This window comes from Trachurus japonicus, chromosome 1, assembly GCF_045865225.1.
Source record: "Trachurus japonicus isolate A0001 chromosome 1, Traja_1.0".
NCBI classification, from domain to species: Eukaryota; Metazoa; Chordata; class Actinopteri; order Carangiformes; family Carangidae; genus Trachurus; species Trachurus japonicus.
Window position 1 is genome coordinate 24,651,044 of NC_140907.1, and position 144,179 is coordinate 24,795,222.

The 144,179-nt window shown below is 40.2% G+C and overlaps 1 protein-coding gene and 1 long non-coding RNA gene across 2 annotated transcripts; one reads left to right on the forward strand and one right to left on the reverse strand.

The window, feature by feature from the left end:
* Positions 1–33,579: 33,579 nt before the first annotated feature.
* LOC146991973 (uncharacterized) lies at positions 33,580–119,349 on the reverse strand. Its single transcript, XR_015037150.1, has 5 exons — positions 119,254–119,349; positions 98,152–98,290; positions 83,519–83,614; positions 41,628–41,725; positions 33,580–33,886 (listed from the first exon to the last, which is right to left on the reverse strand). It is a non-coding gene; the product is annotated as an uncharacterized LOC146991973 (long non-coding RNA).
* pou4f2 (POU class 4 homeobox 2) lies at positions 57,343–60,953 on the forward strand. Its single transcript, XM_085781895.1, has 2 exons — positions 57,343–58,227; positions 58,542–60,953. Exons 1-2 carry the CDS (start codon positions 58,012–58,014, stop codon positions 59,469–59,471), a joined length of 1,146 nt encoding a protein of 381 aa, XP_085638021.1. The 5' UTR covers positions 57,343–58,011; the 3' UTR covers positions 59,472–60,953.
* Positions 119,350–144,179: the final 24,830 nt, after the last annotated feature.

Below are 144,179 nucleotides of genomic sequence, written 5' to 3' on the forward strand. Positions count from 1 at the left end.
ACCACACGTGTCACAGGCCTACCAGACAGGGGGGGAAACCAGCAGTGATTTAGCAAACAAGCGCTCAATCAATGGGGCAGTGAAGCGCGTAACACATGCCAGTCAAAACCTATTACGTTCAAACAACTCTCTTCAACTTCCACTCCAATGGTCCGACCCTTGGGCTGCGAGCCAGAGAGACTGGCCAGAGGACAGCCATAGTGTTATGAAGTCATACACTTAAAAATGGTGCTTCCATGCCAAAGATTGAAGCTCATTAGTTGGCACTTTTATTTTTTTCCCCCTGTAATTTATTCATCATATTTTCATGGCTAAAATTGGACTCTGGCACATGATCAGCAGCTCCAGGTTCTCTACACTTTTGGAGCTGAGCTCATTAGACAGGTATTCTGTCATCTACAGTGTCCTCTACAGTGATCTGCATTTACCTAAAAGGAATTACACAAAAACCCAATACACAAATTGTAAACAAATAGTGGTTTCAATGTAATAAAGAAACACTTCAACAAACACATCGGTAATTAAGCTTATGTGCAGAAATGTTCACTAATGATATGAGTTTAGTGACAGGCAAATTAATATAAAAGTTGACATCTGAATTATTTTTCAATATTTAAATCAAACCACAATCCTCTCTTAACCTATAACATTAATGTGGTTTAGTGGCCCAACCTGACCACACGTATCCTGCATGTCATTAAATGCAGAATTCAAATCCAGGTGTCAAACTGGAGGTCAAAGTCCTGACCAGCATCTTGCAAAATCATTTTGAAAAAACGTATCTACATGTGGGTCTATTTTAGTAAAAGTTTGACTAAAATGTAAACCAATAAGCTTTACTTGGTGAAGCCTTTTACTCTTTTGCACTCAAATGTTGTGGCTTATAACTGTTATGAAGTGATGCAATGTCTGGTGACAACCACGCGTCACAGGTTGCATATGTCTGTTGTTAGTTTTTTTTTTTTTTTGATTTGATGTTGGTGAAACCCAACAACAAAATAACAACAGCAACAAAATCTGTAGCAAAAGTACAGTTAATTTCTCTTTATTCCCATCTTGTTCACCGAATTGTCCCTAAAATTGATGTGGTAACCATTAAGAGTTGTGACACCTATGGTGGGATCCAGTGGTCAAATATAGATAAAGATAAGTGAAAGTTTAAACACATCGTATCAACTTTGTTTTAACTGAGATAAAATTATGAAGAGATCCTAGGGAAACAGAGCAGAGGAGTCTCTCTTCAGTAAAAAGGCCTCAGTTAGCCTGATGCTGGTGAAATAAAACGAAATGTGTGATGATGAGCTCAGTCCTCTGGTCTCTTTCCTGTTCCTGTCATTGTTGCTTTTTGGCCATCAGCGCAATTGTGCGGCTCCTGGCATCACCTTGTGATTTCAACACATGCATGTACACGTGCGCTTGGGTACAAACACACTCACCCACACACACACACACACACACACGCAAGCAAATACGAGAATGATTTGAAACACGCATCCATATGCACAGACATGGGTTTTACTCAGACACACACACAGACACAGACACAGACACACACACACAAGAGGCAGGCTGTTTTTGTGTAGCACCACATGCGAATGAGGCTAAAAGAAGTGAAATGAACCCTTTGAGTCAAAGAGGAGCTTGGGGCATGCTGCAGGCAGAGAGCTCAGTCAGAGAGGGAGCTTGGCAGGCAAATGTGCCTTCTGTTGACAGCTTCCACTGAACATCTAATGGCAAGAGATGGGGGCCCACAACCGCTTTCTTCCATGCCATTGGTTTCCCATTTCATCGCATTTAGTAGGGCGCCTCTCAGCGCATTTGTAAATATGTCAAGTCACCATTCATATTTTACAGTTATTAGCATTGTCTCTCATTTTTTTTTGAGCGATGTTGTTTTTCTTCTTTTTCTTTCTAAGGAAAGTTCTTTGTTTCAGCTCTTTTTCTATTCAGAGTTAGAGAACAGGGCTAGGCAGTGATGCCTTGGAGACTGGGTAGTTTTTTTTTTTGGAGAAGGGGTTTATGTATTCTTTATGATGTGATATACAGCCTGGGAGAGGGAACATTGGGTAAGAACATACCAATGCCAGGCTACGTTCACAGCATGATATGAGGATGAAAATGATATGAGAGTGTCTGAGCGCTTGCTCTCTTTCTGTCAATACCTGAAGGTGCTATTGTAATTCACTGGGCTGTGGAGATTTTCAGGGTGCCATTGCACATTTTTCGATTTTCTTATTAAGTAAAAGAAAAAGATAATAACAATAATCAAGGAAACCCAAAAGCTACATAAACATTGGCAGTTATGTCTAGGGTCCCAAGAGCAGGACATGTGATAACCTCATTGACAAATCAGATATTTGAAAGGAGTTGATCATGGTGACAAATTATCACAGCTGAGCTCTTCTTAGCTTTTCAGAGCGTTTTGCCGTCTTTCAGCTTTTTGTTTTGGTTTCAAAGTCCACGGCTCTGTTTGGATGGAGTCGCACCATTCTTGTCAACCTCATTTTCCAAACAGCTTAGACACAAAGTTAGTGACCAGCTGGTAAACACAGTGGAGGATTTAGCAGCTACAAGGCCAGATATCGTCCACAGGTAGCGGTAAGGTCAAAACAAAGACAGTGTTTCTTAGATGAGAAAGAGAAAAGAGTGAATACTGTACTTAAATTTTTTTGGTGACCAATGATACATTTCCATATACAGTAAATCATAATGTTGCTTTGTGTCTACTGGATACACAGGAAACCTGTTGATAAAATGTTTGTTTAGAGCTAGTTCTGCTGCCACACAACATTTTAATTATCTGTTCCTAGAGTTTCTACCTGACATGGCCATGTGGATACAATGATAACAACACAATATGAATTGTATTAATTGTAATCATGACGATATCACAAACACAACTTTGGTGGCTGTTCAGCCATCTTTGTTGAGGCTCAAACTACAACATCATAAGCCACAGATGTACAATGTGATAAGATTCAGAAACTTTGATTCTCATTTTCAAGGACTTCAACTTAGTGTTCAAACAGACCTTACACATTTGGCGTGAGTTTGACTGTGTGTGTATAGTAAAGAATGACATCATTACTTGGAGGTACCTTACCCTCAGCACTTGTCCTCTGTCTTGCAACCTTTATAAGAAAGGCCACATCTCTGGCTGTATTCCAATTAATATTTTCTCCCCTGTACTGTATATACATACATCACCTTGATGTGCCCAGTGCCTTGAATGCACTGAAGGAAATGAAGCAAGAAAGTACTTTTCTTAATGCTTGAAAATGATAAACATGTTGTTCCTTGGCTATCTAATTTGCTGTGATGGCATTAATCAGTGTTGCACGGCGGGCGATGGCAAAGCAGAAAGGACAAAATGAACCAGGACATTAGTCAATGAGAAGAATGATGCATTACCTGTTCGCTCATAAAGTCATTGAGTGGGGAAATTAGAATAAGGACTTATTGTTCACATGACTTAGACTCCCTGTGTAAGTGTTAAACTACAGTACAAAAAAAACTAGATGGTGAGACACAAATGACTCTGTGTACTACTGGTACACCTGCATAAAATGAGCACTGAAGTACTTATTTTCTATAATAATGTTTGCATGTGTGAAAGATTCTGGAAAGTTTTGCACGGTGGGGTATAAAGTTGCATGATTGTTGCTCTCTTGTTATTCATTTTACCCAAAATTATACAACTTATTCAAAATATAAAGGTATAAATACTAATAACTGAGAAGTGTGATGTGTGATGTGCTAACTGACTAATGTTGTCCCTTATTATCAAGTACAACCTGTCAACATCAACAAGTGATATCAACATATTTTAACTGTCTTAGGATGAAAACACAGGCTTACCTGGCAGTCTTCACACACAAGAGATGATGAATCCAGTTAATGGTCTATACTCCCTCCATCACTGTGGAAATACATTAATACTGTCAGTCAGTCTGCCACATAACAAAGTTACATATAAGTAAATATTAGTTTAATGTAAAAATCAAAACAAACAAAAAACTGGACTAACAAGAAGAAATTCAAATTCAAAAACCTGAATAAAATGGTAAATGTACAGTTAAACCAGCTGTAGTTGTAAAGATCTTATTTTCTTGTCTAAGATTTAGCCTGTGCCTGTTGCACCATCTCCTGGCACTTTCAATTAGTTGACCAAAATCTGCCACTATTGATTAATAAATCATTTAAGTCATTTTTCAGGCAGTAATGGCAAAAAGAAGAAAAATGGTTCCATACTCTCAAATTGTGCGGTTTGTTTCACTTATTACAACAAGATAATAAATTGAATACAGCTGTGTGTCACATTGTTGTTTGTACAAAACAAGACACATTTTTCACTGTTTCCTGATGTCCCGCAGACCAAACAAATAATCAGTCTATTAATCAGTTAATTAAACATTAAAATTGTAGTTCATACAGTATACCTATTAAATCCTGCAAACAGGCGTGACTATTGTCACATAAGTTCTTAATCTATCACATTCAGTTAACACCACAGTCTGTGATTTAGTTGTTCATTATGTCCACCTTGATAAATATAATGAGTAATATAAAATAAACACATCTGATAACAAACACCAAATTCAAACAGTTGCCCCCAAACTGTGATCGGAGATGAAGCAGAGAGCTACAGTCACAAAGTTGCAGACAGTCGAGTAGAGGAGACAAAGGAGAAAGAGGAGCAGCAGACACAGATGAAGAAGTCATGGGGTAAACACAGAGAGAGGTACTGTACAGATTGGTGGATGGACAGAGCTGGTGGAGGAGTAAGGGGGCTCCTGAATGAGGAGGAGAGAAAGCGGGGGGACGAAGCCAGACCTCTAACAAGTGATTATACTGAGCCCCCCACTCCTCCCTACTCCTCTCCCTCTTTCTCTCCCCCTCAGGGCATGGGGACAAGAGAGCAGCAGGCTGGCAGTGTCTGCATGTGTGAGTGAATGTATGTGTGTGTTTGTGTGTATGTGTGTGTGTGTGTGCTCCCTGCCTGCTTCAGCATATTGTGCCCTCAAACACAAAAAGATGATTAGTGGGATTTTCTGTGGGCTGAACAGCATGCCTTTAAGACTGAGACAGCTGGTAAAGGATGTTCAAGATGAAATGGTCCTGGGGTCTCCTCGCAGCCATTCCACTTGAAGAAAAGACACAAAATAAAAACTGTTTCTGGCCGACATGCGCTGCCTCTATTCATGTGCTGTGTTACATATTCCAACGAAGTCGGCTCGCCCAGGTAGCTGAGTGTATCGCCGTGATGGACAGCTCGGGATAAATGTAAACACATCTCCATTTTCCTCACTTCCTCCACCGCAAACACACACATTTCAAACCCACACACCATTACACACACACACACACACACACACACACACAAACACACTTACTAAGGTGTCCCTTCAGCCAGGAGGTTAAACAAACGTATTGACTTTAATCAATCTAAACACTTAAACTCAGGCTTATATTAAAACAAGGGCCGAATCTCTGCATTCCCTCAAAGCTCATATAAATCCAACCAACAATATCTATTTATTCCTTTATGCAATATGCCTTTAATAAACATAGTGTCAGAGGGAAACCAAATCATCCGCGGCTGAGAGCATGTAAGAAAATCAATTAAAATGAAGTCACGGAGCTGGCTGCCCAATTGTCTGTGGCAGTTATTTGATATAATATGGTTAATACTACTGGCTGGGTAAATTAACACAATTTTGCCATAGTAGACAAGTGTGTGTGTATATGTGTTTGTGTGTGTGTGTGTGTGTGTGTGTGTGTGTGTGTGTGTGTGTGTGTGTGTGTGTGTGTGTGTGAGGGTAAGGGGGAGGTTTGAGGGAAGGCAGTGCTGGGCTCCCAAGGGACCTCTGGGAGTCAGAGTAATACAACACTTGAAGTAAACAATAGCAGTGGCTGACCAGAGAGGACCTCAGATGCTCACTGAATCTACCAGAGTGTAATTAAAGCTCAGACAAATGGGCACTTGTTCTACACATTGCAGACTTATTGTTTTTTAAAAAGTGGAACAAAAGAGGACCATTTTTAAATGGTGCACTACACTTTTTTCTGTTTTCATTATAAAACCTGCATATTCAGCAGTTTTTAACAAGCTTTGGGAGGTGAAAGCTGCAACTGCATCTAGTCACCTTTGCTGAATAGAGTCGTATTTTTGGAAAATAAATTTTTTCCCACATTGTGACAGAGACTTAAATGAGACGATTGATGCCACTGTTAAATACTGTATAATATTGTGTCTATACAGCTGCATTTGATGGGACTGACATGTTCCCTTACAAGAACATATGTGACTCAAAGTGTTATCTTTATGCTTCAAGACATGACTCCAGTGACTGTGTATTGGTGGGTTACCTACCTTAGCTTAGAACAAATGGAAACAGAGGGAAACAGAGTTGTATCTGAGATCAATAAAGCTGTCAAAGATAAACGAAGATGGGCTGGGCTCTGCCAGACAGGGGAGAATGGCCTTTTACTTCAAGGTGCAAAAGAAACATCAAGCAGCCAGGTGTGAGTGAAGCCATGTCCATGGTACATGATTTTATTTTCTTTGTATTATATTTATATTTTGATGTGTGATTGACACCCAACTCATACACTGAATAAGTTGCCAGAGATTAATCAGTTGAAAGCTAAACCTTTTCCAATCTCTGTCAGGAAGTGACGAGAGGAGCCAGGGCTAGCTGGTTAGCATGCTAACTGCAGGACAAGAATAGACAAGAGTAAACATTGTCATTGCTTTCCACCACTGGAAACCACTGGGAGTAAAGTTTGGTGCTAAACAGCTGCTAATGCTATCAAGCTGACCATTGTTCATGCTCTTTTTCTCCCATTGTCTTACTTTTTCACTTTACTTCGCCAGTTCTATATTTACCTGTAATAACTCTCCATCTTACTCCTGCTCCCTTGCTCGCAGTCCTGAGCCACATGGCCAGTCGTTGTTGGTGGTGCACTGTAGTAGTGTGATGCATGGACTTCAGTGGATCGTTTGTATGGTGTCGCAGAGGGATTGATTCTGGTGGAGGTGGAATGGGCGAAGGGAGGGCGGGGTGGAGGGAGGGGGTCGGGCGGAGAGGCGGCGGCCAGGCCCCCCACGGCCTGCTGGAAGAAGGAGTTGGAGCCAGGCGCTGAGCTGGAGGGCGGTACCGAGGGTCACAACACATTGTTCTCCACTCTCAACCCGTCTGTAACCTGTCACACACATGTAATGGATGGTGAAAGAAAGACAGAGAAGAAAAGAAAAGGGGGGGATGACAAAAAAGAACAGTTAGAGGTACTTTTGGGTTTTTTTCTTCAGTGACTGTGACAAATGAGGGATCAATCAGGCCTTGAGACTTTTAAAAGAAGGTGATAAAAGTGCATCTGTTTTCAAAAACACACATGAAAACAAAAGTGAATCAGAAATATTGCTTTTTTTTGTTTCTTTTTGTTTTTTTTACTTTATTGTCAACCATTTTCCTTACCATACAGTTACAGACTTGAAATGTGTATGAGAAACACAATCCATTTAAACTTTTTTTTCAAAGTACACAAACCCATCTTAGTGTAGAGGCACGAGTTTGCTGTTAATTTGCAACTTTTCTAATACAAGACATGACCAAACCGACATTGCACTAACATATTTCACTTTTGGCTGACAACTCTCAAAGACATCTGAGCTGTCCAGAACAACAAAAAAAACAAGAATTCCTTTTTGAAATCACAAACCTAATAATATTGATACTTTGGGATTCTGCAGTTTACATTTGCTACCGATTCTTGTTTTCTAAAATATCTGTGAACAGCAGCTTGGGTATAGGGTTATGGTTAGGTAATATACTGTATGTTTGACGTAAGGCACCCATTTAAAAAAATCTGTAATGTTTCGGAAACAGCTGTGGGTAAACTCAAACAACAGCAATGGATGTTGCCAGATTGTGGGGTTTTAAGCAGATGCAAACCAAAATCAATGGAAGCCAAGAAGGAAATGTACATTTTGTGTTTCTGCTGTGAGTGAGTGTGTTAAGACAAGAGCAGTCAGCAGTTCAGGCCTTTTTCCTGTGGATCAAAAAAGGTGACAAAGGCTGAACAACCGCTGACAGATCTGATGGTCCTGAGAGTATCCCCGACACAACACGTCTCATCAGCAGCCCCAAAATGAAGACATGGAACAGGACACTAGATGACAGAGGCTCCCTTGGTATGCGTATATGTGTGTGTGTGACTGTGTGCATCTGTGTGTGTTTGTGCGCAGGGTAACTTTGGCACTCTGGACCTTGAAGCTGTGGCACATCGCAGAGCCAGTGTTCCACGTCAACATCAAGGAGCCATGGGTGTGTTTCGACATGCAAATGATAGCAGATCAGTGAGGCCAGTCACTGCCTGCACTCTCCTGTGAGCAGCTGAACACAAACAAAATCCCTACAGCACAGCCATTTCATAGAATGACAATATCTGTCAGAGAGTGTGACGTGACTCCCTGAGATGTATCGCTCGGCTCTGCGAGTGAATGTTAAAGTCCATCTTTTTCCTTTCCTTCGTCTCGTATACAGCATTTTCTTTGGCCTGGCAACGTTTCTCTGGGCGTTTTCTGAGGTCCATTTGAAAGAGGGGCTTATAACACAAAGGCAATGAGGCTTAATTAAGACACTTTAGGAGCGATCACAGTGGGCAGATGGCTTTCTGTAGTGGATCCAAGCTCAACCACAGGACACTGTGAAGTTGAAAAGAACTGCCAAAGGGGGCACTGCAAGTGGGCTTCCCTCTTCACCAGCCAAACGGGTGGAGGGTTGAGGGTTGAGGGGAGGGTGGATATAGAAGAGGCGTGGGTGAAAAGGGTGAGGTATAAAAAGAACACCCTGCTTTTTTTTGTCATCGAAGGAAAAACAATCTTAAAGGGGAGGTTTGTTGAGGATTGATGGCAGTTATTAAAGGGGGAAAAAGGCATCCAGGACATGGGCAAGGACAAGTTTGACAATGTTTTGTCTAAATCTCTGACCAGGGAGCTCAGGAGTATTTGTTTAGAATAGGCATCCATGTAGACAGTGTTACCACTCACAATGGCTGTCGTCACTGCTCTCTCTCAGCCCTCTAAGACAGAATGGCATGTCTCATTTCTAGCTCAGTGTGTTTGTCAATCCTCCACTGGCCCTGCTCCAGCAGCAGACAGATCATAGGATTATGTAAGCTGGAGGGGCCTTGAGCTAAGTGTGCTGAGAGTTACTCAGAGGTGTGATTTGACAATCTACGTGCCAAACCATCACCAAGGCCTGTATATATGCAATAGATGTTAGTGATCACATATCCAGAGGGGTAGAGCAAGCAGAAAAAGAAAGCAAACCAGTATTTTTGTTCTGTTAGCTCTCAGCGCTCTTCTTCTTCTCCTGTGTTGCCGTTTCATTTATGTGAGTTGAAGGGAGGCGGGATGAATGGAAGATGGATAGACACAGGTGAAAAGCAGCAATTCATCTTCAGGGAAACAGAGCTGGGACTGTAAAGAATTTTTTTTTTTAGTTTGAGTGGTAGTGTGGCAAAGATAAAACAGTGTAGATTGCCACAGGCTTTTTTTTTTTAATTGTCAGTACAAGAATCAAACAGGTGCATGGAAATATGTGAAATTATGTGTAAGACACACTTAACAGACATTATCATTTGAAGCCTGCAAATTTATTTTAAATCCTCTATCAGTTTTACTACGTGTTATGTTAAGATTTTAATTATTTCTACACCTGACAAAACTGGACTGATACAGACTGTCCTGAAATAAATCATAAACACTGAGTTCAAAATCCATTCAATGAAAACCTTTCTGTTGATAAGCGTAAAATAAAAGCAAGCATAACTGTTGATTCATTGATTAGACAAACTATACGCAACTACTTTGGCTAATGCATTATGCATTAAAAGCAAAAGAAGAAAAAAGTCATTTTAAAAACAAAAACAGATGATTTATTGCTTTTGGCATCTCACACTGTCTTATAACTGAATGTCTGACATTTGGTCTGTCAGTTATCCACAGAAATTTGATTGAAGATTGCATTTGGCATTCTTGTTACTGTTTTTTAACATTTAAGACAGCAGAGTAGGCATTGTTAATCCCTGAGTTAAATTACTGTGTCAGTTGATTTGGGGATGAACAGAGGGAGATGTTTGATAAATCTCTTGTTTACGTTCAGATGACAGATTACACTTGGAAACGCCTTAGTGTGACATCAGAATAACATTAAGTATAGTCATTATGTTGGTTGTTGTGAATCTTGGTGAGCATCAAAACGATCAATACTGTAGCTACCACCGGTAAAACAAACTCCATACAGGATATGCATGCATGTATGTTGGTACATTGTTTGTTGATACAGAATGACTGTTGTGACTTGAAACTCTCCTTTGAAGTTTCTGCGGTGACAAGCCCCTGAGCTGTGGATGAATGGATGAACATGGGCATCGGCAGCCCTGCCAGCGTGGTGCCCGTTCCTTTGAAACAGCCAAGGTAAACGTATGCAGCACGCTATTTTCATCCCTCCGTGCCTGTCAACCTAAATCTGCCTCTCCAACTGGTCATTTTTATCACTTGCCAAAACTGCCAACTGGTGATAAACTTTTAAGTTAGTTTTTAAATTTCATTTCCCTAGAGTCAAGCCGAGCAGGAGTCAGCCAGAATTTGCAATGAATTGCCCAGGGGCAAAAATGTTTTGTTTTTTCCCCCCACACCCACTCGTGCAGCAAAGAAACAAATAAAGTGAAAAAAAAAAGAACAGGGGAAGAATTGTACACAGATAGCAAGGCGAGGCTACAGACACACAAACACACACAGTGCATGCTGATCTTCTTCTCCACAAAAAACAGACCTATCTATCTATCTATCTATCTATCTATCTATCTATCTATCTATCTATCTATCTATCTATCTATCTATCTATCTATCTATCTATCTATCTATCTGTGCAGGAAGAGATAGGCAGTTGTAATAGCGAGGCAGCACTTGTTAGAGAGGTAATATCAGGGTATAAATAAATCCTCTGTATCACAGATGGGGGAAAGAAAGAGAGTGAGCATAAAGAGAGCCATCCATCAGTCTCCCGGGGGAGCGGGACAAATTAAAGCCCATAAAAGGGCCTCATTACTGGGGGCAGCTCTCCTGTCTCAGCCTCCCTCATCCTTCCACATCACCTCTCTCGCTCTCCCATTCTTCCTCTCTCTCTCTCTCTCTCCTTCTATTTCTCTCTGTTTCACACACTCACACACACACACACACACACAACACCATAACCACCACCACTATCAGGGGGAAATTATACACATAAAACACTAAGAATCCAGTGCTGCTGCTAATATGTCCATATGACAATGTCCACGGGCACTCGCTGATTCATTCCACACCATTGTGGCGAGCACACACACACACTCACACACAGACACACACACGTTCTTTGCATATTGTATTTTAATTGATTGTTATAGCTGGTGATGAAACCACTTCACGACTGTTTTCGTGCCTGGTTTAAGCACCTTTTGATCATTCGGACTTATGAGAGCTTATACATTTGCATTTGAATTATTTTTACTTAGTGTTGTGGAAAGGTGCAAAACACAGTGCAATTGAACCTTTGTACCTACAGAAAGACCTAATGATGGTTTGATGAGTACATAATGTTGCTTTTTCGCCACGAGAAGCACTACAGTTTGTTGTCCTCAATCAGATGAGAAAAACAACCGCCACTGTGAAATGTTTCATCTATAACCACGTCTGTATTCATTGGTCCACAGAAGGCTGTGACTTAGGCCACTTAAAACACTTCAATATGAAAAGATTGAGGATGAATGTTGTGTTTTACTGTAAGTCAAATGTAACTTTTTAAACATTTAACTGAGACCTTTCTTTAACCTTAAACAAGTGCTCTGAGGTACTTAAACATAACTACACAAATGTATATTAGTAGCTTCAATTGCTACTGCACAAGAATATGCTGTAAGAAAAATAAATCAAGTACATTGTTAGCCAATTATTTGTACTTATGTTCAGTATAAACATTGTGCAACTTAGCAGAACCAATTATATACCTTTTTGTATCTTGCCGCTACTACCGATAATCAAGGAGTGAAACTGGCCTATAACCAGAATTTTTACATGAATTGCAGATGGTTTCCATTATATAAGTCTCAGACACTTTGTAAAAGTTCTACACGGCTGACCTGCTGGTTTGTTTTGGTGGCCTGACCTCACCTGGTGGATCCTTTAAAAGCCCCCAAAATCTCATTGGATACGTTTTCTTCCTCATAAATTATTTTGGTGGCAAATTATTGTGTTACTGCTCCTGACAGGAAACCAATGGAACAAGATGAGAGCGCCAATGGCGGGATCTGTCTGTAGCAACATTGCATACTTGTTTGTGTCCTTTTAAGACAAGATACTACTAGATCATAAAAAGGCCCTTTAGCATAACTAACAGACATGTTTTCGTAATCTCAGCATATGCATGGTTTGTCCACATCGTCCTCCCTGACCTAGCTGAACATAAAGCAAACTATTAGAATATTTGTACATCTGAGACAAAGTTACTGTAAATGTGGGAAAAGCAGATGTTAGGGTGGCTGATTGCCACTGTAGATGCACAAACCTCAAGTGCCTGCCACCACATACACAACCTCCAGTGAGAGTGATGAGCAGGAAGGTTGTAGAAAGTAGCTCTGGGATCCCACCAACGAGTCCCGACTCTTATACACAACACCACCTCCACCAACACCACCAGCACTCATCCCCTGTTTTCCCCCCTGAAATTAGCCAACAGACTAAATACAGAGTTATGCGAGGCTTCTTATTTCATTACAGGCCCCGTGTAAATAAAAGAAATTCGCCATCAATACAGATAAAGTATCTGCTGAATCCCATGAAATCCCTGGCATGAATTATTGACAGTCTAATGGGACTGAGAGAATGGTGCTGGAGTTGAAGCCTGAGAGCAACCATGATGAGGAGACGCTTTAATATAATATCTATTTCTGTGTCTGACACCCCCCTCTGACAAACCAGCATCACAACTATCACCTCTCCGTACACAATAACAAGCACGTGCACGCCAGCACCTCCGAAACTGCCGAGCATCCGCGCCCTAAATATAAATCACCCCAGGTTGAGTTAACAGCTGGCCAGGGGACTTTGAGGGCACAATTAAAACAGTGAGTGAAAGTCTGTGCCTGTTTACTCTGAGAAACCTTGTCAAATTACACTTTGACATCTCGTATTACAGCAGTGTGAAATGAGAAGGGTTGATAGGATCTAAAACAGAGAACGCTAGATGAGATGGTGTAGCTCTTGAGGGGATTCATTCCAGCATTCGCCCGCGGAGACGCTAGAAAGAGGCCTATGTAACATCTCACTTTATTTTCCTCAACGCAATGTGAGGCCCCACTTTCTACTTTTGTCTTTCAGCTCAAATTCACACACAAACTGCATACTCAATGATTATTTGCATTAAATTATTAATATGCCAATGGTAACTGTGCTGGGCTTTGGAGTCGGTGCAACCAGCGCACATTCTTTCAAGATGAACATGGCAAGAAGGAACTTCAGAGCTGGTAGCCCTCATTTAAATCAAGTAAGAAAAGAAGACACTATTGATTCCATGCTCTCTCCCACACATTGGTTTGGCTTGCCTTCCAAAACATTATTTTTTGCAAGGGGGGTCCCCATAGAGCTCAAAACAAAGAGGACAGACTTGTTTGAGGGTAATACTCTTGTGCACAGCGTGAAGCATGCACTAACAAGAAGGAGCAGACTAGAAAAAAAAAAAAAAGATGTTGCAAACTTCATCCATAGTTGTGAAGCTTCTACCTATGTGGCCGCACAATCAGGGACAAAGTATAAACAATTCAAACAATGACAGGACGGCCGCGTCTTAAAATATGCTACAGAGATGTCTTGCCAAGGCAGTCCCGATTGCCAACAACACGATCACAAACATCAGGTAATAATAACACGTAAAAGAAATAGAAAAGAAAAAAACAAACAAACAAATAAAAATCAGGTGCAATTTCCACCCATCAACATGGCAGCATTTGTGAGTTAACCCCTTCCAAAGTCAACGCTTTTCAATAAAACAAGCAGGGATCATTCCTCCGTCATCGTCACAATAATGTAAACAGCAAAGTTTGAAGGTATGGTACCAGACAAAGCCAAGTCTGACTCGTTCAGCTCAGCTGACGACAACGGATAGAAAGGAAAAAGACGCAAACTATGGAGTCTAATTGATGGTGCTGCCGTGACTGCTGCCCTTCAGAGAACAAGAGCTTATTATTCGCTCGTTGATGATTTGACACAGTTTGATCTGCACATATTGCAGGGCTTCTGCATCGGGGTTTGTTTACGGATTGATTGATCAAAGAGCCCCCGCATGTCTCTGTGTTTGTTTCATGTATGCATACAGAGGGACAGTTTGGCTTTTATTACCATAGAGCAAAAAATGTAATTTTTGAGTCCATTTGATAAACACTGCATAGATTTTAAAACACACTGAGCTTTGTTAGAGGCCAGAGCTTGAGTAACTGCAGTATTACTGTACAGTGCAGACAGTACAGTGTTTTAGTCTATGCTGTCAACTGAGGAACCATCCCATGTTCCAGTGTGTGTTAATAAGTTTGGACTGAACCATTAGGGACATTTTTTTTAATATTGATTTCAAATTATGTGTTCACAAATTTGTTCATTTGATTTGAATTGAAATCCGAACTAAGCACTTGGATTTCTAATTAGATCTATTATTATCTATTAATGAGATAATGATCATAAGTGATAGAGGGCAGGAGGAGGGCTGTCTTTGGTTTTGTCAAAGCAAACATGTTGGAAATGTGTAGGACACAGGAATCAGTGTAGTCAAATGAAGGCAACTATTGGTTTTGATGACATTATACCCATGGTGACAGGTTGGACAGGTCACAGCTGATGGCCAAACCTGCAAAAATAGGATCCAAGTTGTAACAAACCACCTCATATTATTTAAGAATGAGGCTGGCTTGATTTTATAAATTTTTGCCATTGTCAAAACAAAAAACAAAAAATGCCATGAAACAACCAAAGAAATAAAAATGTTGTCAGACAACACCTGCCCTGAGCCTAATGAAAATAGAAATCATTACAAACAGGTTACACATATTTGCTCTCATCTTAAACTAAACAGTTTTCTCTACACTGTGGATTTTTAATAATCCCTGCACAAAAAGAAAAACATGTATTTGTTAGTAACTATATTTCCAGCCACAGATAAGTTGCTCTACATTGAGTATTTACCACATGGTAGACAGTGGTGGATGAAGAATCAAATCAAAATAAGTTAAATTAAAGGAACATGTCATCCAATGTTGTAGTTGATTTGTATTAATAATAAGCTGAATAATGTAACACTATACCACCAAAGTTATAGTATGGCAAAGTAGCATCTTTTCATTATCGCAAACAAACAAACCAAACATGCAGTAGACAAACTCTGTCAGTTTCTGCCTGTGACACACACTCACACACCTGTATCATAGACTCACAGTCTCTGAGCAGACTTTGCACTCGTATAGCATGAATACTGCATGTACAGTATGTTTAAAACACTTTCAGTTTACAGAGGATCACAACCTACAGATGCTTCCTGCTGGCAGAGCTTTGGGGAACTGCAGTGGCATGGTTTCTACAACTGGCTCTTCATAAAGCATTTACCAGTCAGCGTTTGTGTGACTTGTATATTCACAGGGAGAGAGCACATGATAGACAGGCAGAAAGGTGAGAGGAGGAGGATGATGAAGGAGCAGAGGGCAGAGGATCCTGGCTGAGCTTGTTCATACTCTAGGTAGGGTATCTGTCTATGCATTTATTCAGACATATATATTGTGCCATGTAGTGGAGTGTGAGTCTATGTGTATGTACGTGTGTGTGTGTGTGTGTGTGTGTGTGTGTGTGTGTGTGTGTCCTGGTCCAGGTCATTAGAGGCAACTTGCTGTGCCCTGATTTGTGCATTCACAGTATGTGAACACAGCAGGGAATCGATTAGTACTTTGTGTGGCATTTCACACAGGTCTCATCCCTCTGCCTTCATTTCCTACAGCCACTAGATCACATCTACAATATATAGCATGTGTGTGTGTGTGTGTGTATGTGTGTGTGAGTGAGAGAAAGAGAGAGAGGCAGTGACCTTTTTTGTGTCAGATTGAGCAGTTGAGAAGCAACCGGCTAAAGTCAGTGCATGGCTACGTACATGCGTCTTGTTTGTTTTGTCATCAGTAGTGTCACATTGTGTTGTAGCGAGGAACAAAAAACTGCTCAGAAAGTGATTGTCAAGTTGAAATATTAATGATCAACTTAAACATTAGCCTACAATCGGCCATTATCTCTGATCCGACTGCAGTTGTACAACGAATGTGCACTTTACACAGAACGTGACATTGAGAGAAATACATGCAGCGATATGAAGAAACATAAGGTCATAGAAAAGACTCCTATGTTGCAGTTACATTACTCAAAGTTAAGTTGACATGTGACACTCATGTGATTGATTGATTAAAAAAAACAAAAAAAAAACAAGATGGAAAATCTGCAAACATGGAATCGTTCCACATATTATTTGCCTTTTAGAAAATGTGGAAATAATAATACATCAATACTATATCTTCTTATCTGACAATGCAATGATGAAGACCATTCATTTGTGATTTTTTTTTAAAACAACAGAACAGTAGAAACTTCTCGAAAACCGAATCAACCAAAGAATCAATACTTTCCTACACCTTTAAGACATTTGTGGGTCTGTGTCATTTCTGTAACCACCCATAACGGTTTCTCTATCATCACATCCATGTCAAGAGGTGATTGGTCAGCTGTTGATCTTCTCTCTACTTCTCACTCTGATCTGAATAAGAGAGTGTAGGACTGTGAAAACCATCCATCCAACCATCCATCAACTCTTCCGTCTTTATCCAGAAGACTGTTGCCAAAAACACATGAAAAAAGCTTCCATTCATGGCATCATCCCAACAACTGCGACACAACATATGCACCTCATTTGTTACATTACACATGTACAGAAGATGGCACAGTGTCCGGTCACCAAGTAACCAATGACAACAGCCCGTAGGAAACGGGTGATATCCAGCACGGGAGGGGGACAGAGATTGTCGGGCACTTGAGGAGGAAATTGAGCGTGTCCGCTCAATTAACATATACGGGTCTATTTACATACACACATCCAAAGTGAGTGGCCCTTAACACAGCAAGGTGCTCAGGAGGCTGCTGGAAGCATCAAGGGTGGAAAGCTGAAATCAGCACCACATGCACAAAAAGAAAATCTGGCTGAAACTACACAAGAAACAGAACATGTCTTTTAATGAAGCAACCGTGGTCCTCGGTCATAATTTTCAAAGAAGCTGCCAAGATTAAAGTCAAAGGAGTCTCCCAATGGCTTCAAGTCTGCACTGCTTTGAAAAATACCCCCAGTGTACAAAGCACCCCCCACCCCCGACCCCCCACCCCTTCTTTTTTTTTTTTCGCCCACCCCATCTTTCTCTCTTTCACACTCTTCTTGCTCTATGTTTCCCTTTCTTTTCTCCTCTTTTTTTTCCCCCAAATAACTGGAGCTGCACTTTAGCCACCAATTCTCGCCCCTGATCCCATCATTAAAAAGGCTCAGGCAGAACAAGGGCTTTTTACGTGTGTGTGTGTGTGTGTGTGTGTGTGTGTGTGTGTGTGTGTGTGTAAGAAAGAGGCAGAGGGAGACAGACAGAGACAGGCTGACAGACCTGGGCCTGCCAAGCGACGTGGCGCTCACTCTTTAAGTGCAACAGACACCTCCTCTCTGACTACAGAACTAACACTATGCCACGCGCACGCACAATAGGATGAATAATTGATCGGCCTGGGGCTTGCGTGTTAAGAACAGAGGAGGCGTGCCAGTAGCGTTTTCACTTCAAATTTGTATTGTCTTTAGTCTCCGCCAGCCATCTACATTTCTAACACCTGCCTCAGTCAGATGTGCGCTGGTGCACTAGCCCCGGAACTATCTTTCATCTGGCACACACTGTTACTGGAAGAAGAGGAAAAAACACACACTTTCAAGAGATCATTATCTAGTAGGGAAACCAGGACACAAGTTCGATAGCTTCCCTCTTTCCTCCCGCCTCCACCGGCAGTAACCTTTGTTAGATCATTTCAACACCTGCAACGGTTTTTGTTTTTTTTTCCAAAACAGAAAAAAGGCTTTTCCCTTTTACACCTTCACTGTGAAACAATGCGAGGTGCATTTCAAAACATCAGATACTAAATGCGCCAATACAACTCAAAATGACCCTTTACTGAAAAAAACACACATCAAAAAGTAACATAATGCAAAAACTGTCATCACTGAAATAGATGTTGACTCACAAAGTCTTAATTATTCTGTTAAATAGATAATATCAAAGTAAGACTCAGAGGTCACTCTTTAAAACTCCCCTATAAGACCTCTTTAGAAGAACTAAGTGGCTGATATTCTCTTATTCCTACAAGTTTTGATAATGTGCACATTTTCTGAATGAAATTACTTGAGGTGATCTGTTTGTTATACAGGCCTTGCTGTGCTCAGAGATATTTAATTATGTTGCTGAAGGATTGTGAGTTTACTCTTATGCTCATAGACAGTAAAGTGGGACACCTTTGGCAAAACTCATGATTTGATATCACACGTTTCCTGATGAAAGTTTCTAACTTGGTTCTAATGGGAGATGTGAGAACGATCAGACTTTTTTGTTCTCAAGAGGTTAATTGATAACAGATGCATAATAGGACGCAAAATGATGATATGATGTCCACAGGTATCCCAAACAAACATCTGCCTATGGGCTCCACCAAATGGACATTCTCATGTTCATGCTTAACGTCCAAAGGCGTGAAAAGGAAAACCATCAAAATGAGCTAATACTCTTGACTTTAATGCTTCCCCTCCACATTTTTATCCTCACTGAAAAATCCCTGAATAAGCAATAAGCCCGATTCAGTCCATATGCATTATACATTAAGCGATTAAAAACTCTAAATCTTTACTGCAGCCAAACCAACTAGGGGTCATTTGGTTTTTGAGGATGTGGTCCGCCCTCTTATCTTGTCTCTTGAATAACCAAACCGTTTGCATTTCACAGACGACCTTTCTGAACCCTTTGAAAGTCTGTGTCCCCCCTCCCCTATTTTTTGATTTTCCTGCCTCTATGCACAAGAAGTTTAAAACATCTCAAGATTGGTATAAAATCTACTATGGATTTTATCCTTTAAAACTCTCTTGGTGTTTGCCTCTTTATAATATGGTATATTAGGCCTTTGGGATATCATGTTAAGCGTTTAATGAGTTGTTATTGGCCTTCAGTCTGTATTTATATTCTATAATATTCTAAACATTGAAGTGGAATAAGACTTTATGCAGCGGTGGCCAAAATTATGAGAACACTTGGCATTTAAGAGGTTTCAGTTGTTTTTGTTGAATTTAAACAACATCATGCTCTATAAACCATAGAATAGGGCCATCATAAGAAGATTTAGGTCATTTGCCTTACAAAAAACAAGCGACTGTATAGGCCTATTTCACTGTCAATGTCACACAATCATGTTCCTTCACGGAAGAAGCCAAATTATTTACAAAGTCTGGACATAAACGGGACTATTATACATTAAATCGAACAACCTTTGGCTTGAGTAGCAGAAGGCATAGTTATAAATGGATAAAAACAGTAAGACTCAGTTCATCTGATTGTGCTCAGAGCAACCATCTGCATATTTTATGAACATTATGAGATGAAATCATGTTTTGGAGGCAAAAAAAAGGTCAGGTATTTCCAGATCTGTCAGCTGTAATTTTGACCACAACTGTAACAACATACAACGATCATAACCAAAAGATGATACCTTCTAAATCGAATGGAGAAAATCTTATAAAGGACAGCTAATGTTTAACTTGGAATATAGACCAGAAACAGGGAAACAGCAATGCCGGTTTTCTCCAAAGTTAACACAATTTAGAGTTTTTTAGAATACGAAAAACAAACTGTATAAATATAAAGTTGCATATTTTTTGGGGGGTGGGAAGGGGACAAGGGATTGGACTATGTAAAGGAGAATTTCATGGCCAAATGTAGTGACTTCCTGGAGTTTCTTTCAGATACGAGAGTGTTATCAATTTTCTCATCTACCTCTCAAAGAGAAAACGGAAAATGTTGAACTATTCCTCTCAGCTTAAGGTACGGTGAGGAACATAAAGTTCTCTCTGAAAGTGTCTAATAAGTTCCATCACTGCCTTGACTTGCCTGCCAAGCTGTTCATAACTATGTAATGTCCTCATGCATTATAAAGACCTGGCCACGATTGAAAACAGCACTGTCAAAAACAACAAGTGATCAAAGATCCTGAAGTTGACTGAAGAGGAACTGAGATGGCTTGACCTTAAACATACTTGGGCTCCCAGATGGACACAACAACCAACTCCCTCCTCAGTAAACAGTCCTGTAATATTAAACACAGAGGACGTCAAAGGGCTCTAATGTTTGCTCCTCTCTGCTGCGGATTGGGATGTTTTGCCCAGGGTCGGCGTCCCACCATTATGACATCACTCAGGACCCAAGCAGGAAACTATCAAAGGCGCTGCGGCGGTGTATCGTATTCATCAATTGAAAATATTCATATGCATATACACCCTTGCCACCCTAGAAGGGAAGCATCTCCTTTTTAAAGGCAGCAATCCACTGGCAACACATGAAAAGTTACAAAACATCAAATAAAGCTCTGGGAAAAGAAAATTAAAAATACAAAACGCTGGGGTGAAATGGAAGACGTGTTAAAAGAAGAGGAAATTCTTAAAAGTGTAATGATTGAGCAGCGACTGATTAATCAGCGATGGCTTTCTCGGGTAACTGTCCAACATTACTTTTGATTTAGCGTGCTGGGCGATCAATAGAAAGAGCTCGAGGTGGTGTTTCTAATTAAGGTAATTCATGGTCTGGCTGATATGGGTAAATTACAAATTGCTTTGCACATGTAGAAACACATCATGTGAAACTCATCAATTAAGTTTGAGTTTGCTGGCTTTATGTTTTTCTGTATATATCTGGTAATTTGACTCCAACGCTGCTCTTCTCTAGTCAGTTTGTTTGGCCTGCATATAGTAGATTATTTAAGTGTTAAGTGTGTTTTCTGCTCCAGCTCCACACCTGATTTTCTGCACACAAAAGCGAGAAGTTTAAAGCCTGACCATCTTTTGTAAGGAATTGTTCAACACTTTGTGGGATATTCTCTGTTTTGTTGCTGAGAGCTGGATGAGAAGACCAACACCAGCCTTGTTCCTGTGCATTAACACACTAGCCAGGAGACAGTGAGCCTTTGCTAAGAAAGAAAGAAAAAAAACAAAACAGGAAATAGCCTTGGTGGAAACTGCTAAACCGGCTCTGTCCAAAGGTTACAGCACCTCGGCAACTGTAAACCTCACCAATTAACATGTCACTTCTTTTGCTTTATTCGTGGAGTCTTGTCATCACTGCGAGGTTGCCAGGCAACCAGAGAGAGCAATAGTGCAGCACATAACCCCACGCAAAAACATAACTCGTCCTTTCGCACTTGAGTTATGTGGATTAAGTTAAAAAAAAAAAAAAAAGGTGACATGTTGACTCATGAGCCTTAGAAGTGCTGTTAGTCTGATAATGTTACCTCTGGATGCAGTCAGGCTGTTCCCCCTGGTTTCAGTCTTTATCCTAAGCTTAACTAGGCGTATGCCTGTTTTAGCTCCACACTTCCCAAAATGTAATATTAATCCTTTAAGTTGTACCATAAAGGTTAAACTGGGGAAGGAAGTGTATTTGTGTCTGAATCCTAAGGCCTCTGTCCGGCAGGTCTGAGACATCACTTCTGAAAACCCCTGTCTTTTTATTGGCGGCTCTTCGATGGACAAGATTTAATGGAAACGGCGAATGTTGAACCTACTGAGGATCAAAGAGGCTTGACAGCAGGTGACTGATTCTACGCCAGAGAAACAAAACCTTATGCCTCCGATGGTCAACAGAGGGAAGGAAAACCATTCCTTTGTGTCTCCTACAGGCCAGTTTATATGAACTTTTTACAATTTCACTGTGGAAAACAACACCTTGTTAATGGAAACGGTGTCTACACCATTTTGAAATCATACAGACCTATGCAAATGTATCCTTGAATTAAGAAACCATATTAAATGCATACTTGTCAAATGCAAACATTAAATCCATAGACATGTACTATATCCGGTTACTTTTGCAGCTATTTCAATGCAACTACTCTTCACCAACATAGGGAGAAGAATTTTAACAATTTCATGATGCAAGAATTTGATTTAGCATGGTGTTGGCTAAAACAAAGGTGCTAGGGAGTCTAGAGAGATGTGATGAAATATAGATATCTGAGTTCAGGGTGAGCGGGCTGGTTTGTGTGTGTGTGTGTGTGAAGCATTCTCTTTATTGTTGGGGAGAGAAAACAGCTGCATTCAACATCTGTAAGATAAGGCAGTAAACAACCAGTTCACCACTAATTCAAAGCAGTCCTGTTTGTCCACTGCCACTCCACAACAAAATGATGTCAATTGAATAACTGCAAATCTTGCTGTTTAGTGTATAATCGGGAGGCGTCTTGTGTTACCCACAGGCCTCCGAGCCACTATTAAACCCGGAGACTTTACTGTGATGGGGCTGTGATGCAGCGCAAGGCATCAAAAAAACAAAGTGCCACATTCTCAAACAGAGAGGTAGGTTAAGTGGCAAAGAATGGCAGAAAACGGCAGTCATTTCAGAACACCGCTGCTGTGCTGCATGCTTATGCCAGCAGAAATGGCTTATACATACAACCCCATGAATATGCGATTTCTGTATGAAGAGTTTGACAACAAAGGGCCCACCACATAGTTTCTGATGAGGCTAGATTGTCTGTGTTTGTGAGTGTATGCATGCATGTGTGTGCGTGTGTGTGTGTGTGTGTGTGTACAGATCGGCAGGTTTCTACCATTCTGTCCTACTTACATCTCCGATAATGTGGAATTAGAGAAGTGCAGAGAAATGAACAGTGTTTAGAAGAGCACATTGTTTTCAGAAATGTTCAGCATGATTAAGAACTAAATAAATAACTGTCTAGTAAATATGGTCTCTTCCACTTGTTTCTTTTTTTTACTGGTCTGATGTATTTTGTCAACAGATTTGTAGTAACAATTTAAATGTCACATACTGTAACTGAATCTTTGTATACTGAATATGCCTTTTGTCAGCCGATTGCCACCTCATTAATCACAGATCAAGAAAATAAACTCTGCTGTATGGGGATGAGTTAATGCACATTTCAACAATAAAGATAAACTTAATAAACCAATTTTTTTGACTATGGGAAATGCTACTGTAAGAAGGGGGTCAAAAGCTATAATAGCTTCATCAGTTGTTAGCAAATCAATTATCAGTGCTGTATAGATGAGCTTTAAGCCATTATTAAGAGCAGTTATGTGGTTGCCAGATTGCACAGTACATCCTCCTGAACAGTGCTGCACACCACTTTGACCACAGTCCATTCATTAACAACTTATTAACATTTCTAACAGCAGGCTGCAGGTCAGTGATTACAACTGCACTACTCTTTTTGAGTAGAGCTGAATTAATAACGTTTTTTTTTTTTGGCTTATTAAAAGTGAGAAACTCATGACCCTTTACTGATGACTTTATTAAAAGCCAGATAAATCAACTTAGAGCTAGATAGATCTAGATGTCTATATCTAATCTAATCTATCTAATCTAAAACATTATTGAATGATTTGTTAATATTGATGAACCAATTAGTTAAAAATGATAAAGCCTACATAAAGGAAAGCATATAAGACGGTATCAACCCTTTCTTGACAATTAATTGATACACTGTCATGCCATTAACATAACACTGTACAGACTCAGTTAAAATATCAATTTATACATATTGTGTACACTGTTTCTTATGTTTGGGATCTAATATAAAATATACAGATGCGTCTAATACTAGATGCTTCCCATTACATTCTGCAAATTGTTCTCATCCGTTACAATTAAGCCTCTGACTAGACTTTTAATTTTACAAATGCCATGCCATTCTAGTTTTAAGCAAAATTACATTTGGGTGACCATTTGTTTAGAATAGCAGAAACAGCCAGTGACTGATGATGTGTTGGGTCACTGTGACTGATGTGGTTAATGTGACTACAGCGGTGACATGATGAGGGATGAGGGTGACCCATGAGAATTAGGAGGAAACCGATGTCATGAATTTTCTGCTCCACTCCACTGTAGGCCTCCTGGTATATGACTACAATGTGTGAGATATTGTTTTTTTTTAAAAAAGGAAGAAGGAAAAGAAAGAAATGTTTTCAGATGATCACCTTTCAAACCATTATACAGACAATGTTCATATAAAAAAATTCATTTATCTAAACTTTAGCAATTTTAACACACCAGGTTGTGCCGCATTTCATAAAGTTGATTGATAATATAATTCTTTGTGCAATATTATTTCCAAAAGACATTTTTTTCACATTATCTAAGCCAAATTATTCCACAAAATCTGTAAGTGCTTCTCCTTGAACTTTATTTCTACATTCATACTCGACTTTTACTTTAATTTTACAGTTCACTTCCTCTCCAAAGCCCTGGTAAAATAGCTCTCCTTATGACTTAAGCAGAATTGACAATTAGCCTGCTAGCTGGAGCAGAGGTCTCTGCAGTGGGTCCCTGATGGTACTGTACGGCAGATGAAGAGATTGAACCACCACCATCAATGGTTGCCTGTCTGAGATTGGCTGCTGTAATTGGTACCCACTCTGTAACACTCACATTCCATCACACTTTATTAACGCCCGTCATCCAGTCAAAAGCTAATCTTTTATTCTGTTTTCCAATTATTGTAAAGTGGCGGGCTTTAAATGAGGAGGAGGAGGAGATAATGAAATTAACTTCCTAACTTAGAGCAATTCTCTATGGCACAATGATCAGATATTCTCTTGGTCTGGGAAATGTATGCTAATTTTATGCATCTATCATTAGTTATTACCATTGCAGCAACATAAAACACAGTTTTCTTGAACAATTAGACTTAAAATGCTGCATTTTAATCAGTCAGGGGAGGCTTGCGTGCATATTAAAACTGCTGTAATTGAAAAGTCTGAACTTTTGACACTTCTTGAAGCAAGTGTTTGACAGCAGTGACAGTTTGTTTACATCCTGCTGTGTCTGTGTTCAGTTTCAAAGATTCTTTCGTAATACCTGAGAGCAACCATGGGGAATACTCAAGGGCTTTTTTCTACTCTGCTTGTCTGTTGTTGGTACTTCAATACTATTTTCTCTTGTCACACATTTTAAGTGTTTTGTGTTACTTGATATATCATTTTTTTTCTCTTGTCTTTGGGATAAAGACTGTTTGGTCTTCGTTAATGTAATAATAAACAAAGCAGAGATTTTATACTATCAAACATAATTTAGATACACATGGTCATATTTTCTAAAAACCTTTGCCTGTTATGACAACAAGATATACCAAGAGGTCACCTCAGACCTACTTAAGGTAATAATGACGGCCATTTTTCACTATTTTCTGACATTTCCTCGACCAAACAGAGAACTGATAAAATAATCATCAGATTATTGAGAATTTAAAGAATCATTACCTATAGTTTCATTTGTCTCAGTTCATCCTGACATGAGATTATTCTTCTGTTTAAAGTATTTCTAAGTAGTAGAATAAATAATTTGAGCTTTTCTTTGCATCAGATAGGCAGCAAAGTGTATGTTTTTAGTAGTAGCAGCAGCAGCAGCAGCAGCAGCAGCTCTGTTGCACAGCAAATTAATTTGATTTAGCTTAACTAATGAATCTAACACTCAATAAGCACCCCCTCTCGTCTTTCTTTTCTTTGCCACAGGCCCAGAGCTCCAAGGCCCCCAGACGAGCTACCATCCCCATCCAGCTCATCAGTCACCCTGGGCAGTCTCTCCCCAAACGGGACCCCCTGATGCCCAGTAATGGCTGTTTGATGACCCTCATAAAAGGAGTCAATGTATTGATGGAGCCCTTTGAGGACAGACCTAATTTGTATGAGGATCAATTCAGCCAATTCATAAGAAAAGAACCGGCGGATGGAGAGGAGGGTGTGTGTGCATGTGTGTGTGTGTGTGAGTGAGTGGGAGGGCTCAAGACTTCAAAACACAACATTACACCTGTGACCTCGCAGCTCCGACTGTGTGTTTGCGTTGACATACACAATTTGTTTTAATGATAGTCTGTCGTGTTATTATTAAATAATTGAATCCCTCTCAGATCAGATTACCATGTAAAGGACTGCACGTTATATTATGCGTGTCACTGCTGTCTGTCATGCACACTGCTTTATGTCATCAATTTTTATGAGTGGGCTACGTGCATGTATGGGTGATCTAGTCGGGGTATTATGAAGCCCCAAAAAACACGGTAAAGCCATCCGTTCCGTTATCAACTGAATCAAATGAATACGGCACTGACAGATTATTACTGTATCTATTAAATTTATGGAAAAATCATTTGTCTACAGATAAATTAAACAGGAAGGCCTCACCACACAACAACAAGGGGGCGTTAAGAGAAAAAGAGTGACTAGGAAGAATTATATAAGTTTAATCCTCTTTCAAGCTTTAGAAATAAAGAAAAACAAGACAATACAAATAATTTCTTTAAATGCAGTAAATTTCAAAGCCTGAGCATGATCCCACACAACAGGCAAGTAAAGATAAACTCGTTTTCTTGAGTCAAAGAGGGCTGAACTACAGTGGTTCTAATCAGGTGTGTAGCCGAGGTGATCCTCCAGATATTGCTCTCAGAATAATCAGTGTCTGGGTGAAGCCCCGCTGCCCTGGCCTCTGCTTACCTAATGAGACCCCATGCCCGTGATTTCTCAGCGTGCTCCGGCTCACCAGCCCACTCCTGCTCCACCCAGGGAAAAGAAGAAGAAGAAGACGAGAAGTAAGAGGAGGAGGAGGAGGTGGCGGAGGAGGAGGGGGCAATGAATCCAAATGCAGCCCCCCCCTCATCTTCCCTCCCATATCATTTGCATGTGCAGAATCAGGAATGATATCCACAGAGAACCAGTCAGGAGGGAGAGCTGGAGAACAAAAAAAAAAGGAAAGAAAAAGAAAAGCAGAAGAGTAGGCAGAGGCAAAGAGGTGTGCTCTCTGGCCACAAATCCTTCCAGAAGTGGGTCAGGTTTTCCTTCTCTTCATCCTCAGGAAAAAGTAAAAGAAGTGATAAATAAAATTGGCCACCACAGAGTTCCTGTCTGTTGAATGCAGTGAGGGTAAAGGGAGGGGGGGGGGTGGTGGAAGGTGGCAGGTGAAGTAATAGAAAAGACAACCAAAAAAAAAAAAAAAAAGATGCAGAAGAAGTGGGGAAGGGGTGGAGGGAGGGAAGATAGGAGTTTTTTTTTTTTGAATGGAATCCAATGGCAGGTCCTGATGGTGAGGAGAGGAGAGAGTGGAGAGCCCCAGTGTCTGCAGCTCCAAAAGAGGATGTGATGAGACTGCATGGCTAATGAAGCAGCGCTCCTCTCTGGCTCCACAGAGAGCCCAGCCTTTTCTTATTCCCATTCATCATTAATTCAAGAACGTTGATAATTTCATTAGTTTTTTTTTTCCCGCGCATTTTCCAGGGCCTTTATCAATAAATGATGGGCAATGGACCAGGGGCTGCCCCTGCTTAGCTAAACACACACTTCTCTCTCCATTTCTTTTTTCCCCCCCTTTTCCTTCTCTTTCATACTAGCAAATGTGGATTTGTATAGTATGGAAAAAAGAGTTGGAGGGAGGAAGTGGGCTCATCTCAAACTCAGAATAAGCTCCAAGTCCAAAGTCAGTCAAGAGGTAAAAACTAAGCTTTTGCACAAATACAACACAGGTCGTAAGTGAAAGTTTTTCAGTGAGTCCTCTTATTCTGCAAGGATGTGAGTTTCAGCTGTTTTTGTTTTTGTGTTTTTTCCCTTGATATGGTTGTATCCATTTCAGTCAGAGCTGTAGATGTGAAAGTTTTTTCATTTTGGTTTTTTTTTTCATTTTATTGTCAACTGGGTCAAGTTTTTGTACTGTATGTGCTTATTTGTTTTTTGACCACAATCTTGGTACAAAACTGTTCTGAACGTATATTTACATTCAGAAAAAAGATTCACACACTTTTGCTAATTATAAAGACCACATGAAATGTTTAATAGTGTTAACAAACAAAAAATGGCTAATGTTACATTTATCTGATTTTTTGATCAACTAACGTGGCAAAAACACTAAGGTAACTTTTACTGGAGAAGTTCCTCACTAAAATGACGCAAACAAATGTAACACTTAACAGATATAATGTGAAAAAATTAGGATAGTTTTATTCATACCAGATACACTAAACAACCCAAGATGACACAGGGTGTCACTAACAAATCTCTGTCTTGTTTTACAGTCTCTGCTGCACTCGTTTACTCATTAGTTTCTTGTACCTATATTTAGTCATTTGTTTACCACTGACTGTTTTGTAAACCAAGACAGATTTAAAAATGAGCTTTTTTTTGTCAGACAGGGCTTTGAATTCATGATTTACAATATCTGACTAACACTGGGGGAAAAAAGGAGATGGTGCATTCTGGGACCAATCATCCTGGGATCTAACATATGGCACTTGCTGTGACACAAGGGGCATCTCAGGTAAATAAACCAGTATCTGGCACACTACAGTAGAGTCTGCCTTGGCACGGTTGTAGTGACATAGGGAGCTTGGCCAGGGTATGCATGTATGCTCACACATATACACACACATGCACACAGACATACACACACCCAGCGTTAGATCGGGGGCTCTGAGGGGCTGGATCCAGGGATTACTCTAACCACATTTATTTATTAACTCTCAATTAAGTATGGGTGTCCCAGGGCTTAGAGTGGCTTAGTGAGCAAGTGGGACCTCAAGCACGTTTTGATGACAGTCAAGGCCCCTGATCTCAGTTCACTCCATTTTGCTGATTAAATATAAGCTTTTCATCTGTGGATACAATGCTATTAATTAAATCATTAGATGAGTGATTCACTTATGAGCAAAGGGAGCAGTGAAAAGAGAGACTCACACGAGTAGCTCGCTGCAATAACTACTGAAATATTCATTAATAAAAAAAAAAAAGATTGCCTAAATTCAATGACAAGGATTACATGTGTAGAGACCCTCTCTCTTCCTTCATTGGACCAGCCCCCTTCAGCATGGGCACATAGCCCCTTTTTGATCATTAGATAAAGGGATCGAACAAACGCAGGAATCACACACACACACACACACACACACACACACACACACTGGTATAATGGGCATGTGCTGCTACACACATACACACAAAGTTACAATGAGCCTATTAAGAATGTTGCATTTTAAACAGTTCTTTAATGAAATATGACCACGGAGTTGTAATAGCTTGCTCGGGGGAAGTAGGATCACTGTAAATGTAGAGGGTAAAAACAGAACAGTGTTTTCTGTTTCCCTGCTGAATTACAAGACAAACATGATGCAAAGCGTCCGTATTTGTAGTGCATCCCTCAGCTGATTAAGGGCACATTCATACACAGACACACTGCTTAGTAGAAATTAAAATGCAATCCATGTATTTCAATAGAAGAATTTGCAACTTGCACTATTCACATTGGGGCTGGGGAGCACTGTGACATGGGTGAATTGTTTTCTTTAAACAAAAGGCACGGGTTGAGAAGAGTTGAAAATAGTTCAACTTTTGAGTAGAAACAATTAGATAATTGGTCAAATCAAGACCATCCTCCTGTAAAGAAATGAGCACATTGGTGTGCTACCTTTGGTACAGTGGCATGTTTATTATGGTAACTATGACAAAATGGCTAGTGAAGAAAGTTCAGCTGGAGGAGACCAAAATGGAGTTAAAAGGAACCTGAAATTCGACTTTTGTCAAAGTTTGTCAAATCAACTTTATGAAATATGTATACATCAAACTTGGGATTTAATTCTGCTGCCAGGTGACCTATCACTGACAAATACTGCTTTAATTTTATACAGTATGAGAGTTATGAGAGGTTTTTGTTTCTCATTCATGTCTCTACGTTTTAATTTTTGGTGAGTTCATCAGTTCATCAGTTCTAGTCACTTAAGTGTCCCTGCATCTTGCGTCTATTAAAGCACAAGGCTGAGGCAATGTTGTTTCATTGTGTGTGTGTTGCATAAAGCTTGATGCCTGATGTTAGATTATAAAATTTACATTACTGTTATTTTACACTACTCACAAAAAGTTAGGGATGTTTGGCTTTTGGATTAAATTTCAGAATGCACCTAAAATGCACTATAACCTTTACAGGTGAACTTAATTTAACCTTCTCTAAACTTTTGAATGCACATATCCAATTGTTCAATGTTTCAGTACTTATTGAATAACATGCTGTTCTCCAACAAGGTGATTAACCACAAAAATCACACCGTCTGATTTTGTGGTTCAATTGTCAGTGAACCACAGTCCTCTTCTCTCTCCCTCTCCTCTCCACCATGTTCAAATTTTGACATCATGAAACCAGGACAACACTTTGATCAAATTGATTAAGTTATTGAAACATTGAGATTTTTGTTGTGCTATAGCCACCACTGTAGTTAAAGAAATTACCATTGCATCCTTCTACTTAAAGGGCCTGCTTTCATGAGAGAATATCACTGTAGCATGAACTTTTTTTAGGGATATTCTTGTCAAATATCCCTAACTTTTTGCGAGTAGTGTATATATTCATGGCATATTTCCACTACAATTTAAATTTTCAAATCACCGCATTGATGGATTAAGGGTATGCAGCAAGAAGAAGAAAAGTACTTGTGTGAAGAGGAGAAACTGTTTTGTAGGAGGCAGCAGGAGAGGCTGATAGCTGCAGACAGCTACAGCACTCTGTGAGGTGTAATATGAAACAAAGCTGCAGGTTCTTCTTTACTGCAAGACACCTCTTTCACCTCTCACTGACATGAGAGCACAGGAGTTGGGTGAGGAGTTGGCTGTGATAGATGGACAGGCAAAGGGAAAGAGATACAGAAAGACGATGGAAACAGCTGCGAGAAGGAGAGAGATGAAGAATTAAAAGGATGGGGGGGAGAGGCTTGTCTTTCAGGAGCCGACGTTCTGGGAGGCCTGTCGGAGGACGTGAGTGCTGTGAGCGCAGATAGAGGCAGACTGAGCGAGCAGGCGAGGGAGAGGGAGACAAAGCGGGTCAAAGCCTCAACGCTGCCACCCAGGAAGCTAAAGGCCAGACAATCAGCATGGTAGGGACCACAGCTGTGTGAAGCTATGATGGCTGAGCTGCTGAAAACATACTGACAACACACTGTACCTCTCCCTGTTGACAGCAAAGAGCATTGCAGTTCATTTTTTTGAGGGGCCAAAAAGCAAGAATGACATACAGGTATGTGTTTCCACCATGCTCACACCTACACAAAAATGCCTCTTGTTAAGGAGTAGTAGTAAAAAAAAAATGACAAAGAAACATCTTTTCTCTTATCCATAGAGATTTTGAGCTATGCAGATAGTTTTCCTTTTGTATAGCTATGGATTTGTCTTAATACAATGGAAGAAAATAGCAAATAGAGTTGAATGGAGCCACACTAACAGGTGTTGATGATATTTTGACCTGGTAATAACAATAAACGGTCATCTAATGGAAGACATGAATGCGCATACAAAATGTCATGCCCATCTGTCCAATAGCAGTCGAGACCTTTCATACAGGACCTTGAATCTGAAACATATGATGGCCCAGTAAGCTTCATCCTCTGAGGACCATGAATGTCTGTACAGTACAAAGCTTCATTACAATCCATCCAATCATAAAGCTATTTCAGTCAGGACCAAAGAAGTCCCGATCAACTTACTGAACAACATTACAACCCCACCACTAGTATGGCCAAACATACAACGGAAAATATATAGTGACATTGAAAATCCATAATTTTGTATTATTGGGAGGTGGGACTCATCTCCCCACTGGCTTTCTCCCCAGCCATGGAGGTCATCATCCGGGCCTCTCGATGAGTGGTTGGCGGACAACAAATAAGACCTGGGCTGAGGCTGTCGCCGGTCAGAGCCTACATGGATGACCTCACAACACTCACCACAGTCAAGGCTTGCACTGTACGGCTACTAAGAAAGCTCCAGGAAAACATTGAGCTGGCTCGCATGAAGATCAAGCCGTGTAAGTCCAGAAGCATCTCCATTGTCAAGGGGAAACTGGCAGACCACCGCTTCCACATTGGGAACCCATTCCGATGGTCTCAGAGAAGCCTGTGAAGAGCCTAGGTCGTTGGTATGATGCCTCCCTCAAAGACAAAGAGCATCGACAGAACACTGGCAAGCTGAAGCTCTGGTGCATGCAGTATGGACTACTTCATGCCTCCTGTAGCCACTAACCCTCTATGAAGTCCTAGCACACCAGCATGGAGCAAGGCCACCCCATCTCAGAGACGCAAGCTGGTGGTCCAGGTGGCACGTCGGGAAGAGGAAGCGGGAAGGTGCGCACAAGCTGTGGCGCAGACAAAGCAAGGGCAGTTGAGATGACATGGTGAGGGAGTGGAGAAGAAGAAGATTTCCTGGAAAGAGCTGTGGGAGATGGAGGCATTCAGGGCGAACTTTACCATCAGGGCTGCCTAAGATGTCCTGCCTTCTCCCGCAAACCTAAGCCAGTGGTATGGCGAAGAACCCACATGCCCTCTACTGTATGTCCAAGTCCAGCAAGACCAGCCTCACCCAAGGCCGTTACACCACAACTAGGTGCTAAAGTGTCTTGCAGCAGTGCTGGAAAGTCAACGGACAAGTGTGAATGCCCTTGCTCCCCCATCATCCCGTTGGCAGCCAACACCATTTGTTCGGGCGGGCGAGGGTCAGGCCAACCTCGCCACCATAAGACCAGACACCAGGCAGCTGGGCAGAGCATGGGACTGGAAGCTGCTGGCAGACTTCGACAAGAAACTCTGCTTCCCAGCTGAGGCGGGTGCAGTGGAGGAGGCCTATGAGTGGAAGAAGCTGAGGTATGATAAACTTGCATCCGACATTCAACAACAAGGCTGGAAAGCGAAGGTACGCCCAGTGGAGATGAAGAGGATGAAGAGAAAAGACTCCGCCTGGGCCTTCAAGTGAGTTGATGGCATCTAGGGAGTGAACCTGGGATGCTGGGATTCACTGCCAAACCCTCTGGAGGTGTCGTGGGCGAAACACCCAAGAAGGAGGGCGCCCACTTGACAACCCAAAGGATGCCATCACTCAATTGACCGTCCCACAGAGTCTCCTTGGTGCCTCAAGTACATATCTATTCAGGGATATCAACATCTAGTCCTACACAACAGATCTTATTTATCTACAATTTTTTGCAGTTTACATTTCCTACCAAAGAAACTGTTAACATGAGGATGGTTTACAGCATGTTCTGTGCATTAGTCAAAGCTAACTATGACATTGTCTCTGAGGACAGATGTTGTTGTAGAAGCTGATTTTATTAATAAAATACAAGACTGAAGGTTTCTCAGTTAAGCCAAGTATAAATGGCATTGATTAATTGCACAATGCTATGTGCTAGTCTACAAATCTACAAACGACAATACAGTTAACTAATGTCTGGTTCATGGCTACGAGGGGAAACCAATGGCAGGGGTACAAAAGCAGATGAGAAGGATGCTCCTCCCGCCTAGATAGAGTTGTGTGGTTTGAGCATCTGCCAGTTCACCACCCATAGGGGAGTGTCTGTGGGCTCTTCAAACACCCTGCGTGGGTCCTCCTCCTTTTGATGCTCCTGGAGAGGGAGAGGACAGGGGGAACAGGAGACACTCCTCCACACACGCTGCTGAGCTCTATTGGACCAGATGGGGGTAAAAATGTAGGAAATAAAGAGGGAGAGGAAAAACTGAAATAAAAATTTACAGAATCAGCTGCTTTTTTCTTTATGTGTACAACAAAATAAATAGTAAACTAATATGTTCTGTAGGTGAACTGTTTGGCTCTTGTCTCTGAATTGAGCTATCAGAATCTGTGTCCGGAGAGGAAAGTCAAATCAGAGTATATTAGTAGGCCTATAATTTGCACCAAAAGTACATGTTTGAGGTTGAGATATGAATGAATTATGTGGGTGCCACTGCATCTTTTGAATGATTCAATGTCATTCTTCAAATTATGTCAGAAACACTAAACTCTAAAGTCTGTAACTCTATTTTCCTCATTGATAAACGTGTTGATATTTTCTGAATTCATTGTTTTGTCTATGAAAAGTTGATACTGAATTGACTGTTGATACTGAGTTAAAACGATATGGAGACATATTCACTTTCTGATCATATTTGACATGGAAAAGCAGGAACTCATCACACTGGAGGGCATGGGACTTGACAATATAGCTGATTAATTTTCTGCAGATGAGTTAGTTGATGAATCCCTTCAGCTCTAAACTAACCATCTAAAACCAAAACTCAGTATTTACAAACCACTACAGGGTTGAGTTAGGATCAGAGGGAAAGCATCACAGGAAGAGGTTAGTGAATGCCGTCTATAACTTTCAGTTTCTCTCTGCGTTTTATTGGCTGTTGACAACAGACCCATACTCAGCAGTTTTATCTCTTGGAGGTGTCCTTTGGTTAGGTTTAAAGCAAAACCATCACTCTGACTATGTGTGTGGATGTTAAAATGGTTGGTGTTAATCTTCGGTTTTAGGTTTGAATTCAGAGCAATATCAACAGTAAACAATGCAGGCAGACGTACAATCCTATTTGGACAACTGCAAGATCAAAAATGACTCCTCAAAGCATGAATTTTTGGGTAATTGACAGGGTGCTTGTAAAAAAAAAGACAGAGAACCATAAATAAATGAATACGTGAGGCTTTTGTGTGGTTTTGGGTGAGCACCTGGTATCAAACATACTCACACCTTGCGGATAAAAGCCATGACAGAAAAATTACAGCAACAATCAGTTAAACCCTGTACAAGAGGAAACGCTGTTTGACTGACAGCTGTAGGTGAGAGGTAAACTATGGAGACCAGCAGTCAAATGGACAATGGAAGTCTCACCTGCACTGACGTACAGATAAAAACATCTTACACTGTGTGATCTTCAAAGACAGAGGACTGAGGAGCAGTCATGTTGAAATGGTTCAAAAGTGGTTCTGAATTATTGAAGAGCTCCGGGTCTTGTGATGACGTGATAACAAACCAGTGAGCTTAATAATCAGGTGAGGAAAAAGTATCTTAAACATGTCTCTGAATTCAAAAACGCAAAATATGAGCTGAGTAGTCACTGGAAAAATCGAATTGCATGAAAAACTAGAGGGCCACTAGGACAGCTAACCGTTCATTCAATCCACAAGGATTCAATCCACTATTAAAAAGAGCTATCTGAACATATATAATAAAAGACAAGGCGGTGATATAACAACTACAGCAGCAGACGCACAGCTGAACCCGTCCAGCTGAATGGAGCTGCACCACCATATGAGCTAAGGGCAGTGTGAGGGATGGATACTGGGAGGCAGACATGAATCATATGTCTGGGAATTATGTCCACAACATTTAATATAGTGGGAGTGTATTTCTGTTCAGAGCCATGTGGTCCCAGCAAGGCCTAGACGGGGAAAACAAATCTGTAATGGGCACACAATTGAATCAGGTGTCTGGTCCTCTTAAGGAAATTAAGTTGTCGCTGGAGCGGGGCCACTTAATGAGAGGCAGGCTTGCGGACAGTGACGAATGGAGGGTGACACCGGCAGGAGTGTGAGGCCGCCACAATATCTGCATTTCGACTTGTGATGATTTTTCATCCATGAACCCCCCACCATCCTGTTTCTTTCTCTTTCTCTCTCTCTCTGAAACACACACACAGACACACACACACGTATACATACAGACACACACTGCTTTACCTCCCTCCACCCTCCCATTTTCGTGGCTTCATCTGGGACACATTTGCTCCCTGTGTGATACTAGCCATTTATTTGCACATATATTCATGGGAATGATGACAGCTAATAAAGAGGGGAATCTTCTTTCCATGTGTTTTTACTTCACACTGCATCCTGATGGTGGCCATTATGGGATTTTGATCGATGTCTCTCCGTAGTCACAGTCACTCGCAGCAGAATGTACACAGCATGCCCTCCAGTATGAGCAGAGAGATATACAATACTATTAAGTTGCAAGGGAACCCAATTTTAATAGAGAGGTACTGTAATGTTTATTTTTATTGCATGATTTGATTTGGTCCATTATTATGCATTAGTAAATGAATGCACCAAGAATCTTATCTACTAGACCTTTGTGCATAAAATATTCATGGGCAATTATGACTCAGTTATAACATCATTTCAAATAGATGTTATACAAAAACTGCCATTGTAGGTTCATTTAAAATCACACACCAACCCAACACAGTCCCAAAATACTCTGTAGACTTGTAAGGTGTGGTCAGTTACCATGAGTCAGAATATATACCCATATTACCCACATATCCTGTGTCCCATTGGTTATGCATTTTAAAAAATAATAATGAAAGAGTCTATAAAAAGTTGTTGTTGTGCATTGAACTACAACAGCACTGAACTGTTCATGTGAAGCCGTAGTATGCAAGTGTGTCACCAGTCTACTGCAAATACTGAACATATGGGTGGACAATGGAAAATGGTTAATGCTGAGGGTGCGGTTTCATTGAAGGTTTTGATGCTTTTTTTTCCCAGCACGAAAATTTGGCACCACATGTCATTGTAGAGTGTAGACTAACTGTCATGAATCTGAACTGACCACTATGGCTTTATCCACAAGTTTTTTTTAAGCCTACATACAAATATTTGATAATCAAAATATGCTTAGTGTATTATCACTATGCTGTGATCACGTTCTGTAGATACAGTATGTAAGTACTAGATTTATTCTTTCCCCTTGAGCTTGTGAACTATTAAAATGCAGACTCATATGCAACTTGTGAGTGAAAAGCTCAGCAATCTGTCACCTAAATGGATTACCCTGATGTCAGAGATATTGCCACTAAACATGGAGACATGGAAATTTCTTCCACGGCAAAATGGCCTTGAAAGGAGGAGTCATTCCCAGTCCCATGAGTTGCTCCATCAATGTCTTCAATCCTGTCTTAAATGGAAGTGAAGGGGAGCATCTCAATAGGTTTGATCCTTTCGGTGCTGTGTTGCCGGTGATCAAGTGCTCATTTGTTTCTGACAAAAACGAGAAAACAGCCCATATGATTCCCTGTGATGCTTCTTCTCTTGAGAAAGATCTCGAGTATTAAGATGCATTTTCCTTTCGTGTTTGACCTCCCTCATTATCTTTAGCAGAGACTACACATAGAAAGGCATCTACAATGCTAATTCAGTAGCATAATCCATGTGTAGCCCAAACAGACAGGAACGATACTTGACACTGAGGCTCCCCACGTTGAGTAATTCTCTTTGATAACTGACCCAACGTGGTGTATGCATAATGGCAGTACTTGGAAACAGCTGTAGTGTGTTGACGATCAATGTCTGTCCTTTCAACACAGTAATTGTGAGGCCAGAGAATGGCTGAGTAGCCAAGGCTGCTACTGCAGGATGGCCACTGGAGTGAGTGGCCACTCATGTATGCCTTTTAAAGTTACACTCCATCCAGACTTGGACTTAAGATTTAGTTGTGTGGATGGAGGCAGCACTGCCAAGAAAAAAAAAAAAATCACTGTGGAGTGTGGTAGAGTAGTAGGCTCAATGAGGCTTCAACACCCCTCCTCTCTCGCTCCATCTCTCCCAGCTGACTGGGCATGAATAATTGACCCCATAGTCTGGGCCCCTGCTCATTACTGGGGGAAGTGTCGGCCTGGTTTGTGATGATATGTGGGAGGGTGCGAGCGCCCATCGTCCGCATGCCTGGCTTGGTTTTCCCCTTTACCTCTGACCACACACCGGGTGGACGGGTGGGTGGGCAGTAACACGTCTACAGCCAGAGAGGAGTTTTTCGAGAATTCTTAAGAATTCTCTCGTGAATTTAAGGAGTTTTGGGCAGGATTATCAAAGGGTGCAGGGGTAGACAAGGGAGCGAACACTGACATCCAGGAAAGTTCAGTGGGAAAGTTTTCAGGTACACACTCAAACCAGAAGAAAAACTATTCATGGTCCTAAGGTGAGAACTCTTGCATTGAGTTATGACTATTTTGATATGGACGTGGGGAGAAGTCATACGGAGAAAAAGTTGCACTGGGGCAAAGTTGTACAACGGCTAAAACTCAACCCAACAAATTCACACAGCACATCACAAATTGACTCTGAAAATCTGAACGTCAGACAAATGAAAAGTAAACTGTGCTTCAGTCTCTATTCATACGTTACGGAAATTCTTAGGTCGACATATGACCCATTTCTCCCTGCAGTACAGTGAATCTGACACATCCATATCCACACAGGAGGGACAGATAAGTCTGGTGAGTGAAGCCACTGAACGCTTGCGAGGAAAACAATAGCTGACGAGACGCCCCCCATTACATCAATCAGACAAGTCTGTCAGCTCAGCTCCCTGCAGAGAGATCCATGGGAAGCAAAAGAGGGACCACACAAAACACGGAGCCTGCAAATGAGAAGCCACAGTATGGATTACTGAGTGATGAGCAGCCAAACTAGACAGAGACAAGGGATGGATGAGGAACATGTGCGGGTCACGTCTACAAGGACGGTAAAATAGTGTGGAGGCAAATATCTGCCTTGTGCTTGGGTGGTGTGAGAGACACCAAAACATTAACTACTGCATGATCAGAGCTGTAGTGTTATGCAAAAGATTCTCTGTCACTCAGCGAGCATCTTTAGGTCTTTAGGATGATTGACTGCTGTTTTCGCAGGCTGGACTCACCGGTGTTACCACATAAAAGGTCCGGCTCTGGACTAACACTATCTGGTTCCTATGCCCTGCGTTACCCGATATAACACCATTACAACTCAAGAGCCTCTGACCCGGTGTCTCAGCTCTCGTCTCAGTGGCACCGCGAGTCCGCGACACAAACATGCCCTTTCATTCATTCATTTTCTATACCGCTTATCCTGCACTAGGGTCACGGGTGTGCTGGAGCCTATCTCAGCTGACTTTGGGCGAGAGGCGGGGTACACCCTGGACAGGTCGCCAGTCTATCGCAGGGCCAACATATATGGACAGACAACCATTCAAACTCTCATTCACACCTATGGGCAATTTAGAGTCGCCAATTAACCTAACCTGCATGTCTTTGGACTGTGGGAGGAAGCCGGAGTACCCGGAGAGAACCCACGCATGCACGGGGAGAACATGCAAACTCCACACAGAAGGGTCCCAGCCGGCCGGTGGGTTCGAACCCAGAACCCTCTTGCTGTGAGGCGACAGTGCTAACCACTGCACCACCGTGCCGCCCACAAACATGCCCTGTAAACCATAATATCTTGTTTATGACAGGCAAAACTACATAAATACACACATTGTAACATGTATATGATAATCCATACACCGATTAATTATCAAAGGCCTGTTGCTGGTTCATAAAACGTGCAGGTCGTTGGCACAATGAAGGCCCCCCCATCCCACAATATACATAGATAATCGTGTAAATAATCGTGATCTCAATATTATTGACCAAAAATAACATTTTGCCATAATCATCCAGCCCTAATTTATCTTTACTTCTAAAACAATTTCAGTACTTCAGACTAAGTATTTTAATCTAAAATACCATTGAGTAAGACAATGTTAAAAACAGTAAAGGCAAAACCCAGGTATGTAAGCAGTAAGAAAAGAAAACAAGGTCACTCATCAGGCAAGTTTACTGTCCCTTTCTTATCAACTTCAAAGGAGCGTCTGTCCACAATGGTCCGGATTATAATAACATTACTTTAAACAGCCTTGTCTGGTGGCCCAAACACTGACTGAAACCAACCTGTCCTGACAAGTGACATCTTGAGGTAACAAAAGTATTTCCTGTCTTCTCTAAGTAGGAGAGGTGGCCGCAGTGTGACACTTGTACACCACAAAACGTTTTAGAGAGGAGTTCAGGGCGGATGTAGCCATGAAGAGATCACAGGCCGTGATCTACCTCTACCAACAGTCAACACTGGTTTCTTTTAACCATGTTTGCAATATTTTTCTAACCTTAACCGTGACCATGAGCTCCCCGTCCTCTTATACTATAACAGAGAGTGGACTTTGCTTTTACAAACAAAAAGTTCTGTTTACACTCAATACTGCTCAACAAAATGCATTGTGCGTATCCTTGAGGTCTAACAAATGTGTTGAATGCATTATCGTCCTCATAAAATATTTGGGAAGCTGATTTCTTTCTTTTTTTGTTATATTTTTAATCCTGCATTTTCTTATTTCCACACACATTTACTAGGCCTCTTTTGCTGGCACACTGCTATGCATGTTACTGCCACTAACTAGTGTGCACAGGAAGTGTGCACAGGGAATGATACGGACAGGTGTCTCTCCATGCATAGGCACAAGAGAAAAAAAAATCTATGGTATTGCTAGTGGTGAAACCCCCCCCACACACACAATTAAGGCGTGATGATCATTTGGAAGAGGCTTGCACCTCCAGGATTAGAGCATTGCAGTAGGTTTCTCTGTAGGATGACAGTGATGAATGGGGTACATTTATCACCATTTACCTCAGAGGAACTCAGCCGTGACAGAAAAATAACAGTGACAACAAAACATGTGCTGTGTCTCAATTCGAATACTTCCATACTTGCACTAACTATTTTGAGTATGTAAGTGCATTCACACTGACAAGTATGGCAAAATGCAGTGTACTGTAAGAACCCGGATGGTGCACTCATAACAATCCAAAACTTGAGTGTAGAAAGATGGAAAGTTCCCACCCTCAATGATCGCTGTCTTGGCTATGTAGTGGAATATAATCAACATACCAGCAGGCCAATGGCGGCAGCATAATCTCCATCGTGCATCAAACAGGTGGTGAACACAAGCTAAAAAAAAGTACAAGTAAGGCGTTCATTATTGCCAATTTAAATTACAAATAAAACAAGCCGTTAGATTTGTTGACGGGCGACAATAGCGGCCCAAACAAGAAGAAGACATTGGCAACTGTTGCGATCGTTACTTCTGGTAAGTGCACAACAACAGTATGCGATTTGAGACAACACTAACTGTCGGAATTTGCGCACTACAGAAGTAAGTACATAGAGTACATAATATACTACATGACAGTGTACTCATGGAAGTATTCAAATTGAGGCACAGCTACAGAATGTTGTATATATCTGTTCTGATTATTTTTCCAATAAAGTTTAGTTTAACATATTTAAGACATAATTTAGGACACTCACATGAACTACAAGCCCTAATTAGGCCAATTAAAATGGTCACATTAAGTGTCTTTTGTTTTCACCTTTAAGTCAACAGGAAGAATCTAATAGTGCATATGAACAAACATACAAGCATGCCCACAGACAGCATCAAATCGTAGCTCCAAAACCACTGAATTAATTTCCAGACGTCACACCCTGGATTCTGAGCACGCTCAGTACGAAATGTGTGAGCGGCACAAGTTTCAGTCCACAGAAACAAAGAAAAAGAGAGAGGTGTCTTACCCACAATGTGGATGAAGGAGATTATCAGAGCTGTTCCTGGTTGTTTCATTGGTCGCAGGCAGCCAAGGATTCTGGCGGAGAATATTGCAGAGCTGTCACTGTGTTTCCAGGGAAGGGGGGGGGGGGAGAAGAGGAGGGAGAGAGATTGTTTGAACTGTGAGTAAACGCTGTGAAAATGGTGGAGCTGGCATATTTACACCCAGGGTCTGCACAGGGGGATTACAGGCAACGTTTTTATGTCACCCATTTGACAGCATCATCTCATGGAGGTTTTGAAGGCTCCCCCTCATTAGCTGGGCTGGGGCTGCATTTAACACAGCTTTGAGTTTATAAAGACAATGGCTGCCAAACCACAAGGCCTTTAACAAACAACAAAGGAGAGGGTAACAATCAAAGTGCCCTTGTTCCACTTTTTTTTCCCGCCAAACTTGAGTGAAAAGTCGCCAGTCGCATAAAAACGACATTTTACATGACAACTGGAGAATCCCAAAAGGCAGTAAATGGATATAAGTGAAAAGTGAAGGCAACATAATTGTGCCTCGGTGGATTCAGTAAAGTATCAGGCGTAAAGACATGCCACCAACTGAATAGCATTACATAAACACATGGGTTTATGTTTTAACTGGTTGTTGAAGCTTCAGCCCTTTAAGTTTTTTTTTCTTCGTATGTATTGTATTTATTTATAAGTGACAGTCCAAAAAAAAACAAAAAATAGAATGAGAAGAGCTGAATATTTTTAAGTTTATGAGTGGATCAAAACACACTGTTCACTCTATACAAGAAAATATGAAAGAAACAAAATAGTAAGTCTGCAGACATCAGTTGCATTTATTTTTACATTAACCTAACACTTACTTTCTCAGTAAATGTAAAAATAAATAAATAAATAAGATTTAAAAAAAAAACACAACATCTCTGACCAACAGTTCAAAACCCTTACAGCTAATTAATAATTTTAGTAATGTTTTCAAATGTAAGTATTTCCCATAGTTCCCTGTTTTATCAACACTGAAAACTGAATGTCTTTGCATTTTAGGCAGCTGATTGAACAAAGGAAAGCATTAGGAGACAAGACATTTTTCACTTGTTTTTTTTTACATTTCATATATTTGACAATAATCAGTTGTCATAGCAGTGAAAAGCAACACATCCTTGCATTTGAAAAGGTAGCACTATGGAATTAAAACTAAAATGGGATAAATCAATCATCAAAATGGATGATCTGAACTATCATTGAAGAATTTCAGTTTGGTCAAGCCGGAATCAGCCACATTGTCATATTACAAGCATGATGGTATATATTAAAAAGTAAGAAAATAAGTCCACCCAGTCTGTTCTTGATATAAGAGAAACCAGAAAAACAAAAGGTTCAAAACATTTTCTCTGATGATCTGAAAAAAAAAAATGCAGGTAAAAACACATCTAAAGGGGCCTCTCCATTTAGTCTTTAGCGTTCTTCACTTTACAGCACAACGACCTGCTTGTGTTACAACCTCCCTTTGCTCTCTTGCAAAGTATTTACCCACCAATTACCCACAGATACCCATCCTCTCGTTACAGCCGGGGCCCCATAAAAGGGAACAAACAATAACAACAGTGAAGGCTCCTCAGCAAAGAGGAGACACATTATAATACGGGCAGACGTGAGGAAGAGGGGTGTGGAAAGAGCTCGTATTGATGGAGACGAAATTGAACTTGATTAAAAAGCAAACAAAACAAAACTCCTACAAAACACAAACACTCCGCACACTTTGTGAATGGGGGCCGCACAAAGCTAATATGTAGCTACCCGAGCACTCCTGAGGAGGTGAGATGAAAAAGCCAAGAGTTTAAAAGGAGAGATCTTCCTCTGTTTGGCTGACATATTTACACAATTATGTGCAGGATCCAAAGCAGTGCAACCGGCGTTTCTCCTTCTCGACAAGTCACAAGAAGTTTAGTTGTTTCGTTTTTTTTTTCTTCCCCCCCATCCCACCCGCCCCCCTCACCTCCCCTTTTTACTTTCATGTCAAGTTGATTAAATGCGAGTGTGTGACATAGATCTGCGGGGTAATGCCATCTAGCAGAACAGTGTCATCATGTTTTCTGATGGAGTTACACTGACTTAACCAACTCTCCTTCAATTAATATTAAGACTTTTACGCTCGACTGCACCTAAATGACACGCAGAGGCTGCTACGCTACGTACATTGATATCTCGTGATGCGTTAGAATGTTTTCACTGACAGCACTCAATGTAAGAAGTCACCTAATTTACATTATAAACCACATTAAGCTAAATCGTCTCTTAGTTTCATATTGATTCCTACAGAATGATTAAAAGCATCACACCTTTCTTGTTTAAGTGGCAGTCATCATATTTACAGGTGGATGTGTCACCCGCACATAATGAAATAGAAAAAAAAGGTGCAATAAAAATACATGGCACGAGTTACGCTATAATGCTATGGGCAATTAAATCCAGCCACATAAAGAGGGACCACACATCTCTTATACATATTCACTCTCCCACTGAAATCCATAGGAATTGCTAAGTCATCTCCCATGTCTCTGAGGCATTCACGTACAATGGCACTTTTATCATATGCTTATCAGTGGTGGCCCCTCTCTTATAGAGCTCGATCCTTTGGCCCCTCAATCACGGAGCATATTACTCCTCTGTCAGAGCAAAGCACTTCCTAACGACAGGGAGGCCAGCTGGGACTGAGGAGAGGGCAGGAGGCACATGCATTAACATAATAATCCAACCACACTCCCACAGGCCCCGGGGCCAGACAGCATATTAGGTACCCCCCCACCTTCATGAAGGTCCTTGCAGAGAAATAAAGCTGCTTTACTGTGAGCCTGTCAACCTGTGGCAAAGGCGAGGATTTACCTGTGCTAATTGTTGCCTGGGAAAAAAAAAAAAAAAGAACAACAACATGGCACTACTAGCCCCACATGTGTGGATATTGATCTTGTTACATGCTGGAAAAGGCTAAGTGTTGGGTAATGTGAGGTAAAACTTAACCTAGTTCTGAATATCTCACCACGGATTAAAGAGAATAAGTAAGACTGTTTCTTTCTCTCCCTCTCTGTGCGCACTTGCTTTGTTGCCTTCTACTTTCACATTGCAACACAACATAACCCAGTAGCCTGACACATATTTCTGAGTATAGGAAGCATCTCCTCGCCTCCTCATATTTACTGAAGTGAAATGCGGAGAGACATAGGCTTTGAGGACAAGAGAGACAGAGAGGGGAGAAAATAAGGGGGTTGGGTGTTGGTTCCGCAGCCTTCCCTGTGGCATAAACTGGGTAGTGTTAGCAGCATGCACTGAGGCCTGTGATCCTTTGCACTGAGGTCCCCTGGTACCTTGTGTGGCCTGCACATTTCTAACCACATGAGACACTGCTATCATTGCGTCAAAGCCGTCATAATAAAGCCATGCAGCTATAACACAGTGCTTATGCCTGGAGACACAACAACAAAAAGCCGATACACCAGCAACAAGAGAAAAAGTGGGAGAGAGAAAAAAAAAAGAAAAAAGAAAAAGAATCAAGTTCAGCTATTTGGTAGAAACTTCAGCTTCTGTCAAGCCCAATTCACCATCACATCCACTTACAGGGGAAGTGAAGAAGTTCATATAGAAAAGAGAGGCAGCAAGTAATGCATTAGGAAGCCAGCAACTAAGAGCTGTGTGGAGCATTTTCATTGGGAGGCCTGTCTAGCAGAGTCTGACTGTCAGAGCACCTCTAATGTGAGTGTCCCACTGACTGCTACTGTAAGGCTGTCAGTCGCTGGTTGGGGTCCTTGACTGAAGACTCTCACTAGCAGTTCACACAGAGTAGATCCTCAGTGGCGAGGGAGAGAGAGAGAAAGAGAGAAAGGCAGGCAGGACGAAGAGAGGAGTGAAGAGAAAAAGGATCTCCACAAATCATTTTGATCAAGAGACAAGGTAGCAGTGAGGTAGACCTCCCCCAGCCCCCGCCCCACGAGGAGACAACTCTCTAATTGGTGGAAAGGGCAGCCTGTCCGTGGCCGTGTGCGCTCTCAGATCTCTCCCAGGACAGCCAAGGCAACGTGCCAATTACTGCCAATTGTTGGCCTGTGGTTGAGATGTGGACAGTTGTCCGCATGGAATAAGAGTGAAAGCCTGGCAAACGCTCCTGCTGATGCTGATATTGTCTAACGCCAATATAATGCGGCGCGGTTAGTCTGAAAACTTGGAAAAAATAAGATATTACGATTGTCTTTTAGGAAATTATTTTTGATTTGGCGTGTGGTAAACTGAAGGCCTTTTAGAAATGAAATACAACTGCTGTCACGACCTGCAGCCATGTGAAGCATAAGCAGCTATTTCAAGCTATTTCACCTTTAACACCAACTGACTGAGCCTGTACTTTGGAAGAGCCCAAATATAGCCCATGTTTAGTGGGGCCAGTGGACCATTATGGGGGTCTTCTCAGCGGAAGTTGAACATATACTTACTTCATCCATTATCCATTAGCCGCTCATCATAGTATAGGTCAAAGCTGGAGCACAACCTCTCCTTGCAGCCAGACACAAGCAGAGAATAACGGGCCTTTACAACTGTCCGCTCACCCGCGGCTCGTAACAACGAAGCCAGAAAGTGTGGAGGGAAAACAGTCATAATTCTTGTTCAACTAAAAATCACTATAATGCTCTTTAATTGTGTAGGCAAAAATCTTTTCAAAAGAGCATGGTAATTTTACCCTGTTAAATTATTCAGCGCACATTAATAACAGTCGGGGCCGGGGTGGACGAGAACGGCTGTTTTAGGAGTGATGAGCTGCCGGAGCTGGGAGACAGGATCTCACTAAGGCAGTTTTAAGCCTCGTTTTAAAGTTACATTTTCAAGTAAACGACATTAAAAAATGACTGGGAGTAACCCTGAGAGGTACTGGGACTGGCTGTTGGTGCAGGACTTTAAATACACTCGTAAAAGATGTCTTTCTGTTGAACAACTTCTCTGTGAAAAGTTTAATATGAACAGAAAAGGCTAATTTAACAACAATAGATGAATATTTTGGATCGTTTGTTAAACATCAGCACTGTCACATTACTATCAGCATCCACAGTAAGATTCAGCTTCAGTGAAAGAAAGATAGGCTGACAGGGGTTGTTGAGCATCCTCAAAAATGTGTAAAAAATAAAATAAAATAAAAAGGTGAACACCTCAGGAAAGCACCACATGAGGGAACACATCTCCATTGAACAGCAAAAACAATGAAATCTCAATATGGCTCTATAGAAAATTCTCTTTTTGTTGGTTGTCCATTTTTACACTTCAGACAGCGAGTCGTAGTAGCATAACAGATAAAAAGAGAAAAGGTCACAACCAAGATCTGATGAAGGGCAGTGTTAACTATAGGCTTAGAGGGATTCCAGCCAGCAGATAGCAAAGTGAAGAGAGAGATGCAAATGAGAATTTGCATGAACCATGCACTAGCAAAGGTAATATACATAATTGGGGGAAGGGGTGGCACAGTGGTGTGGTGTGGTAGCGGTGGCGGCGGGGTTGGTGGATTCTCCATCAAATACGGACACGAAGCAACACTCTTGATACTTAATAATTAATACAATACAGGGCACACACACATTGCATGGGATGCATATCATCCATCCATTGAACAATGACTTTTAAGTGCACTGGAATATAGTGAGCCTGACAAAATATGCACAAATGTGTGCAAGATGAAATACGCCTCTTCCCCCCATGAAGATGAAAAAAGCAACAAACGCCTTCCCTAGGCAGAGAAAGCTTAACTATTCTTCTCAGTTCAAAGTCAGGGGTCTACTCTAAATATTTGTGTATTAAACATAACACATAAGATGGAATAAATGGAGGACTCTAAAAGAAGTGTAGGGCCTGCAGGAGAAAACAACATGGAACTGTAATGCTTCTTAATGTCAGTCTGACTAACACAAACAACCATGGTGAAAAATAAGCCAAGGCTGCAAATCTTGTAGAAAGTGTAAATCAACGCGATTCAGATGCTTGTTGGCTACAATTGCTCAGTGAATATGGATATGGTGGTGTAACTGTCCAGGTCTTTTCTGTTACCACTTCCTCTCCCATGTTGTTGGGACAGGACTTGGGAAGGGTAAAAAAAAAAAGAAAAGGGGGAGAAAAAGCTCAAGCTAAGAATTTATCATTTAACTGTTACACCTCAGTTGAATCAATTCAGTGTCAACACTTAGAGCTTTCGAGGTATGCATCAAGGGCCAGTCTAAGGAGGTACCATGCAGCATGATTAAATCTAAATACGCTGACTCTCACACTAGCTTGTTTGTTTATTGAGGCAAGTCAGGGGGTGTTCTGAGCCTCAGAACTGCATTTAAAGCTGATCTGGCTTCTTCAGACAGTGCTGCATCCGACTTCCTGTTGTCGACTCGCAGTTGCCACAGAAAAATTGCTGCTGCAGCCTTAGACAACCTACAGCACTTTGTATGCCGAAAGAAAAGAGTTAATTAGAAATACAAATTCTCCCAGATTGTTATTAATGGGAACTGTAGAGTAAGCAACACATATTTTGTGCCCATAAGTAATTCTCAGGTATCTTTGATCTGTGGCCCACAGCGGATGCTGCTGCGTGCCGCTGTCTGGCTTCTGGGACTCTGCCAGCGCCAGACATCTGGCTACTTTGTTATCATTGGCTGATCTGCTCCCGGGAGGCCACTCTTGTGACACCAGGCAGAGAGTGTCCTGGCAAGGAAAATTATCAGCACATTTTGAGTGGATTAGAGTTCCAAAGTGGTCTTCAAATCTCTACAGGGGTCTGGTGAGCCATGCTCTACTGGGGGTTCCTCAGGGCTCTGTTTTGACACCACTGTTGATTTGAAAGGCAGCGAGGCTATGACTCCCACTGATGCATCACAGGTTTCAGGGAACATCTTAGGAAGTGGAAAAAAGCCCCCTCAATTATGATCTGTCAGAAGCAGAATGGGAAAAATGCACCAAAGACTTCCCTTGATTAGTGTGGAGATTCTGGAGGAGCAGTGAATGTTTGTACTATAGAGTGCAGTATGTCCTTTATACTCTAGTGTCATATCTGGCAAAAATCTATTAAGCCTGCATTCGTTTTGACTGACTAATGCACTTTTGTTGTTCTTCAAATTCTGCAGCTATAAAATTTTCAGTCACGTTGGTAATACCTTTGCCTTGAGCTTTTTTAACTCTAGGGGAGTTAAATGTGACTCCATCTCAAAGGTTGTGTCTGACAATCCGTCATACAAAACACTTGTTTAGAGGTCAAAGGAAAGAATGCTGCCTAAGCACTGGCTTAGTGTAGGAAAAAAAGCCATGATGTGACAATCTGAACCTTATTCACAGGATTGATTGAGGCATCGTGTCTTCTCCCTTTTTTCTCTTGGTGTTTCCATTTGTGAATACAAAGCTGCGGTGACCCATAAATATTACATGGTGTGGAGATGCAAAGCAGGAATTAATGACTGGGGTGTGTGTGAGAGAGCGTGTGTATGGCAGGTCCCTATGGGATTCTGCTTAGACAGGCGGGCATGGTGAGGGTGTGGTCTCTCCCTCTCTCTCTCTCTCTCACACACACACACACACACACACAATATGGACTGTATTTTTTCTGCACATCCTCACCGCCGGACTGCAGCATTTTTTGGCCAGTGTGCTAACCTGCCTGTCAGTACATCTGTGATTGCATTAGTCTGTTTCTCACTAAACTCTGACCAGTTATTCCTCGCAGAATGACGACCGCAGCTGTAGAACCGCTATGTTGTTGGACTTAGTTAGCACCAGAACAATAAGTTAAATATTCAATTACTTAATCACCAAAACATATCGATAATCTTATTAATCAATTAGGTGTATTAAAAATGTAACATACCAGCATCTTAAATCTGAAAATGAGTTGCTTTTCTATGTTTCCATTAATTATTAATTATTATTTTAAGCTGTTGGTTGGAATTTATGGATGTAACTTTGGCATTTGGAAACTTGTCATTGTAAGAAAAATAACTGAGAGGTGAAATGATAATGAAAAATTATATTGTAGTGTTTAGTATGCTTTGAGAACACAAAGTTATAAAACTATTTAGATAATTGATTAATCACATTTGTCACAGTCAAGTTAAAATCCCAAAGAAAGTCTGGCTCAAGATGTTCAAATATTGAGCTGTTTTAAGTTCTGTATGGACAGAACTAGAAACCCCAAAGACAACAATTTGCGTGTTGATGCAAAATATATGTTTTTTCTTTGCGTTTTAAACCAAGACGAATAAATTCAGTTGTGAATGAACGTGTTGACAATGAATGTGTTGGGTATGTTTTTGAGCATAAATGAGAGTGTGGGGATACTTATGCTCAAAAACATACCCAACACATTCATTTGTGCTCCATGAGCACATGATACAACACGAACAGTCAGTCATTCAACAGCATGAACAGTGTGATTACATACTTTATTCTAAACATTGTCACAAAACACAGGTTACATGCGATGGGGGCACTCTGAGGTAACGACAAAGTGGTGATGTGAGGATACAAGAAAGAGACAGACCAGCAGAAAATTACAAAGACAGATAAAGAGAGAGGGAGAGAGAAGGAGAGACAGAGATCGGCTTTTCCTTTCTGCTTAGCATGATGAATCGGTTGAGGAGGGGCCACTTGACACCTGTCACCTAACCAGCCAGGCACAATTACCTCCGGGGGGAGGACAGAGGACTTGCTAGGGAGTTGCGCAAAGCTCCTAGTGAAATAGACGAGCGTTTGAAGATCATTAGTGTTACAGGCCCTGTCTTCGTGGCCCTGTCCAACCTCCTGAATGGCTCGCTTTGATCACCGTGCTGCGTTTTTGTCAATAGTATGGGTACACCGCATAAATTATAAAGTTATACACACAAAGTCAGCAGGTAAAATGCCACACTCAATTTCTGTTTTGGCCACAGATGGGGCAGCTGATTGCAAGTAATGAGCGTCATCATCACCCGGCAGCCAATAATGTGTGGTGGCCAAGCTCTCGTGTTGCTATCATGTTCAGGCCAATGGCTTCTCAGAATGGCACTCACATGTTTCAAGTACAACAATAAAGAGAAAGAAATTCTGCCCAGAGAAGATGTTGGTCTTTTCAAAATGTGAATTCAGATTCCTGTGAGAGTTGGGAATAAGACTAATGTCACCGTTATGTGCGTGATCTGTGTATCTTTTAATAAATGTAAGACTTTTTGTTTAACTATGGTTTTACAGTTTGACAGTGCAGAGGCAGGTAAATGTGACAAATTGTACATAAACTGAGGCTGTTAGAGAGAAGGTTACACTGGTAATGTTTTTGAGCCTTTAAATAAAATATAATCTAAATTTGAAGTTGTAATAAATAATAGATGTTGCTTATTTTCCCACATATAGATAAAAATATGTATGTACATGTTATATTTGCTTGGAAATTTAAAAAGACAAAAACAAAAAACTGGAGGCAATCATTCACTGAGCATGAAAGAAAACTTCCTGCTTGCCACAAAAAAAAATCCATAGGCTCAAGGACAGTTCAAGATTAACAGTACTGAAGATTTCACAGATGACAGACGATCACATGTGTCACACAAACACACACGCGCCATGCATCTGCAGCAGCGAGCCCCCCTTAAGTATTGTGTTTGGCAGTGCACCGCAGTTTTTCCAGTGAAGAAAAATGATCATTATAGCTGATGAGGCAAGGGCTTCGAATGATGACAGTGTGACAGCAGAGAGCTTTTTAATTTGTCGGATCAGATTGTGACATGCTCCATCACAGGACGGAGGAAATCTTTTCATTTGTGCAGAAGAAAGGGGGAAAGGAGGTCAATTAGCATCAACCATTAGACAACCCAATGACAAGCTATATATTACTGTGTGGGACAGTCAAACTAATGAGAGGTGCAGCAGAAATGTTCATCCAGGTTGGACAGAATTCCGCAATCATCCTGCTACATTAATCACTCGTATAGCACTTGACATACGCATTCTTTATAGTCACATGCTCTGAGCCGTTCCTCCTCGCATATACCCCTGCCTTCCCTGCCAGCGCGTTTGTTGTCATATGAGGTCAGATTTACTCAAAAGGAATTTCTGTCATGTCAAACGTTATCCTACAGATCCATTTGCATCAATGCTACATCAAATGCATGCAGGCAACAGTAACTCACGCTTTACTACCTGGTTATATTTCAACTTATTTCCTTTGTTTCTCTCCTATTACTCAAAGGTTGATCAGTCAAATTCGGTCAAAAGTGTGGGATATTTTAAAGATCACAAATTCTTCCACCAATATGATCTTTGCCAAAAGCAACATGAGAGAGAGGATTTCATTTTATCAGAAAAGACAATCACAAAGTGAGTTTTTTTTTTTTTCCTTTGCCAGACAGGCTTTATTTGACTGGCTGTCAGGTATAACGCGCCTCCCTCGATATTGATCTGAAGTACCTAAAGGTATGTGACATCATTATGAGGGTTGACCTTATCATCTGCTGCCCCGCAGCCTATAGGCACGACTGGGCCAGAATTTAATTCCTCCACCCCAAAGGTTGGTACCTAGTACGTAATAGGGAAATTGGTGGTGGTGTTATTTGGTTTCCTGACCTCATGGCACATCTCACTCTCAAGGCCTCCAATCAGCCATGGCCTGAGGTTGACTTCACTACTTGAACAGGTTAGTGGGCTTTGCTTTTGCTTACTGAACCAGAGTCAACGTTAAGGATGATGCTGGCCGTATTGATTTAAGAAATTATGGAGACATTGTCTGTCATGCCACAACAAAACAGAGATAGTCAACACATTAATGTTGATGGATGGTTCCACAAAACCCCAGGTTTGTGCAATTATATTAACGGTGTTTTTTAAACATTCAGAGCGAATGTCTTAAAGGTATTTCTTTAAAGATCAAAAGATATTGTGTTTATAAAACCTACAGTCTGTTGAAAGTATGTAAGATTAAGTAACTAAAAAACTTGGTTTAAGGTGGACTAATCAATATTTTGTATTAACAATATGTCAAATTATCATGTGTAATGTGAGAAGTCATGTTTGTGGTGATGACCACAGACATAACTGTCACGTGACACTGCAGTTTCTTTCATCTCTATACAGCTTTTTAGCTTCTTTCAGCCAGCTGTTTTGGTTTTACGGCCTGCAGCTTTACTGTTGTGATTCAATCAACTGTTTTCAGCCTGTCAAAGACTATATGACAAATAGACAAAGCTTGCGACAGGCTGGTGGGTCATTGGCACATATAGACACAGAGGAACCAAAGGTTTCCCTCAAGAGTTGATGTTGAGCTAAACAGAGTCATGTGTGGAAATCATGGACTTAAGGGGTGGACACAATCATTATCTATGTCTAGATATCTATGTCCATGCATTGGCAATGCAACTTTATAAAGTGAAAGTATTACAGTGTTGTACTCATATCTTCTTCAACTGCCCCCAAGTGGTCAAAAGAAATAAAATAGTAATAGAGCTTTCCTTCTTCATGAAGATGGGATGTGCTATATGCCCATCCATCACACCAGCCTCCACTTCCTTACCTTCCCCTTCGCTGTGCAAAGAGCACAATGTGCACTGTCCAATATGGACATAATATCCAGGCATACTGTGCTGAGATAATCTGAACACAGTGGTACTACAATTAAAAGAGACAGATTTATGGCTCCAAATAGTGACATAAGAAGGTGTATTTGATTATTATGACTATTAGATACTGTCTGAATATTGAGTAGCCAACTCTTTTCCAGTGGTGAACTTGACCTTGACCTCAGTGTAGATGACTAACGATGAACAGTTTGAGAGATATAAATTAAAACTCTGATATACAATTTTTGAATAGTGAATCGTTATTTCATTGATGCAGAACATGTCACCATAATGCACCCTAACACCGAAGGTCCAAACATTTTTGGTCTTAGAAGGAAAAGTGTCGCTACTTGAATAGCATGGACTTACAAGTAGTTCCTCCGGAAAGGACTTAAGAGTCTCCTGAGAAATGTTGATGCTCTTATTTAACCCCATGAACAGATCAAGGAGAAAACCATCACCCATTGTAATCCAGTTGAGTCGCAATTCAAATGCAGTGTTTGAAACCTGTTTCATTACCTCAAGTGGTGAGCCACTTGTTCCCGCCGAGAGCTACAGTACAGTCTGTGACATTTAGTAAATCCTAAAGGCTTCTGCCTTTTGTTGTATGCATTTAAACAACACATTAAAGCCAGAATGTTCCTTGTGGATCCTGTCACATTTCCCAGGTAAAGCAGATGAATAAATAAAGCACCACTGTTAGTGGCTGCAACAACGCCCCCCCACCCCCCCTCCTCCTTTTGTGTGATTTGCTGTTGCCTTGAGTTAGATCCTGATCTCTTTGTAGGCCCTCTCCCAACAAGCATTGACCTTCTGCTCCGACATGTAAAGAGCTCCACGAGATCTGAAAGGGGAGGGGGGGAGCTGTGAATAAAGGCATCACCACTGCGAGCAGCCAAGAGACTTCATCCACTTCACTCCACACTTCGCTCCCTCTCCCTCTTCTCTGTCTCTCAGTGTAGCTTTATCTCTGTGTTCAGTCTAGGAGCGGAGATACCTTGTTGGCAGCACAAAGGAGCGGTTCTGTAATAAAAACAGCTGTCTCTGGTGGTCTCGGTGTAATTGGGATTGTTAACGTGAAGAGCTCCTGAGGGAGGCTGAGAAGAGTATGTCTTTGTGTAAAGCACACAGACACCTCTGCAGCACTCCTTGATTCGGATGTAAGTAAGAGAGTGAGGAGGAAAAAAAGCAAACAAGTCACCTGAGTTATATCAAGCCGAGCTGCATGTGCTCCTCTATTTTACTTTGGCGTTACTTTTATTTTTAGACAGTGCAGATTTATTTATATGTAGTAAAGCTCCTTGAAGTGAGAAAAAACCTTTTCTTGCACAATTCCACTGAGGTTTTATGTTTTTAAAAAGGCAAGGTATGACTGCACCTTCCAGCATGGAGACAAGTCTTTTTATGAAGGCAACATTCCCTCCAATTACTGGATCAGCGTGACGACACAAATTGAGGCAAGAAAAGTATTTAAAACTGGAGGAACATTTAGCTGACTGTGTGGCAAAATTTTTAAAAAGCGACACAATAAAACAAGCAAAAACCTCAAGGGTGCTAGATTTTGTCTCATTTGGAGCTTTTGTTTTTATATTGTAAAATGCTTGTTATATAGTTAAATAATTCTGAAAAGCCATTATAATCAGTGCATTTGCTTTCCTCAACAAAGCCTTGTTATGAGCTGGATTTATTTATTTATTTATTGCTAATTAATTATTTAAGATAAATTAGCCTATAATATTGCATATGACGGCGCTATATGTGCTTTTTAAAAATACAAATGTAATACAGCAAAAATAAAACTACATCATACAGTATATTATTCCAGACTGTTACTTCACACGCATACGAGGTTGTGATTTCCCACTAAAATATCTGACATTGCCCCTTAATTGTGTTCCTGTTTGCCATGACAGACCCTTCAAAAGTAATTCTGTTAAACAGGCTGACACACTGTCCTCCCTCAAACGTGAGAAAGCTGTTGGCAGAGGAAGTTAAAAAAAAAAAAAAAAAAGTCTCGGGTACGTGAACACACTCACGAAAGTGGTGAAAATGCACTTCAAAGTCAATTGCATGGGAGCAGCTCGGGCTGATTTATTTGACTTAAGATATACTTTTTTGTGTGTTTCATTGTGGATGAAAATTTCATACACCGATTTAGAGGTGGTGAAATATAAATGATTTCTTTAAAGTTTCATCATAAATCAGTCTGTCGGTATATGTGAGCAGACACTGATTGCTCCTTGATGTCTCCTGAGCCTGATCTCTGTCTCCCCTGATGTCTGGAGGTGGCTCCAGCAGCGCCTGTTGTCCCCGCTGGGGGAGAAACACATTTTCTGCAGCTTGATGGCTCTCTTGCCATGTAAAACTGCTATGCAGCAATGCAAACAGGCTTTATCCCCCCCCCCCCAACTTGTCGCAGCCGTGGGGACACAATACATGTCTGCGCGCGTCAAAACAACAAGAAAACGGGAGATGACATCTAGTCCTTCACAGAGACCCGCCGTGTAGAGGAGCGCGTCTACCGCCACCTTTACGCCGCTCTAACATCTGTAGTAGCCCCGATTAAAATGCTCTCACACTTTACAGAGGCGGTGCACAGGCTGTGGCCACATAGCAGGGCGAGGAGGTGCAGCCTATAATTAGAGTTAAGACCATACTTTATAATTGCCCGCGAATTTCATGTGGATTCCCTTAACATTATATATTATTAACATATTTAGGGAGATTGAGGGGCACTTTCACTATCCGTCAAAGTCATGGATCATTGTTTCACACCTGCTACAAGATGTGTCACATTTCCGTGTGTGTGTGAGGGAGAGTGTGTAGCCTATGTGTGTGTGTGTGTGTGTGTGTGTGTGTGTGTGTGTGTGTGTGTGTGTGTGTGTGTGTGTGTAGAGAGAGAGAGAGATGGAGAGAGAGAGAGGGATGTTTTGAAAATTATAGCCATACAGGAAAAATAAAAACAAAATCCAACAGCCATTGTTTACTTTGGAGAGCTCCGTTATATCATGACAATTATCTCCTCCTATAGACGTGACCATATTAAACAAATTAGACACCCCTTGTTAATTACGACGTGATTGAGCGTTTTAATTACATTAGCGATGATGTGGCTTAATTAGAGGGGAGATAAGATAATAGCCTGCTATGACAAGTATATAGATTTGCAATTAAATAGTGCTAATTATTTTAAAAATCCACTTTTATCGCCATTCATTAAGTAGTAAGTATAGCGTCCTCTTCGCATGCACAAAACTGTACTAAAACAGTGAAACACAGATTATAATTTTCTTACAAACTTTACAAATTATTTCCGGTATTTTACACTGGTTTTATTAATATGGAGAAAATTATTATGGCAAGAAAGGAGAAAAAAAAATTACAGATGATAAAGTGAAACAATTCACATGCTTGAAATTTAGACAGAGATAAAACAACCAGAGCACCAATGCGTTTTTAATTTTTTTTTTTTTTCACAACTTTTATTTTTTACCTTAAGGTGTCTTCATAAAAAATCATAGTAGGCTAATATATTTTTGACTTTACGATAATAACTTTGATATATTTTGACTTCAGTAGCTGGAGTGGAGCTGTCCATGGTGGTAATTCACTTTTCTTTGGTCCCTCGAGGGGGAGAAAAGCAACTGCCTGTTTGCCAGAGACCAAGTTGAATTTTGTTTAGAATATTCAACAATAAAATATTTTTGCACATGCGATAAATCGGAAATCAATCAGGCAAAAAAAAAAAAAAAAAAAGTCTCTGAACTGTTGGTAACGAGGTGTTGGTGATAAGAAGTAGAGTCATTTGAAATAAATGCCCTGTCGCAGACTGCCCATGCGCAGAGTCCCCAGCGGCGGCGGCGGCGGTGGTGGTGGTGGTGGTGGTGGTGCTGTGGCAAATGAAGGATAATAAATCATGAAAGGGATTTTCAGGTACAGCTGAAAAAGAATGTGTGTGTATGTGTGTGTGTGTGTGTGTGTGTGTGTGTAGGCTATGTGAGAGGGTGAGAGACTGGAAGAGCTGCAGAGAGAGAGAGAAAGAGAGAGAGGGTGTGTGTGTAAGAGAGAGAGAGAGAGAGAGGGAGGGAGAGAGAGAGAGAGAGAGAGGCGGAGAGAGACTCAGTCTGCCCTTCGCCTCAGAGCAGAGGCAGTTCGGGTCCCCGCAGCATTCAACGTAGTCGAAGAGGCACAATACCGAGACTGTCACCACTACTACTGCTCACTTACGGTCATTTCAAGACGGAAACTTTTGACAAAAAAAAAAAAAAAAAACCACCAACAGGTCAACGAAAGCGGCAACAGTTTGAAACTTGAAGTATTTTTTGGGGGAAAATCCTGAGAGACCGGAGAGAAACTTTTTTTTTTTTTTTTTTTCCGGGCGACGTCTATGAGGAGCTCTGCAAAAAAAAAAAATCCAAGGCAAAAAAAAAAATTTCATATGATACAAGGTGGAGACAGTTGAAGGAGGAGGAGAAAAAAACGAGAAAAGGTTATTTCTTTTTTTGAACAATCGCGCCACAAGTCCACAAAGGAAAAAAAAAAAAAAAGGTGATCGGCTGCGCTCAGTTGCAGGGCTTGTCGGTGCCTGCGATCTCTCATTCGCCAAACAGACGAGACACCTCCACACCTCCGCCTGTAATAATAAATAGATGCGATAACTTCAGTGCTGGACGACCGTCTTCTTGTCTACACTTTATTCGACAGTGACTTGAGATTCCTGCGAAGCAATTGGGCTTGAACTCCCGACCGAGGAGGCGGAGTCTTGACTTATTAAAAGGAACTTGCTGAGGCTCGGACGCCAGCAAATATGATGATGATGTCTCTGAACAGCAAGCAGCATTTTGCCATGGCCCACACCAGCTTGCCCGAACCGAAGTATTCGTTGCATTCCTCCTCATCATCCACCTTGACTTCCAATGCACCTTCATCCTGCTCGTCCTCCCGACACAGCAGCACCATCATCAGCAGCAGCGGCGGCAGCAGCTCGGAGGCGATGCGCCGAGCCTGTCTCCCAACCCCACCGGTACGTATTCTGCATAATCACTGCTTAAAGGCACATTTTGACAGCCCACTTTTTTTTGCTTGATGTTTTTTTCATGTCTGCACAGCAAATCACCCAACACCTCCATATTTTTTTTTTCCTCTGCTCAACTTATGTATTCAGTCGGCTTTGCCTTTCGTATTAATTTTTATGACCTGGGATGTTGCATGTGTCTTGTTTTGTGTGCTCCCTTTTTTAGGATTTCTTTTTTTCACATTCTGGAAATGTTTTAAACCGAGGAGTGGAGGGAGAATTCCCTGCTGACAGTTATGTGTGCATTCTATTTGCAATTGCAGAGCAATATATTCGGAGGCTTGGATGAGAGTTTGTTGGCCCGGGCTGAAGCTCTAGCGGCGGTGGATATAGTCTCGCAGACCAAGAGCCACCATCACCCTCCACATCACAGTCCCTTCAAGCCGGACGCAACCTACCACACCATGAACACTCTCCCCTGCACCTCGTCTTCCTCCTCCTCCTCGGTGCCTATTTCTCATCCGTCCGCCTTGTCTGGCCACCACCATCACCACCACCACCACCACCACCACCAGCCTCACCAGGCACTGGAGGGGGATCTGCTGGACCACATCACCCCGGGACTGGCACTAGGAGCCATGGCTGGGCCGGATGGCTCGGTGGTTTCCACGCCTGCGCACCCTGCCCACATGGCGGGCATGAACCACATGCACCAGGCAGCCATCAACATGGCTCATGCCCACGGGCTACCACCTCACATGGGCATGAACGACGTGGACGCCGATCCAAGGGACTTGGAAGCCTTCGCGGAGAGGTTTAAGCAGAGACGGATCAAACTCGGGGTTACCCAGGCGGATGTAGGGTCAGCTTTAGCCAGCCTGAAGATTCCTGGGGTGGGCTCCCTCAGCCAAAGCACCATTTGCCGATTCGAGTCCCTCACGCTTTCTCATAACAACATGATTGCTTTGAAGCCCATCCTGCAAGCGTGGCTAGAAGAAGCCGAGAAATCACACAGGGAGAAACTTAATAAACCCGAGTTGTTCAACGGCGCAGAAAAAAAGAGGAAGCGCACGTCGATAGCTGCACCAGAGAAGAGATCACTGGAGGCCTATTTTGCCATTCAGCCGCGTCCCTCCTCGGAGAAAATCGCAGCAATTGCAGAAAAGCTGGACCTCAAAAAGAACGTGGTGCGGGTCTGGTTTTGCAACCAGCGGCAGAAACAGAAACGAATGAAATACTCTGCATGCGTCTAAAAAAAAAATCGCTTTAAACCACCCACCAACGAAAAAGACTTGGAACAGTTTAGAGACGATTTGTATCATATTTCCTATCTCACACCTTTTTTTCAATCATCGATGACTTTGTGCTTTGAACTTCGAAAAATTCCTAAAATCGAACAATGACTGAAAAAAACTCGAAACCCCCCCACAGTCACATCTTTTACTCGCTGAGAGGGAGGTGTGGAGTCGAGTAAAGCATCGTTTGACAGAGCAAGTAAGACCACTGTTTCCACACATACTATGCTTCACCTTTCTAATGTCAACGCAGTATGACTTACAGGACTCTATGCTTTCTGTTTGATTTATGATTCATTTCAAATGAGGACTATTAGTTTGCTTTAGACCCCAATGAAAATAGCGTTGGTATTTACACACAACGGGGCTAGTTTAACTCAAAGCACTTGGTTGGTGACTATTGGTGTTTATATTTTTGGCTTATAGGATAAGCTACATTTTTTCCCTCCGAGTTGATGACGATGCAGTCTGACATTTATTCAGGGTCCATGAGGGGATTAAGAGGACAACACTACTACTTGGTCTCGAAAGCTAATATTAGATTACTGCCAAATAACCCTCTGTAAATGAATAATTTACTTGTCACACACTTCATTTTGTGTCTAAATGTGTAATTAATTCCACTTATTTTGTTACCATGTGTGATCTAAGTCAGGGATATATTTTCAAGATACCTGGGGTTTGGATTAAGGTAGGGTTGTTTTATTATTAGGCCTCAGTTATGTGAAAATAAGAAGGAAATAGGGACTCACTTTTAGGATGTCACAGAATTTCCCCCAATTAAAAAAAAATATGATTTCTAGCCGGCTGCAATAAGTTTACAATCCAGCGTGGGCCTGTATCTTATGAACTATTTATTGAGTGAGGTCATGTTTACTTCATTATATATTTATTGGGATTCCCCCCCTCCTCGTTTTGCTTGAGAAAATCAAATTCTGACAGCAAGTTGAGCGTGTTGTTCTGGTTTAAAGGGAAAAACGACTGTGAAATATACAGTCACAAATTTTAACTTAACGATTTCTAACGTTTGAGATGGTACAATCGAGATATATATGAGATAGTATTCTCTTTTTAAATTATTTTATGTATGTTTTCTGGTATTTATTTGTATAAATATACGCGCATCATTATGAAGTCGTTGCTTGTTAAAATCACCTTGTTTAAGTAATGTTTTTTCTTGAAGAGAAAAAGAAACAGCTTCATGGAAGTATACGTGTACAATGTAAATATTTCATTGGAACCAGTCGATGCACATAAATATATCCGTACAGGTTTTTGCTGTATTGCTGTTTTAGCTGAGGTAACTTATTTCTGTAATGTATGTTGCTTTAGGTTCCTGGTTAAATAATTCTATTAATTTATTACATCCATGTAATTTTAATTTATTTAATTATTGAACTGCAATATGTGTTTCATTAAAGAACAAACTTTAACATTTAATCGGACGTTTTACATGACTACACTGTGTAATGTGGCTCACCCAGACATACTAATATTCTTTTATTTATTCATCTATTTATTTATTGATGATGAGGAGGGGAACGGTTTAGCTGTGGGCTGCACAGCTTGTAGAAGATATTTTGTGGATTCTTTAGGCTTATTTGATGATAAATAGTGCCATTTTCTCAAAAGGTGGAAGGGCACTTGCCTTTACCAAAAAAAAAAAAAAAGAAGAAGAAAAAAAGGTGTCAGGTTTGATTGTAGAAACAGCCATGAGCCCTGTCAGAGTACTCATGAGCAAGACACCACCACCACTACCTCCAACAACAACCCCTCCCCCACCCAATCTGCTCTCCCACTGTCTGGGTGAGAGATGAATAACTAAAAAATGAAAATGTAAAATGTAATTAGAAATTGCCCCCTTTTCTTTTTTGCCTTTAACTTGTGATTACACCGTCCTCCTCCAGGCCTCATCATAAAGCAGGCCTTACAGGGGTCCCCTGTTCTCTATCCCATCAATGTTAAAGACGCACGTGGCTTCTTCACTGACTTGCTGCCAGCTTATGCAGCTCACTGTTGCCTTACCTGAGAGCAAATGCTAATATTCTATTAGAGTCTAATCAGGGGGTCTATGGAGAGCTGGATGGGTCCCTGGAGCGCAGACTTGCCAGATGTCAGCCCGCCAGAAAAACAGCTCGCCTGCCAACGTGCCCGTCTCTATTTAAATACACACTCAAACATGCTTCGTTCGTGCGTGCGGGGCACTCAGGCTTTGAAGCAAAGGCTTTGGTTCGAAGTTATGGTTGCATATGAGGAGGATGGGGGGTGAAAAAAAGAAAAAGAAAAGAAAGAAGAAGGGAATATTTTGAATGTCATGTCCATAGCAGAGTTGCTGTTTTTTTGGGGGGGGGGCTTGAGGGGCTGGCTGGTCTGGCTGGCTGGTGGAGCGCTGAGCAAGCGTTTCAGCACCATGGACAGATACCTGAGAGGCTGCAACCAGCCACACATTAGCATTTCTGAAACCTGTCCTCCACATTTACACTCATTACTTACAGCACCTGGAATACATTTGCATGGGATTAGTTTTGGGATAATTTCTAAGTGATTGTAACAGTAAAAAACATTTTGCGCCAAACAGCAGGAAGCAAGACAATTTTCCCCAATCCTTCCTATGTTTATAAAAATAAAATAAAAAACTGTATCAAAATTATCTAATGATTACCTGTGTAGATATTTGCCCTTCAAAAACGCTGTGTCAAGTGACTTTACATTTTCAAAAACTATTTAATATTATGCGCCTCTAGGCTTTTAAAGACAACTGTCATGACGTAAGGATTAGTTGAATTTCCACAAAAAATCAACAAATTCCTTAATGAAATTCAAAATTGTCACATAAATTATTTCTCAATATCAATCCAACAAAAACCTTTTCTCTCCTAACTTGAAAACAACCACTGCATTTCATTAATCCAAAAACCAAACATCTTCAGCCGCCATCCTCGTGACAAATTAAGAGTATCAAAACGAGCCTTATTAATGAGACAGCCATGATGGTTCATCAATTAAAAGATGCTCCTGGTGAGTGCTTCTAATTTCCCCTAAATGAGCCATTCACTTAATACGTTAATAAGAGCGAATTATTAAATTACACATCGAATTATGAAAACCAGATAATTATGAAGAGCGAGTTAAGTAGTCATTAGCTATCCCTGTTAATTACCGCTGGTCAGGGAGGGCTGCCGAGTGAGTGTCTCATCGGGAATTGAAATTAACTTTATGCAGTGAGCCTCGCTGCTGCTGCTGCTTCTTCTGCTGCTTGACAAGCACAGACAGACAGACAGGCATCTTCTCAACCAGACTGCTGCTGCTGCTGCTGCTTGCATCCACTTTCACATTATTGGGAGAAAATCGATCTAGATTCTTTGATAGCGAATCAATGTGGCCCCAGCTCTGGAATAAAAAAAAAAAAAAAAAAAAAACTGAACAAAAATCACACATATAGAGGGGGAAAAAATAAAGGCCTCAGCACAATGAAGAAAATCGAAGGTCTTTTTTTATATAATAAATAGGCCTATGTGAGTTTACCTTAAAGCCACAGACACATCTGCTCTCCACATGCTGCATGGGCTCCATGCATTGCAACGTACGTGCAAAGACACAGTGGGAGCCTGCTATAAAACGAAAAGGGCAGCGCTGTTTCCTTTTGTTATAATTACGCCCTCTGTTTTATTTTTCTCTTTCCCCTGAACATTTCCCCCCTTTCACAGGGATACTGATGAAAATTTAATGAAGCCAGGGACTGTCGGAGCTCCGCCTGGGGACCTGAGAGTAGAATATTTTAACTGTACATTTACGCCAAGTGTCTGCCTTCAAAGACGCGACTGCTCTCGAATTAGACGAACTGTAAGCCATAAACTGAACGCGCTGCACACTATATAACCCTTTATTTATCATCTGCTGGGTCCACTGCATCCCAAAACACACTGGGCAACACCCGTCAGATGGCTGCCTGAGTGTGAGGCGGCAATCGCCATTTGATATTGTCGCCAATCAGTTGTTGTTGATGCAATATTAATCAGCCATCAATAGTCATTAGTTTGTTAAGTGTTTTCCAGAAACTAATCGATGGAGCAGCATTGGATGGCTGGGAGGTGGTTGGTGGGATACTTTTTGATCTAGGACGGCATGCAAAGGAGGGAAAGCCACTGTGTCTGCCAATGAGATAGCTCCATCTCTCTCTCTCTCTCTCTCTCTCCAATGTATAATCACGCGCGCGCATGTGCAAGCCGCGCACGCGCTCATAAACAGAAGAGTTGATGCCAGTTGTAGACACAAGCTACTTTGTCGCCCTTATGTTCGATTTGACCAATGAAAACAGCTCTTTTTATTCTGAGTGGAGACTGAATTGTTAATTGCACGACACAGTAAGTTAAGTGTCGGTTAATAATAGACACGAGTCCATAATACAGGATAAGTCCACGCAACTAAAGTTGGAGCCTGGGAAGAATAAAAGTGTTTTTGTTTTGCTTTTTTTTTTTTTCCTTAACAAATGTGAAATTGTGCCAAGGTTGGAAAGTAGATGAGATATTTGCTGCACTGTGACAGTAAAAAGTCAAACGCATTATTGACCAGAAACAGATACCCAACAAGTTAACTCAGTATGTGTTTAGGTGTGGAACAAATAATAATTTCAGGAAAGGCCTGTACTGCACAACCTTTATTTTGAAATCTGAAAACAGCTCTGTGTGTGTTGCCAACTTTTGACTTCGCTCACACATGCGTAGACAAGAGCTCTTCATTAAAAATTCATTAGCCGATGTATTTAAACATATTACCTTTTTACGTCAGTCGGTATTTCTTTAATGCAAGAAATTAAGGCAACGTTTTGTTTTAGGGAATACAACCACTGCAACCAGTGCAATAACACTATAGTGTCAAATTAAAACTTTAATTCACCAAAAGGTTGTGAAATAACCTTATCTTCAACTTTTCATTAAAAAATAGAATTTGCAAAAAAAAGAAGAAAAAAAGTCTGTCTTAATTTAACACCACTGGAAACGTTCACAGCCTTCATAAATGAAATAGCTCAGGGGCGTGATTAAAGGGTGGGTGCTGGGAGGCCATAGTCATCCCTGACATGTGGCTGCCACCAAAATAATGATTTGGATGCAAAACCAAGTTTCTGCCTTTCCCCCCAAAGCTTTTTCATGTGTTTCGCGTGTTTGTTATTAATGGAAACAAACTAAGATGAAAAATTTCATGTCTTTAAGATCTAGCATGCTAATACTTGGTTTTGTAGATATTTATCTACTGGTGATACACTCTATGCCATTTTGTGAATTTGGTGGGTTTTATTTTTCTACATGAATGTAAATGAATATTTAAATGTTCTGCTTGAGGGGAAGACTGTCTGTGCCCTGCACAAACTGTTGCAATGCAACTATATTAAACATGGAAGACATGTTTAAGACTTTGGACTTCATCAAGGACAGACTGTTTAGTGGATCTAATGAGGGGTTTATCAGTGGAGACAATGGGAAATAGACTCAACATCAAGTCCAATCCAGAGAAATCATCCAAAGATGAGGACCCATTGAGCTGTGGGTTTAGATTTATCCTGAGGATTGTTATGAAAAGTAACGCTGACCTACAGTAACATCACCAGTATAACTAACCCTGCAGTATTTCTTATTACAGCTAGGGGGATAGTGAGCAATACCAGTTTTGTTTATTTAAAAAGTCATGGCACGCAGTTAGGCATTAGGAGGAAACACCAATCAAAAGAGGTACTTTGGTGACATTGTGTGAATTTGTCGTTTGGGACCTGTCCAGTTTTCTTTAGATTTATAAGCTGATCACAAAATATACAGTTAAGTCCGATTTCATCACCAGGCCTATCAGATGAATGAAGGTGACCAAGTTTAAAAAAGTGAAAGACTTTGTATGACTGATTTTTCAGTCTTATCTTAAGCTTGTTGTCTTTAAATGGTAAACTGTAGCTCAACGGACAAAGCCTTTTTTTTTTTTTTTTAAAAATCAGTAACTGCAGTTAATTATTAAGTGTAAGACAATCAGCTTTACACTAATTTACACAGTATGAAGCAAATCCTGCAAATTAAATTGAATTAAATAAATTTGGGGATTTATTCATGCGATTCCGATTTCATTTACCAAACATTCCTCTTTAATCTGTTAAATTAAGTTTTAGATTAAAAAAAAAAAGATGATTAACAAACAGTATTCACTAGAATTTGTAACAGTATAAATGGGTTTATTATTTTTGACTTTATGTAACAAAAATGACATTACGCTTAAATCATGTTGGAAAATCCAAAGCTGCTGTGTCACAGAACCCACAGTAGTTTGAATTCTTAAAAACTGATCAACTTAAATTAGATAAAACAAGAGAGATGTATGTGTTATATATAAGACCACTGCCCCATTGGTACAAAATTAATTAAGCTGCCTTTGCATAAGTTATTTGTGTCAAAATAATACAAAAAAAAGAGAAGAGTTTGTTTACATCAACCTCCTACAACTCAAAGTGTATGGAAAACACAACACTATAACACATAACACCTCTGCCTGTGGATACAACAGCATACACCAGGACCTCTGGCATCAGAATGGCAGATCTTAAGTTGTTGTCTCCTTATAATGTGTCTGACTATATAAGCTATTAACTAAATGTGTTCATCATTTAATTCAGCCTCACCGTGTCTACTCAGTTATGTGTTATGACCTAATGTGTAAATTGATGGCATCAAAGTGCCTTCAGCTATCAAATATTTAACAACATCAGATGGGTATACACGTTTATGAACAGCTCAGGTCTCTTCCTTTGCGTTTCCTTTTTCCACCTGATCTTCTTTTGGCAACCGCCAAGCGTTAGACCTCTCAGAGACTGTTTTGGTGTTCCAAATGAGTAAGTTGTAGACCTCGCAGAGATTGGACCTTAATGAGAAGGTGGTAGAGCTGTCTAGTGGATGTGTGTTCATTGGGCTTTGACAGCCGTGCTCTGTTGCAGATCTATTAATCATACCCACAAGGAGTGCAAGTCCCTCTCTCTCTCTCCCTCTCTCTGTCTCTCTCCCTCTCCCTCACTCACTCACTCTCTCAGTTTTCAGTTTATACAGAACAGAATCATTTACATAAAGTCCTTAAGGCAAATAACTGTTGGGGGCTCTAATTTATATCTGATCGAAAATTAGCCGTCATTATGCGCACCATTAGCTGCGTCTTTAATGTGCTTCTAAGCACCATTTGTCAAGCAGCTTGTTAATATCCTTCAAGTCTTTAAAGTTGAGAGCTCATTAAAGACTGCTGTGCCTGCTCTTGATGCTATTTCATAAAATTCTGTGGGAAGGGACAGACCATTTAAAAGTTTTTTTGCATTGACATTGTCCAAAAAAAGAATAGACGATGTCGTCTGTGTGCATCCTTCTTGTTTTAGTCCTGATGAAGGAACTGAAAGACAAAATACGCAGTGTGAGTGTGGGAAGTGTGCTTCAAATCACAAAACGCTAGATAAATTTAGGCAAACTATCAATTGACAAGAGTCTAATCAAACATTTGCTCACAATATGATCACACATACCTGAAAATTTTACTGCTTGTTATCGGGAAAACCAATTCTCTTTTGCCCGTGTCAGGCTTAGAAGTGAAAACAAACTGTTTTGAAATTCACACATCACAAAAGCAAACGGACCGCTGCATATAAACCCTGCACTCAGTCGTCTCTCCATGGTTGTCTTGCCCAGAGTCCATAACAGGAGACCCTCACAGGCCCAATCTTTGCCTATGGGTAATGGGAATTATGCTGCTTTATTATTGGTTAAAACTCCAGTGTCCTTAGTCTTTTTTTTCTGCAGTATAACAGATTCCTCCAGGCTAAAGCAATAAAGAGAGTAATTAGAATGCTAAAGACAGATGTAAATAAAGGGAATGAGACAGTGGTGAGGGATGAGGCGTCTAGGTCACACACTCTCATCAAAAACCCAGTTGGTAGCAAATGACACAACGTTCAGTGCCAGAGGCCTGGGGCTACGACTGCAAACCAGAGGACATAATGGACTAAATTATGGCCTCAATGGCTATGCATCTCAAAGCACCAATGAGGACACACACACATACACAGACACACACAAAACACAGATCTAGTGTATGTTCAGATTAAATCTAAAGCATTACGTAATGTATCACATTATACAGCATACCATATCAAAACAATATGCTAATATTAAGTAGTGTGATTCAGTGGTCACGCCCCATAGAAACAGTGTTAATCGACTGCCTTTTGATGCTCCCCACAGATAACTCCAATGAGGTTAAGATTATATATCTATGAAGTTCCTGTCCAGCAATGTAGGAACATGCTTTTTGCAAAATCAATACCAGATTTGATTTCTAATACCACTATTATTTCATATATTTAGAGAAATACCATGTAGAAAACAAGGTGAATTGGATTGGATTAGAATCATATTGGATGAATAAGAGGAGTAGTGTCTGAGTGTGTGTAGGCAGACCCCAGCAACACTAAACACTATACACTGGAGATTACATGCATGGTGAGGGGGTTGGGCTAATTAAAATATTTGCATTATTAAAAATACATTAACTACCAGAATGCCATCATATTTAACAACATAGGACATTAATACATTTGCCGAATTCTGGTGATGATTCTGCGTGATACATGTGTGATAACTAACAAAATTTGTAAAACATCAAGGGTTCCACATTATGCAGCAACCATTACTCATCGAGATATCAAGAGAAAATACAATGAGTCGCTATGGTTGGTAGGGTTTGAGGCTGTGGGGTCACATGGATAAGATCATCTTGCTGCAATCAAGGTACAAATATGGATGTTTTTCACATTGTGGCGATTCAATTGAGGAACTTTTTATGGACAAAGTAACTCAATCTAATTCAGCGGATTTACTCTCTGGGCCTGATCTACTAAGATCACAGATGTATCTTATTTTCACTTCATCCAGTCAAATAACATCTAAAAAAAGGTGCTTTCATCACATTAATGCACAAATCCCGCAAATCCAATATTGCAATAAAACAGCCACACAAGGCAAAATCAGAGCTGTTGAAGGGAAAGACATCCGTTCAAGCAAAATATGAAAAAACACAGATGCTAGCTGTTTGCAGCCGATAGCAAAATTGACGATAGTTGTGTTTTAAAGCAACTGTTTTTGGCAGGAGACGTTAAAGGAGAGAATCAATTTCAAAAACACACAAACACAGTCTCTAGAGTTGTACGAAAATACAATTTTTTAATCCACTCACAAAGACCCCCCCCCCCCAAATCTTCCACATTTATAACTTTACTGGGTTGTTTGTGTGTTCTTTAACTGTAATTGCAGTATTTCGGACAGCACTTGAAGGCAGCCTTATCCTGGGTACAAATTGTTAGCTGCCAATCACGCTGGAAATGAGGCATCAGACGATTTTCAGCCAGACATTCCCATTTAAGGAACGCTTACAAAACGATGGATGTCATGGACAGACAAGAATTTGCACAGAATATCTTTATCGTGCTAAAATTATTACAAAGTGCATAATATGTATAAGATGTCAGTGTCCTAAAATATCTGAGAGAAGCTGAACATATTTCTGCTTGACCATCAAGAGAACATTTCAAACATATGGCATGTCACTTACTGTAATGTAAATTAGAGGTATATAGCATTTTTATTACCAGTGACAAAAGTTACATGATCTTGCCATGCAAATAGTCTGTTGGAAGTAATGTCTCAGCAAAGCAGGTTGATGCCACCCACTATATTAGATTACACTGTGCTGTTGAAATGTGTGCTTCTGAGGTGCCTTTGCAAAAGGTTGATTACTTTGGATATATTTCTCCTGCCGCTCTGGGCTATTATTGCTTGAGATACAGACTATAGTCAGAACCCTGATGGAGCAATCCTGAATGGGCAACGTCCCTGGTAAAACCATATAAAGTGATTCAATGCGAACATAAAGAAATGTTAACGATCGTCAAAGACCTTTGTGTTGGATGGCTTTCCTTCCAGTTACTCTCTCGTTCTCACTCTCTGCTGTCCTTTTTATTTCCCTCACATTTTCCAAGAGCACTAAAGTGTGAGCATGTGCAGATTGCATTTTTCCGTGGGAACATTTTGAGGAAAATAATAAATCTGATATCGACTATAAGAATAAGACTCATCCCCGAGATATAACCCGGTTGCAGAAAAAGACCCCGAAATCCATTTCATCAGCATGTTTCTTTACGATTGCTAATATTGACAGTGAGCTGCGAGGGAGAGATGCCTGTGCATCTCGGTGACTGTGTTGTGAAATGTGGCAGACAGACATAGTTTCTGACCTCTATATAGCAGTGTGGAAGGACCTCAACAGCTGTAAACAACACTGCAATCAGTGTCCCATCTGCTCCCATGTCCCACTTGTGTGGATGCCTTTTTGCCATTTCTTTCACCCTCTGCCAAGTGGCTGCCTCAGGACATCTAACCCAGAGAAAAGAGCTCATTTACCCAAGGAGGAAAGAAGCAAACTAGATTTCTGAGTGCGTTTGCTGACAGGGAAACTTGGTTGTGGCAGTATTCCTCAGAGTTAGATTGGTTACAATATGCAGGATTTGCCATTTTACAAAAAACAAGTCCATCCAACTGCACTAAACCTGTTTTTTGTCATGTTTATTAAGTTCTGTTATATATCACTGTAAAAAAAAAACAAAAAAAACAACGACAAAGATCTTGCAACCACCCAGCTACACAAACAGCTATCATGTGTTGCTCTAACCTCTATTAACCACTGTTCAGGCTAATGATGCTTCACAGGGATTGCATGAGGAGGGTGCTTGAGCTACAATACACTCCAAAGGTAAGTGGTGTGACTGCTGTTTTGTAAGAGCCCTTATAGTGATGCTACAAATTTAATATAACACTGAAATATATTTCTTTATATATGTAGAATGCTGATTATGAGACTATGATGTCTTTGTTTACAAATTTCTGACTGTAAATATTGTAATCTATTTCAAACTTAAAAGGTTCTCTGTTGAGCTTTTGACCACAAGAGGCAATGTTTTGACAAGGCATTTGTAAAATGCATGAATACAAGAAAAGACATTCCTAACAGGTTTTATACGATTCACATGGTTGAGAGTTGTTGGTGGTGACATGGAGAAAAGCACAGTGATGGATCTCTCACATAAAGTCTCAGCAAGCAAATATAATGTAAATATTGGTTTAATGTATCTTTCAAAAACTGGCTTTGCAAATATTTTATGGGGAAGGAAAAGTGTTCATATTTGATGTGCTGAGTTTTCAGATATGCACATGAATTTGTTTACAAGAAAAGTCCACGACAAACGTATACATTTTTTTTGGTTTGTTTTGTTTTTCTTATACAACCAATGTAAATGGTTGAATTCTTACATCAAATTAACATATAATTAGTCCTCGTCATATTTTCTTATTCACCTTCTATTAGCCATTGAGCTACAATGTTAAATGTGTGTACTAATGAATGCATATAACTGGTAAATATAGAATAAATGTATAAAATATATTTGATAAGACTTAATCTATTATCGTGCTCATAATGTCAAGATTGTAGATATTATGTGAATTACTATGTTGCATGTTGGATGTTTAAAGAGGGAGAAGACATGAATTAATCATTTCCATATGTGAGTCCTGAAAGTTTTCTTTTTTTATTTTAATATGTACGACGATGATGAAGATGATAACAAGAGCAGCCCCTGCCACCCCGATGCAGAGAGGTCATCGTGCCTCAATCAATCCACGTTTCTCTGTTCTCCAAATAATTGCCTTATGTTTCTATAATCAAAGTATAACATCTTTACAAGCTCTTCATTCAGGGGAGGTCTAAGGCAAACTTTGTATTCTGCATGCATAATCCATTTATAAATATGCCTCACACCACAGCCCTGTGTGATATGTGATTTGAGTGGGGGTCAGAGCCACCTGTATTCCTGTGGGTGGGATTGTGGAATTGCAGGAGATTTGATTGGAGCATTATCCCTACACGAGGGCCCTCCAGAACTCCTATCTGTTGTTCCCCCTACTCATTTACTTTATCAGTGTACTGCTGTAATATACATAATTCAGACAACCGGGGAATGTCTTTGGGCTCCGAACCACCTGCTGGCTTTTATTAGCTAATTAATGGTGATTTATCAGAGCTGCTAATTTGAGTGGGGCCGCTTGCCTCCAGGAGTCTCCGAACACCGTATGAATTCTGATGGTGATTATGCTTATTTGATGGGCAGTTTGCTAAAACAAAAAGTTCTGTCTTTTCTGCCCCACAGGGATGGAATTTCTGTTCTTACGAAAGACGACCTTGTGTGATTTTTTTTTCCACTTTCTTTCTCTCATTAAGGTCTCACACACAGTCCATTTTAATACTTAAATTCAAAACAGCTTCTTTTTTTTTTTACCTTTTTACCTGTAGATGTGTGTCCTTGGTAAGGTCTTTTTTGATGCCCTTACGTTTCAGGTATATTTACTGATCAAGGACCGCAAATTCGCCTAAGGTTCCAAACTGATACTTGGCTACCCTTAAAAAGGAGGATTTCAATATAAATGTGCCCCATTTACCAATATCTATGTACAAGATATTTACTATGCATCTCAAATTTTAAGATTTTTGTTGCTTCTGCTGGTTACCTGTAGTGTCACAGGTCAAAATAAACCACTGTCTCAATGAACAAAGGTGAAGACTTCGATCTGATTATCAAAACTGGGAATGTGGCTTTCCTGAAGCTGACTTCTAGCTACTCCCGTTGGTGACAGGTGATGGACAGTAAGCAAAGAATAACTGTGCATGCAATGATATCCAAACAAAGGTGCTTCAGCACGTGGTAATGGACTGTCAAGCAGGTAATTGTCAAGTTGGTTGCTCATGTCAAGGAAAAATAAAATGGTAAAAACTGTTGTTGTTTTTTTCCAGAATATAAGAAAACCTGTAAATCATGACACAGTTGTAACACTAGGATTGCCTCTAAGTGTCCTTGGAAGATACTGTCTTACATTTTTATAAAAGACTCACAATGTTACCTCTTAACTCCAGCCGCTTTACATTTTTCTAATCCGTTATGACCAATCCTGTCTCCCAGAAATTATGCTCATATGCAACTAAACAGCCTTTCCAATTACGTAGCGGTGGCAACATAATCACTGCGTGGTCACGTTCAGAGGCAACATGTTTCTTTTAATGAATGAAGTGCTACATTTATTAACAGCTGAAGGGTCACCAGGAGGTGGTTGGGGTAGACAGCCGGCACACAGTCCCAGGGTTCACATCCACAGCCATGTCTGCAACCCTGTTTACTACAGATTACATTACTGCCGCCATACCAGTTACCTTGTGGCGGCAACACAAATGCTGGCTGGATTATGTTGGATCTTTTTTTCTTCTTTTTTTAAACAAGAAGAATTACACAGCAAATTGCCAGGAAGTGGTTTTGGTGGATGGTGTGTACACAAATGTACATGTGACTCCAGAGACTGAATTTGCATCCATAATACCTTTGGATGAGGGAAGTAAAGAGTTTTGGTTGACTTCATTGGACCGCTGGAGACAGCTGCCAGTGTGTCAAAGAACTAAAACTTTCGCCATGTCTTCTGACAGGTAAGTCAACAGCTGGTAAAACCACAGTTGGTGGTTTTGGCAATAAGGTGTTGATAACTATAAAACTATAAAAAGTTTAATAATACAGTAGTTTGGATATTGAACTATTTATAGAGAAAAATCTGGTACTTTTCCAATAAATATATTTTCAGTCACAAATTAGTTTTACAGGGACGTAATATCTAGGCAACAGGGTTGTTATATCATCATTTTAACTGTGAAATTTAGACATGATGATGGTGCTAGAGAGAAATCCAAGGCAATTCTATTTGTATAGTCCGTTTTTACAAACAGTTTGTCTGAAAGAGCTTTACACAGCATCATGACAACATCTTCTGCCTTTAGACCCTCACATCCACTGAGGAAAAACTCCTTCTAACAGGGAAAAAACTGGAGAAACAACAGGGTGAGCAACAGAGGAGGGATCCCTCACCCAGGACGGGCAATAGATGTTATATGCAGACAAGATAACAGTTGGAAATGGTTAAAAAGAGCTGATGAAGGCAGCTTCTGGTGGGCAGGAAAGGCAGGTAGAGCAGGCCAGCTTTACTGGAGTACTGGACAGCAGACTGGTTCATGGGCAGGGGGTGCAGGCCAGTTTAGCAGCAGGGTAAAGGAGGTTAAGGAGCTGTCCAAAGGCATTAGGGTCCACCCTCTGGAGATATTGCTTAGTAGTGAAACAACCGACTGAATCACCTACAAACTAACCACCACTTCTAAAAATAAAAGGTTTAGAGTGCCAGTGTCTATACGCTCTGAGTTTAATTTTACAGACTGAACAGTAGATATTTTTACACTGGCGCATATTTAAATCAGAATTTAATTAACAAAAGATCTGTCCTTTTCTTCACAAATGTGTCGTGAAATACTGACAATGCCAGAGCACCTGATCAAAATTTAACTATTATTTTCTAGTGAATGCTTCATGTCATTCAATTCACCTCCGATTCAAAACATTTGACAAGACCTTGTCATATCAACAAAGATCCAATGTGTAAGGCATCAGCTGCCCGATTGATGTTTTCTGCCCTCTGCATGCATATCCTTGGGGAAATACTGTAGACTCTCTCTCCCCACCTCTCTCTCTCTCTTTCTATCTCTCTCTCTCTCTCTCTCAAAGCTGGTTAAATCCCAAAAGGCACGCACAAGTATAAAACACTATGTCAAGTCATTTTGTATGTCTGAAATTAGAATATGGAGGGAGGAAAAAATACGGGGTTAAGATATGTCTGCACACCTTTTCCGGATCTTTTCATCCCAATTCAAATAAAATTCAAAACAGCAGGTAAATGGTAATATCACACAAGCAACCGGCGGTGCCTCCAGCAACATGCTCCATTAAAAGAGTTTGCCGCGCAAGGTGCTGCGGCTCTCTGCACAGACTGAAGTGTTTGCTCAGTGGGAATTGAACGGGAATTCTGAAAACACACTTTAATGCTGAAAATCTCACAACACCGTCTGCATACCTTTTCAACACAACACACAAAGTAACCCATTATGTGTCAGTCATGATGTTAAGGATATCGGTTGTTTGTATACATGTGTTGTATGACATCAAAGCACAATTACACGCTGAAAGTCAAACTCAATTTGTAAGCAGAGGAGGATCTTTAAGGTAAAGACCACATAACTCCTGTTGATTTTAACTGACACAGCTCAGAGAGTCAATTAGTGAGGAGCTCCACATCACAGGTGGGATACGTCCGTGTTATTCCAGCGATGACCCGGAGAGGTCACAGTGTGTGTGTTTGTGTGTCTGTTTCTGTTTGTGTGTACACACAATAGACCTCTGGTAGAGACAGGCCATCTCAGCCCCTCTTGGGAGGGAACCTTCAGTATAAAAGCACGCCATTCACAGGGGCCTCGGCAATTGTACGAGGGAGAAAGGGACCAATCCTTCCCCCCTTCACCACAACACACACACACACAGTGCGTACACTCACTCAAAACTCACTAGGTTTGATGGGGGAAATGGAAATAAGCGCCTCTGTGCCTGTGAATGCTATCATTTCATTCCTCTACTCTGAATGCTCCAGGGATCTCTGAGAAGGAGTAGGAGCAATAAGTTCACTTTGCTGAATTAATGCTGTAATTCTTTATCAGGAGAGCCTTGGCATTACCTTGAACCGGGCTGGTTTTATGCAAAATGGTTTCAAGCCTAGTTTTTTTAATGATGGTCCTAATTTGTTGGCTCACTTTAAATTATTAATCTCTTTTATATTCAAGTAGTTATTACATGTCATAACTGTGTATCTATGGGGTGAGATTTAATAGCATCTGCTGGACCTTAGGAAAAGAGCCAGTGTAGAAATGCTATTAAAAATTGATAATTAGCTAAATATTTGCCTTGGCACCTGCTTTGAGCCACCACACTAATTGGCATGGGAACAGCTGCAGTGGTCACTGAAGACACACAGAGAGGTTCGCACAGAAACTCACTGATGGAGCCGAACAAATCAATTAGAGAGGTGTGATATCCAGCCTGTTAACATCTGGATACTGTGTCATTTTTAAAGTTATCAGAAAATACTAGAAAAGACCTCCTCTCAATCAAATCAATGACAAAGACAGTAGCTGGGGAAAACTGTGATGTAGTGTTGGATCATGGGAGTTTTTTACTCACCCCCACTGCAGTCAGTTTCTCCCAGTTTGGATCCATTCAGTCTTTTAGGAGATTTTTTATGGAAGCTGAATTCCCGACAAAGGTTTCCTCCTCTTAAAAACAAAGAGTTATGTGCAACACCACTGAATAAAGCAGTTTGGCATTTAAAGTCAATGCTTCACTAAGGTATAGAATAACAGCATAAAAATAGCTTTACAATAAAAATCAATAATTTATCGATACACAATAGGATGTCTGAGAGGGACTAGGGGCTGAGGTGTCTAACATTTGCCTGACACTTATGTAACCTTAAGATCCAGTGACTTAAATCTGGCTAGTCTGGTAGAATATGTAGTTGAAAACAACCAAGGTGGAATAAACATATCTAGAAAATGTTGGTTAATTCTGTATAAAAGTAAATTATGAGCTGCTGACAGACATATAACTGTGTATGGGCTTTGACATCATTGGTAAAAAAAAAAATGCGGAAAAGTCACATATTACAGCTTCAATGTCTTTTAGTGCCGACAAAGTGTCATAAAAGCATGTGATCCTGGCTGGTATCCATACATGCTTAGACAGATACAGATTCTTTGATCAGAAAGATTCTGATTAAAATCATCGTTATTTTGACAATTTCAGATTACATATTTGGTTTGGCTAAAGTTCCTGTACAACTACTTGTCTTTTAAAGATTTAATATTTGATTTTCAGTCTTTTCATATTAATTCCTTTTTCTTTTCTTTGTTTTTTGGCCACGTTTGAATTTCAAATAAATATAAATATCTACCAGTCTGGATGAAATACTGTCCTCTTGTTTATTGTTGCTTCAGGGATAACAACATGCCAAAGGAGAGCTGGCAGTTCATGTAAATGTCATAAAAAAATTCTGTAGAGATGGTGACCATACACACAACAGAATAATGACAGAGTCAGCACCATCCATCCATCCATCCATCAGTCAGTCAGTCAGACATACCAGTGAACCATCTGCCAGCCTCCCCCATCCCTTGCTGAACCCCCACAGCCACCAGCCAGGAGAAGGCTCTCTCTCGGGGCCTGATGTGCTAATGTGAACCTTTGTGGTGCTGAGCTAAGTGGATGGCTAGGTGGTGGTTGAAGTGTGCCTGTAGCTTAGCTATTATATGGTGAATTGCTTAGATAAAGCAACAACAAAAAAAATCAGGCATTATTTTATCTTGTGTTGATGTAAGGATTTTGAGGTCAAATATAACTTCTATGTGTATCATTTTGGTCTGAAATGAAAATAAATCTATATATTTGATTTTTTTTTTTTTTGTGGAAAACCTTTTGGTTTAACATTTAAAGCAGATCTGAAGCCCCACAACAGTGCACTGCATGGCGTCCTCTGCAAAATTCAATTAGACATAATGTTGCACCGCAATCTATTCATTTGAGGCACCCAGTGAGGCAGCCAGTGGGAGTGTATTGATTGGAATGTGTCATGTGTGGAAGCGAGAGAGGGGTGGCCACAGTTTTTTGCTTAATGGACTGAAATAAAAGAGGCGGGAATGGGCTTTAATTAGGGAACAGTGGCAGGGGCATCTAGTTCCCCCACCCAGTAGTTATTCTACACCCTCTGCAGAACACACTCGCACACCCATGCGTTTTCACATGCAGATCCTCAAAACACACGCACAATTTCACTACCAGTGCATTCACACATACGCCAACAAACGTGCACACTTGCAGCCTACCACCCATGCACACTCACACAAATACACACACACAGACACACAGGAGGAGGGCAGAGGAGAATAGAGGGGGTGATGGAGGAAAGGATGAAAAAAAGAGAGAGGGAGTGCTGGGCTCCGGGGGTCTCAGCTGCTGCTAGGGTGCTGCCTGCTCCTCGCAATGAGTTGCAACTGTCAGTTTATTTTATCTCAGGCTTTTCATCATCGCACAGAGCCTGGTTGGAGGAAGCCACCTGAGAGTCTTAGGAATTTGTTGGCTACAAGTCATTAGCAAAGACTGCTGAGATGCGCCGGGGCCAGAGATGTGCGCAGGGTACTGCTGCAGACAAGTGTGTCCCCTTAACCCTTGGTAGGCTGATTGGCACAGCAGCTTTGCTTTGATGGCTGGATAATTACATGCAGCCTAGATGGCACAGGGCAGGTCATAGAAGCAGCAGCGTGAGTAAAGAAAGACATGATGTGAATGAAGGTGTAGAGAACATTAGAGTGAATGGATGAAATGAAAAAGACTTTTTATTTCTTCCCAGTTTGAAGCTATTATAAATCTACTGCTTTACACATTTATACTGCATTTAATTCTCTAACAGATAATATCTGTTTCACTTGGCCAGTTGGCCACACATGCACTTCACTGAAAAAAAGATAAGTAAGAGAGTAGTTAAAGGGGAATTCCGGTCATTTTCTAAGTAACGCTCTACAGCTGTATAGGTCCCCCAGTGCGACGCGAGGAAAACATGGATTTAGGAGGAAAAAAATGATTTTGGATGGGGAAAAAATGCATCAATATGAATATAATTTCTTTTTTCCCCATCCAAAATCATTTTTTCCTCCTAAATCCGTGTTTTCCTCATCTTTTTGTCTTTGTTGATATGGAAACAGTCCCAAGCTCAACAGTTGACTAGTAAGGTCTACCCAGGAAGCTAGAGTAAACAGAGGTACGTAATAAAAACACACGTTAACACTGCTCTCTCATATTAATGAAGTTTATGCACACTCCACTCCACTGGTGGATGTTGCAAAGCATGTGTAGTGATATTTTGAACATTATATAGAGGCCAAAGTCGCGGTTAGAAGAACTGCCCCCATTACTTTGCTGTTTAACTGTAGTGTAGCGCAGCTTGCAGGAGGAGAGCTACGTCCGGTCTGCACATATTTTTCTCCGATTTTTTCCTATGATCGCACTCGGGGACCTAGAGCTGTAGAGCATTACTTAGAAAATGACCGGAATTCTCCTTTAAGTATGTAGGCTAGAATGTCAGTGGATGAGTGGTTATATTGTGCGTTAAAGGATTATTGCAACCAGGACTTTCATTTCAGCCATTAGCTATATGAGTTAATATATTACTGTACTGGAAGAACAGCTGAGCGCTGGGAAAACAACAAAATTACCATAACAAAGTCAGATGGGGCAAGAAACAAACGTTGAGACGGGGCACGTTCAAAACAAACTAGTTTGTCCGACCATGTTTGAAGGCAGAAGTGTTTATAGCCGGTATCAAATGGCCACACTTGACGGAGGGGAATAAAGGCTGCTGTCATACCAAAGGGTAAGATGCAATATCTGTTCCCAGGTGGGTAACGACACAAATTTCCAACCGTCTCTCTTTGTACTCCTTTGTACACACAGAAAGGTGACAGGAGAAGTTAAAATCCTGCTTACTTTCTCACATCTGCAACACTCGCTCATGTGTGTGTGTGTGTGTGTGTGTGTGTTTTTTTAAGATTGTATGCAGCCACTATTGATGTCAGAAAGGTGTGAGAACTTTCGCTGACTAACTGTCTGTGTCATCTAACGCCGTTAGATGAGATAGACAGTAAACACAACAACAGTTTTGGCCATTTTATCCAAGCCACTGTGTGGGAGGTAAAACCCAAAATGAGTGTATGTAATAGTATCTTAACTACAACCAGAAACATACAAACAGCTACCTCAAGTGTGACAGATGAAAGCGTAACCAGGAAATTGCCCATGGGGAATAATTTTACTGTTTTCACTCCCAAATAAGATTGATTAAAACCTATATTATTGTCTGATGACTTGTTTCTGGTCTTGACAGACTTCTTTTCAGGAAACTACACAAATAAGACAAGCTGTAATACACTATAACCATCCTTTCATAAACAATATCAATAGGCAGCTATAGCTGGGCAGTAAAGAGCAGCACTAATGTGTCATGTGACTGCTGACTGCTTGGATGAGTTTGGGTCACTGAACATGTCATTTCCACTACAGTTATGTGCTGGTATTCTGCAGGTATAGTGACATATCTGTGTGACCACTTTTGTTCCCAGCTATCAGTGGACTTGTTTTGTATGTGTGTGTCTGAGTGTAATGTTTAAGATTCCTCTGCAGATTTACATTTTCTTATAAAAGAAAAAAAAAGAGAGGGGTACCAGCTCATCTCTGATGCCACAATGCCTTGGTCAAAGGGAGCAAAGTCTCTGTAGCTTCTTTTATGCTGACTTGAAAGAGTACATGTCCAAGTGGGAACACATTATTAAATATGGATTCTGTTTGGGTCCCTCTTCAGTTGCCTCCCTGCTCCTGCCAAACTCCCGACCAGTGTCGATGTTTCCATGTATGAATCCATGTAAGTGGATGTTTTTGTAATGTGAAGGCTCCAGAGTGGAGGGAGGCTTACCTTGGAAATGCTGTATGATTACCCAACAAACACAAACAGTGGTTGTAACCTTGACCACACAGAATAATTCTTTGGAATGGATGAAGGGTGAAGAGGAGTAAAATGTGAAATTCCAGCGGGTGTCTCTGTGTGTATCTAACCTTGTGAAAACACAGAGACGTGAGTTTGATAGAGTTATTACACGTCTGTGCTTCTACCATTTGTGAGGCTGAATTTATTATCAGGAGAGAGACAGGGCTAAGCTGGGATTCTGTTGGGACATTTCATCACCTCGGTGTCACGGGTCAGGCAATTGCAGCAGCAGCCACTGTTTGCTTTTCATTACTAAAATACAAACTTAACGGATGTCTTTTTTTGTTTTTCTTAACAGAACTGTGTTTACACTTCCGATGATTAGAGTGTTATTATTTCTACTGTGCCTCCGAAAATGTAATTTTAGAAGCTGAAAGAGTCTTTTGGCTTGGTGAGCCGGCTTTTGTTCCAACAATATGTTGCCAGTTTATTGTGGTTATAAGCATTCAGGAAAATAATTAGCCGAGCACATGTTGTGTATATTAAGTACAAGGCGCCTCTGTCTGCTCTCTGGAGACTTTTTCTTTTCTTAATGTACGGTAGTTCAAAGAAATAAGGCTGCTCTCTACGCTGTGTTGGATGATTGTATCATCACTTCAACATCAGTCAAAAAAAAGTGGTGTATTTCATCATTACGAAGCAATCCGTAAACACATCACATGTTGAGATCAACATCAGGCCTTCAGCACATTGTTTCTATTGTTAGCTCAGTGCACATGTTGCTTTACATTGTTAGAGCCAGGTGTCTGGCAGCTTTATCTTTTTTTGCTACATAAGGGCAGAGCGATCACTTTCAAGGTGTGTCCTATATCCATCAGGGGAGGGGAAATAAGACGCTGGTTATCACTGCTCGACCTCCCCTGACAACTGTCCAATTATGTATATCACACCCTGCCTACTGTTTGCACTAGAAGTAATCAATAAAGGATGTGGCTGAGTGCACATACATTTTGGTGAAACCAAATGCATGAAAACTTAATCATTCGCTCAGGGTGGCGGGGAATCAAATATCGGTAGGGAACAAGTAGGCAGTGGCTCCTTGCGAGGGGAGGGACTGATTAGTGATTGTAGCTCCCAAGTTTGATGGGGTGTGGGTGGGGAGGGTCTCTCTCCTGACGAGGCAAATGGAATGGGTGACAGGTGGAAACGGGGATGAAAAGGCAGTCCTCCGTTTCATGAATAAATGTAAACACAGCGCCATGCAATTACTGCGGCTGGTCATCTCTTTTAGGTTGCGGTGGGGGTAAACATGCGGCTACATCCCTGCAGGTCCAATCTAATGAAAACGCGCAGGTTACTGGGGCGTTTAATTGTATATACGGTAAAGCTAAGAGTGAGGACTGTAGCGGCTTGTTGCGGATGAAAGCCTAACCCTACAACTGGAAAATTTGATTCAGTTTAAACATAGCGTTTCGTTTATTGATCCGCCGTGGAAGGTGAGATCATCACACCAACACGACCTGAGCAGATGGATTCATTTGAACATGTCATGAGAACACATGGGTCTTGTTGCTCCAGAGAATAACTTGTTACACAGGGATGGCGGCCCAAATGTCATTTTAAATGGCAGTGATCACATACTTTGGTTTCACATTTTTCTAAGAAGTTTGGTATCTGGGATTCTGTATTTTGTCATAACAGACAAGCTCAATAAATTATGACTTATTCTGTTACATAAGTAATACATAAATGTTCTCACAGTATTGACACCCGACTCTACAAGTCAATTAAAATGTGTTGTTTTTTAATCAATTATAAAAGAGTTATTAAATGTATTCCCTATTCAAAAAGCAATCATACAGACAAGTGTTAATCTTTATCCTATTTCAAAGATATCTTATGTAATCTTCTGCATGCATATGCATATCTATTTGGTATTACCACTCATCCACCACTGAAGAGGCAGGTCAAAGCATAGCACAGTTATATCTTTTCTATTACCAAGGTTAATCAATAATTCATGGGTCACAATAGCAGGCGGTGCGAGTCGGGGGGAGGGACACCCTGAGATCCTCTCCCCAAGTAGGATCCCCTCAAAAACAGGAAGGAGAAATCAGAGCCTAAAAACCACTCTGTGCTTGATGAAAAAAAAAAAATTAAAACATCACAAGTCCAGCCTCACACTCACCCACAGTTCTGGCAAAAGGTGAAACCACATCCACAGTCATCATCACTGACACTACAGCCCCTGCTCAGGCATTCCTCAGTGAGGCGATAACCTTTTCTTTCCCCTCTTTCCCTTGCGCTGGTCTCTAAGTAGTACTCACACCATCACTTAGAGCATTAATCAAAAAGCATGTGCCTAATGGCTCCTGACAGGCAGCGCCCATAATGGGCTGCAGTCCAAGCCTGCATCTTCCTCACGCATCTGGTAACACTAACAGCAGCAGCCCGAGTACAGCCGCCTGCCTGGCCACCACTAGATTGTTAATGACAGTGGGTGATGCGGTCTCACCCGCCATAAAACACTTAGGGCCCCGAGATGCTACCACATCATGCATGAAGAAAGCTTTTTGATAGTATGCTAATCTCAGCCATTACTGTGGGATGATTTACAATCACTTAAACAGCACATGAGCTGGCTATAGAGACACAGGCAGGCTGGCTGGGATAATAAAGACACTGGCGTGTGTTGATCATTAGCGAGCTCTCCCTCTCTCTCTCCCTCTCTCTCTCTCTCTCTCTCTTGCGCTCACTCCCTCCCTTTGTGTGTGTGTGTGTTTGTGTATGTGGAAGCATGTACTCTCGATGCACTGGCATTTGGCTTAATTAGTGAGCGATTTTAACATGAAAGAGACAAAAGACAAAAAGGGAGAGAGCGTGTTGGGCTTTTCTAGTGGTGCAGCGTGTACCAGCGCTACCTGTACATGTATGTGTTTGATTACAGGTGTTACACTAAAACAGAACAGTATGTACGTTGAAAAGTAATATTCAAATACATTATTTGTAATTAGTGATGACACAATACAGTCTGATTCAAAGGCCATTACTTAAAATTTGATTGAGCAGTGATTAAATAATAATTTAATAATAAGGTTTCAACATGATTTGCACTACTTTTTTTCCCAATTCTTAAAGTTCACTGTGTTAGAAAATAAGCTATTTCAATAAACATGACAACATGCCCACCTGACCTGCAGTTTACAGTGTGATGTCTTGTTTTACCAGTGTTTTGCTGTGTTTGACAATTTATGTTACCAGGCGACATGCCATTCAGCAACCTGCTGCCACTGCGTAACACCTAGTTTTTCGATTTCTTTTTCTACATGTAAAGCTAGGAAATTGCATCAATATTTCATAGAAGGCAGCATTTTCTTCTGCACAGATTCAATGGGCAAGGAGATAAACAGTGGGGTATTAATAATGCAGTGTGGTGACACTGACCTTATTTTGTGCCTTTCAACCTGCACTGATATTTTGATGCACAGTGCCCCGCTACTCTCTAGCACACAGGAGGTTTTCACGCTCTTTGTTCAAAGCCTGGTTAAAAAAAAAAAAAAAAAGACACTTCCTGTTTGACAGAGGTTACATCACTGCCTAAACCACCTAAAGACATTAACGAAAATGCTGAGGCCATGTGCTGTGTTTGGATACACTCTGGAAATACATATCTTCATTTTCACAGAAACAATGTGAATGCTAAGTGTCGGTTTGACAACTAGTGTTGACAGCTGAGCAGATGCCTTGAAGGTGAACTGTGAGAGGCTTTGACAGGGGACTAAAAAGGCAGCGCACACTGGATCTTCCCCACACTGCAGTAGCCAAGCAGCCAAGAAAAGCATGTTAGTTTAAGTTCAGGTCACCTGTATGAATAAAAAAAGTCGAAGAATATATTTAGAAAAAGAACTGCTGTGGTACATGAGGAAATTCATGTTTTGTATATAACATCATACAAATTTGAATAAAATTGCCAGTTTGGAAGAAAAAAACTGTGGGGAAAAAACCCTAAGCTTTAACAACCTATATGAGCCACAAATTTTATATTAAGAATATATCAAATATCAAATATTCATCATTGTCCTTTATCAGCTTCCTGCAGAATAGCATTGTGATGATCATACTGATGTAAACTTACAGTATACTCACTTAATGCATTAGTCACTGAAGGTTTCTGGACAGTTTCCTATTAAATGGTAAAAATAGATAAAATTATGATTTAGCCTTTGACAAACAATGATTTATAAAAACACCAATTTCGAGGGACAAAACTCAGACCAGATCAACTCGTATAGATCGTCTTAATAATCAACCATGTTTCCCAATTCCGGGCATGTGTTCACTGATGAGAGACAGACTGCTTCATCTGTAAGATCATATTTCTCTTTAAACCACTACTGACATATCTGTGTTTGATATCTCCATTACATTTTAACTACCACTCCCATGTTTAAAGGATATAAATATATCCAAAACTAAAAGCCTCAACTACACTTTAAAAAACAGACAGATGATCCTGTTGTCCGACATCAAACATTACAGTACAATAAAAGACAGTGACAGGTAGTGTTGAAGCGTAATAAATGGCATTAGGAGTGGTATAGTAAATCTAAAAGTGTAAGAACAATTTTGTGGAATCTTTTTTAACTCCAGAGTTACCTGGCTCACCCATTTCCGTGAATAATTTACATAGCATGTCAGTGTTACATTATTTAGGCGGATGATATCCTATTAAAATCTATAAATCATGTGTTAAACATTTAATTTGGTGTGTTTCAAAAACAAATAGTTAAAAAGTTTTCATATCCCTATGATCATTGTGACTGTGTCTGTAACAATGTGTGCTCTAAATCGTTAATGGTCAATCAGTGGTCATTTCTCTAAACAGGGTGGAAAAAGTTGTCAGAGTAGAAAGTTCCTTCACTGACTGTGTGTGTGAATGTGTGGCCTCGGGTTCATACATTTACAAAGGTGACAAACAGTGACTAAGCCCCATCTGCCAGGAGCTTTTACCATGAGTGTTATAACAACCAGTAATAAGTGTAAATAATAAATGGCCCATATCTTACCATGAGGGGGCCTCGGCAGCACTGCTAAACTATTTAAGGTGCCTTGTTGATGGGAGTTATTTTTTGCTGTGGGGTTGTAGAAATTCTCTGGCTTCCCAGTAGAGTTTTGGCCTGACAATAAACAACAGTTTAATACTTTATCTAATCCCTGCCAGGAGGTGAGTCCAACAGCAAGCTCTTGCAGATGTTCACATCCAATAATCTATCCATAATTGATGAAACAGGGAGGTCAGATGTAATGGCTGCTGCCATTCCAGCAACAAATAAATGGTTATTGACAAAACAAGCCAGTGTGGCACTGAGTGGGCTGTGAGATGACAGGCACGGAGCGGAGTGGAAGAGGAGAGGCGTGGAAGACGACGCAGGATGCAGGAGAGAGGAGAGAGGAGAGAGGAGAGAGGAGGCTGAACTCTCTGGACCACTGCTCCTCAGATGGGCCAGCAGGGGCCAGACAGGGCCCACAGCGCACAGACCATCCCCTTGGTGGAAAGTGGCGGACACACCCGCGAGGAGCCGTCAGGAGAGCGTAAACATGAGGAGAATGAGAGTGAAAAGGAGGGAGGAACGAGGAGGGGGAGGTGGGGGGGGGGGGGCGGCGAGCGGCATGGCGAGGTGAGTACAACTGCATGGAGTGTGCAGTGGGCCAGCTGTCCGCTCTTCTTTCATCTCTGGGCTTTATGTCAGATACAATCTACCTGGCTGTCAAGCCTCGGCAACCATCTCACAGCCCTCTCTCTCTCCCTCTTCCTCCCTCTCACTTTCTATAACTAACTGCCCCCCCCCCCTCCCCTTTCTCTCTCTCCACCTCTCCCTCTCTCTCTCCCCAGCTCTCTGGTGGCTGTGCAGAGGCGTCCACCTCTGTGTCCTCTGATTCTTCCTGCTAAATCTCTGAATGGTCTGCAGCATGCTTTATTCTCTAACTTCAAAGTCACTGCCTTTTCAAACCATCAACCAAGTGGATTTCTCACCACATGTCATCACAGTGCAACTAAAACTGATCACCATTAGTATCACATCTGCACTGTTGTAATATTGCCATATATCTTTCATGAAAAAATCACCATTTCAAAATTTTATATGTTGTGTATTTTCAAATGTTGCATCCAAATATGGATAGCAGGGAGGGGGGGGGGGGCTTCAGTTCAGTCCTGATATGACAGAAGATTTTTTTTAAATCAGTTATGCATGACCTAAGTTTAAGCTCTTCATATTAAATCATACTAATAATATTCTAATCTGAGCATAAACTGAATATACTTGGAAAACATGGTGGTAATTAATGATGGACATGGTGCAGTGAAAAACAGTCCTCGTGTCACACTGTGGCTTCTCGCTGCCACTTAACTGGAGTTAACTCACTAAACAAAACTGCACTTCTGTTAAGCCTCATTAACTCTTACATGGTAAATGGCTCTGCCTTGCACAACAGCACACACGATGAGGGAGAGGCTTCGAAGAATTACCGAGAAAGCAGAGGATAACATGCTTTTTAGTGCTGGGGAGAAAAAAAAAGGGCCATTTTTAACTCCAGCAGAAGGCTAGTGACTCTCCCTCGTAGAGTTCCCTTCTCCACCGCTTAATTACTGCGTGCGATCATGAATATTTCAGACATATGCTTTCCCACTTTGTCATTGGAGTTCAGAACTAAGAGAAACAAGTTCATATGCATATTAATAGGGGGTTTGTGAGAGGAGGGGGACAGGAGGACTAAGGGTTGCCAGTGTGCTGGTGACAGCAGGAGGAAATGGCACTCATTCCCCAGCAGCTGCTCTTTTTAGATCCCCCTCAGAGGGAACTGCCCGAGGAGGGCCTCCGCCACAAAGGGGATAAAGGAGATGAGGGCTCTTGATGGAAAACAGGCAAACAACCACTGGGACCTCTTCCTACCCCCCTTCAGACACTAATGCGAGTGCGCACTCGCACACACAGAAACCCTTGGCCCACACTTAGCCGACCCCCAGGAGTTGTCAGGACCTCTTTAGCATTTTCCGCGGCGGCTGCTAAACTGTGCATTAGCACCAGGCTAACGGGACCGCTCTAATGACAGACTGAGACTGAGGAGATATTTTTTCCGAGCTATGTATAATGACAAATGGGATGCAGTCCGGAGGGAGGGGGGGAATGAGCTGAGGCCCTGGAAGCATCTGAGGCCCCTATCGGTTGAGGAGGGCTGTACTATTAAAATGACAATATAAATGTAAATCCTGAGTAATAATTCTTAAAAATGGTTGACGCGACCCTCCCCTGGATCACGTGTGTCACTGCACTAACGTGGTCTAGGGGCAGCATTAAATATTGTCTAATTGAATTTATGGACCTTTAAAATACCACTTAGCAGCCAGTAGAGCATAATGATATGCTTTATTTAACATATCTAAACAAAGACGATTACGGCATTGTGCAGGTTTAATGGTGCACAAAGTGTTCTCCTTCCACTTGATAAAGAGGTCTATTTGCTCATGAGAATGTCTTGTTACAAAACCCTCTGCAAATAAAAACCCCCTGTTCAGAATTATCCGTGCATAGTAAACAGAACACCTTCCCACAACACGCTAATGAGAATACAAAATAAAAGGCTATTTAACATACTTACACATACAATGCAACCACAAATGCAACTTTTTTTTTAATGACCAGTGTTGAAAAAAAAAGAAAGTTGACAGTCTTTGCAATTAGGGCAGCACTTGATTAATTTGAACTCTGTCAAGGAGGTATCAGGAACTTTCAATGGCAAGTTCAAAGGGAGCACTAATTAGTTTGACCTTTCCTGTCATAATTAGCACGCCCATTCAACCTCCACAATGCACCCGCAAGAAACAAAAGGAAACGCTCAAGCTGTGATTTTTGGATGGAAAACATTCTTTTAATTGATGTTTTCAAACAATACATGACATTGTGTTTTGTCCCACATGCCCCTCATTTGCACAATTCTTAACACGGACACAGATCTAAAATACAGACGCAGAAGTACTTGAGTTGAGCGAATGTCTTAAAAATGTAAGACAGGAGCACAAAGACGAGAAAATGCAGGGTAAGGCAATCAGAGCACTGGCAGCTATATCACTTCTTCTTACATGTCAGAGGTACTAAATGTGATTTATAGTGGGAGTTCATGCTGGGCACTCTAAAAGGGGAAAGAATTGAGAGGCATTCAAGAGTGCAAGGGGGAGGGCTTAATATTACTATCTAAACAAATGCTTTTTGCTTCTTCTCTTTTTGTTGCTTTTTCTGAAAGGCAGAAAAATAAATTCACCACAGCCAGAGACAAGAAAAAGCCCATAAACACACACACAGATAACACAGCCATCACTAATACATTCTGCTTGGATACAAATGTGTGTTAAGTAATCTAACCAGTCCAAAGCCCATTACTTAGGGTACTCAAAGTACTATTAACCATTTATCTGCAGCCGGGGCAAGCCAATGACAGCCTATGGACAGGATTAGAGTACAAGACTAATGCTTATATCTCAAGACACATCAGAATGACTGCCACAGCTACAATAAACCCTTGTGATCTGGTTCTGATCTTGTTCCACTTCCCCATCAGTCGTCATCACAGCCCCTATAATTCCCTTTCTTAGTGCCAAGATTTTTCTGTCTTTTTTTCCCCTTAGATAGAAGACACAAAGAGAACAGGACGGAGAGGGGTGGCTTTTGTTTTGGTACCTCTGTGTCTTCCCCCACTCTTTCTCTTCCCTTCCCTCTGTGGGGCTCTGGTGTGATTATTACACTTTCAGTGGAGGATTTAACCACGGGCCAGTTGGGCCATCGCCTCGGGGAGGCCCCCATTTCAATGCGTGTGTGCTACTTTTTCCCCCAGTTTATTGCCTTGCCTTTTATTCTGCCAGGCAGTCCCACTGACATCAGGGGGCTCTTAGAATAACTTGCCCGAGGCAATCAGATCCCTGAACCTTAAATCAGCCACCGTATACTAGTATAGATTCCAGATCTGAAAATGAGCTGCTGCTAATAGATGAAGATAACTCATAACATTGAGGATGAAAGGATTTTTTTTATCGTTTTAATATTTGTCTCTCGACCACGCAAGTGCTCATGTGCTTACCTTTAACAACCTTTAGCTAAGATGATAAAACATATTTGGATTAAAAAAAAATTGGACTGGAGCACTTTTATACTATATCTGATTGACGTTGTAACTTGCTGTTTTATACAAGCTGCTTTTAGAATAAGTGACATTAGATACCACCGTGTTGTCATAGTTATTAGGACTCCATACAATCTCCCCATGTTCTCATCTTCTGTTGCCCACTATCTAATATATTTTTAAGGTGCAAATCATGAAGCGAAAAACCCAGCGCGGTTTGAATAACAGCTAAAATTGATCGGTGACAGACCAATTAGCACACTGAAAAAGTATATGAAAGTTTAGCCATAATTAGCTGTTGATAAAGTCAACAGGGACCCTATTCTGTATTGATGCTCTTGGCCTCTCTCTCCTCTGGTCAGCATGGACTACGTGCAGATCAATGTAACAAGTCAAGTGCAGGTCAACCTTATGTGGAAAATTCAGGCTATCTATGATGAAATGAAAGAGGATCAATAATCTTTTGTGGTGTGTGAATAAACAGCACTTATATCCAGCATTGTCAAGCTGATGAGAAATGAATAATAATAATGCAGCACTGGTATACGACCTTCAAGTTCTGAATAATGCAACCCCTGGCTCTACCAGAGCCTCTTTTCAGTGCAGTAACAAAAACCTTTATGAAGTTGAGGGGCTATAAAAATGAAATTCTTTATGTCATATACTCACAATTTTATGGCCCAAATTTTTGTGCAAAAAGGTGCAGAGGTGTCTTACGTTAGAGCAGCAGTTGTTTCTAACCTTTACGTCTTTTACCACCTTCATACACGCCGTACGAAGCAATGTAAATACTTGCACTCTCTTGTCGGAGGCAGGATGTGTTAATTAGCTGTGAGTAACCACAATGGTACCATAATTCACTTTAATAAAATACAAAAGACCCCCTCGTGATGTCTCTCAAGGTTTCATGAGATCATGTTGGAAACCACTGTATTAAAAAAGTAACATACCAGCAATCCATGAGGGATGGCGGCAGGTTTATGGGAGGGGAAGCGGCCACATTCTCATCCTCGCTCATCCAAGACTGCAGCTATAAGCCCATCTGAAACAGACACAAGTGATCAGACAGTCTGAGAGTTTTCCTCTAATTAAACACATTTGTTTTTCTGATTTTTCTTTTTTCTGAGAACAGGTAGACACATAAATCAATCAAGTAAAAAAAAAAAACATCTTGGAGAAAATGCAAACCAAGACATAATTAATTCAAGCTACTGAGTAAACACTTAATAATTTCCTAATGTAGGACTGTCAGAGGACCTGATTTGTTGCAGGCAGGTATTTACATAATTAAGACATACCACAATTCCTGCCTTGCACTGTGTGCACGCCTGCATGTGCATGTGCATGTGCTTCAGTGTGTATGAATGACAGGTCGAAGAGCTCATGTAGTGGGTAAATATTGCAGAAGGCCAGAGTCTCAGGAGTGAGCACTGTGGATCTGTGATCTCTGATCTGTGCGGGAACTCAGCAGGACACGACTGACACTCACCGGCTCCACTACCATATCAACCGTAGACATAAACTCACATTTGCTGGTCTCCCCCGTCTCCTGCTACAAGAGCTTTAGCATGTCTAAAACTGATGGCTCACCCCTCCTAGCGGAGCTGGTATCAGGAGTCAGAGCTCTAATGAGAAGTAATTGTGCCCTTGCTTAACCCTGGCACCCAGCGAGGGATAGAGGTCAGCAGAACAGCTGGATCTTACAGATTGTTAAAAACAAATATGATTGCTTGGGGTTTTATTTGTAGATCAGGTCCAACGTGGAATATACTGTAAGGCATTGCTGATTTCTCACAAGGCTTTAAAGGGGGGATCTCCACAGGAAAAGTCAGGGCTTTAAACGTCTAATTGCTGCTGGAACCAAGCAGATGAAGCCATGTGTGAAAAGGAATGCATAGTTATGGCTTGAAAACAAGAAAAGTGCCTTCAACTGAAAAGAGCAAACATTGAATCATTGTTAAAACGATGTTAAGTTAAATTCATTAATATTGAAGCTCCAGCTTTGTTGAGACGGTTTTAAGTCAGATCGCATCAACCTTTAAGATCTGAGTTTAAGATTTTATATGCAGTTTATGCAAGCAAAATGGGCCAGCGCCACATCGAGTTCTCGCCTCACTCTTTATTGAAAGCTTTCTTAAAAACGACTGATAAAAGCCAAGGGCATCTTTAAGAATTGACACACTCTTTAAAACATACATCTCATGAAAAAGACTTAAAGAGGGCCAGTTGCAAATTTAATATAACTTGGGGGATGCAGCAGTGAAATACCATCAGTGTGCAAGCAGCGGCTGTTCACAAAGTAACTGCCTGGGTCTGAGAGAATACTACGCTCACATCACATCTAAAAGCCAAACACACTGGCAGACAAAGGCGAGGCAGGCAAGGCTGATGAAGAGTGAGGAGAAAAGGCAGGCTCAATTGAGCTGGAGAGCTATACCCCTATTTCACCTTTTTGCATCACTTGCTTTTGTACTATATGTCCATGCAGACAAGAGCCTTTTATGGCATGAAAGTAAGGGTTTGATGAGTTCATCTAAGTAAATAAGCAAAAAAGTGAAAGGGAAAAAAAAAGTTTCATGACATGTCTGATTCCTCCGACACCCTCTACAACCCAAAAAACAAAGAAACCTGGACAAAAGAACTCTCAGTATTCAGAACAATACAAGTCAAGGGCTCCCAACGCATGAGAAACTTAAGTGTAATTCTGTTCACTCCTATTTTGATGCACTTTTTTTTTTTTACACCCCATAAATATTTAATGAAATGGGTCCAAACCAAAGCTATATAACACTCCCGCATAACTTATGCTCACACCCATGAGCCATCAACATTAGGGGCATGATTGAGTGCATTCAAATGAATTCAAACTGCACATTGATTACTTGATGGAATAAATGGGTCCTTCCCACCACATTCCTACCATCATTCTTCAGCGCTGCTCAAATGCAATAGATTCTGGAGAAAGCAGAATTTGCACGACAGAGAGGAGCAAAAAAAAAAAAAAGAAGAGGGACAGACAACCCTGGTATAGGTTCGTTTTGATTTCCCATATATTTCAAAATGATGTGTATATTTGATCTCTGTGGGAAGTTAATTAGGTTCATAGATTGCTCCAGGTATTCTTCAGGTAATTCAGTGTGTCATGATCCCCAGAAAAAAAAAACCCTGAGACCTCACTTGGCTCCAAACACACTGCTGCATTATTGGGAGTAGCTAATTATTTTCACTGTGTCAGGGGTGTGCATTTTTGCCCGGTAGTAACACAGTGAAAAGGAATAATAATTGGAAAACCTAATGAGATGAGGCTAGCAGACACAAAGAACCTAGCCTACATTGTAAAAAGTTAATGCAATTTACAGAAGTTGCTGTGATCCTCTGAGGCTGACGTTCAGACCTCAACCTCATAAGAACCTTTTCTCCTTCTTTAAAATCATCATCATTAGCTGCCATTGGCCAGTAACAAATAACTAATGCTTTTTATTTTCCAACGGTGCCCTTTCCATTTTAACATCCACACTGTCAATCAGGACTATAAAGGCGTGCAATTTCAGGACAAACAGTGTCATTGACATTGCATTGCAATTAATGGAGGGTTGCAAAAACCCAAGGCTTTCTGCAGCAGCTCTGCTCTCAAAAACTGAGGTAGTAGCTCCGGGATGAGCCTTAGGCGACTCCCAGCTGTCAAAGTTGGGAGGATACACAATGAGGCCACTCATTTTCCGCTGAACAAGTTGTTCAGCTCAGAGCAGGTACAGGACCTGCAGGGTGGTTTGCATATTGGCACTGTGAAGGTTGAGAGAAGCAGAACTTCTCATTAAAACCTTCAGATATCATTAGTTCCTCAATCAACACTTTGCACCGCAGCCGCTTCCTTCCCATCCCCTCTGCAGCTTTTCCTCTGTGGAGCAGCTGTCTTAAGAATAGCAAAACCCAACATAAACATGAATAAATAAATTTCCCATCTAATCAGTCAGTTGAGGAGATTCATTCACACTCCCACCTTTCAAATATATTTTATTTAAACAAAAGGACATCAATCCTTGAATCATAAATAAAGGGGCCGTTCCATGCCAATTGTTTTAAAATGTTAAGCTATAACTAAAACCTCATAATGAAGCTGATCCGCAGAGACCAAGGTCAAAAGTAAAAATCATTTTGGTAATCCGATGTACAACAGTTCCCTCACACGGTGGCATAATTAACTTGAATATATTAATTCTTTAGTACATTGCTTATTGAATTATACATCCTCAATTTGCCTTCGACAATACAGTATATTGAACAATGGTGGTGAATAAGGAGTAGCTGATAAGACCTGTTGGCATATCTGGAGCCCCTGAGCATGAATTATTATCTGTGTCTCACTGAAGGACATTCTGTTGTGTTCAGGGAAATCACGAGCCCCTCCAGAATAGGCCTATTTGTCTAAGTAAGCTGTAATTGCTTTCTCAGGACATGTGGAAAAGTTTTAATATTTTAGTCAAACCAGAGTATATACACTGAGGCTGCAGGAGAGGGAACGACTCCCAAAGAGAAGGATGTGGCTCTCACATGGCTCACCACCATATGATAATAGATTAATTGATGGGCAGCAGCACAAAAAATCTACTATCAAATGACAATCTGTGACCATTATTGTGGGTGGTCTGGTTAAAATGTTACTGTTAAAGACCAACAAATCATTCAATTTGTCTAGAATTGTGACCAAGATGTGTCAAACGCATCTAAAGCTGAAAGCTGAACTCGTCAATGCCCTGCGGTATAGACACAATATGTAATTGTGCATCCTTTCCAAAACAAAACAAACATCGCTTATTTTTCTATCAAACTTAATTATCAATTCTACTAAAACTTTAAAGATGAACACAATTTCATATTCTATAATTCATGCCAGTAATGTTAATGTATGAATTCTCTTAATTGCATATGCTTGTAAACCTATGGGTACTGAATACTTGATGAATATTGGCTAAATACAAACCATGATTTTTCCAAGTGTGAGTGGGTGCTGGATAAATATTATGCTACGCAAGTGGACAATATAAAAATTTCAACAGTGTGTTTGTGTTTAGCTGTGTTCTTGGGTCTTCCCATACCTTGGGTCTTTCCTGACAAGATATAAAATACTTTCGTTTTCCACTAAGTGTCCTGCATTTAACCCATAATCTTTAATGTTTGAGTGCTAGCTGAGCACCAGTTTGACAAAGGCAGCGACACTGTAAAACTTTCCCATTGTCTTGTCAGTCATGCCTGAAGAACTCACATTCACATCTCTTATTCTCAGTTTTTGATCCACAAAAAAATGGCAAAGATTCTTTTATATTCAAATGAGAACATTAACATTAGACATTCGGCATCACAAAGTCCCTCTCTGTTAGCATCTCATTTGAATATCTCATATCTTCAAGACACAGCTCAGTTAGAGTCATCTGGGCTTTTGTCCCCAGCACGGGACACCACAGGCAAGTCAGAGAGGTGTCACACATCCAGCCTAGTAATTTGTCATGAAAGAACCCTTTCCTGGGATGAAGGTAACGAGCTGTCAAGGTTATAATGGCTAGCATAAACATAGCTAATTAACTAGAAACCAGGTGAGGCTGGGTAAGGCCACACTGCTGAGAGAATCCATAATTAGCTAATATGTTACATACACCACTCAGAATATATTGTCAAGAAGGCAAAACAATTATGTTGGTGTGAATATCAACAAGGAGAGACTGATAAGGAGTCTCTCAGTGGCACCTGTAACAACCTCAAAGAGAGCATGCATTATAAATACAAAAGCCAAGCCATTCTCTATTAGAGATGAAGACCAAAAGGCACTCAGACAATAACATGTCTCTTAAAGTGCACACCAACTCCCTCAGACGTCTCAAAAATGCCAAACAAAATGAAAATGACATGCTCCGGCTCAGAAACTTGACGCTGAGTGAAAACTTTCAACAATGCTTTTCTCAGAGGACTGACTTGCCTCTTTTTAGACGCTGACAGTAGATTGCAGCCAATGCTCTTCACTGGGAGGAGAATAGGCTTTTATTGTCAGACTTCTAATATCATTTTGATATTGTAATTAGTGAATGAAAATATAGATCCAGCATCGCTGTAGTTGTGAATTTAGCCTGAGCCAAACAAGTTCAGGCAGTAACATTCAGGTTATATTTGAAAATTGTAAATGATTTAGGCAGATGTAAACTGAGACAGTCTGAGTACCTCTATGTATAGCATGTCTGGTAGTTTCAAACACTGTAATTAGCAATAATTTTCATTAATAATAAGAAAGCAAAAGTCACAACACACCAATCCCCCTGCCCCTGGCTATATTTCTAAAATTAGCGTAATTTGATAAATAATAAGCAAAGTTTTAAATTTCTTCATATGAGAATGCACACCCCATTTCTTCAGAGAAGAGGTTTTGAAATAGGTCAATTTGTAAATTGCAGGCTGCATATTATAATGTAGACAAGCAAACATTTTAGGCTGAAAAGGCTCTAATTGGAACAATCAATCAGGGTAATTCAGACTGAATTTCCAAAAAGTTGCTGTGTAAATTTGACTGAAATTTAAATCTTTGGTCTGAAGAGACAGGGTTGTTTGCCCAATTTGCATGTTCAGCAGATTACAAAGTCCTCTGAGACAAATTTGTGATTTTGCACTATTTGTATAATTGCATTGTAATCTAGTCTTTGTTATGAGGAGTATGTACACACTCTGAATTACAATATTTAAACAGCATCATGTGGGTGGTGATGGGTGAATAGGATGGGAGAATATGAACATGCAGGTTGACAGGGGGGGCGGGGGCGCTGGAAGCACAAGGGACCCAGATTACTGACAACTGATCACTACTCCATCCGCTACTTTTGGCTAGCAAACATAGCATTTCATGGAGGCTGTGTTAAGTAGGTTTTGTAGGTGCCAAGTGCATTAGGGTCCAAGCTCGTTGATCCTCCCCAGCTTAGGTCATGACACAGTAAAAACTTAGAGCCACCCTGATGTAACAGCCCTCAGCCAGTCGCTGTAGTAATTATGACGGATGTAACAGAGGGAGTAAGGTGAGACTATGATACAATCTGCGTTGGAGCTCATGAATTGGTCAACAAAATATTGGATCACCATCTTTCTTACTCTCAACAAAGGCAAGGCCCCACATACTTTAGCAATCTAACAACATTTGTTCCCAACCTTAACAGAGCACTGACTTTACCCAAACCAATCCTTCCCTAAACCTACTGAGATGTTTTTATGTTTAAACTTTCAGCGAATGGCAATGGCACATTATTAAATAGATTTATTTTTAGGCCATGATCTTGGAGACATGGTCAAACAGACAACTTATGGTGTACTGCGAGCAGACGCATTAGCTCACACAGTGCTTCTGTTCTGTTCTAACAGAGCTTAGACGAACAGGTTTTGAGTAGTAAAAGTACTTTTTGTGACACATGATGATTATTATTGAAAAAAAAACAACCCTGAATTAACAAAACTAAAAAGTTCAGTGTGATTATGGACAACAATAATCTATGTGATTAGGTGTATCACATAGAAAACAATTCAATGTGCATTTCCTCTTTCAGCTGAGTGGTTACAACTTCATATACTAAACTGATCCCATCACTGGCTGTGTTCATGTTGCTAGCATCTGAAACATGAGTGGTGAAGATGTTTTACACATGTTCTGTGATTTTTCTTAGCTGACACCACTGGTTAAAATTCAGAAGCACACAAGTGCAAGTGAGCAGCAAAAGGAGGAAGGCCTCGCAGTCAGGAATGTTGAAGGGAAAGCACATTTGGAAGGAGATGTGGCCACTCAGCATAATGTTCTGAGCCATAGAAATGCCACAATGCAAAATGCTTCATCCTATAGATTACTGTGCAAATCAATTCACATTTCGATTATAAAGAACCCTTGGGTGAATGCTACTATTTCCTCTAAATAAAACAAAGTACCCTCTACAGACATATCTACTAAACACAGGAAACAATTAATTGGGTGCAAACAAGAAAACCAGGATTCTCTCATGTTTTCAGTGCCATGTCATACATGACTGTAAACCAAGTGTCTTATTTTGTCAATATCTCTGAGGACATGCTGCACCACAGTCACCGCTAGTCTTTGTATTACAGGAGTACCAACTCTTTGGTTCAGTCCAGACAATGGTATGGTCCTCTCCACTCTTAGAGTGGAGACTCATGTACCTGCCAGCTAACAAATGCACTGTGTTTCTCACCTAGCACAAGTCCTGAGGGCTTACAATTATGTCACACTGGACATATAAACCAGGCGGACTATTCGGTTTCAATCATGTGTAGGCCTTTTTACTGCCAATACATTTATCAGACCAGTAATGCATGTCATCATTCTATAAAGAAACAAACTCAGTTCCCCTTATTAATCTAAAAATGCTATTCAAAAACTAGACACAATCCATGTCAAGTCATTTTACCAAACTCCTGACATATTTTAACAGATTTCTGTGGAAGTGACATCCTTGTACAAAAGATCTACTATGTTCATTTTTTTCTTTCTCTGATTTTATATTTCTGATGAATGCTTTCATTACATACAAAACCTGAAAGTTGATTCTCCACAACTTTCAGATCCAGATTTAGTGTATGAAATCTATCACCATAGAATAAATACAGATTTTAGAAAATGACCCACAACAGATTTTATTTTGAAAATAAAAATATCCACATCATTCAACAAGTTATCACTTGCAGTATTTTATCAGAGAGGCTCAGCAGATTTAGTGTAAGTTTAGCAGCCCTGACTTTAATTTCCCTTAGCATTGCAGATGCCATGGATGAAACCATTTCCATTTCTCTGCCCTCAGGCTCCTTAATGATGCTGCTGTGGTTCCTGCTGCTAAGGGGTAGCTGCTGCCACCACCCCCCTCATTTACCTGCTTGGTGGTGCGGCCCAAGCCTCGGTCAGGAAGTGCTGAAGCTGATCCAGCTTATCGGGCTGGCTGGCTCCTCCAGGGGCTTCTGCCACCATATGGCTGACCCAGGCCCTGCAGCCTCCCCAGGGGTGACGCGCGCCTGGATCAGAGTAACGAATCTGAATATACGACTCTCCACGTTACCCCTCTACCCCCAGCATGACTACACAGATGTTGTTTCAGCAAATTCCTGAAAACATGAACTATAGTAGTGAGATGAAAAAAGAAGCTGTGAAACATGCAAAGAGGTTAATTTGGATGCACCAACCTATCTGCACGCCTTATTTCCCAGTTGATACCACATACGGGGGATATCAGTTAGTTATTTTTTTTCTTTTTCAACACTTGGATGCAAAATACACATCAGTTGCACACATTGGCAAATGGACAGAATGCTCCAAATGTGGCAGTATTCACCACAGCACTCACAATACCATGTGGGAGATGCACTTTCCAGCTGTTTCACTTTTCCAGGCAGTGCCCTGACATTTTAAATATGCTTTCACCATTGGTCCTGCTCCAATATTTGCATGCCTTTTGTCCCCAAAGGCAACAATAGAGGATAGAGAAGAGATAGCAGAGAAAAAAAGTCAACAGTTTTTACAGCAGCCAAAGCTGTATCTAAATGTGTCTTACATCTCTGCACCCTGCTAGGCCCCCCATCCCTCTCATCCCTCGTTCCTCTCGCCTCCTGGAGGGCATAATGATTGAGGGGCGCTACCCCTGCCTTTTATCCTGCAAGCGAAGGTCTGCCTCTCTCCATAGTCAAAAAACATCAACTGTAGAGGTGTAGTGAAGACGAGGGAGGCATAGGGGAGGGACGTGAAGTGTCACATATTCCCCTTAAGCACAATGAGCCATGCACAGGTTAGATGCAAGGATATGGAAAGTCATTATTTGCAGGCCTAAAGGGATGTAGTTGTTGCATGGGCCAGATGGTATATCAACAACAGGCAAAAAAGGCCAACCTATTAGAATCCTCTGTAGTATAGTGCTTTGCTATCAAAGACCTACAAAGGCCTTGTTGTGGCTACCTTGTTATCTAATTTGTGTTTATTTATGTGCCATGTGCACCGCTTGCCTGTGGGAATATGAGGATGTCATTTACATGTTTGAGTGCACCAAGGCTTATCAAGTGTAGACAGTATATGTTTGAAGATGTGAACAAATAGTGTTGCATAAAGAATGATCTGGTAACTTAAGGGAAAAATCGTTCAAGTTACTTAAGTATAATCTTAATTAGAGCCACTCATTTTGGTTATTTGACCTTTACATGGTGTAATTAGTGATTGCATAGAGTAGATCCTCTTCTTTCATTTTGTTAATTCTTTTTACCCCAGTTACTTGATTGCCTCGTTTGCTCAATTGCAAAAAAAAAAAAAGTGTAACAAAACAATACACAACACACATGGCTTAATCTTCAATGTAAAAGAAATACATGTTAAGAATACACTTAATATACAACACTAAATGACAAGAGGAGCAGATTACACAACAGCAACTGGAAGCCTGATAATATTCCAGGCAGGGCCACTCCACAGTCGGTATATCAGACAATAAGATATCATGACTACAATTACAGCCCAAATGTACCAGTGCAGAGACAAAAACAGACTCAAGACAGTTAAAAGCCATCACAGAACAAAGGAGACAGCACATAGAGGAACATCAGGTTTCGGTTATTGCTGGGTTATTGCTGGCTTTGGAAGCAAAAAGCAATTATCAGCGAGAACATCAGTAAAAGCATAGAGTTGTTGACATAAAAATGTCCACTTCAGTATTGCTTTGCAACTCATTCCAGTGGCTGGGAACAGTAAATTGTAATGAGGGGAGCCTGATGGAGGCGTTAGCTCTGGGGACTTTTAACTGACGGGCAAATCAGGTATTATAACTGACAGATGAGATTTGTAGCATGCTTAGGTTTGTAATCTAATCTCTGCTGTCATCAAATGACACTATCAGGAGCCGTTTTATCGTCAATGTATAGGAAAATCACTTTGTGTACTCGTTATATAGTAGCTTGAACATTTATACGCAGGAGTTTTATTTCACAACTGTCTGAACTCAGCTGATGTCTGCCTGTAAAGTCAGCCTGAGTAATTACCAGTGAGGCGACCCAAGATATCACCAGCACCTCTTGCTTTTTAGAGTAACACTTTCACTATTTTACTCTCTCAGATGAAAAATTCAAATTTAAATCCAGATTTGTTTCTCATTTCTGAGTGACTGTCATGTCTTGTAGATGATATGCAATAAATCTGCATTTTCAATTAATCATTTGGGATATCTTAAAAGATATGTGATCAAATCCACTGGAGCAAATTTGATCATTTAATAATTTAATCCCAAAATCTCTATATATAATTTTACAGTGTGATTAGATATGACAACCACAGCAAAAAAGAGAGAAAAAAAAGGCAATGAATGTATATGAAAACTTTAATTATTTTTAAATTACCAGTACTTTTGTCACTGGCCTCTGGTTCTATGAAAGTGACAGAGGTGGGGATGATTGTTATGTTTGCAGTTACAACAGTGCCATGCTGCAGGCAGGACCAGCACCATGCAATGTTTATATGGTTTGTAGGGACACCTACTGGGTAAAAGTGAACACTACAACGTGTGTTGCAGAAGCACACTAGATGAAATTGTCCCACCAATCAAGAATGCATTGCTTTTAATTTGTGTAGTTCATTAACGTTGAATAACAAACAAGATTTGTCATACATAATGAATAACAATTAAAGTGCAAGGCATACTCTTATCTCCTTCCTTAAAAACAGAAGAAGAAAAAAAAAAGAGGGCTCGAGTTTTCCCGACTTTTAATACACTGCAGTCACACACTGAGCAGTCAAGTCAGCCTGTTAGGAATAAAAAAGCAGTGCTTCCTTAGGACATACTAATGAATCATGTATAAAAGATAATCATTATTGGTTTATAAACGCAAGCGTCTCACAAGCCACAAGCACACAGTTCAGTCCCAGGATATGCAACAACTAGTAATATTGTAATTAAAACTAGAAACATGGCTGAAATTTTTAGACTTCAAATAATATAATATTACAACAATATCTTTCAATGACATGAAAAGCACAAGCACCAACCTGTGCATTGTCTGTTTGAATTGTCCAAGAACACATGGATCAATTATACCCTTTAACATAGCAAGTGTTTTTTTCATTTATTAACAACAGATGCACTTTTGATTTTTAGGGATGCTATTATGAAATATCAAAAGTTCAGATTATAGTTCCTAAATAAGTGAGTAATGTTTCAGTCGTTCGTGTATGCTGTGGGACCAGCAGTTACTGTGTTTTGTTTCTGTCATGTTATCTTTCTGGATTTGGAAAAATAGCGGAGAATGTAGTGGAGTGAACCAGAAGTAAAACAAAAGAAAAGGCTGTAAAAAATGTTAATACTAAAAGATGGCCCTTTAATGTTGAACTCACTTAGCTTCTGCTCATTTTCACTGTACTCAACAGGTGTCGTTTGCCACTGTAAGTCCTACTTAACGGCAAAAAGACTTTCCTCCTGTTTCAGTTTCACCTTTCATGGACCAGCTACCTTTGAAAGAGTGAGTGTATACAATAAATAGAATAATTCATGATTTTGTCATTAAAAATGAAAAGTTTCTTTTCCTCATACTTGGGATGTGTTTTGAAATTATACATAATGGACCATAGATGTTCAGAAGTTTTCCAAACCTCCTCTAGCTACATTGGGAGACGTACATGAATCCTCCCTTACGTTTCACAGGAGAGGGGTACCAGGGCTTTAATTATGTGCACAGCTCGGATCATTAGCATGGATGGGGGTGCAATATGGAGCGTCCTCGTCTCCAGTCAAGGCACTGTGCTCTAAGTCGACCACCCCCTCCTTTCTCCTCCTTCTCCTCTCATGTAACAAACGAGCTCTGGCCTTGTTACCCAGGCACAGGTTAACAAGCACCAGCACAGTAAGTTCATGCTGATGAGCCGTAAATACATGTATGGTAATATATCAGCGAATGCAGGTTACAGCCAATTAAATCAAGTGATAGTTGTATTTAAATGTATAGCAAATATAGTTTATGTGAATTGATCGGGATACAAATAAATCCAAAACTTCAAGGTTTTTGTGAAATCACAAAGTTTGAAGCTGAAATGTAATTCTGAATTTCCATTCTTGAGGGAAGTATTGCAGAAATTTCCTGGTACCTGTCTTTTCATGACCCTATGTGATCAATCCACTTAATCCCACAAAAGACACCCTGCTCTATACGGCTGCACTGCTGGAAACAATCCGAGTATAACCGTGACACAGATACATCCCAACCCAGTTCTAAACTTTCTCAATTATTCATTAATATGAAATTGTGTTTGTCTCAAGTGGAACACTGCGATTTCCTCCTGCGACATACAGGCATTGTTTGGCCCCTCTCCAGGGCCACTGTCACTCCTTTGCCAATTTCTCCGTTGACACATATTGTTCAGGAATCCATTTCCCTCCTGATAGTTTGGAGAGCCCTGATTTGTCCTAATCCTGAGACCATTTGTAATACAGAAGACTGAGATAAATAATAAATTGTGTATGACAGAGTCAAAGGAACTAAAAAAAAAAAAAAAAAGAAAATACGGAACTCGCGAACAAATGGTTTGCTTTATGGTTGGGAGAGAAAATCTTTCTTTACGGCCGCATTATCAAATCATGATATGTATATTCATTGTTGAAATGAATAATAAGTGGAATGTGGGAGAAATATGTAGAACAAAAATAACTGTGAGGCTGCTATCTGCTGTGATGGCTTCATAATTGTGCTGTTCTGAGGCTGCTTCACTATGGATGTAGAATTTTGTATACAGTTGAAAATCATGTGACTGGACAACATCTCAGTCAGACTCTGTGGACATTGTGCACAATTTTAATGTGTGGGCTATTAAGAAATACATGTCAACATACATGAAAATGTTAATCATGAATATTACCAATATTTTATGACATGAATAAGGTTTTAATCATCTTTTAATTCGAGCTGCTTCTGTCGCTTAGGAGTACTGACAATTAGGAATGAATGTAAAAAGGTATTTCTTGAGAGAACCAAGAAATGAAAAATTGAAAGCAGTGCAACTTACTCGTGCTTTATTTCTCTTTGTTTAGACAGTAAATACAAAATGCTTTTGTTGTTTGTCATTAACTTAATTGTGTGAATTGATTATTTGTTTACATTGATGTGATTTCAGTTAGTGTGCAAGTGTGTGTGAATACAATTAAGTTGTACAATGTGTGAAACTACAAAACCTTTGAATGTTGTTATGTCTATGTTTATTGCTGAATAGTAACTTAATTTCAGTTAATAAAGTTCATACAATTTAATTGAACAGAAATACTATAAAGGAACATAACCTATCAATACAGATACTTATAAATTTAATTTGGGGATTATTAAAAAACATTTTCAGTATTAAGGACAGTAATTTAGATATTGATTACAGTCCGTTTCTTTCCATGAGAGATTCTGTTCTGTTAATCGGGTAGACAAATAAATCAATTATAATCATGTAGCTAATTTAGTGGGATATCATGCTTACAAACAGTCAGAAAGATCACATTCATGAGGTGACCTCTTCCAGAATTTCCCAGTGGCATTTTTTCCCCATGAATCCTGCATGCCGAGTCTGAGTTCATACATAATTTGGAAACGCTGTTGTGTGATCTTCTATAAGCACTGTTCATTCAAATCCTGCAAAAGGCTACTGAATAACTTTAATAAAAGATCAGTGATGCAAAAGACTCTCTCATAAAACAACACTCATCCATTTTAATGCTCCATTTCAATTTCCTTTGTAATTGAGATTCATTTTGCAGAAACTAAATTAGTTTGAATAGTATAATTTGTAAATATATGTTAATTAAGCCCTTTTCTTCATCGTTTGTTAAGAGAGAGCAGAGCCAAATGAAATTCAAACTTACCTGTAAGGCAGACTAGGACCTGTCTATGAATTAAGGCAAATAAAAACACTCCTGCACAGTTTACTTTTTTGCATACTCAGTTGTTTTTAGTTAGGCGAGGGTCTTAATTGCATTGTCGTTAGTGTGTCTAATAATCGCCACGGGACATTTGGGTTTATGAACCTATGCAGGCTTCTACTGTGTGTAAAACCTGCAAAAGGAAAAACCACAGGAAAAGGATGCCCACCACTGCTCCTTAATTTAAGGAGAGATTAATAAAGTAGTTGCTAGACTTGCAGTTTGTTCTCCCTAAGGGTTGTATTAATAATCTTGGAGATACAAGGTTCATCTGTGGAGATCTGCCCTTGTGAAAGACCGACAAAACTTAAAAGGCTTGTCTTAAAAGATCACTGATGTGCTGCTGTTACTTGTCGTCCATAATTTACTTTAAGTTTCATGCAGATTAAATGTTAAAAGTGAGCCTGTCTTTACAGTGTTAAATACTGTACTGTCTGGTGGACTAAACCACTAACAAAATGACCTGTGGATAAGAGACCAGGGAGGAAGTGATGTGAAGGCAATCTAGTTCTATATTAAGATATACAGGCGAGCAGCGGTGGATGAGGAAGGATAAGAAAGAGAAAGAAGAAGCAAATACGACAGCTTCAAATACTGAGAACACACAGTGGCTTTCAACCATGAGTCATCTAATTTTAGGATGAAGCTGGAGACAATGTCGACCGCTGTTTTTTGTACTATAACTTCAGATACCTGGAACATGGTGATCTCCAAACAGCAAAAACTATCACATATTAATATCTATTATTATTTTTTGCACGCTCCAGTGCATTTCCACAGTCAAAGGCAGCATCCCAACTGGAGACCAGTGTTTTTCTACATCCAGTCAGAGTCAGAGTAAAGTTCAACATGGCACTATTTATCAAGTGAGAGGGTGAAACATTCACCGTCTCTTAAAGCTGAGCCTTTTCTCTCATACATCATTGCAAACTGAACACCCTTCTGACTGCTGCTCATACATATATATGTAATTTCCTGAAACTTTATAATAAGACTAAATTATGAGCCTACCATAATGACATTTAGATTTCCTGATAATGATTATTATATATAGCTCTAATAAAAGCTCATGATTTCAAATTATTATATCTTTGATTTTCAATGACAAATGTGAAACACTGATCTTAAAAAAAGAAACACTCTAACAGGTAATATTAGGGTTTTTTTTCTGCAGAGTTATGTCACTCAATGAATACGTTTTTTGTGTAGAATGAATGGGAAAAATTAATGATATGTACGCAGATGACAGGGAGCTTAACCATATTAAATTGTATTCACAGAAACACTCAAGTCCCTGTTGTGAGAAATCCCTAGTCCCTAATGTTCATCAGTTTTTAATTTATCCACTCTGTTCCCAAAATCAGACACACAATATTTTCAAACAGTGTTCAGACACTAGTCAAACTGATCGCATTTTAGAAATCAAGCGTGGCTCACTGGTACAGTATTCTGCCAGTGTCTGCTTCTGAAGCACCACTGATTTTTTCAGTTGCAGAAAGTGTAAGCACGGTGTACAAACAAAAAGCCTTCTGGTACGTGCAAGCATGTGTGTAACGTCAGTGTGGAAATGGTTTCTCATGGATACGGGAAGTCAATATAAACATGAGTGAGGATAGTTCAGTGCTTTTCTAAATGTCAAAAAAACATCAACCTCTTATTTTTATTTTGTTGACTTTCTGTTTCAATTCTTTATGGGAAATTTGAAAGTTCAATGAACAGACTTTACTTGACCATGTCTTTTGTTTATAGTTTATACAAAATGGAAAGGTACTTTTAAAATACAACATGTCCTCCTCATCTTACAACCAGCTTTAAGCAGAGGAATTAAAATAGTTTTTAATGTTTTTATAGCAATGACATGGTTACTGTGTTTAATCCTTACAGCCTAATTGTCATTTAATTACATCCTGAAACAATCTAATTTAGTGCTGTATTATTTCTTTGTTGTCATATATAGATGACTTTTCTTTTTCAATTAGGAGAAAACAAGTTACTAAATTTCACAAGTACAAGCATCATCCATTATTCATGGTAATGAAACCATAGCCTTGCATTGCACTCTTGACCACCTGTTGGGAACTGGTATTAAATATTTCACAGCTTTTCTCCCTTTTTAACCCTTCTTCTACGGCCCTTTGATGTTTTTGTTCCACATTCTTTCCTCCTTTTTCATCCTCCCTGGAATAGCTGTGGAATAATCCTACAGTTTTCGCCTTTCATGCCTGAAACTTTGCATTGCATTTTAACATTTGTCTGGAGAACATCCTTTTCCTTCTGTGTGAAAGATCATCTTTAATAAAAGTGGAGGGCTGAGAAGAGCTGTAAATCTGTACTAACCACACAGCGCTGAGGTCTCTGGGAGACTGATTAGCATCTGGGAGCCGGTGCATGGCTTCTTAATAATGAGAAGAAGTGCTGGTTGGCTGCCGTGCGACTCACATCGGCCTTGATGCCATGTCCCTGGTCGGTCAGGAATTATTACGGCCTACATTTTTCTGTGTCCATCATGGCAGGCGGCCATTCAAAGAACTTTTCACTTGAAAGGTTTTTTAATTCCTAACAATCTCGTCACCAGGATGGATGTGACTGTGTTTCCCCACAGACTTGAGGATGCTCCTGTGTGGCCGTAGCTTGGCGGCTTTAACGCTCACTAATCCAAAGCATAAATTAAGAAAATGGCTCTATCCTTCCAATCTGAAAATATTAGAAATTTAGATACTGAGCTGCTTCTCATTATGTGTGTATTTGTGGGGGAGCTCTGTCTAACCAAATTAACAACCATTTTAGCTGTATATCTAAATAGATAAACAATGACTGGCTTGAAAAGTTTAACAGCAATAGGATGAAGTAACTGTACCGTGCACTGATTTAACTTCAAACGACCAAGAAACCATAAATAGTAAAGAAATACCCTTAAATCCTGACATTTTAACTGTTCTGTTGTTTCTCTGGCATTTGGGCTTTATTTTGCACAAATGTAGAGACTTACAGAATCTAATTAAATTGATACATGTACGATGTGAAATAATGTATAATCAAGAGGATCAGGCGAGGTCATTATTTTATATCTTGACATTTTGTCAATGAGATCTTTATTTATTCAGTGAACTGACACATTGTCCATGTAGAAATCAAAAGCATTAATGGCCATATTGGCAAACTTCACTGTTTAGCATGTAATCAGAGTGAAGCTGACAGCAACCGTCACTTTATAAAAGCAAACACTTATGTGCCAATGGGTCCTGATATCACCAACACTAGAAATCCACAGCAACATCATGTGGTTAATATATTAACTTTCCAGGAATGTTACATAAGCATAAGACAGCTGTGCTGCAGTCGCTACTGCAACCTGCTCATTTCACCTTTTATTACAGCATAATTTATTTAAAAATAATTTTAAAAATCTATACTTACACAAAATACTCATTGTGCATGTAAATCCAGATTGAAAAATGGTAGAAACTGTCGAGATTAAGAATCAAATAAAGAATGTTTAAATACAAAGCCCCTCATCTGTCTACAGCTTATTCACAATCTCACACATCGACATTTACAATTTGCAGATCCACCATCACGTCGACAACCTACACTACCTTACATACAAAAAAGTGTGAGCAGCATCAGTTTAACACCACTGACATGTACATCATAATGTTGTCATTTAAATGCAAGAGAAGATAACAAGTCATCTGGATCAGACATGTTTAAACTATAGGTGACTTTATGTGGTCGTCTTATGTCTGCTCCGATCAAACAGATGCCAAGTACAGTTCTCTACACCCACATGGGCACAGCCACCGTTTAGATTTCCAAGTCAATTTTCTGTAATTTACACAACTACATTGATTGTTCAATAGGCTGTGAGCACTGTCACAATACTCATGAGTGTACAGTGGTGCAGTCACTGAGCAAGCTTGAATTCATCTGTTTTTTCCTTCATTACCGACTCGGGCCTTTGAATACCTGAAAAAAATGACTGATAGGAAAGCAGCGGGGGAAACCCAGCAACACTCAGGCAATTTTTTATAGATTAATGCGACACGCACACACACACTGCATGAACGCCTGTTTGCAAACATCAGCCTTATTTGCTTAAAGAGGATTTTGATCTCACTCAAACCTGACTTGACCTAGACCCATCATTAAGTGTTTGGGTCATACTGGATTATACTTTTTAGTATAATTTTTTTAATGCCATCATGTAAAAGACAAATAAATTATCTACAGTACATGCTTTTTACGGCGCCCACCCTGATGTTTAACCTGTGACCACTAATTTTCAAATAGTCTCACAATCATATATTGTATATTGCTCTGTTGTTTAACAGAAGCGTCACCTCATTAAAAAATACAATACAGTTATACAGTATAATTTCCATCATAAAACGATGACAGTGATTGTGATGCATCGTAACATATTCTTAAAGAAATTCTTAAGTCTTCTGCCCCGGTGTCAGGTTTGACTCGATGATGTGGTGTATCCATGATTTTTTCTTTTTTGTCTATTCCCTGGACAAAAAAGGAAAAGATCTAAACCTTTTCTTTTCGACTGAATTTACATCTTCTCCTCATTTCTCCTGCTTTCTTACCAAGAGAATTCTAATGAAGGGCAGAGTCAGATATCTACAGGGATACAAGAGGACCTGGAGATAGGAGAGAATGCAGCCACTGATGGCAGGAAATTTCCATAAAAGTACAATCAGGTTGGAATTTTAAAAGTGAATGTTTAAGTAGTCTAAGAGTTGGGCTTTGATTCACACTCTGATCAAACCCAAGACATCTCATTCAGAGAATAATGATTTTTTACCCTTAATTTTTCTCTGTTTCTGTCTCATCTGTGAGCTTACAGGTAGAGCAAAGCCCAGTGGTATTGTTTTCCCTCCAGTACTTGAGCACAGGAGCCTTTCTTCTGCCAGATTAGACAAGGCCAAAAAGAATGGCAAATGTAGATATGCCCTGTTATTAGTGGCTGACTACAGCGTGAAGACTCAGGCCCAATCCACTGAATGCATTTCATGTCCCCTCCAACACTGGATTGCAGGTAAATAAATATGTATTTTCTTTATATATTTTTTCATTTGAAACGTGGAAGAAAACAGTCTTCCTTTTGTGCATACATTCCCATGCATATGAGGATGTTACAGAATATCAAATATCTATTGTTGCTATTCACAGGCATAATGGACAACACAGTGGTGAGTTATTGGGATGGTGTCTTCCATAACCTTTTGTTAAAAAAAAACAGCACAGGACAATTTTTACTCAAGTACTAGCCTACCTATTTTAAAGCACCATTTTCTGGGTATTTCCATTTAACAGGTTTTTTTTTTCTTGGACCAGTAATTCAAATGGAAATTTCACTCTCTTTCTTTTGCTCCTTTGTCTCTTTGCAGAGGAAAGTTCTGCACCATCAAATAACGATACGTTGAAGCGGCATCAAAGGTCAAAACTCAGAGCCGAAAGGAGGAACAGAGCGGTACAGCAGTCAACTGATCCACCAGCTACTTTAACAAAAACCCTCACAAAAAGTGCAAAGGAAATGTATTATATAAAAACTATAAAGTAAGGCTAGTTTCACTTTAAATGTTTATAGCCATATTCCATCCTGTAATAGGCTGAACACCTTCACTGTATTGTTCAGTGAAGGTACTTTTTTAAACTTTGGGACTTGTTTAATTAATGTGTTATCCTACGTCGACAAGAATAGTTTGCTAGGAAGCCACACTGAAGCGCTTCAACGGTGTGTAGACCCTGAATCTTTTTGTAGTGGTGCTGATAAAGTAGAGGAAACTTTGTGTATAGTAGGTATGAGGCTTGTAGTGCATCTATACATTTTTAGTTTCAAATGTGATCTGTCAGACATACGTGTTTTCGCTGCAAGCTATTACTCTTTCATGGCCTCTTTTTGGAGAGAAGGTTCCTGACCAATTATTTTTAGACAGATGCAGGGATGCAGAATGACTAGAAGCATCAGTTTTTTTTTCAGATGATGCCTAAGGTAAGGGTAGGATGGCCAGAGGCTACGGCACCCCTCCAGGGACACAGAGGGCTTATAAACTGTGAAACTGACATATCTCATCCATTACTTTTGCTAAGTAAACCTTTAAAAACCTTGACAGTCCTCTACATGCTTTTCCCAACCTGTATAAATTTAGCATTTTATGAATTTGAAGTCATTTTTGAAGTATCGACCGTGTATAATCTTGTGAATAATCACTGATCCAAGGATGAATAAAAGCACTCAAACTTAAAGTACCTCCTCATCTGCAAGCTTTCATATTTCTTTTAACACATCTTATGTTACTTTTATGTAGTACAACTTTCTAAAATCAATACACTGTACACTTTCAGGATTAAATATGTTTTATCATATCACATACACTTCCTTCACAAGCCCGTATTCACCCAAGCCAATAAAAGTCTGGCCAGGCAAAGCTAGTTGTAGGGTTGTAGATTTGAAAAGAGCTTGTCCGTGTGCCGCCGTAAAAAAAAGAAAAAGAATTTGAAAAAGCAACTCCATGCATGCTCCCTTGATGATAGACCCTCGCAAACCAAAAAAGCCTTGCAGGGTGCCTCCAGAAATGTTCTTTCAGTCACAGGGAAACCCGTCACCGGTCCCTTTCACAAGGTCACCATGTTTGAATGCTGTCACCTCCACTTAGAATCAGGCAGCTTAACAGACATCTCCCTGTGGCTTCCCCTTAACCTTTCACAGACACTGTATATATGCTATATATTCACAGCAATGCATCTGAGCATTATGTGGTACTTCATTATAATATGCCTAGTTGCCTACACAACACTATAGAGCCAAGAGACAGACAAGTCTGAGGTGTTTTTCTATTGTTTTAAGAAACTCCTGTTTGACAATTAGTAAAATTACAACACGTTTCACCTAAACTTTAAACCTCACCATGAAATACTTGCACAGTCCACAGTACTGTATATTCACAGCAATATGTTCATACCAACTACTGCTTGCTAGTATCGCCTCACAACAGAGGATGAACCCAGCAAATGAAAAGTCCCTGTATTCCCTTTTTGAACCACTATTGTTCACATGTGGATAATGAGTAGGTGTCCCTGGCAGCAGCATGGGAAAAGCCAAAGAGCCTCGGTAGCATGAAATGTTATAACCCTTTGAATAATGAGTGGGGGGTTGCATTTATACCACTTATTTTAAGAGGAGAATATTTTCCTGTTTTTTTGTGATAGAATTATTTATTTTATAAGGAGAGTCTACAGTAAATATTTATATATTTAACTTTCGAAAAGATGAACAAGTTTTCTGAAGTATCCTGTTCAAATCAATTAGTCAATGTTTTTAACTTTAACAATGGGTTTTTAAATTTTGCTCTGTAAGCTCGATTGAATAGCTGTGGTCATACAGAAACAGTACCATATTGGTTGGTACACAAATGTACAATGAAGTGTTCTGCCATTTAGACTTGGTATAACCAGATTTATAAACACAAGAAGACACAAACAACCTCTAAGAAAATTAAATATCAAAGTGTTTTGTGTCACAAACATATTGTGTAGTCCCTTGTCAATTTTGCATTTCTTTGGAAGAAATGACCTTCAGAAAGCAGGTTTAGTGAAAACTCCGAGTCTGTTAACCCTGAATGAGGGAAACTCTGAGTTTTCCGTTTCAGAAAGGGAGGCAACTCGAGAAAGAGGAGTAACTCCAGCCTGTTTCAGAAAGAGAGGTAACTGAAGCTCCATTGATGATGATGGCTTTTCATCTCCTTGTGCACAAGCTTAACTCAGGGTGAAATTAACTCAGAGTTGATTGAACCAACTGTTATCACCTGTTCTGAAACTCAAAACTCTGATACCCCTTTCCCACTGGCCAAAAAACCCGTTTAAACCCGCTAACAATCAGCTTTTGGTGGCAGTGGGAAAGGTGCACCGACCTGCACCGACCCGCGTCAAACGACGGCAAGCGAAGCGGGTTAAAATCGGCTTCAATCGGCTCGGCTCCGATCGGCTTGCAGTGGGAATGCCAGACCCGGGTCAACCCACTAATTTACGTAATGACGCTGAGCGCTACGTGACGCCACGTCATCGCGCCGGTCGCATCTCATATCATGTAGCCTACCAAAACAAAGCTCTGCTTGACACTGTTTCTTGCACCGCAGATGAGAGCGGGGCGACTGGTTTATGCTCTGTCTGATCCCCCAGCGTGGGGGCAGACTCGGCTCATTTTGGTCAATGGGAAAGGGGCCAAATGTCGATTGTTAGCAGGTCGACCTGCGTTTAAAAAATCTGCGTCGACCCGCTAATTTTAGTGGGAAAACGGCTTGAGTTTGAGAGTTCAGAGTTAGTCAACCCAGAGTTCAGGTTTTGACTCAGAGTTTGTTAACCCTGCTTTCTGAAACGGACCCCTGCACACACATTTGTATCCACAGAGGAATATTTTCAACCAATTGAAGTGCTGTTTTTTGGTGATCTGTTTTTCCCTTTTTTCGACAACCAACTTCAGTGGTGAAAAGGTGACACTGGCCCAGGGGTCCTCTATTTAATCTACTGCTGTTGTTGTAACCTATAGGCCAAATTCACAAATAACAGAATCTTCAAATATTTGCCAGCAAACCAACATCTCCCATTACTTATTTAAGTTCACTTCAAGTTAGTCATGTTCATTTTAGCTTCCTTAGGATCTCTAACTGCAGAAAATCACCACTATTTTATCAGTGGATTCATACAGGATGTAAAGAATGAAATCTCATTTAGTTTAACTGGCATAGCCTACAGGAGGATACTAAGTCCTGACCTGTAGACTTGCAATACTTTTCAAATTATATGGAGCAATTTTCTGCGAAAAAAAAAAAAGAAGAAAAAAAGTTGATTAATGGAGCTGTAAAAACTAGGAGCTAAAGAAAAAAGAATTTAACAGTGCCACACTATGTCACCAATTTGGATTTTCAATTCAAATATTGGCTCTAGATCAGTCTGCCAGGGTCAAGAGACTAAACAGATTTATAGTTCAAAGTACAATGCAACATAAAAAAAAAACGATCAATGTTTTTAAGGTCATTCTTATATCTGGGACTACAGTTGTCATTAGGGCACCATTAATTATTCAGCATACCCCAAGGTATACACAGAATGTCTTGAGCAAAAGTAAAGCACAGAAACAGGACAATACAATTCCCTTGTAGACAGAATGAAGGACTGTATTTCACTTGCCAGTTGTTCTAATTTGGACGACTATCAGTCATTGTTCAGGGGATGAAACTGTCCTGCAGATTGTACACTTACATCTGCTGTCCCTTTTATTTTATCCCCCCACCCCAGTTACAAGCAATACTAATCCAAATAGAGGTAAATAGACTTCAGAAATTCAGATTGACCTCTAGTGCTCAGGAGACAATCTGTAATCAATATTGCTCATCTGGGTGCCTTTAGAAATGCCCTGAAGGCTTAATAGGCATTATGATTAGCATCTATGAGAGCCCTGTAGCACAAAAAAAGAGAGGACACATTTTCATACAGTACACCAGGCCTCTGCTGCTATACTAATACTTTGATTTAATGTAATACTGCACTGAAGCACAAACCTCCTCCTGCCAATACACACCTAATGTTGTCAGTCTCTGTTGTCAGGTGTTTTGATCACTGAGTAACAAAGCATTATAATAAAAATATGGCAATTTACAAGAATTTTAAGAACCAGTCTTGCCTCAATGTCGCCCAACTGTGATGGCAGCAGGTAATGAAAAAGCATCAGCTCTGTCTTCAATGCAGCGGATGTAGTCTAATACAATAGTTGTGCAATAAATCCCACTGTAGTGAAGGTTGTTTTAAGTTCAGTTTTTGTTAAAACAGAGATGTCGATTCAACTGTCAGATCATTTTCGAGGTTGCAGATTGTGGTGCCGTTGAATAGGATGTGTCAATATAGACTTTCAAAGGCTTTAAAGGCCAATGCAACACCACATAAACAATGTTGGCTGAAGTGTACTAAGGTTTTGTCTTTGCACCCTGATGTCACTATTAAGTGTGGTTACAGGTGCTTTTGACTGCAATGACATTGTTTGGTGAAGTCAGGTGTAACAGATGTGAATAGACATGACACAATTACATTACTCGTCTAATCACAATCTTTTGAGGTGACCGCATTATTCTGCATAACCATTAAAATCGCTTCCATTCATCTGTATAAAAACAGCTGGATGAAACTAACAGAAATGTCATATTTCCATCACTATTTCCTCATTGTTTTCCACCATTTGAGGTTTGACTGGTGTTCTTTTAATGATGTCATCATGTTGCACCACCTTCTTCTGCTGTGGTTTAATGACATAAGTGGAGCGCCGCAAAATGTTTATCTCAGAGCGCTTAATTTCTAAAAATTTAAAGGACGCACTTCGAGCATCTATTGACATTAGCATCACAGATTAAGTTGCAAAGCCTGAAGGCAAACAGAAATGTAATTTTTGAAATGTTTAATGCCAATAAATGGCTCTTCTTCTTCATAACATGTATGTGCATTATTTAACTATGTTTAGGCTTATACTATAATAGTGGCATAAAATGATCAGTAACGACAATTAAATTGTTAATCGCAATTTTTTGTATGGCAATGTATCATCAACTAAAATTTCATGATTGTGACGGCACTAGATGTGAAACTTCAAACCAGAAGAAGTCGATATATCAAACAGATATATGGCTAGGTTAGCAATACTTGTGATGATTCCACTGTCAACTAATGTACTGTACAAATGGCATGCTGTGACAACTTCCAAGCTCACCGTAACAAGAGTCTTGGGGGGGAACTATTAGGAGAGGTACTTCTACATCCCCAGTCATTTATTCTTATTGGTACATCCAGTAAAAAACAATTCCAGGGGAGAAGAGTTTCAACACACAAGGGATGTCTGCAAAAATCCCTGGTGTAAACCTGAGCAGACACAGTGATATACTTGATTTAAAATTAGGGATACAATGTCATAACATGAAAACTAATTAGCTCACGTAAAAATGCCTACAGAGGAACAGAAACAGGGCTGCCATTTTGTTAAATAGCTATAATCTCAATCTAAAAAACACACATCATAAACTACATGACTTACAGCCATGAATTAAGCCATTTTATGGCATGACACACATTATTCCCAAACTCTCTGCCTAGCTGGTCTTCAATGTTTCTTAAAGGGATAGTTCAACATTTTGGCAAATTGGCCCATTGCCATAATCGCTATAGTCATAGCAGTAGGTTCATTACCTTTAATTGTAGGTGTAAGCTATTTTCAGTACAGCGGAGCGCAGCAGCTGGCTGCTCAGAGCTACGCTATGGAGGCTAACGGAATTTCTTGGTTTCCCTCATTAAACTCATCAAATTCAACATCCCAAAACTCCACAGCGCTTTTGTAGACAAGTTGTGACCTGCACAACCACCACGCTATGAGATAATGACGGAACGATACGAAACGGAGGCGTTTTCGAGGTAAATACAGGGTAAATACAGAGACTGCTTGCTGAAAAACTGTCCCTGAACGCAACGCGCATCAGCGGTTTTGTATGAATTTACCTCGAAAACGGCTCCGTTTCGTATCGTTCCGTCATTATCTCATAGCGTGGTGGTTGTGCAGGTCACAACTTGTCTACAAAAGCGCTGTGGAGTTTTGGGATTTTGTATTTGATGAGTTTAATGAGGGAAACCAAGAAATTCCGTTAGCCTCCATAGCGTAGCTCTGAGCAGCCAGCTGCTGCGCTCCGCTGTACTAAAAATAGCTTACACCTACAATTAAAGGTAACGAACCTACTGCTATGACTATAGCAATTATGGCAATGGGCCAATTTGCCAAAATGTTGAACTATCCCTTTAACAGAGGAGGTCAAGTGGCAGCCTCCTGTGATACTCAAACCCAAGGTGCAGAGATGACTTCCTGTCATATCATCACTTCCTGTCAGTTAACAGAATGAACTTTAGTAAGATTTTCCCCTATGGGTGTTTACAGCACCTGTCCTAAAAACTACACATCTGAAAGCAATGCAACAGAAACAAACCTATATTATCTGACACAGTCAAGGATGAGTGTAATTACAAGTTCAGTATTAAGTGACAAGAGAGACAAAAGAGGTAAAAAAAAAAATAATTAAAAAAATGCTGGCAGTTTGTCATCCTTAGTGTATGTGAGAAGACAGTCCAGCATTGAAACAAAGCCCCTCACAAATCTGGACAGTGTTGTTTGAGTTTCAGTGAGTATGGGCAGCTCCATCAATATTTAGCTTTTCCACCACCTCACCTCTTCTACAGATAAAAGCAAGTGGAGGCCAGAGTACAAGGAGAGACCACCTCTCCCAGTGATGCTAATTATCCCTGTTTGCTACCTGGGTAGCTCCCAGGCACTCTGATTGGACTTACTTGACAAAATAAATAAATGATCATCATAAAAGTATAATGCCACCTCTCTGACCTTTCCCCATACTCAGGCCATGTTAGCAAAGGTATAGTGGTAGCAAACATCGTTAGAATCTTTTGTTCTTATGTTAGATACTTTCTCACTCTTAAACCATTATTGATACATGCCAGGGAGAACCTTGTGTGTGTTCCTCACTGAGAGTTTGCCAGCTGCTTCTTTTAACATTTTGTCTTTGATTACAGTCAACAGTAGTCAGATATAGTATCTTAGATAAATACGGTCCATAAGATTTGCTGTACTAGAGCAGAACTTTTCTGGGAGCTTGTAAGTATTCACACACCACAGCACTGTGTGTATAGAGTCCTGGGGCCTCATTTATCATTGTGGATACACGCTTTTTTACACGCTCTTTCCCCCATTTTGTGCGTACGCACTTTTCTCCGCCTAATTTGGGATCTATCAAACCAACTTGTCGGGAGTAAGTGCAAAAATTTACGACCAGTCCGACCATGGCGTACCGGCATTTACACGCTTTTTGAAGAACAAGAGGAATTGGCGACGCCGCTGCAGAGTCAAAGAACTGCAGTGTGAGAGGGAGAGAGGAGCGCGGACACTGTTTGAAGTAGCAAGTGGTGGTGATGATGACCCCCCCCCCCCACCACCACCACCGCACACGTGTTGACGTCGGCACTTTACATGAAAAGCACAGCGACTCAGATTTTTCCCCTGTGCATTTACACTAGTTTGCTCCTAAATACTGGCTTTATAAAACGAATTTCGTTTTCTTTTGATATCATATTGATATTTTTCCCTTGCATGTAGGCTACACCTCTTCCACAACCCGTCTGTCCAGTCTGGAAAATAATTTCTGCGACGTGCGTGTGTTACGTAGCCAGACTGGACACACACAAGCAAGCAGCAAGTCCAATAATGTCGGCGCAAATCAAAGCAAATGAGAAAACATGATCGATATTTTTTGTGTGAATAATATTTATTGTATTTAACAAAAATGGGTGCTGCCCAACATCATTTTAGGAAAAGTCACAGACTGGTGGACTTCAATGTTTTTTTTTTTTAATATATAGCATATAGCATATGCACAAATGAAAATCAAAGTCTTCCAGTGAACGGAAGTTGGGGGTTAGTGGAAAGGGGTGCAAAGTAATACTAACTGGCAGTGGAAACCCTGCTTTAAATTATTATGACATAATCTAAAATAAGGGGCAGAATAAATATGATTCTTCTTCTTTCTGTTCTGTTTCATTTAGATTTGGGAGTTTTTTTTGTATTTATTGAAGCCTTTCAATGCAAGATGATGTTTCTGACTGATATTGCCGTGTTATCGTGTATCTCGCTTTCAGAGAAATTCCGCTTCTTTCTCCGCTCTCCGTCTGTCTGTTGTCTTCACCGTCTTCCACTGACGTCATTCCACACGTTTCCAGAGTGCACATGGCTACTTAATATGCACGTAACTGATTTGCATTGACCACATATGGTTGCGTGGGGCCGTTTAGGGGGCTGGGTATGAGGCGTGTTCTCATCCACGCTTTTCTCAGGTCCGGTGTGATCTATCAAGGGAAATACCGTGCAGCCGTGTGTACGCGGAGTTTGATAGATCTGAAAAGAGTGTATATTTTTTGGTCGTACGCACATTTTGCCTTTCCGTCGTACTGAAAATTTAAGAGGACTTTTACACGCTCTTTGATAAATGAGGCCCCTGCTCTATTTAACAGTTACTATTTAAAACTACAGTACCTGATTCTTGACTACTTGTGGTCAGGGGAAAACAAGCTATAACCTCAGCAAAATAAAACCTTGTTTGCCTCATTTCAAAACATGCAGATACTGTACAGATTCATTTGTAGATTCATTTCTGTTAAAGCCAAATAATGTGCCTCCTTTTAGCTCAGTTTTAACCCCCACGTACTCCTTAGTGGACGAGCTGGCTCTGCTAAACACTTATATGCACAATACACACAATACACACTCACTGTTTAACACAATATGTTAAACAGTTAGTGGCTGATTTTGTCTGGCAGTCTGGCAGCGTATAGCAGGTTTATCTTAGTTTTTTGTGGAAAACACAGATGTGAGTAGTGTAAGCAGGTCAAAACACTAAGTTGCTGGCTGTAAAAAACCACAACAATTAGCTAATAATCAATAACCCTAAAAAAACAGAGTGTTTGGTCCACGATAGCCCATGCATGATGTCTTTTAGCTCATCAGTAATAGAAGCAAACCAACATGAGAACCTGTTTCATACAGTATGTTGGTAGGGGTTACATTTATTTCAAGTTGGACATAACTCTATGCTTATACCTTAAACACAAGGTGTTTTTCCCCAGCAGATACTTCAACAGGTGTTACTAACATCATACAGTAAACAACCAGTTCAACTCCAATGCTGCTACAACACCTGCAGATACAATACCAAGGCCCTGAAACTGAGGCAGCTAATTGGAATTCAACCCACCAAAAACTGTATTATTTACACTAGTGTGTGTGTTTTGGTTTTTTTGCTATGACATGTCAAAATGTCTGCTGTGTAAAAAAAAAAAAAAAAAAAGCTTTTTGCAAGCCAATATTGTTGCTTGGAGGCATGGAGGCCTGAGACAAATGGTGACATGACAGCAAACTAAACTACAGAATAAAATTTCCACATAAACTGTGATTGTACTCACAAGCTGATAGGTAGTCACTGTGCAGAGATGTGGGCCACTTGATCAAAGGAGATATGGCTACACATCATGGCAGGAGACATCCATTGTAGCTATCCATCTCAGAGTCCTCTTGGTTCTCTGTGTGAAGACCACACAGCACCTTTAGTAAAGTCACATTTGATGCACATCCTTCATTTACATCACTATCTTGCACCACTACACACACTATTTTGAAGAGCAGAAACATGCAGCCTACACAAACTAATATTTAGAGCAAATTTCCCTCCACTGACCAATTTAACTCCAACAAGGTAGAGGGATACAATAGTCTAAAGGACTTAGATGTATAGTAGCCTAGCTTAATCATGGTATGAGTGACGCAAATTAGCTAGCCCGCCACCAGTAACCGGGTCACCAACAAAAACAGAAGCCTACCCTTCTGTAGCCGACACATTAGGTACTCACACTGTCAAGATGAGAAAAGCCAGTTCCCGGTCAAGCTGAAGCCCTTTAGAAGCCCCTCGGTTCTCCATCCAAGTAGAGGCAGAGTAGCAGTTTAAATCGGACGTATCAACAAGATCTGGACTAGAAAAAAAAAGTCAAACTCTTTTACGTAATGTAATGACAGACCATGATAACCTGGCCGGGATTTGAGCTGATAGTCCGGACTCCTTACACGTCACTCACTGCTCATACAGTAGCCTATCTCTTCCGTTTTCACAGGCCTTTTGAACAAAAATGGCGGGAGTGTCACCTGCTGTGACATTTCACCTATGGGCGGTGCTTGCATGTTTATCAAATGGGGAGGGAGGGACTAATGGTTACACAGGCGGGACTAGAGCACTGGAAAAGAGAGTAACGACCAGTGTGCGAAATACCCATCAATATTCGGGGGGGTCCCTAACTCGCGATTGTTGCGCAATACCGTTATTTTTTTTCTTTTTATAAAGTAGGACTATAACATTACAATAAGCCAAGAAAATTAGCCTATAGCCTAAAAAGGAGAGGCAAAGTTGTGCATTACAATGCAGAAAGTAATTGACGATAAATAGACGATAATTCAAATAAATAAAAGACAATAATTGGCACCACACTGGCGCACTTGAACAATGAATAAATGCCAGGTATAGGAGACTGGCGCGCGATCAGGGCAATGCAGAAACGAATAGACAATAAATAAAATACAACAATTAAAATGAATGAAAGACACCAAACTCGTGCACTCGAATAACAACCAACTGTATAAATCTGGAGATCGGAGACTGACGTGCAATTAGCCTATGTGCACGACGAGATCCTCAGCCTGCAACTATGACCGATCATAGCCTTATCTAACCATCCATCTAGCAAATACGTTTAAACACAGCATTGAACACATCCACAAATCACATTCGTATAACGGGCCATCATGAAAATTGAAAAAGCACAGACAAATAGCTCACAACAGGCGCCTGGCCAAACAACACCACTGGGGGTTCAGGCCATAGTATGCTGAAGCAGGCTAGCCTCTTACCTCAAGTTATTTTCCTGCCTTAATGTCAAGCCAAGGGTTGCGGTATTTCCATTACCCCACCTGCTTAGGTGTAAAAAAAAAAAAAAAAAGAAAGAAAGAAAAAGAAAAGCGGCCAATCACCAGTGCTAGCAGCAGGGGCTGCGGCTACGTCTTCAGAGCACTCGGCCTCAACTTCACTTTCTTCGGCAGAGGGTGGGAGAGGAACGGGATCCTCTGTTCTGATAGCGAGTGGGCTCGACTCTTGCGCTGGGCTGGCGCACATGGCTAATTTGCATAATGCGCAGGTGACATGGTTCAGCTTAATGTTAAACAATAAATGTTTTGAATTATGAATACTGGACATGGTGATCTTAAACACATTTAATTGACCACAATAAAATTATTGTATTATATTATTTATTTTTTTGACAAGATTGAGACCCCCCTCAGATTTTGCTTTTGAGTCTTTCAGGGGGTCTCAAGGGGTTAATCGGGGGTCCGACCCCCCCAAACCCCCCGTATTTCGCACTATGGTAACTACACCACCACAGACTCCCGTGGTAAGGGTTTTGCGCCCCGAGTGGCAGGATATGGGTATTGCAAAAGCGCCCAGAAAACTCATTCACTCCAATGTATGTGTGTTGCCCACTTGCTTGTAAATTGATGAAAACGGCCGTGCTTTTGTTTTTAGGTGTCTTGGTCATATTAAATTATATTTATAATTTGTTTATTACAAAATGCAGATTGAAACGTTAATGCAGACAACTGTTTTGTTTTTTTTGTTTTTTTTTACTCACCTATGTGTTAACCTCCTGAGACCCGAGCTTTGTTCTGGTGTGCATTTTTTATTTCTCCCTGCTATCTGGGATAAGTAGGACCTAATAAGTACAATACCTAAAGTTTGTCTTTGTACAGGAAGTAGTTTTTGCAAAAAATGATGTCCTCATATGAGGACACTGGGACTATCTCAACATAAAAAAACTGTATTTGCTGTTTGGGACCAGAAGGGCCCAATTTGTGTAAATTCAAAATTTCAGCTTTCTACAATAAGTAGTTCTCTCAAAAATCAGTGTCCTCATACGAGGACATCGGGTCGAAAAACAATGACTCCTACTGTATATAGAATACAGTGACATATGGAAGTTCAAAGGGGTCTTATTCTAAAATGCCACATCAGATTGGCCTGATTTTTTCTGAGTGTCATCCTGAGGTAAAGTAATATCAGTCTGAAGTGGAACGGTCAAGTAATAACAAGTAGTTTTTAAGAAATGTGAATCCTCCTGAGACCCTGCATCCTCATACGAGGACATTATTTTTTGCCTCTTTGCACCATGATACTCTCATTTTTAAAAACTTATCTTACCTGGTGACTTATTAGCCACATTTAGGGACACTGCCTGTGCCATCTTGTGGTGATATCACAAAAAAAAGACAACAACATGTTACTTTAATAACATAACATAGTCCCAACGTCCTCAAACGAGGACGTGACATTTATTGATGTCCTAGTCTGCTACTATTACTAAAATGTGTCAAATTTTAATGCCATATGAAGACAGAGACATTGTTGTACATAAATACACTGGTTTCATTCATAAAATTTGGATTTAATTCTTATCTTGGTCTTTTATCTTCTGGCAACTGCCATAGAAGGCTCCGGCTGAAATTCCCGCCATTTTTTTCCCCCAAAGAAATTGGTGTAATTTGTGATATCACCATAAGTTGGTGCAGGCAGTGTCCATAAATGTGGCTAATAGGTCAAAGTTTTTAAAAATGGAGTATCATGGTGCTAAGAGGCAAAAATGTAATGTCCTCGTATGAGGACGCAGGGTCTCAGGAGGTTAATGTTTATCTGTAAAGGGTCCTCAATGATGCTATTACAGTAACGTGGTTAATGCTGTCAGTTCTTGGGCGCTTTTGCAATACCCATATTCCTCCATCAGGAGGCGCTTCCATTGAACCAATGCGTGTCGTTACTCTCTTTTCCAGTGCTCTAAGACAAGCTTAGAGCCTCTGCATTCTGGTTCCTGTCTGTAGCGGATACCGAAATCACCAAATTCACCAAAATAAAAGTGTTCACCAACATAAAACTTATAAAATAAACATTAACTTGTAATACAATAAAAGCAAAATGTTAACTTAATGGCTCGGGGACTTTCTTGTAAATTATATTCCTTAAATTAAAGAGTTTTACCGCATTTTATTAGTTCTGTGCTTTTATTTTGACGGAAAGGCCTGTCTCTCTCGCCCTGGATCCGTTTCCTACCAAAACAGCAAGTCAACGGCCCCAGACTAGGTGGGACTACAGTATGCACCACCACGCAGGTGTAGCTACATGAACAAACAAGCAGCAAACAAGTAGAATAGGACCATTACTGTGGACATAAACTGGACCAAAATATCATAGGCTATTTGCAACAACAACAAGGCAATTGTTGTTGTTGACACTTATAGCTTCTTTCCCAGTGTGTAGCCTATTTTTGTGTTGTGTGAGTATGTTTACCTTTTGTGTATTGTCACAAGCTCTGAATCCCTTTCTTACGTAATGCCATGGGAATATTTTCACTTATAGGCATATCTGGACTACAGTGGTCTTTGCCTAATCAACCCCTCCAATCTTCACAGGCTACACAGGTCTTTCTTTCTCCCCCTCTTCTAACAAACTATAAAACTATGATATTGGTATGGTTAACAATAATGCAGTTTTTAATTTTGGATGATTGAAAATACACACACATTTGTATTTTCAATACATATATATATTAGATATAATGTATCTACTTACGTTGCGCAATATTGGTGTAATATTGTCTAATAGTTCTACAAAATTGATAATGTGCCTCTACAAAATGTGATGTCACTGCTCTACCACTGTAAAGAAAAGTTAAAAAAAAAAAATAGATGAAGTGTTTGTTTAGCACTGCATCATGTTGCTTTGATGTGAAGCAGAAATTTAATGATGAGAACTCAACATTATGAACTGGTAGGCCTAGCTCACCTGCCCTGCCCCCCCCCCACCAATACATTCGTGGTGCCCCGTCAGTTGGGATGACACACTAACAGCTCTCTGGCATGGACAGGGGAATCTTGTCGCAGTGGCTGGGACTGTGAATTTTTCCTGGGCCACAGGACAGCCCCTAGAAGCCAGCTTTTTCGCCTCGCTTGCCTGTCTGTCATTCTCTTTCTCTCTGGCTCAGAGGCTCACTTTATTGTCTCTGTCAGTTGTGAGCCGGTGGTTTGCCTCCACTCACTGTCACCCCTCTGTCAGGCCCTGACCGATAAAGCTAGCACCAGCGCCAATCTCCCTTCTTCAGCTCCGTTGGCTGTTCCTGGACTCCATTCCACCACTAATTAGCTCTTCAGAGATTTCTCTTCATGGAAGCAGGGGGCTGGTGCTGAAGTGTTGGGGGCTTGAGAGGCGGGGTGGGGTAAGTAAGGGAAGAGGCAGAAGAATGTAGCGGAGTGTGTGTGTGTGTGTGCGTGTGGAGGGGCACCTCTTATTGGATATCATGGCTCCAATGATAGTAGTGCTCTGATTGACCGATAGATAGATAGATAGATAGATAGATAGATAGATAGATAGATAGATAGATAGATAGATAGATAGATAGATAGATAGATAGATAGATAGATAGATAGATAGATAGATAGATAGATAGATAGATAGATAGATAGATAGATAGAAGCTCTGTAGTACAAAACGTCTTAAAGCTTTGGTCAAGGAGAAGATGACGTGCAGAGGTGTCTGTGTCTGGTGTCTTACTAATGTCCTGCCTCTGCCGGGCCAACATGGCCACTGCAAGTCCTCAGGTGATTAACATGTTGGCAGGGGTTCCTACATGAAAAGACCCCTGTTTCTTTGTCTTCTGGTGTGTAAATATTGTGCTAGTGGAATATGAAAGTAGTGCAACTATAAGGTACAAAAACATAGGGAAAAAAGATCAAGAGTGGGTCTCACATCAAGGAGGACCCTGAGGATGTCTTTGTTGTCAACTTCAGAAGGGGGAAGAGAGCAGCAGAGGAGGAAACTGGCAGAAGGGGGAAAGATGCCAGAGAGAGCTCAAAGGATTCGGTCTGGGCAAGGTGATCGGTATTCCTCGGCAGTCTGCCTTCTGGCTCAGATCAGTGGGAGTAAGCTGGCAGCCAAGCCAGAGGGCATAACAGCACAAACACACCTTCAGCACTACACTGCTAGAGGCTCGGCTTCACAATCTGGAGGGGCGGGAGTTGAAGGGAGAGACAGGGGGAAGAGCAAGAGAAAATAAATACACTGTAATTATCTTCAAATCGTCAACCACTGACATCCATTGTAAATATGTGCATGTGTGTGTATGCGCATGTATCCCAGTAAAAGTCATAGTGCATCACCTACAGTTGTGCCAAAATAATACTTTGCTAGATGAGTTCATTCAGATGTAGGTTATGTGCAGTGAAGGTAGTGAGGTCACCAGTCAGGCAGACTCATCCTCAGGCCAGTGGTGTCATATCTACTCGCATCACCACCTCATTCTTGGATGAAGTCCAGACACCCTCTATGTGTGAGGGAGCGGAGCGACTCTACCCCTCTTCAAGGACTTCCTGCCGCCATGCTGGGACACAAGCCTGACACACTCCTTGCATTAGACACCTACATGGCCCCGACTGATGTTCTGTTACAGCTCTGACTAAAGGTCTAAACAGTTACCTGATGGGTGGGCAGGACTGGGCAGGCCGCACCAATGAAGTGTTCACGCACACACAAAGTGTTGTGACAGGTACCAGATGTCCTGGCAAAGGCCAGCTGTCTCCGCGGACGACCACTTCACACACACATGTTGACACATGCATGCACATACACACACACTGTACTTGGCCCTGATGTAAATTCCATGCAGTGCGTGTCGCAAAGCACCTTATGGTGTGGCACACATTAAGTTTATCGTCCTGCAATCACACCACTACAGTTTTTTTTTTCCCCAAATGCTCATTGTTCTAACTTTATGTATAGATGCAAACCTTGCTCACCCAAAATGTGAAGTGCTACATATCTGCTGCATACTGAACTGCACTTATATATAACAAAAAACAAGTCAAAATCAATCATCACTTTTCACATCGTCGTGATTTTTTTTTACATACACATTTTATTTGTCTTCCATATAGACTTCTTTATAGCCTACAGTAGCCTACACACCACAATAAACCCCAATGCAATGTTGAAACAAAATGTTTGATCTTCCAAAACATGAAGGCTGTAATTGGAGTACAGTGTTGGAAAGGAAAACAAAACTTTGTGTGAATTTGTACAAAACACATGCACATATGTAAAAACATATTTAGTAGCCACTTCCTGTTCCTCTGTAAACATGTGACCTCATCCTCCATGATTTGTTTCTAAGAACACTGAAGTATAACTACAAGTGTGCAGTACTGTACAATACACAAACATGGAGTTTCTGACATCGTACATGTCTCATCTTGTGCTCAAGTGACACAAAACTGATGCCTCCACAAATCTGAATAGTATACTCACATCCTAAGTTCACTACCAATAGTCATATGTAACAATATATTCAGATTTTAGTCATGGGTTATGGCAGCCTGAAAAGGTCTGTAAAAAAGCCCGGCAGTGGTTTCACCCACTGGATTTCTAATTCAGATTCTGAACTGTAATGTATATAAACTAAACGTACCTGTCAAGGTATGTTATTTTTGATTCCTACAGCGTTTGTTAACAAATATGTGACTTTACAGTAGCTATAGGTCCATTTCAGGGCCTTTAAAGTTGGTTCTGTGTCTAGTCAGTATTGCATTCCTGCAAGCGTGCATATATTGATTATTCTGCATAACAAATGAAATGTCCATTATACTGGGCACAACTTCAGTTCCATCAATAAAAAAAATCAGTTTTTCATATAAATATGTATACAGTTTTAAGTTATGTTATGGATTTGGACACTTGGTTTAAGCAAACATTAAATTCTAAACCTCTAAGTCCTCCCTTTCACTGTTTATACTATATCTAATTAACACACTCACAAAGTTAGACCTTGAGTTTCTGTTAAAACCAATGTGTGGAGTAACTAATTTGAGAGATATGACTACATTTTTAATGTGCTAAATCCAATACGCATTTAATGATGAATAATCTTCATTATTATTCTATATCTTAGATAATGTAGTGTTGTAATTGATCAATATGATGCCATCTTGAACCTTCAGTCATATCCATGGAGACTTTCGAAAGCATCACTCTTCAAGGCTGCGCTGAAGAAATAACTAAAAGTATCATCCGATGCCGTCTCAGCTCAAATTGCCATTCTGCCTGTGCTGTTCAACCTCATGAACAGATCATAACCGAGTTCTCTCCTTTGGATGGAAAAGAGAAAAGTCCTTGCTGCTTTAAGGTTTTAAGTGGAATCTTAATGTGTGTTTTTCCTCCGCTGAACAACCCTTATATTTCCTGCCTCACAAGGTCAACACATTCACATGGCCAGAGATGGAATTAAATAAATAACTGCAAGAAACAATTAGCAATGCATCAATAGTCAGATCAATAGTGATGTTGGTAATTATCACTTTTGGGATAGGGGAGATGGTGTTTCCTTATTGATGCCCTCTAATTCACGGGTATAACCTCAGGGCCTGCAGAATAAATCAAAACACATCAAGGTAAACCACATTCCCAGTTCCTTTATGACAGATGTGAATAAATATTGCCCTGTAATTTAAAATATTAAAGCCTGAACTTAGCATGCATGAACATGGTGTTATGGTCGTCATGAACTGTTTTATATTTTGACACCGGCTCTGATTAGGTCTTTATGCTTCAAACAGTGCGGAGCTGATTTATTCTCATTAAAGGCTTTTGGAAACCTATGAGATAAATTCAACAAAAGCAATCAATTTGTAATCAATTCGAGAATTGTATCTGAATGATAAACACGTGAATATGTTTTATGTGAATAAAAATGAGTAAATTTGTGATTTTATTTAAAGTTAGAGATAATAATGTGCTGTTGAATCAATATTTCTCATGTCAATGATGCGCCTATAATCTATTATTTGGGTAAAACAAACACATTGGAATTAAATCCAGTTCACGTAAGGCCGCCTCATTTAAAAAAAAAAAAAAAATCCCACTCTAGCATAATGCCTAATGAAATGTGACACCTTATTTAATTTTGGACAATTTATAACAGGCTGAATGAAGAAGCAGGAGCTAAATCAACTCTAACTCCGCCAGATCCCCGAGCCAGTTACAGTCCATCACATTAAAACTCATCACAGTGAGTAAAGAAAAAAAAAAAGTGTCCTTTGCTCTTCACCAGAGCAAAAAGCCAAACTCCCAGAACATTTAGCCAATCACTTATGTGCTACATCTAATTGGTAGTGTGTTTCACTGAACCGCGCTCCAATTAAATTGCAGCCGTGGAAGGCTGGAAGGCCCTGGAAAGAGTTGAACATTTTTATTTCATCCATTTACTTTTTAAACACAAGCCATGTTAAGTTATGCAGCATCGAAGCTGTCTTCAGTTTCTGCAGGGGTCAAAATAAAAAGAAAGTAAAGAGTAATTTGAATAACTTATGTTTGGGAATGAAAGGGATTAGAGACCGTTCAACATGTGACAGCTGAACTCGGTGTGCTGTGCTGGGTCAACAACTACTATTATTTTCATTTTTGACGGACCAGCAGATCATTTTGTGAACTAATCAGTGAATTATTACAGTAGTTTCATGAAATTTCTGGAAATATTGAAACTGACGATCACGATGTCGTGGAGATTCCTCAAACTTGTCTGACAAACAGTCAAACACAGTGATCATGAATGAAAGAAAAACAGAAAAAAATAGAAATTTTACTCTAAACAGTTATCAAAATACTTGTAACCAATTTGCCATTAAATTGAAACAAATGTTTGCTCTGCTGTGTCATATAGGGACGAAACTAAGGCTTAATTTCAAACTATTACATTTTCTCTTAATCACTTTGATGTAGCACACACATCAGAAATGTCATTCTCACAACTATTAATGCAGTTCTCAGCTCAGTTCATCATTTCCCCCCAAAATGTAGCATTTTTTTGTTACATTTTTACTTAAGTAGTTAGACATGTTCTCTTTGCATTGTTGCATTTCTTATTTGACTTTCACAAAGACAGTTTGTACCTTTACCAACCTCTCTCTCACTCATTAATGTTTTTAATATGACCTACATGTGGTATGAATTTACTGTACTATATGCTATGTTCTATGTTTGATTTCACACATTTTCTAAACTAGATATAAACTTTTGAAAACAAAGATTACACACACACACAATGCCAAGTGCCACATATCTGCATCAAAATGAAACATTGCATTTGAAATATCAAACGGTAAAAACATCTAAGAATCTGATTTTTGCATTAAATGCCAAACACTTTTTTTTTTAACTTACAGTAGCTACATTTTTGGGATATCTCATTCTAAAGTTTTTGTGTCATACATTTCTATACAATGTTGTAAAGTGGCAATTAGTGAACAATAATGTAATGGAAAGATTTTTTTTCCCAAAATATTCCTGTTATATTACATTACATTACATTTCTTCACATTTGGTGAAAATGTTTAATTACTAATTGTTGAAGATGTGGAAGTGACTGACAGACATTGCAGGTTTCACACATGTGAACAAGGTTTTGGTTGTTTTAGAGGACTTTGCACAAGTGATAAATGAGAGATGGATGAACTGTAATGCTATATTCGGAGCAGTGAAAATTACATTTCTGGTGTGTGAATTGATTGCATCAAAGTGATCAAAGAAAGACTAAAACAAAATGGACTTACAAGGGGTCAAAAATGATTCATATTCAGTAAACATGAGTCCTCTTCATTCAACATTGCCCCAGTTTCTGTTCTTGTTCTTGTTTGCAGTACATCGTGCTCGCCCCTTTCCCTCTTTATCTTTCCCCCTTGTGTTCGCTCTAAGATGCTGGTTCAATCCCTGACCGTCAGCCCTCCCAGGAGAGGCCTTGCTGCCATTTATTTTCAGTTAAACCGGAATAAGTTGGCTCAGGTTTTCAGCTTTAGGCCTAATTTTAGTTTTGTCCTAGCTTACCTCTGAGCTCTCCCAACAACCAGACTCTCTCCAGACACGCAGGAGAACATTGTGAGGCTGTGCACCATCTGAGCCTGGGCCCCTCAGGCCCCTGCGGTATCAATAATGCAGACATGACCACACTGATTGGAGGAGACAACTGGTGTTTAGAAGGAGCAAACCCAAAAGAGTGCTCCATCTCTGCACAAGTTAACTCTGCTCTCTGTTTGCCGCTGATTTAGATGTACAACTGCTGGACTGATCGCTCGGCTTTGTTGCGAAAGCTTTGCCGCCGTTGACGTGGTAACGGGTGCATACCGGTGCACGTGCATGCACACGCATTCAAGTATGTGCAAACACGCTCAGCAGTCACCCAGGTGAGGGAAGGCACACACAACACCCAGGCTTGTTGATGGGTCCATTGATTTTTGAAGACCTCACTTCTTCTTCCCCTTTTTCTTTGATTATTAATTCACAGAAGCAAAAGAGAACTGCCCAGTTCTTTTAAACCTTAACCGCTCACTGAAGTACCATCTATGGGAAAGATGTGCCTTTTTTTTTTTATTGGAACAGGTAGCACAGCATTACAACACCCCCACATTAGTCTTCTCATATTATTCAGCATGTACTACTTACAATATTTAAATCAACATTTAAAACCTGAAAAGACTAACTGAAAGATGCACGTTTTCAGAAATCCTCTGTCTATAGGATATATTGGCTGTAAAAAATTACTTCCTCAACAATCCAGCATGATGATGATGAAATCAAAGTGTAAGTGCTGGGTAATGGCCAAAGGGTAAGAAGTGCTGGGTGTTGGGAAATAGCCAAGCTGACCAATGGGGGCTCTGAGGAATTAAGATTTTCTCTGGCTGAAGGGTTTTTTGAAAAGTTATAAATGTATTTTCATACTGAGAGAGCATAGTGTAATACTGTATATTCTGCATTCATTTTTGTTAATGCATGGAAGAGGACACTGTGATTGTGTGAAGATGGAGAGAAAAGGCTGTGTCTGATCATCTTCTTTTATGAGTCTGTGTCCAGTTTTGTCATTTCCAGAATTATTCACTAGAGGGAGCAAAAACAAAACTCTTTGGTCTCCCCACACTCAGAAGAGAAAAAACACTGTACACTGTTGATTGTGAGTAGTCATTCATTTATTATCAATTTCTGTGTATAATCACGAGGAGAGATGCACTAATTTCACATTTCAAACTCTTTTATATTATAGATTATTATATTATTTCTATTAAGTCAGCTCACTTACTTAACACCACATCCTGTGCTGCAGTTTCCATTAGACAAATAGTTCATGCTGAGAGAGACCGTGACTCTTTGAAAACTTTTCATTTTGGATGAAGAACATTCACAAATGGTGGTGGGGGTGTTGGTAACAAGGTTCACTGTCAAAGCACAGCTACTGAATGTTTGTGTCTCCCAAAGATGATTTCACAGAGGGAGTGCCGCTCAATACTGCATGCTGGGATCTTTTTGATCAGTTGACTTAGCAGTGTTTGTTTGTCCAATGTTGTGATGCTGCTGATTAGTCAAGACAGATTAATGAATCATAAAAAGACACGTTAGATGTGTCTTCTCTGAGGGACACATCCATTCATCTGCAAAAGAAACCCATAATACATTTTTCACTTTTTTTCTGCATAATTAGACATATTGATGAATATTAACAATTAAGTCTTTCAAATGTCTTATTTTATCTGACGCCAGATAAAGACCGACGCTCTTAGTGAATTAATTCCTGAGATGCTCCTTTGCTGAAACATCTAAGATTCACCCAGAAGGCTGTGCTCTGCTTGCTCCATGCTAGTTGCTCTGGGCTCCCCACGCCTGTATCCCTCAACTAGCACCCACCCTTCCACTCTTCCTTTTTTCCTTTTTCCCCCTTCGTGATTTTTTTTTCTTCTTTTTGCTTGTTTGATATATTTCTTTCCACCCCACCACCACCATATTCAAAGACTTATACAATATACATGTTCCATCTGGTCAAACTTGGTGAACTTAAATATACCTGTCAAGTGCAACTTTAAAGTTTCCCTCGCAACCTCTACTGGGTCTCGCCCAATCCACCAAGGCTTTAATTAAAAAGCAGCCCCAGTTCCAGGATGTGCTTCTAAATGAGGGAGTTTGCGCTGGCAGACGAGGAGCTGGGGTCTTGCAGTGGGACCCGGCTTGTGGCTTTCATCACTTCCACTCCACAGCTCTGAAGTTCCGGAGAGGCATCTGTCTGACTTGAATTGGAAAGATGGAGAGATGCACAGTGAGAGAAATTTAGAGAAAGGAGAAACTGAAGCAAGACAGCGAGGGTGGAGGGGAGGGCGGGGGTGGGGGGGTCGGGAGTTGATATGATGTTGGGGCTGATACCCTCCTTTTGTTCTGACTGTGCAGAGGGAAAGTGAAATGTTAAAGGTAGACTTTTTTTCAGCATTAACGCAGGACTTTTGCACTCAAGTCATTTTCTTCTTATTAAATTTAATCTGGTGGAAGTTTTAGCGATTTCCAACTATTCAACCCATTTTCATGGATTTAAACAATTCTTAAAATGTTAACACTATTTTTTTAGTATTTTAATCCCTAACATAATTCACTTTTTTTTCTTTTCTTTTTTAAAAAATATCTTAATGTTAAAAAACTCATAAGGCAACATTGAAATAATCAGAGCCAATGCTGAATTAGTTCATACAATAAGCATTTATGTTTTACCTTTACCATTATATTTTTGCAAACTGAAAAAATACTGACATAGTCAGTGAAACGAACATGCTCGATGAAAATGGAAAAATGGGAATGTTTTGATTTTGGTAGCTCCTTTTAAAAAATATAAAAATTATATGGAAACAACCTTCTGTCTTGATCAGGGGTTTTTTTTTCCAGCAGAGGAACGTGTGTGAAGATTTGTAACCACACTGCAGGATGCTCCTGAAAACCAAGCAACTGTGACATCTAGTGGACAAATCCTTAAAATACAGTATTACAGGAACATGATGGAAAAATGTCTCTGTACTCATAAACATTTTGTCAGATTTTAGAGGTTGGATGTACAAAGCTGTAAAAGATTTCACATCCCTCTAGGCAAAAAACGGTTTTCTGACAAAGGTAACACCCCCAAGCCCAGTAACAGTCAAAAATATAGAGCAGAGTCAGACCTCCAGCTCCTGGGAATTTTTCTTCCATAAGGTGAGATCAGAATTAAATAACAAAATGTATATCGTCCATTCTGTTCATAGGAAACTTTTTCTCATCTTTGTTGATTTCTTACAAACTAGTGGCCAGTTAACCCTTTCAGGCCTCAAAAACAAATTCAAAATATTTTCCATATTCCCATAATTCTCAATTTAAATCCCAAATTTGTGCAACACAAAAGTAGTGCTGAATGCTAACAACACTATGTTCTCCAATTCCATTATTAGTTTTTATTACTGTTTATAGAAACGGTCCCTTTATACTTTGAAATCAAAAAGCCCCAAACGTCAGATTCCAGGCAGAGAGCCAAAGCCCACTGAACCCTGTCAGAGGTTAGAAATTTCTCACGCATGTCCGTAGCTGGTCTCCAAGCATGTTTTTCGCTTAAAGTCTGATCTTCAGTTATTTATTGCAAATAAGACATTGCACCAAAAGGGCATTTCCAAAGGCTCATGAGCATATCTGTCGCTCTGCTGCGTTAAGTTCAAGGTCCTAGAGGACAGTGTGTTTTGGTCTGAACGGATTACCCCAAGTATGGTTGCACAATTGTTACACAAATAAACACGATGATAGGAGCGATTCTAAATATACTTTGCACATTTTCGTCCTTTAACACGCAGACAACTGGTAGATGTGCTCCAGCTGAGCGATTGTGTGTCTGCCTCCCCTATAGTGTCGTGGTGTACATCAGCTGTTCCTCTCTGATGAGGGGCATCAAAGGAGGGGGTTCAAATAACAAATCGGCTACTTTAGCTGATCACGTCATTGCCTGGACAAATGGATAACAGAGTCAGTGCCATTAGATAATCAGGCCCAGTTACCTTGCTTTGATTTTTCAACATCAAGATTGTATACAGATCCTAATGGATTGTAGTTTCTTTGCAGTTTGAAGAGGAACACAAACACACGCAGTCTTCAGCATGGATATGACCCTGTGTATCCCCTCTACTCAAAGGAGGCTTATTGGCAGAAAATTTGTTTCAGATGCTGTGGTTTACTCTGATATCGTCTTCCGTTTTTTTCTTTTAACTCTTCTGATGCAACTTTATCCTCACAGACAAGGGAGATAACCATCTTCATCGTGCTGGATGGACTTCTGTTTTCTTTTTCATAAATCATCAACTTTGAATTAACACTACTGCAAATATTAATAGTTAATCTGTAAATAACAAAATAAACTCATTACAACCAAATAAAATATTTGCAGTGGCAAAGAAGGTCACCGCAGAAACTCCTCCCCATCGTTACCAGTTTACAGCTGTCATTTCTACGAGATGTTTGCGTGATAGCTGCTAGATTAATCTTTGGAAGTAAACACAGCTCTGTTTAGGTAGCAGAATACGGTTTATTTGTATTTATTAGCTTTAATTCATGCCAGTGCTTAGCTTCTCTTGCCATTTGATCTTTTATCTTTAATCCTTTTCTCTGTGACCAAACTCAGTCATGCCATCGACCGTTCAGAAGCCTTTCCAGCCTTCGAGCCTCTACCAATTAAGTGCTACCATATGCAGGGTACAGGGTACTATTGAGGCAGCCATGTGTTTGCAATTATGCACTACAGAAGCAATCACAAAGGCATTAGCATTTGGTTAGCAGAGGTGAAAAAACAAAACATTTTTTGCTGAGAGAAACTTCTCTGGGGACTGTTTTACCTTGATATTCAAAGAAAAAGAGTGAAACCTTTGTGTTTGTGGATGATTAGTCAAAGATCTGCTCTCAGACCAAGTGTTAGTTTATCAGCCTTTGCACTCTTCAGCTTATGTCAGACGCACTGTAGCAGTCTGTTTTCATTTTTATAAGATCTGGGGCTCACCATATGTATAATAAATCATAACAGTCACTAGAATCACTCTGTTTCTTGTCTGACTGGTCAATGTACGTTCTTTCAGCCATGTCTGTGCCGCTAACTTTGTTTTCTTTAAACAAACTTCTTTTTGTCTGTATTTTTTACTTATATGTTGATAAAAGGGATCATTTGAGTCAAAGTGTAGTTTGGGGGCAATTTATGAAACAAAAGTGTCCCAGTTGCTTTTTCTCTCACTCTAAATTGTTTGTGGCGTCATTAGTAGCATGTATTATCATTTTTTAACTTTCAGTAGATGTATTTGTGAGAAATGGTTGGATTCCAGGACTTGTTTGGATGAAAAATATCTGATGTGAAGCAATAAAAAGGGAATAAACCCGATTCATCACAGCTGATTCATTACTTTTTTTGGCAGTAAAATCAAGAGATTATCTGTGTGTGTATCTGTCTGTAAAGTTTCGTCTTATTTATATAAAACTTAAACAGTTTCTTGGATAACACACCTTTTTGCTTCTCTTCATCATTGTGAGATTGCCTACACACTTTCGTTGCAGACGCAAGGCCATAAAAAGAAGAAACAGAGGGAGCACATGACTCGTAAAAAGAGACGTTTTAACGAGATCAAAACCAGCTCTGGTTTCAGCTTACTCCTCTATGACTAATACATACATCAGTGGGCTGCAACAAGGTACAACAAAACACACTCACATACATTGGTGTCCTCCTACCCTTCTCTCACAGACTCTCTTCACCCCAGACCTCCTTATGTTCCCATCATTCATATTTTCCAGGGGACTTGTAAACTAGGAGATACGTGAATGAAATAAAGAAATAACGTGTTTCAAACAGGCTCTCATACCATGGTCTATGCAGACAGTTAAGCCAAGAAAGGGAAGCAAAACATGGCTATACATACACACACTTATACACACACACACACACAGTGTTTTCCTAGTGTAATTAAATCATCCCATGCTCGCCCCATGGGATCTCCCTTGAGGATTTAGGGGCCCACACTGACAGTACCCGCAGGTCACAGGGGTGGCTGTTTTCCTTGGACATGTTTCATGAGACTGCATGTGTTCTCTCTGGGAATTAGATCTTGTGGAGGAAAAAAAAAAGACGCAATGATAGAGATCTGGATTCCGGGCATCAGAACAATTGTTGAGCACAGACTCATCTCAGCCCTGCACCCTAACACCACAAGCAACCCCAGGTCTTTGATTGAAGAGGCTCCCAGTAGGTGGCCTCGCATTCACAACATGGTAGAGGTCATCTCAGATCTTCTCATGTTTGCTCTGGTTATGTTTTATTGAGGAATCCAATGGATGTGTTCACATGGACACAGTGGGGTTTGGATGAGAAGACTTCTTGGATTTGTCTACCTTTTTGTCCTTGTGTGTATCTCAAGGGAAGCAGCAAGAGGGTGTGGCAGGAAGGTTATTCCTGTTTATGGTAAACTGACATAAAAAAAATTAAGGTTAGTGTTAAAGAAGTTAAAAAGTGAGATATTTTCAAAATCAGAAAACAGGCCGATAAAAAAGTTAATGTATAGGATTTTTCTACTTTCATCTAAAGCATAAAACATCTAAAAGTCTGACTTTCAGTATTTCAGTATACACTACTGGAGAATATACTACAATCTGCAAAAAAATGTTGTAATACAGCCTCCAAGCACTAGTGGCAAAATATAATCTTTTTTTATTTGAACTTGAAGGGCATTGACAGTGAAGCCCTAACTTTAAATTATGTCAACTATATAAAATAAAAACAGATTAAAACAAATAAAGGAACCAAGATTAAATATCTAATGACCAAGAAACACCAATAATTTTTTTTTACTTTGTTTTGAGTTCAAGGTGGACAGTGCAAAGAGACACACAGCAAGTATCAGCGGTAATGAACCCAATTTGAAAAAAACACTTATTTGACAGTTCCCACCACCACACACTGCTCTCTTTCCATGGGAAATGCAGTGCTATTGAACTGCAAGTAAAAAAAAAACTCCAGAAAAGTTCTGTGGGTTTGCATTTGTTGGATATGGGGCAATAGTTCATTCACAGAATGAACCATCAGATCTTCTGGCTGATTCTCTGGGCTCCTTCTCTCCCAGAGTCTGGTCATCTGTAATAAAAAAAATAAATTAAAAAAAATAAAAAGTCTTGGTGTGATCTTTGATAGCAATCTCAAATTCGAAGTTCTATCTCTCCTGCACAGACCTAGAGACAGTAATCCATGCTTTTATTAACTCAACGGCTGGATTACTGCAACTGTTGGCCTGGATCACTCACTGCTACATCATCTGTACTAGTGCAGAACACAGCAGCTCGGCTCCTCACTGGAAAACGCAAGCGTGATCAAATATCCCCAACTTTTGCCTCTCTCCACCTGCTCCTGGTTTCTCTTAGAATTGATATTAAGAAATTACTGTTTGTTATAGGTCATTTTAATTCTATTGCATTTTACTTTTGTATATCATGGTATATTGATAATGGTATGTTTTTAATTAATCTTAATTAACGCGTTAAAGTCCCGGCCCTAGTTTTTATTGATCTGTAAAACACTTTGTCAACAAATTTGATTGTTTTTTAAGTTCTCTATAAATTAAAGCAGAAGTAAGCGATTCGGTCGTTTTGGCTAACTTCCTGTTAGCGGATGGAGTTAGCAGTCCCCGCCCTCGTCCCTACGTCACCACATTCACGCACATCCCTTGGCTGCACACACAGAGCCCACACACAGCCACTTTATCCCGTTCTCTCTCCTCATTGGATAAAGGTTGTAGGATACAAGGAAAGTTTTCTCCTCGGCTTACAGCAGAGCAGAGTGACTGACAGACCCGCGTTTCGGACCAAACACTCTATGTAAGTGATTGCTGTCGGAAGATATAACTATTTAAGACTTATATTAACACAAATATTCCGCTTACTTCTGCTTTAAGTTTGAGTTGAGTTGAGTTGAGTTGAGTTGAGTTGAGTTGAGTTGAGTTGAGTTGAGTTGAGTTGAGTTGAGTTGAGAATAACACAGGACAGGTAAACTTTGGAGCGTAATTTGGGTCTGATCTTGAAAAAAATTCAAAGTTATCAATCAAATATTAAAATAAATATTTTTTGGCACAATTTCTATTAAAAGTCACCTCTATTGGAGCGTCGAGTGGCACAGGAGGTTAAGCAGGCGCCCCATCTATAGAGGCTATACAGTCCTTGCTGCAGGCGGCCCCAAAATCCCGCATCGGGCAGCCCTTTCCTGCATAACATTCCCCCTCTCTCTGCCTCCCCATTTCCTGTCTCTCTCAACTGTTTTATCTAATAAAGGCATGAAAAACCAAAAAATATACTTTAAAAAAATCACCTCTATTTCTGTTGAAAATCCCACAGTCAAGGCAAAAGGGCAAAACCAGTTGCAGTGGACAGAGATGGAAAATATCTTAAGCACAGAAGTGTAACTGCATGCTGAATCTGCAATTAACTTGATCCAAGGACAAAATAGCATAGGGTCCTCAAACTGATCCCTGGGGAACACCAATGCAAAGTAAAGCTGGGGAGAAGATACCACCTGTTATTACAGAAAAGGTTCTTCTTGTCAAATTATCAAAGAATTTATTCTATCAATGCAGACTGAATTTCTGTGTGATGAACTGAACTTATACCAAGGCAATTTCAGATCAAACAATCAGCAACAAGGTCTTTAAGAATTTCAATGATGTTTATAATTTAGGAGCAAGAGTGTAATTCAGAACCTATTACCTCTGTATTGTATTGAAAATCATGATGAAACATGACCAATGTCAGGTTTCTTGTGTTACAGCAGCAAGGCCTGAACTTCACTTCAAGTTATAATCAAACGTTTAGATAATTTAAGGTATGAATGTCTTAAATGTTGTTGCTGAACATAGGCTGGAAAGTAAATGCTGACAATTAGAGTTTTATGATAATGCCAGGTTGTAATGGCATCAAGTGTAAGAAATCCTTTGAAAACAGACTTGAAGAACAGTTGTACCTTCTGCTACCGTGCAGCTTTAAGTCCCTCCTCAGGTTAGACATATTGATGACTAGTCTAGGCTTGGGTCATTAGTTTGGCTGCTGTGGCTATGACACCAGATGGAGGTGGAGGTATGGCTGTAGGCTGTACTGTGATCCAAGACTTCTAAACATGTAATCCACTCTCCTGTGAGGGTCCCTGACCACAGGAAACCTCTCATGCTGTTCCACTGATCTCTACCTTGTGGCCTTACTGCACCTTAACATGTTTCACCAGGTTTCACCAGTAAATAAGTGCGTGACATCATGTTTTAGACAGCGATGAAGGTGTGGTCACGCTCCCTCTAAGTATTGATCCACCTTGGCTTCTTGTTGTTTATGATGTCTGCTTTGTTTGTTCGATATGAAAGACTGGAGTCACTGTATGGATTTTTTGATGCTGTTAGTTCAACAAGAATAGATATAATCGAATTGTTTAAATGAGACTATGTAACGTGAGATATTTATGAGGTTAAGAGTTGCTTTGAGATGTATGATCTCAATTGTAAACCAGACCTATTCAATCTTTGTGTGAATAGTCAAATGGAAGTGAGAGGGGCAGTTATTATGCGTCTCTTTTGTTAAAGTGCTCTCTTTTGATTTGGTCTATGTCACAGGCCTTTTCGCAATATTATACATCAGTTTCATCGCATTTGCATGAACACAGCAGGTTTATAATAATAACTGCATATCTCTCACAGAGTGAGTTTAAATCCCTGAGCAAAGGTATACTGGACCTGAGAGATGAAGATAAATCATGTTTAAATTGATTTGCAAAATTGATCACTTATTAAGATGCATATGATTTTAGAAGTGAATACAGTAACGTTATCTGATCTAATTAGATTTGACAAATACAAGTCCAGTTGTCTTCGATTCAGTTTGTTGCCCAGAGATTCATGTTTTATATGCTATCAATCTGTTGAATGCTAATGAAGTCTTCCTCATAGTGAGTGATAAGTGAGTAATGCAAAACTGTTCTCCAGGTGTTATGCTACAGTTTGTTTATGTACTGTGCATTGTATTTTATGTGAGCTATATGAGCCAATGTTGTGTAGTGAGTTTGATCATATTTTATACATATTCAAAGCTGTATTGTGTTTTTAATATGATTTAAGTCTCCTAAATTCTTTGTGTATTCACCAACAACACTCAGCGGTTGTCATTTAGCTCTAATTTTTTGCATTTTTCTTTTTTCTTCTCAGTGTTAGGTGTATATTTTTTTTTATAATTTTGCATGCAAATTAAATTGTGTATATACTGCTAAGAACAAATGTTATCTTTTCGCAGAGCAATCTCTTAATGTTGCTGTTCAAGAAACTGACATTATTGCTTTGTAGATACAACTAAAGAATAAATGGTCTGTTTCATTCCAGTTTTGTCCTGGCACAGCTTCATATAAAATGTAAGCTATTACTGCAAGTGGCATTTTTAAATAGTCTTCAAAATTTCTGGTAATCACAGTTTCACACACAACAACCCTGTCTTCTTGAAAAACACTCAGTATAAACAAGGACAGGAAATGATGATGATAACGGTGATGTCGAGTCATCGTTTTCAGCCTGTTTCGGGTTGATGTGAACACTTTATTCCCTTTGCGAGTAATTTAAGTGTTGACACATCGTCTGCCTTACTGTATTCAATCCTTGTGTAAATAGTCATAGATGGACTCAACTAAATCTTGTTACAGTCAGACTGTTGGGAAATTACACCAGACCTTTGACTACTATCATCATAGCACACTGCTTTTTAATGGAGATCTCAGTGAGATAAACATGGCAGACTGTCATCACTAACCCCCCCCCCCCCTAAATTCTACTGAAACAAAGACACTTCTGAATAAATATGCTAAGGTCAGATATCTGAGGTTTCATTTTTCTTGGGATGGAGGTGGTTGTTTTGTTTTATTTGGGAGGTTTTGGGAGTTTGGCATATTTTCACTCAAAATATTGCATGATATTTCACATTCGAAACTGTTTGAACTGCGTACCCTTCTGTACTTCATTACCAACCCTGCAACATCAACAGACCTCTCGGAGAAACCGAAACCCACCCAAGAAAAAGACCATAACATTATAAAACAGCAAATCCTGCTGTTAATGATCCGTATCTCTAAACATGCAGTGAGCTGTTTGCCCTGTCCTGGCAGTGCCCATTTCCTCAACTCTGATCATGAGGCACAGGAAACACCGGTCAGTGTGAAAGGCTGGGTCAGGATTACTCAGACTCATTACACAGTCTGATTTCATGACTGATAAGGCAAGAAGAAGAAAACCAACTCTCAGGAAACTCATGGGACATGTTTCATCATGGTTCATCACTTTTACCATCAGATAGACTTACGGTATATGGGTTTATGAATTGCTACTTATCTAATGGTAAAGTGCTCTTAAGCAGCATAGAGATCAGATCATAAGTGTTGCAGTGCCTCAAAAAAAATATTTTGGATCGTGAGGGCTCCTAAGAGAGTGGGTATATTTGTGATCATTGTTTTGGTTTTACAACCCACAGTGTTACTGTTTTGGTTCAGCTTTTCTGCTCTCATCAGTGTTGTTTTCAGCCACTGCAGACAGATCTGTCCACAACCCTCCCAACACTAAACTGCAGACAGGGTAAGTGACAAGCTGGTGAACATACCAAAAAGAAAACTACTTTTGTCAAAATATTTGGGAAAGGTCACAAACAAAGAGTGAATACTGACCTCACCATCGTCAAGTGGGCATACACTTTTACATGGTCAGTTTTGCTTATACTGCCTCCCTCACAATGTATTTATAGTACTTTAAATGTACATTATGTACATCAAAAACATCTTACTACATGTTATATCTGCAGTCTTAAGGGTTTAATGTAACATAGAAACGAAACCCATTAATATTTATATGATTTAGAGTTGGTGAAAGCACCTTCCAGGCACTGAGGCCTTTCATTCAGCTGTGAGCTAACATCCTCACAATGTGAAAGTTTTTATTTATGCATTATAACCACTTATACAACATCCATAGATGTTATAAATGATTCAATTCAATCAATGAAAAAGACATTTAAAACCATTAAAAGTATGGCATGTTGTAGAGGATTAGCACTAAGTCATACAGAATAACTGTCTTAGTTTTTCCTATCAGCTGTTGTATGTGTTAAAATTACCTTTTAAGTGTATATGTGTGTGTGTTTCAGTTTGAAAACAAGCTTCCTGGTTTTAATTGTCTACACAGGTGGGCCTGTAAGTGTCCTTTGACCCTCGGGGCTGAATAAGGGCCCCATTATAAAAGTCAAAGGTCAGTTTAGTGCTTGAGGCTAATTGATTTGTGTGGTGCTTAAATATGCATATCCCATGAATCACAGCCATCACAACTAATCAGCATGATTATCCGTGTTTTATAACACATGAGGACATTATCGTTTCTCTAGCAGTATAGATTTTATGTGAACTGTTTTGTATCCTCAGGCTTGGACTCGTTAAACTGTGGGGTATTAAGAAAATTGTGATTGTCTCTTTGCTTATGTCATAGTGTGTAAATGACTGCAACTTCGTGTTGTTCTCTCAGCATGGGCATTCATTAATGGTCACTGTAAAAAACAAGCAATACAAGGTGTTCTGTCTGATACGCAGACCACAAACACACAAATACACATTCAAGGCACATCACATATGATATCTCAGTCTCTCATCAGAGACACAATCGCTGCCAGATGGTGTCAGTCTTCTCCCCTCTAACCTTTGACACCCCCCACCCCTCCACCCCCTCACCTCCTCTCTCTCCCTCTCTCCGTCTCTTATTCAAACACACAAGAGAAACTGATAAGGTCTGGGGAGTCACTGCCCAGTGTGCTGGAGGAGTAAGACTCAGAAGGTCATACAGTACGAAGGACCACATGTGACCAGGAAATCCCTGTGGCCTGTTAATCAACACAGAGGATAAACATAAACATAATCAGAGAAGGTGATGTATCGTACATGAAAGTCTTCCAGCCACAGAATGCAATGCTGTAGCTGTTTGACTGTGTGATGACATGAGATGTCAATAAACATTTAGAAACACTGATTGTCCTCACAGCGGAGTGTTTGTATTCGATTTTCATCAAACAAGTGGTGATAAATATGCATCACAAGTACTATATCGCAACAGCATTGAGGGGCTGTATGCAATGATGTGCATGTCTGATCTATATCCTGTCTGTAGCACTGTAGCCCATTCGTTCCTGTTAAACATCAATGTCTCTAACTGTGTGCAATGAAAAGACAAAATAGTTGTAACCAGGCATTAAAATGCAATAATAATAGTAAAGGATTGCTGAAACTGCAGTAAATATTGTTGAGGACTAAGCTAACTTCGTAAGCTACAGCAGCAGTGAGGAGGTATAGGTCAAAATAAACTACAATGCTCATGTTCATGCAGGAACATGTCATCCCGTGCAAGAATGTGGTCCAACAATGTATTATAAAAAGTATTTGGACATCAGCGGAGATGGATGACAAGAGATACAGAATCCATCTGTCCCACTTTCATAAATTCAATATCTCAGTTACTGGTTTTGGTCAAAGGTCAAAGTCATGGTGACTAAAACCTAAAAAAAATATAGTTTTGGCCTTGTGAATGCAATGGCTCTGGGACTCTCAGGGGAATCATCTCAACTTTGGCACAAATGTCCATTTGGACTCAAGGGTGAACTCATTATATTTTGGTCAGCAGAGGTCAAATTCAGTGTCTCTGTGACTCAGAGACAGTGCAGTCGGGACATGCAGTGTTTGACCAGTTAAAGCAAAAAATATGTTTGCATTCATCATGTAATTTTGGTCTCACGACAGTATGGGATTGTCTTGAAAGCTAGCTTAACTTCCAGCGCATGTATCTTGCATTGTTTCTGTCATTTTCATAGATGTGACTGTGTCCCACTGACAAAGGTTGGGGGTATTCGGGAGGTTTGCTTATACATTGAAGATGGTATGCCATCTTAGTACCTGTGTGCGCAAAACTCCTTGCTAATTCAAAGGGGATGGATGCGTATGGAGTTGGCACTTTTGCGACAAACATCCGTTAATTGTTAATAATTCATCACAAGACAATAGTGAAGAAAACAGAAGCTTGGGTAACACTTTATAATGAGTAGCTACACACTATTAAGCATTAGTTAAGCATTAAATACTGAATTCATCATTTATAACACATGAATACTCATTAGTATGTAGTTTACAAACACAGTTAAAAATGTTTTACTCATCACTGAAAAGCACTAACTATATTTATAAACTTGATATTAATGAGTATGCATGTGTTATAAATGAAGAATTCAGTATTTATTAATGCTTAACTAATGCTTAATAGTGTGCACTTATTATAAAGTATTACTGCTTGATTACCCATGGGCACACAAAGA

Bases quoted from the DNA above. Each gene is read 5' to 3' on its own strand.
- pou4f2 (XM_085781895.1), top strand. From the start codon at position 58,012: ATGATGATGATGTCTCTGAACAGCAAGCAGCATTTTGCCATGGCCCAC. The intron at 58,228-58,541 runs GTACGTATTCTG...TTGCAATTGCAG, and splicing joins CCTGTCTCCCAACCCCACCG to AGCAATATATTCGGAGGCTT.